A 144179-nucleotide genomic window follows, 5' to 3' on the forward strand; every position below is an offset into this window, starting at 1 on the left:
TCACTGCTGCTCACATCATGTACTGGCTTGGATGGCTCAGTTGACTAGTAGACAGATTGCTGACTGTGATGGATGAGTTCCTGGTTTGAATCCCCACACAGGTAACATTTACAATTATTTTCATTTGGCTCCAGACCCCCTTGATACCATTGATAAAGGTCTCACTGCAGGTCATTATCATGTACTGGCTTGGATGGCTCAGCTGACTAGTAGCCAGATTGCTGACTGTGATGGTGGCGGCCCTGGTTTGAATCCCCAGAAAGGCTTGATGGTTTCTCTGTCATCATCCTGCTCAGTGGGTTCTCTCCTTGTAAGTGATGGGTTAAATTGTTTGTCCAGCATTATTGAATAAACTTAGCTGTGGGGTTCTAAAATAATTAACAGCTACTTTATGAAAATACTACACTTTTCTTACATTATTAACTTGCCACTAATCTTCTCTCACTAGACTACACTTTTCTCAATATTGATGGGCACTCTTCTGTCCAATGAGCACTTTATTACTTGCCCACTAACTTATATGACTAAAGACCATCTTTTACAAAGACTCCTAATTGTCATGAGTCGGACAAGTCCATCCAGCAAAGACAAACATTGACATATAGAGACATTGACATATAGAGACATTGACATATAGAGACATTGACATATAGAGACATTGACATATAGAGACATTGACATATAGAGACAACCTAGATCTTACTCATCTGAGCCAACATCATCATTTATATAGCACCACTATTTCCACAGCACTGCACAGACAACACACTCACATCAGTGAGCACACAATCTACACAGATAGGGCCCTGTTCAGGAACTGAACTCATGGCCCCAACACTGTGGGACAGATGTGCTAACCACTTAGCCACCACGCTGCCCACGTATGGTGTAAGAAAATACGGAAACTTATCTCAATGTCTTCAACAAGTCAGGTGTAAAATCTAAGGTACAAAAGCTACAGCTGTTTGTGGAGTTGAACTAAGACCTCAAACATCTCTACCAGCAAACAAGTTGGTTACTAGTCCTCTGAGCCAAGGTTTCCTCAGTGTCATAATTCATCCTGGTGCATCAGGAAAGATATCTGAAAGAAACCTGTCTTGGGGTTCAAACCTGAGACACCACCATTAGCTGCAAACAGAGAACCTGGACACAAGTCAACAGAGCCAGCTTGTTTGCTATAAAGGGAGATTATGCTCAATGTCATCAACCAGCCTGGAGCAACATCCAAGCTACTAACAGAATGTTGTCTGGGGGAACATAAACCAGGACTTCAACATCTCTGCTAGTAGAGATGTTGATCCAGCACAGTATATTTAGGAGGTAAGAATTTTCAGTAGACAGTAGTGAGGTGCCCATGGACAGTCATAGTAGAGGCCCTGCTTTGAATTCCGAGCTGCTTCCTTATTAGCACATTTCATATTGCAACAGGTTTGATGAAGTCCATGAGAAAAGTCTCTCCATATCGACAACAGATGTACCAGCTTGGTGGTGCAGAAGATAGGTGACCTGTTTATAGTTTACGTGGATACCATGGTTTGAATCCCCAACCAGATAACATTTACAATTCTTTTGATTTGGCTCCAGACCTCTTGATGCCATTGATAAAGGTCTCACTGCTGCTCACATTATGTCGATAGCATTATTTAAGTTGGCTGTGTGGGTTCTAAAAGAACCAACAGCCAACTTATGAAAATGTTACTCTTCTTACATTATTAATTTGCCACTAGACTACTTCTTTATTAATATTGATGGGAACTCTGCTCTCAATTGAGCACTTTACTGGTCACCCAGAAACTTATACCCTCAATGTGAATATAGACAGACTGCCCTTCAGGAAGAATCTTCTCAAAGTCATGAACCAGCCAGGTGCACCAACCCATGTACAAAGGGGGATTTGAACCAGGACTGCAGCCATCTTAATGTCAGTAAAGCACCTGGCTACTAGACATCTGAGCCAACACATGGTGCAAGTAAGTGGGGGAGTCTTTTCTCACTGTATTTAACAGTCCAGGTGTAAAGTCAAAGGTACAAAAGCTACAGCACTTTGTGGATTTGAACTTAGACCTCAATCATCTCTACAAGCAAAGAACCAGGCTACTAGTCCTCTGAGCGAGTTTAGGCTTAAGTAAAATTAGCTTTCTCAGTGGTAAAATTAATTCTGACGCATTAGGCAATGTAGTTAAAAGCAGTCTGTCTTGGGATTCAAACCAGAGACTCCACCGTTAGATATGCACAGAGAATCTGGACACAAGTCTACAGAGCCATCTTGTTTCATAACAATGGAGGGCGATTGTGCTCAGTGTCATCAACCAGCCTGGAACAACATCCAAAGTACTAACAGAATGCTGTCTGGAGGGAGATAATCCAGGTCTTTAACATCTCTGTTTGTTAGTAGAGCACATGGGCACTAGTCCAGTGACCCAGCACAGTAACTTTAGGAGGTAAGACTTTTCTAAATGTCACCAAGCATGTGCAATATCCTAAGTACTAAAATGATACCTGTCTCCAAATTCAAACCTGCGACTCTTCCATCACTGGCGGTGACTTGCTGGTCCAGCTCATGTACTTTTCTCAATATCACAAACCAGCCTGGTGCAACATTCATGGTAGTAAGAGAGAACACACCTAGGGTTTCAAGTAACAAGCTCCACCATCACAGCCACATGAGTACCTGGCTTCTAGACATTTCCATCATAGCCAGGTGAGCACTGGGCTTCTAGACATCTCCATCATCTCCAGGTGAGTACTGGGCTTGTACATAACTAAGCTAGTTTTTGCCATCAGAGTTTCTGGATATTTTTCTCAATGTTATCAACCAGTCTGGTGCAACATTCAAATGCCTAAAAATTAAACCTGTCTTAGGACTCAAACCCAGAACTCTTCCTTTGCTGTCAGTAGAGCACCAAGCTATTAATCCACTAAACCAGCTTGTTTGTTATGTTATTGCAGAGACTTTTCTCAATGCCATCAATGAGCCTAACTTCTCAATGTCATTAGAGACTAGTGCAACATCCAAGATACTAAAAGGAAGTTTATCTGCAAAATCAAACCAGAGCCTCTACTACTGTCTGTGTATATAAACCTGTACAGATTAATCTTACTCCTTTCTGCTACTCAGCTAGTAGCTCTCCAATCCCCAGCAGAGATACAGCTGTCTCAGGCACAGTTCACTGAGTTGAATATGGAGAACAAGGGTGCCCCAATTATACGGGACGAGAGAGAAGTTGAACACCTTGAACTTTTGGTCAAACAGTTAATTGCAGTGTAGCAGGGCACATTATCCTGCTGAAAGAGGCCACTGCCATCAGGGGATACCGTTGTCATGAAGGAGTGTACTTGGTCTGTACAATGTTTAGGTAGATGGTACGTGTCAAAGTAACATCCACATGAATGCCAGGACCCAAGGTTTCCCAGCAGAACATTGCCCAGAGAATCACACTGCCTCTGCCAACTTGTCTTCTTCCCATAGTGCATCCTGATGCCGTCTCTTCCCCAGGTAAATAACGCACACGCATCCGTCCGTCTACATGATGTAAAAGAAAATGTGATTCATCAGAGCAGGCCACCTTCTATTGCTCCATGGTCCAGTTCTGGCGCTCACGTGCCAGTTGTAGGCACTTTAAGTGGTGGACAAGGGTCAGCATTGGCACTCTGACCGGTCTGCTACACAGCCCCATACGTAGCAATCTGCGATGCACTGTGTGTTGTGTTCTGACACCTTTCTATCATAGCCGGCATTAACTTTTTCAGCACTAAGTTACATAGTGTTTCTCCTTTGTTTTGTTTAAAACTGGAGGAGGGAAGAAGGGGAAAGTTTGGGGAGAGTGGCGGTCACAAGGGTGCTATGTATTGTGTGGTGGTCACAAGGGTGCTGTGTATTGTGTGGCGGTCACAAGAGTGCTGTGTATTGTGTGGCGGTCACAAAGGTGCTGTGTGGTCTTCTGCTGCTGTAGCACATCCACTTCAAGGTTGGATGTGCTGTGCATTCATAGATACTCTTCTACATACCACCCATGGCTAATTGAGTTACTGTTGCCCTCCTATCAGCTTGAACCACGCCGGCCATACTCTTCTGACATCTCTCATTAACAAGGCGTTTCCGCCCACAGAACTGCCGCTCTGGTTTTGAGCACCGTTCTCTGTAATCTCCAGAGACTGTTGTGTGTAAAAATCCCAAGAGATCAGCAGTTTCTGAGGTACTGAAACAACCCGTACGGCACCAACAATCATTCCACAGTAGAAGTCACTTAGATCACATTTCTTCTCCATTCTGGCGTTTGGTCTGAACTACAATTATATTTTTTGACCTTGTCTGCCAGGGGAGGGCTGGCAAATTTTAGCCAGGGGAGCAAGACTTGAGTCAGCAGCCTATTAGGAACATTTTAAAAATTGCAGGTGGCCCAGACCACTATGGGACCGGCCCGGGGAGCAGATGCCCCCAACCCAGCCCGCCCCTGATCTCTGCATGCATTTATGCATTGAGTTTATGCCACATGATTGGCTGATTAGATATTTGCATTAACCAGCAGATGTTCAGGTATACCTAATAAAGTGGACAGTCAATGTTTATATATTGAGATCAATATAGATACATACAACAGACAGTCCTGATTTTAGGGGACTATCCTGATCAGCCAGGAGCTTGTCCCGGCATGAGGGACAGCTGGGACGTATTTCCAGTCTTCACGTTACATACATGATGTGTGAACCAGTTAGTGGTGCACTCTGTATATAAGGGAGGATGGGAGGGAGATGTAGGTGGTTGGAGAGAAGTGCAAGCTATGTCCTCCATGGTGATGGCCATGCCCACATACAGCTGTGGCTCTCCCGTAGTGAAACTACAAGTCCCACAATACCCTGCAAGCTATCAGAGCATGCTGGGGATTGTAGTTTAGCAACAACTGGAGAGTCACAGTTCAGCTTGGACTAGACAAAGCTGCTTCTCCTAGTGTGACACTGATGGGCTACTGTGGCTATAGGAAGTGATAGAACATCGGTGGATTCAGGATCACATGCTCAGCTACTCTGAGGCCTGATATAGGAGGGTATTACCAGAACATCGAACCAGCCACAAGCTAAAGAACAAATAGAAAAATCCAGAAGACGTTTCATGTCATAGTCCTCAAATACCCATGAGGAGGGAGATGGCAAAATCGATGTTCTAATGGCAAAACAAGTCTCTACCTATTGAGGATACTTAAACTATGGATAAGGATTATGGCCAAACATGTGACTTCCACTTGTCTGGCAACAATCCCTGAAATCTAGATTCCTGGATTGTTTTTACCAGTTGTTAATTAAATAGGGTCTAATGCACAGTGCATTTGTGCCAAGTATCATAGAACATATGAGTGAGCAGAACCTGCAGAAAGCCGGTCAGACCAGCAAAAAAATTCTGGTGGGTTATTATCTACATAGCAATGCCTGGTTGTGTCGTTTGTTGCAGGACAATACAACAGCACCAGGCCTTGAATAAAATGTGTAAAACTTATTTTTAATTACACATGTATTTATTTTTTAATCCCCCCTCTTATACTCTGCACAGTGTCATCAATTTATTTACTTATACAGGATATTGAGTTATAGCCGAATTACATGAATAATATATGATATATGAATAATGATAATGACTCACTCAGGAGCAGGATTTTATGTTCTGTGTTAATACAAATAAATGTTTTATCCATTCTATTCCTAGTGTGAAAATAAAACAATGGCTTCATACGAAGAATGGATAAAACTAACAATTTACAGTAGTGGATAACAAAGCCGGATGCACAGCTGTACTCTATAAACTGATCTGTGCATCTTCTCTGGCATAGATAATTATTGTCTGTTTTGTTAATCTTCTTTGACCAGCACCATAGAACTGTTATCTGCGTTCATTAAGTAAATGTAATGGTCTTGTGGTACAAGTCAAACTGCATAAATATACAGGCTTTTTTTATGCTTTTAAATAAACCATTTCAGGGAAATGAAAGTGCACAAAATGCAACTAATAGAGCTTTTATTTATATTTCTTTTGCATTCTGTTAAATAAATTAAATCAATTTTAACACGTTTTGCCTTATGTGCGGTAATATAAAGTGAAACGGAACAATAGTGTCAGCACACTGATCCCAGCAGGAAGTAAATACTGTGTTAATTAGTGGAAACAAGTAAAGATGGTCGGATCCCCGGCAGGGTTTCCACAGGATGTTTTGTTTTTTCCTGGTTTCCCTGGAAAAACACAAAACTAGGAAATTTGGAATGTGGGTGCGACAACACTGGGCCCAGCTCAGATGAGTTTTACTCCTCAGGGATGAAGTCAGAACCCCATTAAATCAATGATATGTAGAGCATGGTGGGGGACGGGGGCAGCAAATTTTAGCCTGGGGGGAGGAAGACTTGAAAAATATGCAGGTGGGCCAGTGACCCAAACCATAATAGCCCACTATGGGACCAGCGCAAGGTGCTAATGCCCCCCCCCACCCCTCAGACCAGCCTGCCCCTAGTGTAGAGTGGGAATCAAGCTGGAAAACATAAGTAAAAGCGGAATAGAGTTCTACATATGAATATTCTAGTTTAGTCCATCAGATATTAAAGGATATTTTGAGCACACAACATTTTTATGTCCATAGACATCCAGCTTTATTTTTATACATCAGAAACAGAGATGAGACAGGTTATTGATCTCTATGAAATAATACATGGACCGTGGATTCGGGAGTTTTGCAGAGGTTGTCACACAGCAGGGATAGGAGAAAGGAGAACAAAGGCCAGTAAGGTACACAGCGATTCCCTCACCGCAAGAGTCACCAACTGCACAATTAATAAGACAGCTGAACTCTATCACTGCTGCCACAAGCCCTGAACACCGGTTATTGTTGGAGACATACAGAGACTAGTTACACACTAGTCATAGTGCTCAGTTAACATACGAACACCAAAGATCAATGTATTGTTATGCCAAGTATACCCCAATGTGTACTTAGTTTTTTTTTTTTTTTAGCTTGGCTGGAGTGTGAAACATTGTGTTATTCCCCCCACACAGTTGTACACGTCTGTCTTTCCTACGTTATATACATCATTACATCCAGTCCAGTCATGCAGTGCATCGTTCCGATGGTGCTGCGGAGATTACAGCGCCTACAGCCCGTTACTGGTACTGCAGCAGTGAGTGCACCCGGTGCGGCCGCAGCTTGTCTGCCCCTTTGAGCGCCGTGAGCTCTATCAACACTAAGCAGGCCAGGATATCAGCATTTCTTCTTTGTAGCAGTTCACATGCTGCACTCATTGTCCCTGTGAACAAATAAACAGATTTAATTATATTATTATTATTAAACAGCTCTTTACATGAGGATTTCCCAGTATGGGCCATACCTAAAACACTGAGTATAGATTCTGGCATTTGCCGTACAGCCATTACACTGCTGAAAATGAGATCAGTGATAAGACAATAGAGGCCGTGTTGGTTTGTCCCAGATTATCCTTCCATGGCAACACATTGATATGCGACTAATTAATATAACTGACACACAATTAGTACATACAATTAGATGGGTTGCACAGTAGTTAGCATTGCTGTGCTTGGGCCATGGGTTCTACTACAACCAAGCCACTATAGTATGTTCTCCCAATGTTTGTGTAGGTTCCTTCAGTTTCCTCCCACAGTCCAAAAACACACTGGTAGATTTAGGCTATTGTGCGTTAGAGAATTTAGACTGCGAGCTCCACTGGGGCAGGGACGGATGTAAATCTGGCACTAGATAAATAATAATAATAATAATAATATTATATACACAAACATAGCTGCAGTTAGAACACTAGGGTACAGTTCAAACATTTTCTATGGGAGATAGTCAGTGATTGCACAAATGCGCTGATTGGCTACAGGTTGGACTGGCCTGTGAGCATTCTAATACTTATTGGCTGTACATCGGCCCAGCCCATGTGAGCATTCTAATCCTCTGATTGGCTGTTAATGTTCTACTCATCTAACTCTGATATGATTACAAATTGGTCCTACCCCATCCACTTATTTACACAAGGTCTGCACTGAGGCAATGAAAAATAATTACAGACTAATCAAACACACCTATTAGGAACAAAACCAGAGGAAAACAAAAAAACAAACCTATACCTGGGATGTGAGTGCATCTGATTTTAACGGTGTTTAAAGCATATAGGTCAGTGTAGGACCTGCATATAATGAGGTGCCCTTGATGCTGGGATTCAGGCTTAAATGTTTTGATCAAAAATATGAACCAATACCTCATATTTTTTATTTTGCTAGATACACACAGATATGTAGTGTTAAGGATAAGCGCCAACAACTATCTTCCTAATAGGTGTACAAAACATAAAAGATAGTCATTTAAGGTTCTGTTTTACCTCCAGTTGCCAGTAAATCATCAATGATCACAACTTTCTGTCCAGGATCCACCGCATCGGTCTGAATTTCAATCTCTGCCTGAAGATGACACGTGGAATTGTATTAAAATTATTGTTAGCTATTACTGTACATGGTCAAAGAATTTCTTCTTCAACTAGCCAACCCGGCCACTGTCCTGAAACCTTCTCCAGACTCCAACGCCTGGAGTCTCATTTTCCTGGAGTTCTCCTGCAAAGTGCACCTGTACCTACATAGTGTGACGGTATCCAATGTGTGGTCTGGACCAGTAACGAGGTCCTGCCCAATTTCCACAAGGCCAATAGGCTTTAAAGAATAAATTATTTACATCCAAGTTTTTCTACAATGTTTGGAGTCATTTCAGAAATGGATTTTTTATATTTTCACACAATATTTTCAACCGTGAAATCTGAAAATCATTATGGAAATTAACGGTTAAATAGAGTTTTCTTACACAGACATTCTCTTTTAAGGACTTCCAACGAGGCTTCCTTTGAAAGTAGAGTTCACAAGTTGCAGCATAAGTGTAAACTACACGGTTCCGATGACAATATTTTATGGGTGGCTCTTGAAAGAGCAAGATGGTTTGACATGGATGCGGCAATTAAAAAAAAAAAAGAGGTATTTAGAAAAAAAAAAAATCTTCTATTTTAAGAAGAGGAAAGAATGTAATTTGACATTTTTTCAGGGGAGATTTAAATTCACAGATTATAGTGTTACAATTTCATCAAATAGTAAAGAAAGAAGTTTTCTAATTTTGACTACCAATATGGGAACTATGAAAATATAGGGTCATTGCACCATGATGAAAAAAATAATTCCAGGAGGTAAATTTATCAGGCTGCGGGTTTGAAAAAGTGGAGATGTTGCCTATAGCAACCAATCAGATTCTATTTGTCATTTTGTAGAATGTACTAAATAGATGATAGTTAGAATCTGATTGGTTGCTATAGGCAAAATCACCACTTTTTCAAACTCCCAGCTTGATACATTTATCCTTCTGTGTGAAATGTGTTGGATCAGTGCTTTTCTATGGATGTCCAAGGACTTTAATGAAATAAGTATGTTTGTATTCACCTGGAAGCCCAGTTATTAGTTTTTCTTAGCTCCTGAATATTAGTCCAGTATTGCCACAATGTCACTTGTTCCTAGAAAGGTATAGGCTGCATACTTGTTATGAACACAATATGGATGATTTCACTGTATGTATGTGGCAGGTTATGTAACATTTCTTTATTGATAATTGCCATCTTTAAACAGCAGATTATACGGAAAGAGCTTTTCTACCTTGCATCACTATTGAGCACTTACAGGATTGCCATTGACAACAAATGCGCTTTTAAATCTTTGATTGGCAACTATCCACACATGGGACAGTAATATCACAACAAGCTATTGTGTTATGCTTTGCAATTTAAACTTTTTGTCCTTTTACACCGCCCTATTTGCCATTGTAAGTACCAGGGTTCTGTTGGAAGATGATCACACACACACACACACACACACACAGGACAATTGTAGTTATTTTCTGACCACATTTATCAACATGCCCGGTAACAATTAGCCAAATTTAAAGCTGCTATGAGGCTTATTTTGGAGCTACGCACGGAAACACCGGGCAAATTTGCGATATTGCATTGACGTGCAGATACCTTTCCATACTCTAGAGAGTAAGATACAGACTCTGTTGGACCCGGTAGTTTCCCCTTTTTACGAATCAGCACGAACCCAATTCCAAATCTTTGTGCCAGCGCTGGGCCAAAGAGAAAGCCACGGGAGTCCAGGCCTGAAAGAAAGGAATCGGCATACATGAGTGATGACAGTGCACATAGACTTGAAGACTCGAATGGCCCAATATAACTGATTCATTAAGGAAAGTAAAGCAAACAAAAGGAGCAACTTTGCACCTTGGCAAAACCATGTTGCATTGGAGGGGGAGACAAATTTAAAGTGTGGGGACAGATTTATAGGACATGTCCTAGATTAACTTTAAATTTCAGTGTAAAAATAAGCTATTGAGTATTTGTGTGCTACATGAAAAAAAAACAGCCAGTATTTAACTTATGTGCAATATAATAAACTAATTTATACAGTTTGCATTACAACATGGTTTGTCCAGGAGCAAACTTACTCCTTTATTTGCCTTACTGTCCTTAATGACTCAGGCTCACCCCAAGATCATGACTTCTTGAAGAATGATGAGTGAAAATATTAATCTGGAAATTCCAGCTCATTTGTCTCATTTTGTCTGAGTTTCGGTGTGCGCACTGCAGGAATTAATACAAACAGGGACGAAGCAACTTTTAAAAACACTTAAGACATTCAGCTGTGCAGATAAAACAGGTAGTAAGTCATCTACAGACATGAGGATGAGAAAGATTACACACTGGATAGAGAATAAATAGACCTTGATTCGGCAAATGCACAATTCAGCTTAGACCATGTTTTGGGACATTAAAAAAAAAACTGCAGCCAATGGTACCTGCAGACACGGATGTTACTTAATAGCAAATGCACAAATGTAATGTAAAGCAGCCAATAAGGCATTTGCATTTAAATTAAAGCTAATTGGCGATTGGTTTCTACAGGTTATTGGGCATTTGCACCAGGGTTCATAATTAACTCCAACTGATGTTGGGGGGAGATCAAATACTGTACAGGAGCTATGCAGATTACAAGGACATAATATACTTTTATTGCGCTACTTTGCAACAAGAAGAGACAAACCTGGCAGCACAGCATTGTCTTACCAGCAATAGCATCAATCTGCCCATAATTCTTCCGGAGGTAGCTCTCAAACAGGTCAATTGCAGCAGAAAAGGCATTTGGGTCTTTAAGGACTGGGGTGATGTCTCTGTATGAAATGAAAATAAATAAAAAGTGTACTGTGCTGTATAAAATCTACATTGTTTCATTTTGCAGCAGTTTATATCCAAGGAAATGCTGGCTGTCACCCCAGATATCATCGTGGAAACCCACAAAGGGAAGCACACATAGGTTTATTTTTAAGCATGCAACTCATTTGTCTTAGGTGTCCTATAAATCATTCTATGCTTCAAAATCTGGCTGTTACACGCACTGGCTCACAGCCCTCAGCATGTCATGTGAAGGCAGAGGGGGGGAGGGAGAGGATTTACAGTACACAGAGCTCCAAGTGGCGTTCCAAAGCCTCTTTTCACCGCATCATATGCCATGTGACTGTGGTTGCCATGGTAGCCACATGACACTAATAAATCATTAATAGCAGCCTGAAGTAAGAAATCAAGGAGAAATGGTAATTACCAAGCTTCCCAGGACACATTGAACTTGCTGTCTGCTGATTGAGCGCAGGCTGCACATTGGTTTTTGCATTTTCCACAAGGGAGATGGGACTGTCTTAATAAAAAAAGGCTGATTGATTGGAAGTTTAAATGAGCGCACAGGGTAAATGAGTGGCCTGGGATCCTCTCGAAGGAGAGGGTCCACATGCGAACAAACAGTTCTCATCACTGAGCCTGACTGCAATAAGAGGCATGCATCTGTCCTAGTGGCATGTGGACTTCTGTAGGGTACATCCAGTTCTGCTATTACACACGAGTAGCTGGCAACAGACACATGCAGTGTGCAGCTCCAAGTCCACAGCCTTCATGTTACACGCTTCAGACTGCAGCCCACAGGAGGCCGCTGCAGCGATGGCGGTTCCAGAGGGCAGGGGGGGCAATCAACACCCATAGCAGGGACTGGCTGACTGCAGGTGCACACTAATATACGTAATACTGCCCAGATGCTCTGATCATTTTATTTTTTTTAAACAATCAAAGCAGCCTGACATCTGCCAACAAGGACATATAGTGTGCCGTCACAGGAGACCACTACTGCTAGAAGTGAAAAAGGGGTGGGGTCTAAATCCCCCACCCTCTACAAACAGGACCAATGAATGGAGAGGATCCCTCCACTCAGTTTTTTGTTGTAAATCTTTTTTTATTGTACAAAGAAATAGGCAAGTTTACATCATGTCAAATAATTGCAACATAATTTCTCAATGTACAAATAACATTTTTCTTTTTCTATCAAACATAAATGAGGAAAATAAAAAAATAAAAGAAGGGGACAGAGATAGAATGGAAAAGAGAAAAGGGCAAGAAAGGAGACAGAGGAGGGGAAGAGAGAGGAGACTGAGACTAACCGAGTCACTGAAGTCTGTGTTTTCCTGGTGTTTCTCATGAACCATACTAAGACTTCCTATTAATACCAGTTTAGCTGAGCATTTGCCAATCATTCACATTTTGGATAAAACTTAACCTCATCCACCATCCTCAAAGATTTCTCAGTAAAGACCACCTAGTATCCTCAAAGACCCGCATGATATGGAGCCGAGTCGATTCTTTCAATGTGTCTATGTATGCACCCCATTTAGCATGGAAGCGCTCCACCCCTTTCTCTAAATCATTGAAGGTGGCTCGTCTGTCGAAATATAATGTTTCCATCAACTCAGATGTGACCTCCAATATCGATGGGGTCCTTTTGGATGTCCAGTTGCCTAGAAGGGCTTTCTTTGCCAATGTGACCATAATTGTGAGTAGCGGTATAATCCGCGAACCTTCTATCTGATCTTTCCAAGAATCAAAAACTGCGAACAATAGTACTTCATAGTGAGCCGATACTTGTATTTTAAAAGGTAAAGTTTATATATGTTACCAGTTTATTCCAAAACTTAGCAATCTTTGGACATGACCACATGTTGTGTAACAGAGAGGCCTGAACTTTGACATTTCGGGCATATACCTGTTTCTGTTGTTACCATAAATCGCCTCTGCGAATGTGATATATATGCCCTGTTAATTGTTTTGATGTGAACTTCCTGGAGTCTGGCAGAACTAAGAGCTTTCACAGTATGCTTCATATAACCTAACATCTCTCCTGGGGGTGGTAGATTCGGTAGGTCTTGCTTCCAAGACTCCTATGTTTTGGCCCACACCTTATCAAGTTCACCATCAATTAGGTCGGTGTACAGATATTTGATCTTAAACCTGTTTATTTTAGCAAAGACTAAAGTCGCTTCTAAATCACCTGTGCCTTCCACATCGTCACTTAATAACCATTCTCGTTGTTTGCTCAGAACATAGTGCCGTATCTGTAGATACATATAAAACTGATTATGTGGGAAGGCATGTTTTTCTCGTAGCTGCTGAAAGGAGTATATCGTGCCCCCTGGGTCAAAGATATCTCTCACCGCCATAATTCCTTTCTCTCTCCAAGCTCTGAACATCTCATTTTCGAGCGAGGGTGAAAACTCTGGGTTACCCCAAAGTGGGAGGTATTTTGAAAATCTCGGGCTACTTTTAAACTTTTTATTTATGGCTATCCACGCTGTGTATGTGTCTCTGAATAGAATGTTGTGCAATTTTACAGATGGTATTTTTGCCCTGGGTAAATGAAGTAAGGCGGCCGGGGCATATGGATAGAAACATTCTTCCTCCAGAGATTTGTTGGTAAAATGTTCAATCCCCAATAACCAATCTGAGATGTACCGAAACATGGCAGATCTGTTAAACGCTTGTATGTCTGGGAAGCCCAGCCCTCCCTTGGTTTTTGGTAATATCAGCCTTTTCCTGGCCATTTTCGGTTTCTTATTTTGCCATATAAACTGGCTAAACAGAGTATTGCACTTCTCTATATCCCTTTTACCGACTGCTATTGGGAGCATCAACATAGGATATGAGAGCTTGGGAAAAACTATGTTTTTGATGATTATTACCCTTCCCATTAATGATACTCGTAGATGTTTCAAGTTATTAAGCGGAGTCTGAATTTTGCTGATAATAGGGTTATAGTTGCATTGGTATAATTTGAAGGGGGAGGGGGTCACCAGTATTCCCAAGTATTTTAATGCATTTTCTAACTACTCTAAATATTCCAAAATTATGTTGTTCTCCATCAATTGTTTGAGGGTTACCTAAATACAATATCTCTGATTTGTTAAAGTTTATTTTGTAGCCTGTGAAAGAGCTAAACCTTTTTTGATCATGTCTAGGATTATTGGAATCGTAACTTCGGGCTTGGAGATAAATAGAAGCAGGTCATCTGCGAATAGAGACAGCTTTACTTCCGTTTTCCTTACTGTGATTCCTGTAAATGCCTGATTTTGCCTAAGAGCTATGGCTAATGGCTCTAACGCCAGTGCAAATAGGAGTGGTGACAGCGGGCAACCCTGGCGTGTCCCTCTACATATATGAACCGGGGGAGAAGCATGGCCATTCACCACTATCTGTGACAAAGAACCTGTATATAGTGTCCTAAGGGTTTCTATGAATTGTGTCGGGAAGTCAAATCTGGAAAGGGTCTCGTACAGGTGCTCCCAACCCACCATGTCGAAAGCTTTTTCGGCATCTAGGGACAGCAGAAGTGCCGGATTTTCTCCCCTGCCTCCCCATTCCGATTGAAGTACTGCAATGACTTTTCTGATATTGGAGACCGAGTTCCGGCCCCAAATAAAGCCAGTCTGATCCGGGTGGATGATAGAGGGGAGTATTCTTTTGACCCGTTCTGCAAAGATCTTAGTCAGTATTTTACTCCACTCAGTATTTTAATTACGTTTTATTACTTTTAGTACAGGGTTTTATGGACCACTTACCTTTATATTGAGACCACCAAGGTAGAAAATATGCCACGCTTGGGGTCTCAAAACTCCTCATTATCTCGGTTCCCACAGCCCAGGAGTGCAGAGTAGAGCCCCAGGGTATGATTCTAATACAGCTAGGGGGATGGATAGATATACTACATAGTTAAAAGTATGGGGACACCAAACATCACATCCATATTGGATTGTTGAACATCTCATTCCAAAACCATTTGCTACTGCAACAGCCTCCACGCTTCTCGGAAGACTTTGGGCCACAGCTGCGGGGATTTGAATCTATTCAGCCACAAGACCATTAGTTATGGCAGGCATCAATATTGGGCAATAAGACCTGGCCTGCCGTCAGTGTTGCAATTCATATCAGAGGTGTTTATTGGGTTGAGGGGGTCAGGGCTCTGGAGCTGTTCAGTGGGATCCATTCTAATCTATTGCTATGTTCGACTATGGAGACTGCATGGCTATATGCACCTTTTAGCAATGGGTGGGGCCGAAATGGCCAAATACACTAATTAGGTGTATCCATGTATGTATGTATGTATGTATGTATGTATGCATCCATCAAGAAGTGCTCAATCTCGACAAATCCTTCACCTATAGCATGCACAGTTAGAATACTGGCAGAGACCTGCAATGTCCATCACTCACCTGAAGCAGATCCCGGGGGAAGGAAAGTCGGGGAACTCCCGGACAGATGTGCGGAGCAGAGTCTCCTTCTCCTGATCATTCATCATCATGTGGCCGCCTGTCTAACACTCCTGTCCCGAACCGCCCAGCACCTCCTGTACTCTGCAGATGGCTGTGGCGGCCATCTTAGTACACCCACAGGCCACGCCCACTACTCCCATCTTTATAAAACAACTAGTCCAGCAGAACTAGAGAGGAAAGGGCGGGGCTACAGGGGGAGGGCAGCGTGTTTGAATGTCCATGCGGGATTGGACGAGACAGAGGCCCCGCCCCTCACAAGAGTCTATTTAACGGATCGGCGCCTAAATATAAGCGCGTATCTCCACGTGTCCCTGGTGCTACTAACGGCGGATCTACAGTTCGTCCGGTCCACGATGCGACGTTACTCCAAGCGGCGGGCCTCTGCCACCCGGCCCCGGGTTACTGTAGACTCCCCGCCGAGGAAGACTCGGTCCTCTACGGCCGCAGCGAAGCAGCCTGTGCAGGACAGTGTCACCCCCGGCCCAGCGACCCCACCAAGGTCCGCTACCCCACCGAGGTCTGCTACCCCCGGGGCCGTATCCCCAGGACAGGTAACATCCAGGCAGGAGCAGTATGAGCCGGTGACACCCCCCTTGGTCGTGCCCCGTCCATCAGCTGGGTCCACAGGTGTAGTATCTGGCCCCCCAGCTTCCAGCACCCACTCCTCTGGCCCCCATGTTTCCAGCACATACCCCCCTGGCCCCCATGTTTCCAGCACATACCCCCCTGCTTCCAGCACCCACCCTGGTGGCCCCCATGCTTCCAGCACCTACCTTCTGCCCAATTTATCTGCCCCATATGCAGCCCCTGCTGCACCCAACTATTTCTACCCTTCTAACCCCCCAGCTCGTTTTCACCCCGTCAACCCCCAAGTCACCCGCCCCACCTACCACTCATTTATTCCTGTAGGGGATACCTCACAAGGGTATTTTCCTGGATACACATCCTATGCTGGGTTTCAGTTGCCCCCTGAACACTATACATTGCCCTACCCGCCTGCTAGGCAGCCTAATCCGACACCCCCCTACCCCATGCATGCAGTACCCCAATCCTTGGAGAGCATAGGTAATGTGGGTCTGGAGTCAGATCTGTTGTACACAAGGGGTAACGCAGGCAGTGGGTCCAGCTCAGCAGAGAGAGGGCAAACTAGCGCAGGAGGAAGCGGTCAGATTGGGCAGGTAAGACCAGAGAGTAGGTTGGCACACTCTGCCAGCAGAGAGATTGGTGAGCTGGGTGCTGAGGGTTACACTAGTGACTCAGAAGTAGACACTATTTATAGTACTGAGAGTGATGATACCTTGTCATCAGATGAAGAGCGGGAAAGGATGTACAAATTGCTTAAAAAGCGACTTAAAAAGGCAAAGGAAAGGAGGTCATGGAAGCCGTGTGGGACCCCCACCTTCTGCCCCATCACAGAAATAGTGTGGGATGTGCGCAAAAGTGTGATCAAGCGTATAGCAGTAGGGCAGTATGTTGATATGTTTTGCATTTCACGCACGAAAGGGTCAGCGACGGATGAAGTGAAGTCCTATGACAGCTGGCTTAGTGGTATGCTGAGATTTGCAGGATATTATGTAAAAACCAGGCCAGGGGAGTACTTAAATGTTCTAAAACACATGAACTTCATCCATAATATGTACATCAAAGATCAGGAAGGGTCAACGTGGAGGGACTATGATGAAGCCTTTCGCAAGAAGTTCCATGGTAAAAATACTTTACCATTTGGGATGATTGATATTGAGCTATGGTTCCAAGTCATGAGGGGACATTTGGCAACGGCCAATCAGGCACCTGAGATGCCGCAGTCCTCAGCCAGGCCTTTTAGACGGGTGCGCAGCAAAGGAAAATGCTTTGCGTTTAATTCTGGCCAGTGTAACTATGGCAATCGATGCCGATTTAGGCATGCCTGCACTTTTTGTGGGGATGCACACGCGGTAAATGATTGTTTGAAAAGGGAAGGGGGATCGACTGGAGGAGGCTGTAGCAGCTATGACAACTTTAACTCCATTTAAACTTGACCTAAGTCCCCAGCATGCAGAGGCAGAGTAAGTTACAGATACAATAACTTCTAATGTGTAAAGTTGAAAAATCTAATATGTTACTGGCAAGGTGAGGAAATAGAGTTGAACAATGTTAGCATTAATTATAATCTGTTGTAAAATTTTTAAATCCATGAAAGACCAGCAGGGTAAAGGGAGATTGGATGGCACCACACAATCTTAGTTTATGCCCAGTTTGGCTGGCTAAAGAATCTGCAGCAAGCAGGACAATGGTGTGGTTGTTTTTAATCACTGACAACTGCACCCTCAAAACCCCAATTTAACCCCGTATGTAGAAGAATCCTCCGTTCAATCGGGTTTGCTGTAAAGAGCTATGGAACCCGCTCATTGGCTTAGTCGTTAAGGACTTTAGCATTTTGTAATCTTAGCCCTTACCCCGTAAGTTTGGATCCAGGAGAGAAGTCCGCTGGCCACACTGATGTGGAGGCAGGAAGGGATTTTAAATTTTTCCTCCTTAAAAAAGGGTCTCAATTGGCTAGAGGCTCAAGGGTTTTTTTTTGTCTTTTACCTTCCTCTGGATCCGGTGTCAAACCCCCCCCCCCATATATAGTTGTGGGGCTGGCATCTGCAGGGCGTTCAGCCACAATTTAAATAAAACTTGTTATTTAGATATACTAAAGTCTCACTGTTTTATTTGCATGTATAATATTTTGTTGTGTAAAATGCAGGGGGGTGGGAAGGACAATTTCTGATTCCTTATTATATATATATATATATCTATCTATCTATCACTGCTATGGTATAGGGAAATAGCGTATATATAACAGCCAACATTAATTGGCATTGTGAGATGGTAAAAACTCATTAGCTAAGTAAGTATCAGGACTCCTGTTCTAGATGTATGTAATGCTTCTTGAATTTAATCAGTGTGGGGCACTTTTTATTAGAACTGCTTCAGAAGAAAAGTGTGGTGCTGTCCTTAGCAACAAATTAGTCCAGGCCTGGCCAACCTGGGTGGTGTGAAACTACAAGTCCCAGCATGCCGTGCCAGATAACAGCTTGCTATTTACTGACAAAGCAGGCTGGGACTTGTAGTTTCACAACACCTGCTTAGCCACAGGCTGCACAGGTCTGGTGTAGCTAAAAGGATATATAGACAACAGCAATCTAATACATCACATAAACATGCCTCTGCCACTATGTTTTTGGGAAATAATAGAAAAATGTAAATTACCTACACAATGTTCCTTCATGAGTTTTAACTCTGAATGTTATTTAGCAGAGACACAAAGTGTCAGTTCTCAATATAATGTATTGCATCCGATAATGCATGAACACCAAACGTAGATTTGGGGCCCCAGTTGAGTTCCTCACCCACAGGTTGCACACATCGTTTTAGAACAGTGTTGCTAAAGGTTTAGTTTAGCTGGAACCCCAAGTGTCAGTGTGACTTTGTCCTAGGACCCTACAAGAGGTGGTGCTAATAGAATACAGTGTATAGGCGACAAGCAGGACTCTTGCCCCACAGGTTGCAGACCTCTGATCTAGGTCGATCTAAGCTTTACGTTGGGATAACCTCACCAAAATGAAAATAAAATTTAAAGTTTATTAACGCCCTTTTTTTTTTTTTTTAAACGTCACAGATCCCTGGATTTATGAGTCCTAAAATATCCACGTTATGTCAAGTAAAAGATCTATAGCTACAACAAGGCTATGTCCAGATGGACCTTATTATACATTGGTACATGAGTGGAAAATTAAGTCTAATTAGTTTTCTGTATTTCTGATTGCAGAAGCAGAAATAAAAAAAAAAATGCCAATCTTTAGTCAATAATTCCACCTAAAGCTCCCCCTTCCAAAGCATTCCTCTATATACCAGACAATAGATTGGCATGGCTCATATGGCTTCACTATGCTACAATAGCAATAAAGTGTAAATTAAACAGATGTAATTATAAAATAAACTTTTATTGAAATAAAACCTTCACCAACTCTTAATCAGCAATTTTTAGAATACATCTACTATATATAATATATTTGGAAACTACAATGGCAGATGTGAAGTGCTCTGAACTGAATTGACTGGATCTGGCATTAGTTGTTCAGCCAATCACAAGCGGTTTCCCACACCAGCGGTAATGTGATTGGATCTAATTTTTATAAAAGCACATTGATGGATTGACACTTGGTGGTAAGAAGGTATTGACGATAATGATTAATATTTTCCAGCCTTAAAATGTTTTGGAGTTCTTTTAAAATATAATTTTCTGCCCAAATAAGAAAACCATTATCCAAAAAGTATAAAAATAGAACTTTCTCATTTTGAAGGACAACAAATAAAGACGTATTTAAAATCCATCAAAACATTAAAAAGTGCTTTGTGTGTATGGACATTAATGAACCTCCATTCAAACTGGTTTTACCCAACACTCCCCAAAGCAAGCTCATTGTTTAACCTTACAATGGGGTGATCAATATTGAATTGGAAAACTAAAAACTATTAAATGCTCTGGAGATTTTTATATTCCACAAATGACTTTTAGAAAGTAACATTTTAGTCATATTGATAGTTCCCCATTATTTTCTCTTTGGTGCTATAATGACAACAACCACGGTGCTCTGGCCTCTGCATACAATGGTTCTGAAAAGCTATAGATTAACGGTGATAACCTCAATATCACTGTGCGTAATCATCAGCTGACTTAATTATCTGACTCAGGGACACAATTAATAAAGGATCCATCAAATTAATTGTCATGAGGCCCCCTTACCTGTTCAGCAGAACTGGGGGGTCCAAGGCCAGGCACTCAGCAATTTGGGAGTATTGGACACTGATTGGCAGACGGTAGGATCAGCCCATGTGGCAAACAAAATGTTTGTGAAGATCGACTGAAATGTGAAGAGGTTATATCTATTCTACGACCACCTACCGTCCTGTGAGTGCTGTCCTAATACAAAAGTCACTTAGGTGGCTGATCACTTTAACATGGAACACTAACAATGATTTAATGACTGAGTTACTCTACAACTAATGATCTAAGCTAGGAATGTTACATCCACACCTTCCAAAGCAAACAGTCCTGTCCTGTGATTCTTACATGGACAACCCCCACAAAGGGACAGACCCGCTGCCCCTACAAGTAGTCTGATTTATGCACTGTGTTCCAGTTTTACAGTTCAGCGTCTGACGTTTCATGGAGGGTTGAGGCAAAGCGCATTTCAGCAGACACGCTGCAGTATCTGAAGATAAAATGCTTAACGGATTGAAGATGCAGACGAGGAAATCCATGTTTCTTTGCTCAGCTACTAAGTCTGACCGGATCTGGGGGGGCTCAGGAACCCATCAGTGGGGCCAGACACATTTCCAAGGAGCTGATTCTGGTGGAGTCAGACAATTCCCGAGCTTCTCGCATCCTGGGGGGGACCAGTTCTGTAAGACAGGGAGAAATACATTACAGAAAGCACAGGCAAAGAGGCAACAGTCCAGAAGCATTAACACCCGGGCATAGTTATCTTGCTGTAGTTATTAGCCTTCAGGTCATATATACCCTCCTACAACCTTTACAAAATATATTGATTTTTATTTCTGCCTTCCTCTGATTTTTAGCCATGTCTTTATATAATCAGACTGAGTGGCTTATGTTTACTGATATATAGCAGAGCTGTGTCGTGTTCAAGGGCAATGATTACTCTGTCTAATAATTGTCGAAGTAATTATTAACAAAAACCCTATATTGCAAATTAGTTCAATAGAATGAACCAATGAAATTGAGTTTTGTTTCTGTGCTTTAAGAGAACGGAAAAACACATATTGCACAATACAGAAATTACATAACGAGACATGTTTTTAGTAAATTTCCATTATTGCACAATATCTGGATATGGCCAAAGAAATATTGGCTCCATAAAAGGTCAAGATGACCATCCAAAATGAACATGTCACTTTAATTAAAGAGACTTAGATTGCCAGCAGTGATGTAGGCTGGGAAGGTGTGTTTTATAGAAATAAGGAGTATCATCTATATAAATGTATGACAATCAAATATAGATTGGGATTTGAGACCCTGGGCGTATGTCTGCTTCGTCCAGTATGGCTATATCCATGTATAATATCATTTTAATAATAAACCATAGAAATATTATATTTTGGAAACCTGCTCATTTCATTTATTATTTAAAGAGACGGAAAGAAAATATCTTCTACAAGCTGAGGGCTCTCGTCCTACGGGTATCGCATACCACACCTTACTCTTCATGACTGCTTCAACAAGGGGGAGACGTTGATCTACACTCCTCTGCACTGGTGAGTATCAGATGTGTTAAATATATCTGTGCTTACCGAAGCAGTGAGTGAAGAGAGGGTGGGGGTGGATGCTGATATGTAAAGTAACCTAGGACCTTATTGCTAAATGTGTTGTAATTAATTTAATGTGTTTCTGCAGAAACATAAGAAAATATTGTTAGTTTAAATGTTGCTAAAATGTGCTTTTGTTCAGTGTGGACTGGCCACCCATAACTGGCAAAAGACATTTTAGTGGTTTTAGCACTGAGTATAGTTGTTTGCAAAGTTAAGAGATGTGACTTGCAAAGTTAATGTGTTAAATGAAATGCTTCTGCACTCTAGGCTGTTCACCTATATTTGGCAGAAGGCATTGTGATGTTTTGTGACCTACTCTGTAGACTTATTTGGGAAGTTAAATCAGTTAAGTTAATATATGAGTAGAAATGCCTGTTTCTTGTGTTGGACGCATCCCTTAGATAAATAGAGACCCCAAGTCAGGATAGGGTCTGCTGTTTCTAAGAAGATGGTGTGGCTCCCCGGGCAAGAGTGTGCCTGTAGAGTTTTAATCCTGATTGCATGAAAACTCGTTATTCGTTAATAAGTGATATGAGCAGTCAAAATTGCATAAATTTCAGACAGCAGAAAATTATTATATAATGATAGAGCCTCTTTGCGCAGCGTATAGCATTCTCATGTTTCAGCTCTCCCTGAATGGTTTGTTTTTTATATTATCCTGATGGTTTGCACATGTTAAATCGTGAAAATACTATTGATTCCACTGCATGCATTGTAACTTGAGAATATTGGAAGTATTTCATATAAACAGATGAATATCCAGAGGACGGGTCTGGTAAGAAAGCCAATAACTGCGCCGCTGTTTATGTGTAAAATACTTCATCTGTTTTTAGAATTGCAAACCTTACTTAAGCTATCTTAATATTATTGATCAGTCAATTGTTGCATATATGATAAAATTATATGGTATATCTGTTTCGTACTTTTGTCATTCTGCTATTCATACTGATACTTAGCTCTATTGCAATAAGTGCAGGACATTTAATTTCTTTATCACCTTGGAGACAGATGTGTAAATAAGTTTGTTTTGTGAAGACAGAAGACTAAAGATAGTCTGATTTCTTGTAGTGTAGGAGGAGTTCACTATATGGAAATTTCCTGTGTTCTGCGCGTAAACACAGCTTTGTACCATAGAACGGACAAATGACTGGACCCCACCCTGCATTCTAATGCAGATCTCTGTTGAAATTATTACAGTCATAGATTGCGCAGCGTTGATTTTTAATGCTAATAAGAACTATTCAGAATATTTTCTTTTGCTGTTACCTACAGGGGAGGGGGGGGGGGTTCAATATTTATACGGTTTCATAGACAGTTCTAATTATTTGTTATAATGTTTGCAGAATAATTTGCAATCTTTTGTACCCACAGGAGACCAGAAACCAGAATATGTGAATGATGTTCTGCTGTGAAGATACTAAATTATTGTGTTTTCTTTCAGTAGTATCCAAGAAGGAGAAAATTAATTTATCTATTAACAAGGTTAAATTGTTTGACACCTGGCCAGAGATATTTAGATTCCCTAAAGGGTGGTCCTGATATTTGAACACCCTCTACCTCAGAATAATGGGAAAAAAAAAGAAATAAATAAAAGCAGTACATTTATTTCTTGACATGTCACAATTCTGTAGCCAGTGAATACTAGGATTTTCAGCCATAGCTGTATGCTAGATAAATTTGAACACATTCCTAAATCCATTGAGGTATTTGAAGAGATTAAAAGATTCTAGCCTTTACCCCGGCATTAGACATCTACAATTATAAGAAATGTTTTCTATCGTACTGATGATAATACTGTTTTAGGATATTTAAAAGATAATTAGTGTACAATTAGATAGGTCGCACAAGCATTAACTTCATGTTTAAGGTTCATAGCCATAGCAGCTATTATTGTTGTAAGAGACACAGGATATTGTGATGCAGCATGGGTTACATTTGTTTGTCCCTCGTGCTGTCACAACTCCTGAATAATGCACAGACTAGACATGTGTCTGTAGCAAGGTCCATACAATGGGAAATTAAAGTGCATTAATTCTTCTAACATTACAATATGCAAATGTCAGAATCTCAACCCTGCTACATCAGTGCCTTAGAAACCTCACATGACAAGACAATGAGCATGATTGAATTAAGTAAATGTGTAAGATTTTCTGTATTACCAGACATTTCTGAGACTACATTGAAGAATTTAGATTAAAGTTTCTTTACTGATGAAAATGTTTTATAAAATAAACGCATGATAGCTCACTAGTGACAGTGACAGGATGTGCAATCACTATACATAATGAGATAATTGAAATTAAGTCATTAGGCTTACACTCAGTTCAGGTAGCCAAACTTACAGCACTCATCAGAGCATGTCAGCTAGGTAAAGGAAAACGAGTTAACATTTACACAGATTTACGTTACGCGTAGTAACTACACGCCGTAGTTTATGATTTTGGAATTATTTGAAAACATAGGGGTTACCTAACATTAACAGGAACACCTGAATGACATGCACAAACAGTCAAACAACTGATAGAGGCTATACAGTTGCTAAAAGAGATTTCAGTCATTAAGTGCCAAACACATACCAAACAGACAGATGAAATCCTACTAGGATACAAACTAGCAGACTCAGCAGCTCGAGACGCAGCTTTAGAAAAGCAGCCACATACCCAATTGATGATTCTTCATGATATCACATTAGAGAACTTACTACAATGTCAGGAAAAGGCTACAAGGCTTTCAATTTCCACGTATTAATTTTATTCAATGTTATGAAACAAAGGATGAAATTTGGGTAGCTATAGAAAATAAACCAGTAGCATTAAAAATGTTGTTACCAGCTTTTCCAGAAAGTGCTCATGGGTTAGTATACTTGGGAGCAGATAACAAGATTAGAATTGTTATATCTTGTTGGAATGCCCAGAAAATACTACAGTTGCTATGTTTAAATGTGAAATATGTATAATTTGACTTAAGAACAATGAAAGATAATGCCTACTAAGGTCAGACAGTTGCCTAATATAACCTTTTCATAGGTTATAAATTAGTTTATTGATTTTATTTAATTAAGAGAAAAAAAAGTTAAGAGGGTTTACAGTATGTGTTATTTGATATGTGTTGGTGGCTTGATGCCTAGTTAATTGCCTCCGACATAGTGCAACTTATTGCTAAGAAAATTTTGTCAGAATGTGTATGTAGATGTCGTTTACCCAGAGTGTGAACTCATTTCACGGAGAAAAAGTGTTTCAAAGAATGTGTAATATGATGGGAATAGATTCAAACCTTTATACACTATATCATTCTCAAGCTTCAGAGAAAGTTGAAATAATAAATGGAGTAATTAAAGAATAACTAAGCTTACTAAAGAAACAGGAATGGCACTTCTATAGTTTATCATGGTATTAGAATCACTTCTAAACCTCTTCTCAATCTCTCTCCATATGAACTGTTATTGGACTTCAGCCAAGATACGTTATTAATCCACAGACTAACTTGAAGCTGCATCATGATCTAACTGCTCAATATGTCATACAGTTGTCTGAACAGTTGCAGAAGCTTCAGAAGGCCCAGAAGAACATTTGAACAAAGACAGTCAACCAGAATCAGCTCTTGGGCCTGTGCACAGAAGATACAACCTAGAGACTATGTTATGATAAGAAATCTCTTACACTCTGGTTGCCTTACAGATCGATGGGATGGTCCTACTAAAGACAAGTTCTATTAAAGACTGATACTGCTGTAAAGGTTGCAGAGAAAGACATTTGGATCTCTAGTTCCCATTGCAAACAGGTCAAAGACCCAAGCTTACAGGAACCAAAGGACTCCGAACTGAACACGGATAAAGAGACCGAGTTATATTTAAAAGAACTCTTCAATCAAGATGGAAGTGATGATGTATAATCAGCTACAAGGTTATCGACTTAGGACGCAAAGAAAATTCAACCTTGCCGCCGGTCTTATAGGAACAATGGATATTTGTAGCCTCAAAAAGTTATTTATATATTTTGGAAAGGAATTGAGGAGAAGTTGGTAAGGTGATAGCCCATCTGAAATATTAGATGAGGATGATTTTAATAAGACCATTTCTGCTTCTTTTCTAAACGGGAAAGACAGGAAATTCAGAATTGTAAAGGATTACCACCAATTCCAAAATGTATTTGTGAGTAATGTGGTACTCCACCAAAAGAAAGGTGTTTAATATGGTGGTCTGGTCATAATGAATATTGCTAGAGAGAATATCCAGTTGACCGATTGCATATTATGTAAGTTGAAATGTTAGAAGTTACAAATTGTTGGGTGTGTACTAAAACTCCTTTATTGAGTAAAAATATGCCAATGGTTCCTTACGAAGAATGACACACATTAGTCCTGATAGAATATGTCAAGAAAAAAATTGAGATCTTGGTGATTATGGTCAAATTGTTGTTTATGTAACTTAACTAAACCTCTGGTTATAGTTTTATCACCACACTAACTGAATAAATTGTTTTTTTTGTTTAATAAAACAATAAATGAGGTTAAAATGATAACTCCTCAGGTAAAGGACAGCATCAGGTATATACATTGCTGCCGTGAAACAATAAGTACTTAAAGTTGTAAGAGTTAGCATGAATAAGTGTGATACAGTGCCTAAAACATATGTGCCAGAATGTAAAGAACCTTGTATGTCTGATGTAGACAGAGATTTAGACGTTACATAAAATGAGAAAGATAAACTAAAGATAGAACTTCAAACAGATATAACCAAGTTTGAAATATATGCCATCAAATCTCTTAAGAGTAAAATATGTACATAACACACTTTGTATTAGTATAATCGACTTTTTACTCATACACTACCAGAACCAGACTCGGGGAAAGAGAAAACGATACTAGATAAAAGAAAATGTCACGTGGGTATGATAATCTCAACCATGGTGTTAGAATATTGTGGTTCATTTCTTTTGGCAGGAAACAATTTTATATATATATAAAAAAAAATATGCATTTAAATGGTTATCAATTCTAAATTATGCTGTTTAGGAAGAGCGGTTCCTCAGTTTTATACAAGTGTTGTACGATGAGTTGAAAAATATTATTAATAAAATATGTTCTACTCAGTACTATGTCAGTAAGACATACAGTGGGTATAAGTATTGATAATATGTTTACTTATGGATTTATGAAATTGAACGTTTGTCAGGATTTAATTGATAATGTGACTGGAATTTAACATGATACCTTTCGTTATGTTGGACTTGAATTACAGGTATTTACATACGAACTTTTACAACATTTGTAGTTTTGGACTATTTAACGGCTCAAACAGGAGGATAAATTTTAATCCTCGAGACTGAACTTGGAGTCCATTGTTTATTACTTAATTAACGACACTTCCGATCCAGAAGCTATAATTACACGTTATATAAACAACGCCTATAATATGAAGAAGGATTTTGATGACAAAATTATTACGAAGACTTTTAAATGATTCATCATGGACATGGTTATATCCAAGCATATGGTTCTTTGGACTTGGGAAGTGGCTATCTAACCTAATTGTGGCAATATTGTTTCTGTATTCTTGTGTAAAGTATGGTTTGTGTTGTATACAAAGATTTGCAAAAGTCAAACCAATCAGAGAACATCAGTGCTAACAGAAATATATACTCCCATTCAAATAATTATAGTCACATGAAAAAGTACCTTTTATGTGTATACAAAAGGGTGGAAACTGTCTAAGTAATTATTAAGCAATTAGTTCAATAGAATGAACCAATGAAATTGAATTTTGTTTCTGTGCTTTAAGAGAACGGAAAAACACATATTGCACAATACAGAAATTACATAACAAGAGACATGTTTTTAGTAAATTTCCATTATTGCACAATATCTGGATATGCAAAAATAAATATTGGCTCCATAAAAGGTCAAGATGACCGTCCAAAATGAACATGTCACTTTAATTAGATTGCCAGCAGTGATCTAAGCTGGGAAGCTGTGTTTTAAAGAAGTAAGGAGTAACATCTCTATAAATGTATGACTTAATCAAATGTAGATTATCAATTGGCATTTGAGACCCTGGGCGTATGTCTGCTTCATTCAGTATGGCTGTATCTATGTATAATATAATTTTAATAATAAACTATAGAAATATTATATTTTGGAAACCTGCTCATCTCATGTATTATTTAAAGAGAAGAAAAGAGAAAATCTTATACATAATATAAACAGATGGGTGAAAAACATTTATTTTAGTAAAAGTACTAGGAGGACATGTACAAACAAATTAAAGTCACCTGGAGGTGGAAGCTTAATGCAGTATGACGGGTTATGGAATCAAGTGACACTATTTTTTTTTCTTGACCATTTCATAGAATACAACCAAAGTGGCTGCCCAGTTCCTGCCCACATCTGATTTTAAACTGGATCGATCCCCTACACACAGTGGAAGCATAATTTTTTGGCCTAAATCGGTATATCCAGCGAGCCAGTGCCTGACTAATATTCATGACTTACTAATTCATGATGAATTGATAGACTACAATCTCATGGATGCTTCCATTGAGTGTAGGTGGTAGGTTCACTTTAAAGGAAGGAAGTTCGCATGGCCTCGCAAACGCAATGTTCCTTGGGAAAAAAACAGCTATTACAGCTATGGATATGTACCTATAACTAACAAACTTGGTGGCGCTATATAAATAGATGATGAAAATTATTTTCATGTGTGCAAGTTTAGGTTGTTACCACTAGATGGGGCTAGTGACTCATAAATCTAGGTTGTCAGATAGAGAAAACAAGAGCTGCAGGTGGAAAAGTAACGGAGCAGCGTCCTATCACTTTCCACAAAGCGTTACAGAAGTATGGATGCCAGATGTTCATCAGATGGCCCCTGAGGAGTGCCAGCTCCACCTGTACAGACTCACCATAACAGCCAGGTCACACACGTTGAGTTGAGGCTCTCCGGGAACCATGGCTTCCTTGTGCTGACGGACCACAGAGGATATCACAGACATAGCAGACTGGTACTCAGTACTCCGTACACTACGACAGAGGACAGGAAGAGTATTAGAGGAGACCGTCACACAGTATTATGAAAGCATCTATATATTGTGTTTGGCAACAAAGCAGTTCTGGTCCCTCTGGTGCTGTGTTATCTGCCGCAGGTGCGAGCCAGGATTTCCCAATCCGCTGCCACAGTTCCTCCGGCACAAAGAGGTATGACACATGGTAATGAGGAGCGGGAGTCCCCCGAGCACAGGTGTGCAGTGCACTCACTTCATTTACTCTAATTGCTCCGCTGGAGCTTCCGGTGCAGGGAGCAGCTGCGTTTCAAGACAACAAGGTCACATTCCTGATGCCGGAGACCTGTTAGACCCCGGGGCCCGGTTGGCACTAGAGCCAGACTATGTGCAACAATCCCAACCTCTCTCACCTGTCTAACGTCATGGCTGTGGAACCATCTGTCACTTTAACCTAGAAGTCTGACATGACCAGAGGTCACTGCGACATCTGTGTCACCATTACAATGCACCCTTCAAGTACAGTGCCCTCTGATCTCAGTGACATCGCAGATTCCTAGTGAATCGATAGGCTGCCTCTTAGGAATATTGGTTCAGCCCACAAAATGGCTGCATCCAGTGCATCTAGGCTATAAGTACACTTTAAGAATATCAGTCTATCTGTTAACATGTAGGAATAGTCATGGATAGATTTAAGTCATTCATAAAGAGTAGAATATGGTTAAAGAAACTTTTAGGCAGAGCGTCTACCCCATTTCATCCCCTAATAACATCATGGAAAGAGCATTATAAAATTGAATAAACAGCTATCTATGGGGCAGTCCACACCACTGCTTTATAAATCTGTACTGCAGCATGCATGCTCTATTATGTGCAATCGGCAATTGGGTTATTAATACAGAAATAATGTGGAAACAAGATCTTCTGCCTACCATGCTGGGGGGGGACGGAACAAGATGGCCGCTATAGCAATACAGCAGCCATCTTGTCCATAAAAAATATGGTTTAAGTAAATTAATTTACCATAGCAGGAAACCCTAACACGTGTGTCTGCTCTGCGGGCCAGGATTCGTCCTGTAATGTTTATTAACAAAGAATAACACAATAATAAGTCACATTTCACCTTATGGGGTACTTTTCTCCAGGGTCCCGTCCCAGGTGGAACAAGAGAGGATTAATATCGTGCTGCACTTGGTCATGTGTTGTTACACCAGTAATGTTCTGTCCCGGGCAGAAATTAATACCCTGCAACCAAATTCACATTATGAACAAACTGAGCTTCTATATACACATTTAGACAATTTCATACATTAAGATGCTTTAAAAAGGAAACTATACCTATTTCTACGTAGTATTGTTTAACGGGCTCTAGCTGGTGTGGCGCTAGAAGTACCAGCATGCCCTGTCCAGCTATGGCTGGAATGCCATGCTGGCACTTGTAGTGCCGGAAAAGCTGGACGACCACAAGCTACACATGATTCAGTGTATAGTAACAGCTATAGTAGATTATGTGAAAAGACCATTTGTCTTTGATTGTATAAATACATGAGTGAGCGAGAACTGACATATTCATATCCTTGTTCATAAAAAGCGAGAGGTACGAACGATAAGCATAGAAAGCAACTGTGTACATAGAGCAACTAGGGACAAAAAGCCTCATTTGGCAGCTGTAACTTTTGACACTGCAGAAAAGCATCAACCATGGCAATTCTGCGTTCATACAGACAGACTGGTTAAGACAAACGGACATTTAATGGACAAAAACCCAACTTTTATCCCCATGAATGGCATGGAAAGGGTAGAGACAAAACAAGAGGTGGTATGCGCACACAGCATAATGCAGGGAGCAACCATCACCAATATTCTGAGCGACAGATACGGAGATATATGCAATGTAATTATCTCACTGGCAACTGCTTATAGGCAGACAAATATGGTGACAGCAACCTTATTCTGTGTAACAGTTCTTAAATAATATCCCCAATACTGTCTTTAAGAACCACTGACATCTTTGCTACACAGATACAGATGGATCCTGCATCATTGTCTGGTGGCAGCCTGTCCGCATGGCACGACAAAGATCAACTTGTGTGGCAGTGCCCGTATATATCTGAAGCCGGAGATATATCTACTCTGGATGTAACTCCAGAGCTCCGTAGCAGCAGAGAGGATTCACGTTCTCCATGTTCACAGACTCAGACAGCAGAAAGTAAATGACATTCACATCTTGGCCCCTGGAGATAAATTGTTTCATTGATTCTGTGTCTGTACTAAGAGTTATATCTCGGCAGATCTCAGATTATCCCCCGCAGCATTTTACCATTTACTGAATGGCCCTAATCAGTGATGTGAAGCAATGGACCTATTCTGGACGCAGGCTCAGATACAGTCACATTGCAAAGTTATTTATTGGCAAAGATTAAGAATGCCACAATCGTTTGGCCACTAGGGGCAGTATTCTATTGCAGGCTATGGCTGATGTATCATTCTACATCAGCTGAGCACAGCAGGTCTCCGCCATTGTAATAAACTATTATTTATTAGAGCCTTTATTTATAGGGCACTATATGAGGTCCGCAGCTCCATACAGAGGGAAAACAACATGACCAAGGGACTGATGGTGGTCACATGACCAGGGGGGCTGATGGTGGTCACATGACCAGGGCTATTTACCTGGGACAGCTCCTCCCACGAGTTACTCCAGGTCCAATAATGAGCCTTGTACAGCCCCAGCCGCACCGCCATCAGCTCATTGCCACGGTAATAGAATATCGGCCTGATGGAAAAAACACAACCAACAATTTGTCACAAGGGGGAGACGAGAACATTAAATCCCATAGTACTGTTGAGGCAGTGTGTGAGTAACACCGATGTCTGCAGTGTGGTAACTGGGCAGAGAATGCTAGTTAGTCAAAATAACAAATATTACATATTGTGTGAAGACCTCAGATAACCCAATCAGACAGGGCCCTGTAGTTACAGCTAAAGCTGCTTTATAACTATGTGCAGGCAAACTGGACACATCCTGGACAGGTTCCGTTGTTTGACTGTCAGGCCAAACTAGTGTGGTTGTTGGTGGCTACAAACATTGGCGATCATGGTTAATGGACAACCTTCGGCAATTCTGATTTCAGATCCAACCGATCTTGATCAGGAAGGGCGGCCACTGACCCAGCCTCTTGGGGCCATCCAAAGAGGTGCATTCTGGGCGGCTTTAGTTCGGTTTCAGGCTAGAGAAAGACCTGTCTCCTTCTCTATCATAACCTGAACATCCTGGATCTACTCCGGATCCCTGTCCAAGAGGCAGTGACTGATCCCCAACCCACACAACACTAATCCGTCTACTAAGTCATGAGCAAGGAATGAGTGACGACACAGGGTGCTGTGTGGACCTCACCTCTCTATTACTTTGCCCTCCAGGATAACAGGAGATAGGTCAATGCCATCGATGGGCCTGTCCCCAGGGGGGTCTATTCCTGCCAGGGCCAGGCTGGTGGTGAACAGATCCATGATGCTGCCCAGCTGGTAGCTCACCTTGGAGAAAGTAAACAGATTAACTGTTAGATCTAACAGAATAAAACACCAAATTGTACAAATATGTGGGGGCCAAGGTACAAGCTCATCAGATACCAGAAAGCATCTTGTAACATCATTAAAGCGATTTAACAGCTTTTACATTGAAACGTTGTGATTTAGTTATCTGAACCTAGGGGGTATGTTTACCAAACCTTCTAAAAAGGAAATAGTGGAGATGTTGCCCATAGCAACCAATCAGATTCCAGTGAGCAGTTTCTAGAATGCACTAAATAACTAGAATCTGATTGGTACCTATTCGCAACGCCTCCAAAGTTCCTATTTAAAAGGCCCGATAAACCTATCCCTAAGTGTCCTCTCTTATAACAGCACGCGGGAGTCAAAAGCAGAGCTGGGTCCAGGCATGAATAAGTCACCTCTGTCCCAGCACCTTGACCACTCTGACGTAAGTACCCCGTCCAATGGCTTCCTCACCGCTCAGCTACCCTTAACCCCTTTATCTGTGACTGTATTAAGATTCTAATGGTAAAAGGGGGCGGTACTTACTCTGCCAGGTCACGTTGGGGGCGGTACTTACTCTCCCAGGTCACATGCAGGGGGCAGCTCCCTGAGCCGCAAGCTGAAATCCAGCGAGAAAAGTACCGTAATACCGGCGCACTATTACCGTAATGACGGTGGGGGGGGGGGGGGGTGCGCGTTACTTTTGGCTGTAACGCCAACAATTGAATATGCCCCTATATGTCTGTATACATTATCCCCATGCAAAGGCTCCATTTGAAATGTTTACAATGGACAGTCTCTATAAAACGTTCTTCACTGCTACATTTACAGACTATGTGCATCTCCCATCACCCACACACTATCAGCATACATCTAGTCTTCTAATTTCCTAGAGGGAAAAACACAAGGTTGCAGACCTGCATTATTAAAGCTGCTAACTGCCCCTTCCCTTTATCTGGAGGCCCTGGGGGCTGCAACATGCAGCTGTTTATCCCAGGGCCCAGCGGATCCTGTTATACAGAACCAGCAAACTAATTCTGTCACTTCGCAATCTCTTGATCGCAGCCTGTGATTGGCCCTTCACCCTGTTTTCGGACTGTGAGAGAGGCTGTGAGAGAAACAGAGAACCAAAGAAAGCAGCCAGAAAAATAATGCAGTGTATGTTTATAAAGTTGCGTATGGACATATGAACTAATAAATAAATGTTATCTGATGTTGAAAGTCTCATTTAATGAAAACTTGTGACCCTGCACTAGATACGCTGTTGTTATATGCAGTTACTCCTATCATCATCATCACCATCTATTTATATAGCACCACTAATTCCGCAGCGCTGTACAGAGAACTCAGTCACATCAGTCCCTGCCCCATTGGAGCTTACAGTCTAAATTCCCTAACACACACACACACATATACAAACACACACACCAGATAGACACACAGACTACGGTCAATTTGTTAGCAGCCAATGCTTTTGAAGTGTGGGAGGAAACCCACACAAACACAGGGAGAACATACAAACTCCTCACAGATAAGGCCATGGTCGGGAATTGAACTCATGACCCCAATGCTGTAAGGCAGAAGTGCTAACCACTTAGCCACCGTGCTGCCCATACTCCTATGCTGTTATACGCAGTAACTCCTACGCTGTTATACGCAGTTACTCCTATGCTGTTATACGCAGTTACTACTATGCTGTTATATGCAGTTACTCCTATGCCGTTATACGCAGTAACTTCTATGCTGTTATATGCAGATGGATTGTCTTCTGCTTTTTACTTCCTGTCAGTTAGAAGGGCAATAGGTAAACTTGTATCTAAACTCACACTGACAATCCAGCAACACACAGCTCTAAAGATTACACCAGATGGCAGCAAGAGTGCAGAAATATTGCAGCCAACTCCACTATGGTGGGCGCACAATGGGCACCAATACCAGACTGTGTATAATGAACGGGAAACAAACCTGTTGGAAAGTTTACTTTACATACTTTTAATAAAACTACTATACTTGTTGATGTGTATATTTAAATTAAATTGTAGATCTCAAGTGGAATCAGCACCAATGGCAGAAATAAGAGAATACGCTTAGTTAGGATGTGATCATTCTCTGCACACGCCGCTGTCTGTTCATCTGGAATGATGAACCATATAACAGTAGATGTAACCAGATGACCTTACACACAGGACAACGTGGCCATTGGGTGTCAGAATTTGCCGTCCGGCCTCACAGATACCAGGTCCAATCTGATTAGATCAGATGATCGGGTTGCTCCCATAGATGCAGCAATTTAAAGAAAATTTGTTCTAAAATGGCAAAATGAGCGGCTAGCACTGAAACTGCACAGGGCCAGCATGCAGGAGGTGCAGGATCTATGACACCGATGTGCCGTCATTCAACTGACTTACATGTACCTCTGAATCTTAGTCATCTACACTAAACATAAAAACAAAACTAAACTGAATTATTGGCCCTGATGCGATCGGTTACCTTATTGGCCGCGGTGTGACTGGTTACCTTATTGGCCGTGGTGTGACTGGTTACCTTATTGGCCCTGGTGTGACTGGTTACCTTATTGGCCGCGGTGTGACTGGTTACCTTATTGGCCGTGGTATGACTGGTTACCTTATTGGCCGTGGTGTGACTGGTTACCTTATTGGCCCTGGTGTGACTGGTTACTTTATTGGCCGCGGTGTGACTGGTTACCTTATTGGCCGCGGTGTGACTGGTTACCTTATTGGCCGCGGTGTGACTGGTTACCTTATTAGCCGTGGTGTGACTGGTTACCTTATTGGCCGTGGTGTGATTGGTTACCTTAATAACAATATTACATAGCCTTCACTTAATGGTGACCAATACACACTGAAGAAAACAGTTTTACACTCACCTGACCGGCAGCCAAATGTCCCGGCCACCAGGCAATACCAGGAACCCTCATCCCACCCTCAAACGTCGTCTCCTTCCCACACAGGAACGGGGCGTTACTGCCACCTACAAGACAGATGTGGGGTACAGGGCAAAAATCTGAAAAATTCCAACTCTCCAAAGCAGAAACTGGAAAACGAAAGTCTGACGGTTTTACAGGAATGGGGCGAAACGCGTCAGTGGTTACCTTGGTTAGGAGCGGAGATGAGGGCAGCCCCATTGTCAGAGGAGAAGAAAACAAAGGTGTTCTTGGCAATTCCGCTCGTCTTCAGCAGTTCAAAGATCTTCCCTATGCTGAAATCAATTTCACGGACTGCGTCTCCATACCTGGGTTGGGTAAAATGAATAGTATAAAATAATATAGAGTAATAATATAAAATAAGCAAACCCACAATGGAGAGTTAATATACATCCAGTGCATTTCTGTGCTATATAATATTATTATTATATTTATTGTTTTAAGTTCAATGCAACTTCCTGCCTAACGGAGATACATTTCAGGTTATCGTTAACTTTTCTAGGTGTATTCAGGGGCAGCGAGAGTGGGAGGGGGACCTGGCCTATCAGTGTCGTGGGAGGAGCCACCAACTTGTTGTGACCACACCCTCTTCAGTGGCTATGCAAGGAGCCCCAAGAAGCTCCTGTACAGGGGCTTGAAATTCCTCTTGGTGGCCCTGGGTGTATTATTCTCCAATGCTGACAACAGCTTCCCTTGGTTGCCAGAGGAAACCTTTTCTCCCTGCATACAGCCAACTCGCTATAAAACACCTTATATTATTTCTATGGTTCAGGTTATTATTTTTTTAAACAAGGACGGTCAATTCCTTGCTGAGGACTTCTGGGTCTAAAGCTTTTTAGGGGGAGTGGTGGGTGAAAGGAAGAATAATCTTCAATGCTTACCAATGAATCCCAATCGTGTTGTTGCAGAGGGACAAAGCCTGTCAGAGACTGGCTTAAATTAAAACTTGCATAAGGGCTAATGGTATGAGGTTGTACTAACTGGTTTGTTTGGAGAAAGAGACTTGTTCTCTTGTATTAGTGTGGAATGGAATACGGGAAATCCTGAAGCCTCAGAAGTTTTATCTGCATTTTAATTTAAAGTCCTATAAATTCAAATCAAATGTTTGATAATAGTTGTATAAAATTGATACTATAAAAGGAAAAGAACTGCATAGTTTTAAACAGTAGAATAAAATGGCGGTACTCCCGCTGCATTGGAGTACCACATATAGGAAGAAATACCTTCCTATTGTGCCTGGTGTCTCTAAACTGTTGACAACTGTCAGTAGGACTTGAGAATAAAATTGAAGATTACTCAGACACCATGTCATTAAGGAGTTAATGACACAGATCAGGATGAGCTGCATTAATCAGGTTTACCATGAGGAACACACAGTACTGCACATGACATTACAACCTCACAATCCTGACCACATTTATGTCAGATCACTACACGTGCGAGGCTTCACGTACAAACACGGGCACATAACTTACAGGCCCCTACGGCTAGTACCCAGGAAGGGTTTGGAGGCGTAGACCGGAGCGTGAGTGGCATCGATAGCCCAGTATAGGAAGAACGGCTGCTTGCCAGCTCCAATGTTGCCGATAAAATTCAAAGCTTCCTGGGAATAGAAACGGCATCAATGAACAAGACAGAAAATAAGGAAGGGAAAGAAAAACATTAAGCACAATTTTATGTATTTGTCTAGGTTAGGAAAATTCTAATAAACCTACTGCTGACACCAATGGCAGCACTTTTTTGGACCGAGACGATATTTATAAGACTTTAAAGCCAACATTGTCCTTTGTGTTCGACTAGTAAACAGACTGGCTCTAATTAAATTAATTCTTATGAATTCCATAGCTTGACTTGTACACACTCCTCTACACTGGCTCCTTGTCATGCACAGGATATAGTTCAAGATCCACGTCTTAACCAGCAAAGCCCTCAGCAGACTCACACCTCCTTATATCTCTTCCCTAATCGTCAAGTACTTCCCTAAATGGGAGCCTCCGCTTTACACATGGGGCTAGATTTACTAAGCTGCGGGTTTGAAAAAGTGGGGATGTTGCCTATAGCAACCAATCAGATTCTAGCTGTCATTTTGTAGAAGGTACTAAATAAATGACAGCTAGAATCTGATTGGTTGCTATAGGCAACATCCCCACTTTTTCAAACCCGCAGCTTAGTAAATCTAGCCCATGACCTCCTTCTGTCGTCCTCTCTGCTCACCTCTACTCTCGCTCAGACCTGCACCAATTCTCTGGAACTCTCTCCCTCGTACCACCAGACCCTCAGTCTACAAGCTCAATAAACTCAGAATAATAGGAAATAAAATACACACACTGGCAACTGATATGTCCTCTCACCTCCTCTTTCTATCCCTTTAACTTTAGATTGTAAGTTAAAGTGCTAAACTACACTTACAAGTAAAAATATACTCAAGGAATTTGATATGAACTCAGCCAGGGTGACAATTGACGCCGAACGGATGAGCCGCAGCGGACATCCAATCTGTACCCCAGGCAGATTCATAATTCACAAGTGGTTTCCGTGTATCTGATGGGGGGAGGGAGTGAGATCATCCCTACTCACCAACTATACAGGAATTATGTGCAGGGATTTGTACACATAATGGTTAAACTCACAGTAGACGTGTTTCATTTTTTTCTATTTTTTGCTCTATGAACTGCACACAGTCACTTTACTGGAAAAGGGAACGGTCCAGTACCTGTAAGTACATCTGCGTTAAATTGGACTCTCCCGTCTTATGATCAATGATTATTTCTTCATAATACCTGGAGAGATAACAGCATAACAGTAATGAGGATGATCATGTCGATAATAATATCTAGTCAATGCACAGGTGTCTAAATGAATTAAAATCCTGCTTGCAAATTTAATGGGAGAGTCTTAAGGTTTCTAGTAGTTCTAAGGTCCATATTTTTGGACCAATTAAAAAAAAAATCTTTAAACACAGGCATGGAAGAGTGACGGGATGACTGGATTTCCCAGCATCCCTCAGACCACTTAAGAACAGCTAACCAATCCTGCTGTCTACTTATAACAAATGGGGGGCAGGGGAAGTTCCATGTTTAACGAAGGTAAAGCTAGGGTATAAATAACTAAGGCTAGGTATACACTGGCCCGATGATTGCACGAAAAACCTCCAATCAGCCGACATCCGACCGTTTGGTCAGATATCGTGTGAGTGTGTATAGTGACACGATGATCTAAAGTCTTCCTAAAGTGCCGATCATCGTTTCATTTGGTTGGTCGTACTGTTTAATATTTTCCGACCAATCATGTAGCGTGTATGCAGTCATGCTCACAATCTCCATAGAGTTTACAGAGTCGGGCTCTTGTCAGCCGATGCTAGAGATGAATGTCCTGGTGAATAAATGTAGAGTGTCCTGTAGAAGGAATAATTCATTTGTTCGTTCTGAGACAGAATGTTTCATTTCAGAATCACAGAAGCGAACGAAATTCGTTAGGACATGTGGATAGCTATAACAAGGCGGTTTTAATCAGTGTGACAATAATGAATGAGTATTGTGCTGTCATTCTCTGAAGACTAGAGGACTAGATGAAAGACCAGATGAAGAGCACAGATCTGAAGGTAAATCCTGTCAGTGTGTATGGATGAATCGCCAGACTGATCGGACCTTCAGTCGTAGGTACAATCGTTTGAGATAACACGTCGGTCAGAAAATTCTTCAGTGTGTACCTATCTTAAGGGAGAGATGGACTTTGCCTGAAAGATAACGACCCCATTAAGGCAGAAAACTCTTAATTTATTCCTATAAACTCTAAAAATACCATTTTATTTAGGTTTTGACTTAAATATTATATTGAGGTCTATTCTTTTGATACTGAGCAATGTGTATGAGAATATGATGTAAAAAAAAAAAAAAGTTGTTTTTTTTCCCCCACAAATATATTTTAACGCAATATTTTCTCGATTTTTTTCCTTGAGGGTAGAAATCACCTGCCAATCATGTCCCAGTCCTTGTACACCGGTATATTTGGCCGCACTTTGTCATCGTAAGGGCCAAAATGACAGTTAGGAGATCCAAACCACTCGTCAAAACCATGCTTGAGGGGGTGATATTTGGGTCTGTGCCCCAAGTGCCTGTAAGATAAAGAGGTTATGGCCAGATAGGGGCAGTGAAACTTTGCAGACCAGCGTTACATTTGAAACAGTGTGTTATTGATGAGTGTAGCTATGAGGAGCCTTCACATTGCACAGCTCCAGAAGATCTATGATGGAACCGAAAACTGTTCACAGTTCTCTGCAGCAATAAGAAGTTTCAAACGGAGCAAACACTTCTACATATCACTGCACATATGTAGCAGGAGGTAACAGAATACAGCAAGTTTAAGCAACCTATGCACGCTGAAGCTTTTAGTTCCACAGCAGCGGGAGAGCGACAAAGTTGCCAACATCTTGTACAATAACTTTTGATTTTAACAGAACGATAATTGGAGTGGTTTACGTGTTATAGGGAAGTAGGCAGTACACGGGTTAAAATGTATAAACCTGACTGTTCCACTATTAAAGTTACAGTCCTTCTTTGTGGACCAATTTTTCCATGTCCTACTTTACTTTCAAACCGCCCCTCTTTTGAGCCTGATGTATAGATCTCTGTAAACAAACAAATTCATTGACTCCAAATAGTCTTCTTTGTTTGCTAAATTCCACTCACTAGCATTATGTAAATATTCTGTTTGGGAATATTTTCTCGGTATACATAGTTTGTCGTGTCTTATGTTAACGTCTATGGGAAAGGCTGACAAGGTCAATCTAAAAGAGATCAAACATGTGGCGGTTTGGACAAATCCATCTCTGGCCCTTTGAAATACTGGGAGATAAGGAAATATACGGTCTATATGGCATTGGGACACCTACAGAGAATATAAACTCTGAAGCAGTGAAGTATTGAAATCAATTCCCTGCCTAGTAGTCCCAATCAATGCTGTGTTGGGTCCTCTGCGGTATATACCTGGATCAATGCTCTGCAAGACTCACCGAGTAAACGGTTAATGCCCTGAAATCTTTCCTGTCAATACAGAGTTGAAACAATTATAGGATTACTTAGTAATATAGACCTGAAGCAATGTTCTTAGCAGTGTTGAAGTAACACTTTACATTCATCCTTTGCACCACAGCGCTGAAGCATTCTGCAAATCTACTACTGGAATCACTGTGTATTCCGAAAATATATAATATAAAAATATATAAATTCTACTGGGATTTTACCATTTGCCAACAATTTTATTGACGTATCCAGCCTTCTTCAGCAGCTCGGAAAGGAGCACCTCAGAATCCGGAATTCCACCCACTATCTCCTGTGGGGTGTAAGCTGCACAAAGAAATAAAACTCATTACCCGTAATTACAGGTTCTCCTGGTAGCTGGATGTAGACTGCTCAGTTTAATCAGCAATTGTATTATTAAAATCTGCTTCAATTCATGATCATTGAAAAGGTTTACAAAACTATCTGTGAATGGGGGGCCTCTCAAAGCAACACAACGCAAGAGACCGTGAAATGAAGTTTACAACTTTGTGCAACTTTAACGCACTGGTTTATACATCAACTTTTGCCGATTTGACCAAATATATTTCTTTCCCTGTTTGTCTTGTTTTTGCATTGTCACCAAAATATCATCCAATCACAGTGATTTATTTTTATTGTCCATGAGGACAATACAATTTTTCTCTGCAACACTGGATATAACTGCACCCACAGAGCACTTTAACGTGGTATCCAATGGCAACAGAAAACAACTCTGCTTAGATTACGAATATCAATACATAATTAATATATACACACCTTGGTGGAAAATAGGTAGCCAAGGAGGACAAATATAGTTAGTAAAAGCTGCAAGTGGTGCTTTTTAAGTGATACAGGACAATTTACATTTAGATTTTTCAGTCGTCATATATACACAGAACAAGGTGGCAAATCATTATATAACATCTCAGCGTTGGAAGGTTAATAATCTAGAAGCGGTATCAGTAAGAATCCACAGAAAGCAATGCAGATAAATGGTCTCCTTACCGTTCCTGGCATGATCGTTTGTTGTATAAAAACCGTTCCGTATGGGAAGACGTCCCGTTAGTAACGATGCTCTTGCTACACAATACAAAGACAAGTTTTACTGTAAATGGAAACGTTCCACAAACGGTTAATTTAAAACAAAGTATTTAAGTGACAGATGCTTGGAGCGCATGAATTTTAGAAATAAAAAATCTGTACATGCCTCCGACAGATGTTGGCGTTTGTGCTCTGGCGCAGGTTCATTCTTACACATATGGTGGGACTGTCCGAAACTGATCCCCTTCTGGCGTGAAATTAAATCTTTGATAGAAACAGTGATCCAAATTCCCCTGCCCTTCGACCCTAAATTCTTCCTTCTACCCCTCGGGTTTCCCATGGCCACTAGGCACCAAAACAAACTTGCCCGCCACATCATCTCAGCAGCCACATGTCAAATTGCCATAGAATGGAAGCAACTCGCTCCCCCCGCACTTATCTCTGTTACTAATAGGATTTGGCAAACTCACGGGATGGAGTACATGACTAGCATTATAAGAAACACAGCCAAATCTTTTAACAAGGTCTGGGATCCATGGATGTCATTCTTTCAATACCACTCCCCATTTACTTAGTCCTGCTTAGTCATGCTCCATACCCATCTGCAACCCTCCCACTCCTCGCCTCATTGCTCTTAATTCTTAGGAGATCTCTACCACACCACCCCCTCCCCTCCTTTACCTTTCTCTTTCTTTCTCCCTCTTCTTTCCTTACTTTCTCTTTTAAATATAAAAATATACCGGTCTTTCTTTCACATTATCTTATAGAATCTGACCAATTTCCTCTCCGATACGTGGAGAGCTCTGTTCTATTAATTTAAGTATTGATTGATTGTTTTTTTTTCTGTATGAAACAACATGTAATTGTATTACAGTGTTTTTCCTGTGTGACCGTCAATAAACACTTGTTTAAAAAAAAATCAAAAAAAAATCTGTACATGATTATGTGTGCTTCGTTCATACTGCTACTGGTCCTCAGTATTATTCTATGGCCTGGTGGTATTATTATTAATATAACGTATATACCTAAAAGATTAAAACACCCATATAAAATATAAATTGATAGGCAACGTTCATCTGTACATTTATACTCACATGGGGAACACAGAGGATTTGCTGTGTAAAAGTCTGGAAACAAGATTCCCTCCGAGGCCATCTGATCCAAATTAGGGGTCTCTTTGGAGGGTTCACCAAACACACCGAGATCTCCCCATCCCATCTAAACCAAAAGCACAAAACATCAGTATCCTTTAAATAGCTTAGATGACAAATATTCTGCAAGTGATGCTGTTGAAGCTGGATTATTGTTATTAAACAGAAACATCAACTTCTGCCTGTGTATTCCCATATTTGCAATTAACTTGTGTAATTATTAGCTTTTAAATATAGGATAAATTAAAATAGTACACTGGATAGAATGATCTCTGCTTTGTGTTTGGAGGAAGCTAATTTTTGCTTACTACATTAGTGCACAAGGTAATATGCAGTAAAGATAACCAAATAAAATAATGATTAACTGTAGTGGACCCAGTAACAGGTTGGTCTGCGTTTTTTGAGGAGTTGAGCCCCACAGGGCTTTTGTACCTAAACTAATAGGGGTGAATGAGCTACATTAGGAACAATGGGCTCCATTTATCAAGAAACATACAGAGGAAATAGCAGCCCACTCCTCCTGCATAGATGCTCTTAGCCAGCCGCCTGTCAGGGCATGGCCAAAGATGGAGTCAGGGTGGAGTAAGGATGAGCACAGACAGTAATGTATTATTACCGTGCAGCCTATTGCGTTAATCTCTTACCTCCTCTCTGCTCCCAAATCATCCATCACCTTTAAGGTACATTATATATAATACATAAAATTTACATATGGCGCCACTCTGCTCCAAAAACAAAGCCCTATGTAATTTAAATATAATTTGGTTTTCAAATGTAAATTAGGGCATGCAAGCACATTGGTGTGAATGAGCCCTAAGTGACAACATTATATAGACATAAAAGCGTCTAATGCAATCACAAGAATACAATAATAAGTGTTATATGAGTATCTGCTGCTCACAAGGTACTCTCAATGCAACTATAAATGACTATATTTACAAGTACAGATTATCCCCGCCCGCCCTGTGCTCTCACATCATCCATTAGCAGCAGAATAATATTGGGTCGGGTCCCGTTGGTCCCCAGAGCCGGTCTGAGAAGACAGAGAAGAACCAGGTACCAGACAGGCGACATGACAGCTGACATAGTCACATGAGTGCTCGGGTCACATGACACACAGAGGACAACTTTCCGACCAATCAGAAGTCATACCTGACACAAACACGTGACCGCCGGTGTACGGGCTTCAGTGAGAGGAGCAATATGGATGTCTAGGAAGTTGGCAGCTGACCTTTCAATTACCATGAATATGCAATATAGTAAAAACGTTAATTGCATGGTAATCATGAGTTATAGTGATTAAAATAAACAGTTTGTTGTTAATACTGCTGCGTGTTTATACACTACACATTGCAATTAGGTAATGCAGCATGTATGTACAGAGAGCATGGCAGGCATGCATGATTTAAATGTATTATTTTACCAAGGGACACATGAGTTATACAGGCTCCATGCCTGCACTGTAATATGTAAACATTGGGGCTGTCTCTGGTAATGAGGGACATTAACCAGTGAGATCACTGGACCTAAATTTTCATCTTTGTGGCCTGTGATATATCTTCCCTTCATTGGCTGCTAGAACGATCTGTGTGGCCCATAAATTGCATATAGCTGTTTATATCCTAATTACGGGTTTATTTATTAAGACTGCTCCGATATGAAGATTTTCAATCACTGCTTACCACAGTAATGTAATTAAAAAAAAAATGTAAAATAAAAAGTAGATAAACTTTATTAGAACAAAAAAAAAGAAACATTTATTAATAACCATTTTTTACATTGCTGCCCCCTGGTTAATGCCATCATGAGTGCTTGTACCTCCGTTGTCCATGATCAATAGCCTTCAACTTGCTTGCTAAAGGCTGCAGCCAGCAATGGTCATGAACAGGACGGGGCTTTGAGAAATAGGCAGAAGCCCTAAATCCTGTGAAAACTCCCATTTTCCTCCAAATAAATTAATAATAACAGATAAAATATTTGTGTCAAAATTGTGTGTACATGTCCGTACTGTACTTAGTCTGTGCTTGCCTGCCCCCATTCCACCACTCCAGGCATACAGGGGGACGCAAGTAAACAATATTCAAAAATATATGCACAGCTGTATGCGTAAGGATTTTTAGTGCGTAAGTTTAAGATATTAGCGTACACCCAAGACTAAAAGACGAACTAGAGGTTCCTACTCAGAACGGAGCTGGGATGTTGAAGAGAACTGAGACCTACAGAGGGATTAAAACAGTGAAAAACTTAAAAAAAAGGACAAATGAAAACTTTTTCATCAACTGCTACAATATTTTATTCCATACAGTAGGTCCCTCTAGAGGGCAGAAGGGTTAATGGTGCTGATTCTCTAACACAGGTGCAAGTTTTAACCCCTCTACTGCCAGAAAGGGATATGAGACCTTTTAATGAAAGTGGGTAGAGTATATGATCTTAGTTCTGGAAATGGTGCTGTGTTCAGGATGTGTGTATTGGTTGCTGTGGAAATATTTTACAGAGTGATGCCCCCCCCCCCTCCCCTCCTCTGAGACCTGCTTGTACAGTCCCCTGGGGCTCCGAGCACAGGTGTGCAGTGCACTCGCTTCATTTACTTGATTTGCCCCTTTGGTGATTTGCTGAAGCTTCCGGTGACGGGAGCAGCTGTGTTTTCAAGACACCAAGGTCACATTCCTGATGCCGGTGAGACCTGTGGGACCCCGGGGCCTGGTTACATGTCATTTACCGAGGACTGTGTGTATAGGGATAGAGAAAACAGAGCATACATTCACCCATCTGTCTCTCTCCAAACCAGACTCTAGATACCTTTATCTATAGTACTGACACTTTGCAGCGTAATGGGCCACCTGCCTGACTAACAGAATAAAAATTAAAATGGAGGGCACAGTATATCAAGATAAAGACCGGCAAAATCAAAATGCATCACATTAAAATGATGAGAGACCCCCAACAACCTCCAGCTCTGCGCATAACTCCAGTCCTTTTGTGCCATTCCACACAGCAAAGGAACGTCCCTTTCAATAGTCTCACTCTGCACAAACGTAAATCTACACGCGTGACCTCGCCAAGGAGGATTTCAGGCCAGGCTTTGGCTGTTTACACTTGGAAATGACGTAGCACCATCCTATGGGGGTGTTTTTGTCATCTGCACTTTGCAATAGATGATTGCAGAAGAAGCGCAGGGTTGCAATCCTTCCTGATGTCATTTAGCAGCCTGGTGGCTGACACTAGGAAGTATGGGCGGGAGAGGGGATTAAGTATTCTCCTTTTCCTGCCTCTACTCCACTCATGGTTCGAGTCATCTCTCTGCTAATACAGTATTTCCAAGATGAACGCAGCTTCCTGTATTCAATTAAGTTGGGATGGACCAGAGGTAGGGATAGCATTACAAGTGATCCTCGAGCTGCATAAGAAGACTGTGTGAGATAATAGACCGATAACGTACAAATTATCTTGCTTAGATCGATTATTATCATGAGCTGACACTCTAGTCCGTAAAAGTCTTGAAGACAGAAATGCAATTTTATGCCTTTTTTTTTCAAATATCTACCATAGCCATCATCAACCCTTAGGTAGGAACATTTATTGCAAGAATACAACGGAGACAGGTTGTAATGAAAAGAGTAAAAACGTCCCTTTAAAGTCCACCCTGTTATTAACTGCAACTTATTCCCCCTAAAATACTGCTCAGATTATCCTTATTTATGAGCTGTCTTTATCCTACATTTGAATGACATTTTAAAATGCGTGTCCTATATGACGGACACCTGGGAGGTGCAGAGGACCGTCCAACTGTATAGAAGGACTGATCTCTGACACCTATAAGGACTATTTAGTGAAATTGATTGGTTAGGATAACCAGAGACAGACAGGAATATCATGTGCATAAAATTTTGTTTTCTTGGGGGCTAGTTAGAAAGCTCCAAATGTTGGGGTTTTGTTGAACCCTGATAACCAGTGGATCTATTACTAGAGCAAAAAGGATCCAAGGACCACACATTCACAAGGACTGAGCTGGGACCGTGATTTCCTTTAGAAAGTCCACCAGATGCTAAGACATTGCTAAACTTTTTATAATACTAAGGCGGAAATTTGTCAGGACCAGGGGGTAAATGTATGAATCTCCGGATTCTTCATCTCCGGCGTGTTCAGCCTCTTCAGCTCTTAAATTTAAAGCGGCGCTGCATTGTAAAGGGAAACTTCCCTTTACAATGCAGCGCCGCTTTAAATTTAAGCGCTAAAGAGGCTGAACACGCCGGAGATGAAGAATCCGGAGATTCATACATTTACCCCCAGGTGTTGATGAGAACTTCAATAGCCGAATGGTAGGTACTGTCTCCTTCACAGACATTGAGGCGTTGAGAGACTCTATAGTACCTGGGAATAATTTGGGGAGGTTACACAAGTAGGTGTCCATTAAGTCAGCAGTAGTCTGTGAATCATCAGACAACTCTTTCTTGGATGTTATATTTTTTTAAATAAAAGTTATGGAACTTCCCAGTAACTTTCTTAGGATCATAGAACAAGTCACCCTGGAAGTCCCTTATCAATGAGATTACATTATGTGAGCGCCATTGTCTGAATATATTTGCTATAATGGGGTCTGTCTTGTCTCCCTTTTCGCATCATTCTTGTTGCAGCCATTTCAGAGATTTCAGTGTTCATTAAGATAGTATTGCAGTCAGTTGGTCCTTCAGGAGTCTTCCTTTAGTACTATAGTGCAAATCTAGGATTTATAGTGAGAGTTTAGCTGTTGAATTTGGCATTCCAGCTTGGAGATAGTCTTCCTTTCTTCCCTCCTCATGACGGATGCCAGCCTAATAAGCCACCCCAGAACGTGGTCTTATGAACCTCCAAATCGTGGAAGGAGAGATATCATTAGTTACATTTATTAGGTAATATTGTCTTAGCGCATCTACCACAACAGTGCAAGTAGATGGGTTAATTAGCAAAGTGTATTTAATCGATCAGCAGGTTCTTAGAGGGAAATTTACTATATCAGTTTAGAAGTGGCAATGGTCTGAATTCACACAAGGGGGTATATTTACTAAACTGCGGGTTTGAAAAAGTGGAGATGTTGCCTATAGCATCCAATCAGAATCTAGCTATCATTTTCTTGAATGTACTAAATAAATGACAGCTAGAATCTGATTGGTTGCTATAGGCAAAATCTCCACTTTTTCAAACCCACAGTTTAGTAAATCTAGCCCAATGAGCGTTTGATTCTTTGTCCTCCCTCATATGAGGCCACTATCCTGTCATTTTTCTGAATGGAAACACATTTCACTTTTGCTCATCCTACCTCCAAGAGCAGGTGTTTTTGCAAGGCATTTTTTCTTTCTGAAGACAGTAAATATAAAGAGTAGTCATTTAATTCCCTGAGCCAGCTGAGTCACATTCGTCTCCCGTTACTTCCCAAACATGGGACAACTACCATTCCTCAACACCCTCTTTCCACATATTGGTGAACAAGCAAAGGGTCACATTATATTAAGTGGGATTATAACTTGGTGTTGGACCCGAAGTTAGACAAATTGAACCCTCCAAGAGTTACGATAGGGGAGGCCCCAGTGAGAACTACCAAAACGTCTGCCTCTCTGCTCACAAAACACTCGCTTGTTGATTATTGGCGACGAGAAGTTATCCCCTTTACTCAGCTCCTCATGAAGCGTACTCTCGTAATGACTTTTTATTCACGGAATCCTCTTTCTCTTGAGAGTCTTGTTATGGACAGAACACATGACAAATATAAGGAAATAACATGCTACACAGCAATGATCGAAACTGCTGGAACATACGTTTTACCATTCTGTATTTGCTGTCAGAAGTAGCGACCTCCGTTTGTACATAGAATGGTTCTCTCCGAACAATACATCTTTAGTGAGTGTTGTTAGTTCATAAATACATCAAGGAAGCATGTTGCTATTGGAGAGATATATTCACCTTTCTACTGGAAGACTCCTTAGGGTCTATACATCATGATCACTCACTGCAAACTGGCCACAAGGGGAATACTATTTGGGATTCTGCCATTCTCCCAACATTCCGCTAGTGCTGTGTGCTGTCTGCTACTTATCTGGCTTCTATCCAGCCTTGTCCTGACTGTAGCACACAGGTCAACGCAGACTCTTCATATCATGCGGGTACATGCACAGAATGCAGAAAGAATAGTGGCGGCATATGAACATTTTCTATAACAACATTTCTCTTCTCTGGGGTATAATAGGCTGAAAGGTCCTGAAGGTATACATTAGAACATTTGACTGAATAAAGATTTTCTCAGGAAGACCAAGAGATACATACAAGCAAAGACAGCACCTGCCTCGATCGTAACATTGTTGACATGTTTAAGAACTAGTGATACATACCAGTGAATAAAATAATATTCAAAATGCTACTGTACAAGATTTCTAAACATATATTAGGTTTGACTAAAAGAAAAATACTATTTTAAAAAATCCTTTACAAAATTAAAATGTATTTAACATAGCTAAACAATTTCAGCGATTGCTTAAAAATGTTTGTTTTTTTTGTGGTTTTATTTTAAATCTTTTCCATAGATGCATTAAGAGAACTGTTAGACTCTGCAGTCATTGATCAAGTATAGGTAAATTTAAAGACAAGAGTAAAAGCCTATTTTTTTATTTAATTTATGATCTATATGGGTTAGAAAGGAAATTCTGGAGTGTTCCCAGGCAAGTGCAAACATTTTTATATTGCTTGTAAAGAGGTATTATTATGAGGGTGTATTAAAAGGAAAGGGGACAGGTTTTGATCGGGTGCACAATGAGTTAATCATCATCATCATCATCACCATTTATTTATATAGCGCCACTGATTCCGCAGCGCTGTACAGAGAACTCACTCGCATCAGTGAGTTAATGATTTTTTTTATAGAGGACAGAACATATTCAGCAGACATTTAGCTTAGATCTAGTAGACTCATAGGCATGCTGCTTTCTTGTTTGTGACAACATGAACCTTTTTATGTGCCTGTTTAATATTAGCTTGTCAAGATGTCAGCAACTCAGGGGGGGGGGGGGCAAAATTTTGTGAATCAGAGACATACTCACCCATTGGCATCTAAAATGTTCATTCTCCTGTCATAGAGACAAAGGAGATGCCAGTATGTTTTTTAAATAAATCTAATGTTACATTTGTGACCCTCACAATACATTTATTTAAACGTCATTCGGGAGTCTACTTTAGATTTGACACATGGATTACGATTTACCAGTAGTTTTAGCCAGTGGAGGGTTAACGCTAGCTTGACTTACATGTTGTAGGTGAGCTTGAGCTAAAGTGTGGGTTCTAAGACTATTTTTATTCTCCTTTCACAAGATGTAGGAGAACGTTGAATTTTTTCAGCACTGTTAACACATCCTGTTTGAGAGCCCTGATTGGACAGTGACAGCCATCCAGTTGGTACTCATGACCGATGATGCGTCAGCAAGTTTAGAATTCTCATGCAGCAGAAGGATGACTCACTCTGACTAAAACAACATTAGCAACCTATAACACAAACCAATTTTATTTTCAGATTTTGCTTTAGTAGATCTTTGCTGGAGATGGAATGCTGTAAACTACATAGTTGAGAGGGTTAATTAAAAAGTAAGGATTTATTAAACAAGACTTTAGTTGAACAAAGATTTTTCTTTTACAAGGGTAGAATAATAAGGGAGTTATCTAACAAAGACAAAGTCAAACAGTAGTTTGATCTTGGTTCGCAAGAGATGTGTTATCTATACCCTCTGAAAATGGTTATTATTTTCCTTTTGTGACTTGACCTCATGCCTCATTTGTGTGTGGAGCACTTAAAGGTGCGCTTTGAGAAAACCCTGCATGCAAGTGGATCATTAATTTGCATACTTACACCATATTTGCCAACTGCCCCTACAACAGTCCCAGGTTTTCAAGATTTGTCCCTGGAAATGTTTTGCTCCTGGAAATCTCCCAATATTTCAGAATCGACCAACTGCACAATAAATTTCATATTTTTCTGTATATCGGATGCAATTGTTCTCCACTTGTTTTTATTAACTAATTTTGGTAAGAAAATATTTAGGGTAAAATTGAGTATTTAAAATAAAAAGTGCAAAAGACTGTGGAAAATCTTGGTGGATATTACTGCTCTCATTAATGATACTCTGCCCAAATTTCACGAGACGCGGACTCCCCAGTTCAGACTTCTTGGCTCCCCTGTTCCGGGACTACTGCAAATGCTGAGTCATTGCCCAGAACTCCCTTATTCCCCGCAGAGACTGTTCTTGCACACCTTTCTACCCTTCCCCCTCTCCTCTATCCCCCCTTTATCCTTTGACCCTCTATTACTCCATTGAAAATTCACTATCTTCTATCGAACACAAAGAATGGTGACCCCTCTCAACGGGTTATGCTCACTGATGCTATAATTTTGTTCTGTTCATTATTTTGTTATTGATGCTACCTACCACACTTTTGATTGTTCTTTGTTCTATAAAGGGCTGTTCTTGTACTGTATCACCCGCCTTTCTCTGTATTGCTAATTCTATGTACTAATGTTTTTTCTCAAATACAGTGCCAAAATAAAGAGGTTTTTTTTTTACTTTTTTTTAAAGTGCATTGAAATATGACCTGATGGAAACTGTAATTCTCCAAGGTCCACTGAGGCAGTATGATGTGTGCTTAATCTTTGACTCAGCAGTAATGTGTTTCTGTTAGCAGCTAAATGACACAGTCCATTAAATTCTGTCACTAATAGGGCAAGGAAATTATACAGGCATTGCACCACCTATCAACACTAATGCCCACACTTCATTATCCCTATGCTCCTATTTACAAATAATGTTATATGTGCTATTGAGCCATATAAATCGGAATGCAAAGTAATTACCCAATTTAAGACAGCAATATTATTAAAGAACCTGTGGCTCAGCCTTTGTGGGACTACAAGTATCAGGAATATCTGGTCCCTGTCAGCCACAACAAGTGGAGCCACCGGTTATCTAGACCAGAGCTGACTAGGATGATGCTGAGCGGATCAGATCCTGATGCTTAGAACCATCCGGCAGCCATGACAGCGGCTCCGTGATCATGTGATCGGGAGTGGTGTCAGGTGACCAGACTAACTGACCATTCACACAGCGGGAGTCACCGTGTCATGTGACCAGAACTCAACGTAATGCAGTTAGAGGACCAAGATGGCGGTGTGTGTGGCTGTCATTGCAAAGGAGGTGAGGTATAGAAACACGGCTGTGTGGCTGATATGTTATAGGATTACATTAATATGGCATTAAGGAGGAATTATAATTCAGTCCTGAATATATATTTATGTTTGAAGCTGTTTTTATAGATAAGGGAAAGGGTTATAAGACTCTGATGCTGGGACTTGTAGTTCCCCAACTAACTTGAGGCTTCACCATTCCCAGCATGCTCTGAAACAGAGCATGCTGGGACTTATAGTTCCACAGCAGTTGATGAGTCACCGCTTGATTGTCTATGGAGTATGTGATGGGGCGTTGAAAGACATTCCTTGTATTTTTGTAGCTGTCACACAGATCATGCTACCTGTCCCATAGGTACCCATGGTGATATCTGTCCATTAATTGTCTCATATTCTGCGGCACTGTGCAAGATTCAGTTTGTAGACAGCCTGATAATGCTTGAAAGAGAAAAAGTGTTAATTTCTGTAGTGCACTATATTAACTCATTGATCAGTTCTAGCTAAGTGGTAACGTCTCCCTCTGAAATACATCTATATCGAAGGGTATATATGACATTTTAAGGGAGATAACAGTAGAATTATCTTTAATTGAAAGTATCTGGTGTGGTAGTAATATGGTTTTCCTAGTCTGATAACGCTGCAACCTCCACTTTCAAGGTTTTAGACCCAACTGGACACTAGTTGCTGTGTTAATGGGCCCAAAAAGATTGCCAATCCCGAAAATAATCTTGAAGGGGATTATTCAGATGGAAAGATGGACAGCTGGTAAATTTGGTCTGATAACTATATACATATATATTCAAATGCGGTTATTGTCTGATCATGCTAACTGTTGCGAATTTATTGTCAAATGGGCCCTGAACGCTGCCAACTTGGACTATATTGCTATTCCTTGATGGTTTGTCGCTGGACATATATACCATTTCTAGATACTGTTACTACCTGTGTACTGTTGGTCTTTGTTGCAGAATTATCCCCTATACATTCGCAGCATCCCCACTGAGAACCAGTTGAAGTTTCATTACACTGTCCACACCTCTCTGGATGTGGTGGATGAGAAGATCTCGGCTATGGGGAAGGCGCTAGTGGATCAGAGAGAACTTTACTTGGGACTGTTGTATCCCACAGAGGACTACAAAGTGTATCCTGTATTTGTATCTTAGTTTGTCAGTGTGATTAATTCTGGCTGACTAAAATAAGGTAGGCTCAGGCACGATGAATGCAACACCACGTGACGACATCCGTGTAAAGAGGGACGTGAGTTATTGTGCTCCAGATGTGTACCGCATCTCTCATACAGCCTTCTGTTGGTGCATAGATACTAGATTAGATGTTGAGTGTGTAGTTGTACAAGTTCTTACTGAAGACCACACAGAGTGGGTTGATGAAGAAGAGGTGGTGTATGTAGACTTAAACATTTAATTAACTACAATATAATTTTAAAAATTAGGACCGCAGACTTTTCCTGTGTGACACTATATATGTTTTCTATAATCCTATTTGTATGTTGTGCATGAAAACCATTGAATGTAAACATGCTGTGTCCTTAAAAGTCAATATAAAGGGAAATAAAAAGGGTGATCATTTCCTTGTAATTGAAATGTCCACCCCGCACCCACAAACAACTTTCTCCCAGGCTTCCTTCTGGGATCTTCAGGCATTGTCACAGACCTGTAGACCTGCAGATCTTCATATCTTCAGGCATTGCCATAGACCTGCAGATCTTCATATCTTCAGGCATTGTCATAGACCTGCAGATCTTCATATCTTCAGGCATTCTCACAGACCTGCAGATCTTCATATCTTAATGCATTGTCACAGACCTGCAGATCTTCATATCTTCAGGCATTGTCATAGACCTGCAGATCTTCATATCTTCAGGCATTGTCATAGACCTGCAGATCTTCATATCTTCAGGCATTGTCATAGCCCTGCAGATCTTCATATCTTCAGGCATTGTCACAGACCTGCAGATCTTCATATCTTCAGGCATTGTCACAGACCTGCAGATCTTCATATCTTCAGGCATTGTCACAGACCTGCAGATCTTCATATCTTCAGGCATTGTCATAGACCTGCAGATCTTCAGTCATGTAGGTCCTGGTCTCAGACCTACGGAATTAGTCTGGTTCTGTTTTAAAGACTTTTGCGTATAACCCACTTTTTTTCTTAACAACAAAGTTCTTTAACTACCCTTCAGATACGGATATGTCACAAACTCCAAAGTCAAATTCGTCATGGTGGTGGATTCGTCAAACACGGCTCTTCGGGATAATGAGATCCGCAGTGTGAGTACAGGAACCAGTGTAAACTTTTAACTATGGTTTTGTCTAGGGATTGCGGTCTGCTTTTTAGTACATCTGTCCCCTGCATATTGGAAGCAGCCGTTTTGTAGACTGAGCCACTATTTAGGATAATGCAGTCTGTTCCCTGGGGACTAGTACCTAGTGGCTATTAGTCACACCTCATGGACATTAGTCATGAAGTGCCTGAGTGATGTCACTAGTTCCTAGTGGACTGATAGGCTGCGTTCTCATGAACATTGGTCAGGTGACACAATGGCTGCCTGTATTGTGAGTAGGTGACAGAACGCTGTATGACTGTTGTAATGTCCGTCTACACGAGTCTTTATTCTGCTTTTCCTTCAGATGTTCCGCAAGCTGCATAATTCCTATACAGATGTGATGTGTAACCCCTTCTATAATCCTGGGGACCCTATTCAATCCCGGTGAGTGTCCTAAATAAAATGGGTAACGCTTTCACCACTGCTGCTGATTTAGAGGGAAATGCTGCAATACTGTAGTATTAGGTAGAAATACTTCTTCATTCATTCTCCTGCTGTGTTCAGCTTAGCTTGTGTTTAAGAAAAATATCAAAATCTAGTTCTAAAACATGTGTAAAATGTAATAGAGTTTTGTCTTCCATGTACCACTAGAAGGCTACCAGATGATATCTCAATAATCTTAATTCAGGCCTGGACAAATGTCTCAGACATAGGACTTGGCAAAAAAAAATGAGCTTCAAGAGGGTTGACTATGTAAATGAATTGGTACAGTTATGCAAGTAGTGCATAACACATTTTATTCAGCAGTGTTCTACCCGTACCAGTGTCAACTATAGAATACTGTATTTGTACGGTAATCAGACACATTGGTCACCAGTTACACTAAAACGCTGTCTACTATTACTACAAGTGTGATCACACTGCTTAGAGAAAGTGTTCCTCATTACGGGGGAAGCACGATCCTTCTGATTGGTCACTTTCAAAGGGGGAAAGATTTCTAAACCTAAGATTGCAGAGTGTAAAAGTAGAAGGTCTGAGTGCACCATCTGTTTTCCTAGCAAAGAAATGTGAGTGTAGACTTGCCTTGTGTTGGAGTATTCCTTGGCTGTTTACTCTAAACTAGAGATGTTCACTGACCTCCGTGAACTGGTTTTGGATCTGGATTAGCTTCGTGTTTTGGTTTTAGCAAAACCGCCCTCGTGTGTTTTGGTTTTGTATTTTTTAGAAAAAAATCCTAAAATATGCTAAAATCACATAATTTGGCTCTTTTTTTTGTTCCTACATTATTATTAACCTCAATAACACTAATTTCAAGTCACTTGCAGCAAATTTTGACCACCTTACATTATTATTTTCATACACTTTGGGACAAATACTGCAGTGACCTGGCTGGATGGTAAGCGACAGAGCAATGACACAAACACACGGCAGTTCCTAGCATATCTAGGACACATTGGCACACAGCAGTGGCAGAAAAGAAAAATGGGGGTCTGCCCTCGCTCCCACCCACCTTTATTTTGGATCTTAAAAAGGAATCCAAAACTTGCGAGATCAGACGAAGTAACGATGACTTTTTGCTTCATTTTCAACTCCGAGGGTACGCGAAAGTACCGAGTCAGCTCGTCTTGGTACTCGGATCTCTTAGGTTCGGGTGTAATAAAAGGTTATCGGCGCTTCTCTAAAGTAAGAACTTCCTGCTGCTGAAAAGATATATTGTATACAAATTTCAAAGGGTAATTCAGCGCACGGAGGACTCAAAACAAACAATATGACACATAGAAAAATGTTATAGCTCTTTTGGAAAAAGTGGCAGAAAAAAGTTAGCGATCTTACCCTGCTCTTTCCCTATGAAGGTGCATGTCCTTCCCACGATGGTGTTGTAGCTATGGTTCTTTTATTGTAACGATGGTTCTTTAGTTGGAGATGTTTCCAAAAGGGTAGAAGGAGTTTGATGCAAATATTATCCGGCTATAAATTTGAACGGACGGCAGTTCAAATTTATAGCCGGATAATATCTGCATCAAACTCCTTCTACCCTTTTGGAAACATCTCCAACTAAAGAACCATCGTTACAATAAAAGAACCATCGCTACAACACCATCGTGGGAAGGACATGCACCTTCATAGGGTAAGATCGCTAACTTTTTTCTGCCACTTTTTCCAAAAGAGCTATAACATTTTTCTATGTGTCATATTGTAGGTTTGGGTGTGTTCGGTTCTCGAGGAACCGAGCTTGAGCATCTCTACTCTAAACCCTTGTTATACACACCACAGTTCATGTCTGTTGTGAACCAGAACATAGCAGAGTAGCAGCGACCAATCAGATCAGCAGCTACGGTCAGTCTGAGCACAGAGACCAATCAGAGCTTGGGAGATTACAGTCTACTTTAGGGGAAGGGAATCATAGGTGCCAGCAATGATATTTGTCCAGACCTGTCTTGTAAGATGAGACTTGTGGTCTGGCCCTGGAAAATGCCTTTCATGGGGGATTACGGCCATCCAGTGCAAAACATCCTCCCATCCATGGCAGCCATTGGCCCAGTGGCTTTATGAAAATAATGTGGGTGTTTCAGAAGGGTGACACCCCCAATCCTAAGAGTTATTTTGGTAGGAGGAGGATGCTACATTTAAATATTACATGTTACAGTAACATCACTTGTAATAGAGGCAACAGTAGATTTTATACATTAAAATTCATGCACTGTATAGCACACTGGTCATCTGACCTTGTATTACCTCATCACAAGTCCTCTCTCCCAGGAAGCATCACCATAAGGTTGGAAGAGCATAAGACACATCTAGGCATTGAGATATTGATATATATTCTCTTTGTGTGTGTATGAGATCGTTTTTCCTCAACTGATCTTCCCCATGTCTTTCTTTCAGGGCCTTTGATAACACGGTCACCTCTATGATGGTACCAGCGTGCTAATCTACATCTTGTGCTTATGTATATGTTTGTATAGTGTGTGTAGGACCTGTGGATGGAGGAAACTTGTACATAAATCATGAATAAAATAGGGAGTGAAGCCCCAGTCATTTGTTTTACTAATTAAGTCAATTTACGATCATTGATATTGATAGGCAATACTCAGAGGTCCCTTGTCCACACACAGTCTCACTTGGTATTGTAATGGCGCGCTCTCCTTTACCCAAAGGACTGACAGCTGTATAACAATCCTCTATCTGGAAGTCAACAAATGATCATGTCATATCCAAGACTCCGGCCATTTATTGAAACAGCCAAAACCATTGTGGTTCGTTGTTTGCGGCTACAAATTGGAATCATGACGGTAACTTCCACCTGTTCAAATGATTGGCAGACTTTGTACACCCTTTGGTGTTGTTCTGTGGCTTATACACTGTTACATTATGTAAAGGGGCAGTTATAATAAAGCACAGAGACAAATGTATGGTTTTGTTTTTTTCTGTTTAAAGTATATATAGAGGGTGGTCTAGGAATGTAACCAAATGTATTAAATAAAAGAAAACGCTAGAGATACTTCTTTTTAGGTGTCTGCGTTACAGTTCTTTGCATGAATGAGTACTATGTGTTTGCCACCAGTTTGTATAGGAAATAAAATGTAAGGTTAACGCATAGGAAAACCATTAACTTCACTGTGCTGAAGTTCAAATCCAGAATGTATCAGAGAGACTTTTACTATGTATCTGTGTTCAAGTTCATGCAGTGCTGATGTGGGTGGATACAAACTATAAACCTAATAACGGTACTGTCAGCTCTAGTGAACACTCCCGGGCAGTTGTTAGATTGCCCATGTGCACAGGGAGAGTCTGTGCGCAAGGAGAGGGTGTTCACCAAACGGATTACTGAATCTTAACTTTCAGCGCATGGCCGACGCGTTTCGTATGCACAACTGACCGCAGATGCTTTAGACGTGCCGGTGTGTACACAAAGCCCTAATGGGCCTGAAAAAGATTAGACACTTTTTGGGTCTAGTTTACCCTCAAAAAAAGACTCCAGTAAATATGCCCTTATACTGAGTCTTAGACATCTCACAATACATCAAGCTCTGCAGCATCTGTCCCAGGTTTACATCAGGCATACATACACACAACCAGGTCATAAGCTCGAGGAAAAGTTTAACGTTGCTTTTGATATCGAAAAACACATTCGCTATTAGCCTTGATTTAAAGGGACAAACCTACAATACAGCAGGTATAATCTCACAAATGAACATTTAAAAATGTATTTTTTTTTTATAAAATACACCCATGGAATCCTATAATCAATGCAGAAAGCACCTATCTGCTCCAGAGGTAGATTCGCAATAAGCAGCGGCTAGCTAGTGCTGGTGACTGTATGGAGAGGAAGCAGATGTAGAAGTTTTAGAGGGACATCCACCAGCCTTCAAAGCATAGAGTCCAATCAAATATAACCCTTATGGCTATTTAAACAAAAAAACATTTGATTTGGATTAAAGAAAGTCAGCATCCACATTAGGGGATGGTGGAGAAGGTAGATGCATTTAGAAAGCATCTACATTTTAAGCAAATTTACTATGCCCATAACTTTCGAGAGGGCAGACCTAGACAGGGCAACTGTCAGCATCAAACTAAGAGCCGTACATTTAGCCAGATCTCTATGAACCTTATCAACACTTCAGGGGGCAGCCACAGAATGCACATTCACTGGAATTGATGTGTAGGGTGAACAGAATCAATTTATTCCAATGTATGTGTAGCCTGGAAAACCTGGTGTAGCTATTGCTCAATTTCAGGACTGCAGAGCAGGAAAAGTCTACCACACAAGAAAACCATGTTCTCCGGCTTCTTGATCCTCATCTGAAGGATTTAGTATTGAGAACAACGCTACAAGCCCCAGCATGCTTTGCCACTAGACTGGTGATTTCTAGCAGGGCAGGCTGGGACTTGTAATCGCACAACAGGTGGAGAGAGTCACAGGTTGGTCACACCTGTTGTTGGGGCTTCAGTGCTACATTCATTTTGCGAACCCAACACTAATCACTAGCGCTTCATCTAGTGCTATGTTTCCCAAACTCAGACCTCAGGGAGCCCATACCGTGCAGGTTTTCCATATCTACCTGATGGAGCACAGGTGAAGCAATTACTGACCGACACATTGTAACAGATCCACAGGTGGTATAATTATTTCACTTGTGACCTGGAAAACCTGCACTGCTAGGGGGTCCTGAGGACTGGGTTTGTGAAACGCTGATCTAGCAAGACATGCTAGCGATTAGCTAACCATCACCAGAAGCTCCAATCAGTTTGGAGCATGGTTGTGCCTAGAAAGTCTTTAAAGGATTAAACTGGGAGGCCGTACCTTTATTGGGGTGATTACAGTCCTTTGCATAGATAAGGGAGACCCCTTTGTTTCAACACAAGGTGTCACAGATTACCTGTAGCGACCACAGCAGGGAGTCACTACCTACTAGAAGAACAGGGGCCGGCCGCTACTAGTTCATCCAATAAGAGTATCAATTTGGACAGGGCTAGTTATCAGCCACGCCACTGTGGCAACAAAAGAGATATAGAACTACTGACTGGTTATGACTGCTCCTGTTAGACCTGGTAACATGGATGCTTAAACTTTACTTCTTTGTGTGTCTGCAAAAAGCAGGATGACACTGGACATGTTCACTCCCCACTGAAATCTGCCAGATATGTATCTGGAGAGCAACTGATGGCATAGTGAAAGTGCTATCCTTTACCCAGATCTATACTTTGTAAGATATGAGTCTAAAAGGAGAAGCATATTTGTGAATCTTTTAAAACAATGAGGACCTTTGATATTAACAGTGGGTAAACCCCACTACCTAGGGCATGTATAGAATACATACAGGGATAACATTGCATATAGATTTCATCCGGATGACCATCCAAACAGTTTTTTTCCCTTTGTGTAAAGCCAAGATACATCAGGGGGGGTTTATGATGCCAAGTATTTAGGAGGTACACACTCTCCTTTGACAGTGTTAGTATCAGTACAGGAAATCATTCATTCAACAGAAACATTGGTCTGGAATCCTACAACGATAGATATTTAACAAAACTATTGCCAATGTCAGCAGAATCGAGGAATAACCCTTCCTTCCCAGATAGAATCTGTACATTACTGAATATTGAACCCTTCTCCCTATAAACAGCACAAGTAGTCCATTTATATCCCTTTTGAAAAATAGAATGTTTCCAACGGTCAAAAAGATGCAGAGTTCTGTCACATGACTTCTTTAGTGCTCAAAACTTGTATAGAGAGAGACTGGTCCTTGCCCTATAATCCTGGCACACACTGTAAATTATATGGATGATATTATATAAAAACAGAAGGATGTAGTGTACTTTTATACAAGTCACAGGAATCCAAGGAGGACTTCTAATATCTGTAATAACCTACAGTACCACTGCATTATTCCTTCTATAGATAGCCATCTTGAGAAATACTGAAGCAATGACATTGTAAATAATATCTGTATAAACAGAGTTCCAAAGGGGAAGAGGCTCAGTAGTAAAACAAAATCTCTACTATTTAAATCAAACTTATTTATTTTTCAAGAATATGAATAAACTTAATACAATAACTTGTTAGAAGCAGCGTTTGTCATCTGTATCTCCAGCCACCATAGAACATTCCTGTGCATCCAGCTCCATAGCACAACTAGATGGGTATTGCATAGGGGTACACTAAGGCGTTGGTACTAGGAAACTCAGGACATCGCCAAGCGTGCCACAGCAGACTCTAAAACTGCCACACCTATGGCAGGCATCATCGTAGATGTACAGGCCATAATACTTGGCATCAGTATGGATTATTCCACTGGCCTGTTCTTCCACGACCTCTAGGAAAAAAGCAGAATTGAGGTTAGAGATCTCCAGTATTTAAGGTTGCAGCCAAATGGTACAATCTCATTGCCAACTATAGTACCCTATGGAATGTAAATACACAGAAACTGTCTTCAGTAAAGTCAAGTTTTTATTAGAATCGTAAACCAAGGTAAAAGCAGCCTTTAGGCTGTTCTACTGGGAAAATTGCTGCAAATAAAATAACAATTTCATACTGCTATTACCCTGCAGTTGTCCCTACTGGAAATCATGCCAGTAAGTGGTCTGGAAGACATTACTGTCCTTGCTAGAAATATACATTTAAAAGTTATACATAGACCAGTGATGGCTAACCTGTGACACTCCAGGTGTTGTGAAACTACAAGTCCCAGCATGCTTTGGTAAAATATTGCAGCTTATTGCTGGAAGGGTATGCTGGGACTTGTAGTTTCACAACACCTGGAGTGTCACAGTTTAGCCAACACTGACAGACCGTAACAGCGCCAGCTGGTTTATCATGGCATGCACGTGGCGGGAACCTGCAACCAGATAGATACAGGTGAGGGACGTGGTCGTCACATCCCATGTTCAGGGGTTGGAAGGATGCCCCTTCCCCCCCCCCCCCCCCAACATTTTCCAGCCAGCCTCTGCCTACATTGAGGGTTGTACCCACTGCCAGCGCATGCATACAAACCTTTCAGAGACCAGGCTTCATCAGTACAGCTTACTATATCTCCCATGCCCTGGCTCTTGTCTATCTCAAGGAGGCCATTGCCAGGATCCTTCCCAAAATCTTCCTATAGGGCCCAGCGATGCAATGTTTTGTCCCTGGTTTGGAGATTTCTAAATATATTTTGGACATCCAAATCTAGAAATATGCCCAAGTTCATTGGCGACACCCATTTATGTAAATTAGCAATACTGACCTGTATGCACGAACCCTGGGCCTCTGTCCCCTCTGGAAGTTGCCTCTGGGCCCCCGTGGTCTTCCTCTGAACCCTCCCCTGTCGGTAGTGCTAATTCCCGGCATGTTTGTCCGCTTGGGTAGAACCTGCAGAGTGACAACATATGAACATATCAGGCATTGACATTAAACAAGGACCCACTGAGCCGTTCCTCCTATAATCACAGATGTGGTGAAAAGCCGGAGCCGTGTGCAGAGCGGAAGGGCCAACAATCAAATTTAATTTAATATATTTTAGGCATGCTGCTCCAAATACCAGCAGTTTATCCAGACAACCATTCCAGGTCATCGATCAGAGGTCTCGTACTAGGGGGCATATTTAATAAAGCACGATAGTGCTTTTAACGGGTAATTAGGGTCCCACAGTGTCCTCCGCAAATTTATTAAGGGTGTATCGCAGCAGATATCATGGATATCTGCTGCTTTGCACTCCTCTTCGTTTTTGGGAGCAGTTACCATTCAACAGAATGGTGACTGCTCCTGGCCGCAATCTAACAAGTCCCGAAAAAACATTTTTTTCGGGAACTTGTCATGTTAATGTACGCCAGCTGGAGCTGGCGTACATCATCCGAATTGAGGAAATCTAATGCTGTCAGCTCTGCTCCGGAGAGCAGAGCTGGACAGCGCATGTGTGGAGGGATCACATGATCCCTCCCTGTCACTCAGCGCTCTCTCTCTGCAACTATCTTTGCAGAGACAGAGAGGAGATCTGTGTGCGCATGTCCAGTTCTTGGAACTGGACATGCGCAATTGAAGAGTGAAGAGAAGACCCGAAGACAGCGCTTCCGAAGAGTGGGGTAAGTATGATTTTTTTTATCACTGACACAGCAGTTTTTCGGAACTGCTGTTTCTCTGCACGGCTGTACATAAATGTGAGAAGTAGTTCAATCCTTATCATTGCGATAAGGATTGAAAACTACTTTTCACTTCATGTGAATAATGATAAATGTGCCCCTAGGATACACAATATTTAACATCCGTAACCTCACCTTGATAGTTCGTCCTCGGAACACGCTCTCATCCATTAATATAGCGGCATCCACTGAGCTCCTTTCTGCAAACTCGATATATGCATATCTAGGATACCAGATGTCAGAGTTGTGTAATAAAATACAGTGCACACAGAATTCTTCAGCTGGTACCTTATAGTTTTGGTCCATTTACAATAAGTATTAAATTACAATACTTTTTTTTACTGACTGAAGTGGAAATAGGTCTTGTTACCTTAAACCCAATAGCGCCACCTAAACACAGCGTTCGTTTTCAGACGTGTCCACCTACCCAGACTCCCCCATCTAACTTGCATTATCTATTAAATATTTGCAGCTTGATGAATTACTCAGAGGTCTATGGGGACAGCGGTAAGTGCCTCTAATTAAGTGAATGCTAAAGAAATGTAGGATTTCTCCAGCGTTAACCCTTTGATAAATAAGAGTGGTGAAAGCCTTCTGCCAGCGTTTACATCGGCATTTTGACTCTTCACTCATTGTTAAATATACCCCTTAATGAGATACCAATATATATTGCATTAAGTTCCCACATGACCTCACGGAACAAGACGAAATGTATTCCTTTGTTCCAGAACCGTATACTTGGATGCCGATATAAGCGGTATATATTTGGCATTCCTCCATCTCGCCAAATCTGTAAATTTCATGTTTATCCCCATATGGCTTCATTAAATATGACGAAACACTGTTGTGATTTTATTTGAGAAGGTTGTGTCCAGGGCCGGATTTACCGCTAGGCAACCTAGGCACCTGCCTAGGGCCTGGCAGCTCTCGGGGGGCCCAGCTGGGGTGGGCAGGAGCAATTTGAAAAAATATAAAATAAATAAATTTCGGGCCCTCCCCCGACTCGCGGCACCCGACCCCCCCCTCCCGTGACTCGTGCGCGCGGGGGGGGGTCTCGGGTGCCGCGAGTCAGGGGGAGGGGCCACACAGGGCTAGTGTGGTGGTTGGTCTCCTGCTCTGTGTCACATGGGACGTGCACCACATGACAGGTGCCATCCCATGTGTGAAGGGGATGAAGACTCCACAGCTCCTAGATGGAAAAATGTAAGTTGGGGGAGGGTAGTATATTAATAGTGTGTGTATTATGTGTGTGTGAGGAGCCACTGCGTGCGTGTATTATGTGTGTGTGAGAGGCCACTGTGTGTGTAAAGGGGGGGGGGGGGGCCCAAACCGATATCTTGCCTAGGGCCCCATGAGGTGTAAATCCGGCTCTGGTTGTGTCATGGTGCTCCCGCCTTTTCAGGATGTTGGCTCTTAAGATATAAAAATCACACTGTCTGATGAACACACAAAAATAAGTATACAAAGCGAGAGCTCCGACCCAACTCTTTGCACTTCCTCTTACCCTTTGGGGTGTCCAGAGAACTTGTCACACAAGATGGTTATCCGGTTGATGGACCCACAGCTGCTGAAGTGAGATTCCAAATCCTGGGCTGTACCTCCATAATCCACCTATGGTATCAAAACATTGAAGGGGTTTTCCAATTCCCCTCCCCCAAAAGACAATTCTCACCAACGTTCCCATAGTCAAGAAGCATTCTTGTCCTGCAGGATGCAATACTTAGGTCTCCTTGAATACTATATAGGTCTTATATTATTGACTCTGCTTTCGAGTTGGGTCTCATACCCAGGTGGGACCCTTCGTACAGTTCTTCTGTCCCTAGAGAGCAATAGCACGGCAGGGAAGTGTGACAGAGTCCAGATATTGTCACCCTGGGGTAATGGGACACAGAGGGAGGGATATCACACCTCCATATTGGGCACCATGTGACAGGTCATCTTCCTACAGGTTGCCCTTAAAATACCATTACGTTGTATTATGGTCATGAGCAATTGTTTTCTCCTGACCAGAGTGGCAGCATCCTAAAGCTTTGTAGATCAGTAAATAATCTGTACAATGTCATACACTACAATACAGAATTAATTTAGGCATCTTCACTGTTAAGTGTAATTACTTTATAGGGTTCAAGCTAATGCATTAAACCAAGAAAGTGGAAAATAAAGACTTGCAAAAGTTGTAATCTGTAAAATAAGTCCAGAAACTAATTTTATACCCAGTTACCACAACACTTACGTTCCCCACATACACAGAGCGCTTGTCGGCCTCCCGCTTCTCTTCTGCACTCAGAGGACGAGCAGGACCTGAGAAATGGAGAGCGTATTGGCCTTGTGTAGGGAGCAGATGGGTGTATGTTTAATCCTGAACACTCCTTACATTAATTATACATAGAAATGGCCAAGTCTATTAAAAGGAGCATAAAAAAATAAAATGAATATAAAGCCATTACCAGGCTTCCCTAGTTTATCTCGATGGTAGGATACAGCCCTGAACACTGAAGTCTATAACTGGGGCACCAATTGTCAGTTCTACATTTTTTAGAATCAAAGCCTGAATGAATATATATTAAAGAAGGTCCCTATTTGTATTTTTATATATAAAAGGCCATTAATACAAGGTCCCCCTACCAGCCTTAGGGCTCTCATCTCCGGACAGTCCCTTTAGGCGCTCCGTCTCCTCTTCCATCTCTCGCACCCGAACCCTGATGGCTTTCAGCTCCTGGAGGATATAGAGTTGGGCCAGAGTCATACAATAGTTTGTGGGATCACTGAAGACTTGGGACATATACACCAGACTGTACAACATTTTACGATGGTTCCAGATAGACTTTGCTGCTAGGCTGGTGTGTCCAAGTACATCACAAGAGGCATTGTCTGTAGTGAGCCTGGTGCATTATAAGTGCCATGAGGATAGGTCTACGGAATCCACCAATAACGTGGACCAAGTACGGTCTCTGCATGAGGTATGTTGTGAGATTATATCTATATATCTATCATCACCATTTATATAGTGCCACTAATTCTGCAGCGTTGTACAGAGACCTCACTCACATCAGTCCCTGCCCCATTGGGGCTTACAGTACAAATTCCCTAACATACACACACAGACTAGGGTCAATTTGTTTGCAGCCAATTAACCTACCAGTATGTTTTTGGAGTGTGGGAGGAAACCGGAGCACCCGGAGGACACCCAGGCAAACACAGGGAGAACATACAAACTCCACACAGATAAGGCCATGGTCAGGAATTGAACTCATGACCCCAGTGCTGTGAGGCAGAAGTGCTAACCACTGAGCAGCCATGCATATACACACACACAGTAGTTGAAATATTCCATGATGAAAAAAAAACAAAAACACTGTGTTCAAAGATATTTGCCTAGGTGTGCCAGTTTGTACCCACATTTGCAGTACAAGCCACATGGTGCAGAGTCTATACCGGTTGGCCCAGGTAAAGAGCCAGTAGGAGATCCAGTACAGCGACGGTATTTTTCACAAACCGTGGAGAAGGCAGATCATAAGAAAACTATTCAGACTATCAATCCACCAAGAATATGGCTCAGTGAAGTCACTGGTAGATGGCTAGGCTGCATTCTGATGAATAATGGTCCAGTCCACACAATCTATTTTCAGCACATTGGGTAAGTGTTCTGAACATCATGGGACATTCTGTATTTCTGGTGACCAGTAATGAAGTCAGTTAATAGGACATCACAGAAACATGACAAGAGTGTGGGGAAATATACATATATATTTTTTTCAATTTGTAAAGGGCCCTGTCTAACCAGGCACAGGTAGAAGCCAGTATGGAAGACTTAGGACAAGCCATTACACATACTGTCGTCACGTGACCGCAGATTACACAGCTCGTTATCTAGTGCAGAAAGTGTCCTGGCAAATACATACCTGGGTTACTACAAATAGGTAAAATTGGGCCCTGGGGCTACCAGCACAACCAGATTTATAAGCCTCTGCCTCCCACAACACAAGAAATCAAATGGATTGTCAAAAACATGGCCCCAGTAGATATAAACAGAGCTAGAAGAGGCACATGTAAGTCAGAATCGCCCTGTGGGGGGAGTCATGAGTACTACGTCCATCACCGACATAGGCAAACTGAGGGGGGGGGGGGGTTCCTAGTGCCTGGAAGCCCCCCTCCAAGCCTGGGGCACTGTATAATTGAGGTGGCTGGACCCTGCACCTGCTTCACACAGCTCTGTTTGAAAAGGGAGAGCTGTGTGCACCTAACAGTAGTGCACGCAGCATTGCCCATGTATATTATGGGGTAGGAAGAGTTGGAGAGCAGCCAAGCACTGTCTAAAATTATAGCCACGCCCCCATGCAAGCTGGTCACACCCACTGGTGGCGTGGTGTGGAAACCCCCCCTCCACAAATCCTGCGTTTGCCCCTGACCGACAAATATAAACCACATAAACGAAAATCTGAAGATTACAGCAAAATACATTATATGTTAATGTGATCAGAACTCAGACTATGCTTCAATCTCCTACACTGTATACACCTGTCCTACATAACAACCAACCCTGAGAAAGAATACAGCTGCCAAAGAGCAAACAAGCCACTAAACTACCCATAACCTGGCTGCAGCCTCCATACACAGATCACCTGTGAGCACTAGGACAGAGGGAATCAATGCACAGGCTGTGATTTTTTGCTATGTAAAAAGTACATCAAGTATTAAGTTGACTTTTCAGCTCAAATAAACAAAAATAATAATTCTACTTCAGAGGTCACTTACTGGGTCATCCAAGTCACAGTCTTTGTCAGACTGGTCGTCCTCCCCAAGACCCGGTTCTGCTTCCGGATCCTTCTCAGACATAACCCGCTTGACGTGCCAATGTGGAGGCATCCGACCATGGTTACCCCACACTCTTCTGTAGCCCACACCTAAGGAATGGAGAACAGAACCCAGACATATTGCTTCTACTGAAGATATAAAGCAAGAGGCATTTCCAGGTGTCTTAAAGGGAACCCATCACCTACACACCATTTGTAAAGCCTGAACCAATATAGCCTTGAAAGATGCAGTTCACAAGAAACTACGGACATCATTAAGACACTTTCATTTTTAAATAACCCGCTCATTCTATATAGCAACAATTTCCATTTTTTTTTTGTAACAAATCTATATTCAAATATTGCAACAAACCCAAATGAAACTACAGCTGTGTTTAAGAATGATATGTTCACATATAATCTCCATGGAATATCTTCATTCAGCTTTCTAAATAATCTTTTAATTAGATTGCCATATTGAGCTATTTAAACAATTGTTTTGGTTCCAAATATACTGGACACAATTGAGAATTATTCTACTTTATGGTGGAGGGAAGGTAAAATCACTGTGAAAGAAGTAAACCCCAGTTACCTGCATGAATCATCCCTCTCACACCAGAGACGTCTGACTACACAGAGGAAATGTGCACAATGCAGACAGCTCCTCTCTTATTGCACAGACCTCTCTCTCACCCTTACAGACCCAAGAATGGTGCTGGATCTCTGCACAGAAACCCTGTGTTCTCCCTGACTGCAGTGCAGGGGTTAATATGGAGCACACACCTGTCACATGATGGTCTCTAATAAGGCAGGTGCAGTCCTGGAGGACAGTGCAATCAGCCACAGGTCTAACAGAGCATCTGTGCCAGACATTATATATATATATATATATATATATATATATATATATATATATATATATATATATATATATATATACACATTTGTTTATTTATATTATATTACAGTATTTGTAAACTTTTGCACAGACCCATAAAATGTTTTTGCTTCATTGATTAAAATCACTTTATTTATTTTATTTATTTATTTTAAATATAGGTACCATATTATATATGGATTTTTCAAGACAGCACTTAGAATAAGGCTATGCATGTATGTTTGTTGTCTTTTGTGTCTGCATTTTGGGCAATAGCCCTTAAAAAAGCAAAGTGGTTTTTGTTTTTTGTTTTTTTTGCCACAGTTTCTAGTATTTGTAACTTTGTAACATTTATGTTTGTTTTCAAGATTTTTTTTATTTTCTCAATTCTTTATTAAGAGTTTTTATTCGCGTTTTTGGACGTCTCTTAAACACTATGGTTTACCATGGACATCTCCAGATAAATTGCCTAATCTTCATGATCACATCATTGATGTCAGGCCTCCACTTATGTTTCCTATCTCCCTGGTATTCTACTGGCTGAAGAGGGTCACATGATCCAAGTTGGTACAAAATTTGAGACGATTTTGCAGGTTCAAGGACTTCAAACCATGATCATGATTGTTAGTCTGGTTTGATATAAATTTGACTTTTGCACCTCAATTCAATATTTAAATGTTGCTTGTTGAAGCCTAAATGGCTGCATGTTGTATTCTTTCTAATTCCAACAGCTAACGTTACTATGTTTGAGTTACCTGTTCACATGGAAAGCCGCTACAAATACATCCAATGAAGCCGTTTAAACCATTTGAACATAGTCGAACCTTGTTTGAATTTAGTTAGAATTGTATCATCTAAAGTTTGAGAACTTGTTGCCCATCTTCAAATCCAGAGCTGATTCCACGGCCCGGGTAGAGAACCACGATGAATGTAATATGATCATCTCTACAGAGGCAATAATATCCATTGCCCACAGTGGAAACTGATTTTTTTTCTCCAACCCCCCCCATAAACATATATTTATCACCAATATTTATACAAGGTTTTATTTGATTAAGGAGAGAAGTGGTTAATTAATTACTTTGGTCACTTTTGTTTTGTGTATAACTGACAGTAATATGCTTGGAAGCCTCTGTTTTCTTGGTGGGTAGTATTTCGCCCATTACACGTACAGTACCTATATAGCACCCTCTGACCAACCACCCGGCGGTAGCTCCCTCCATAGGCAAACCAAGGGGGGAGGGGGGGGGGGGGTTCCTAGTGCCTGGAAACCCCCCTCCAAGCCTGGTGCACTGTACAATTGTAAGTTTCACACAGCTCTGCTTGAAAAGGGAGAGCTGCGTGCACCTAACAGTAGTGCACGCAGCATTGCCCATGTATATTATGAGGATAGGAAGAGTTGGAGAGCAGCCAAGCACTGTCTAAAATTATAGCCACGCCCCCACGCACGCTGGTCACGCCCACTGGCAGCGTGGTGTGGAAACGCCCCTCTACAAATCCTGTGTTTGCCCCTGGCCCTCATGTCAGGCTTCTGTGGGTGAGCAGCGGACAGATGTCTCTACGCTTGCAGGTGTAATAACAGCAAATCACACGTAGGGCGGACACAGCGGGTGTAGCCCTGTACAGTTGCCAGTGCTGTGATAAATGGGGGCCAGGACATCTCTTTTAAAGGACATAAATGAGAACATTTATTTACAGTCAATTACACCTTCTGGCTTTACTCTCCCTCACATACTACTGGTATATGTAACCAAATGACATCACTTGGCATAAGAGCTTGTACTTTCGTATTGTGGGATTATGGCAGCATAGTGGTTAGCATTGCTGCCTCACAGAGCTGGTTTCATGAGTTTGATTCCAACCTGGAGGTATATTTACTAAACGGCAGGCTGGAAAAAGGGGAGATGTTGCCTGTAGCAACCAATCAGATTCTAGCTGTCATTTTGTAGAATGTATTAAATAAATGAAAGTTAGAATCTGATTGGTTGCTATAGGCAACATCTCCACTTTTTCAAACCCTCAGTTTAGTAAATATACCTCCAGGGCTCTATCTGTGTGGAGTTTGTATCTTCTCCCTGTTTGCTCTAATTTCCTACCACAATCCGAAAACATACTGGTAATTGGCTTCTGACAAAATGGACCCTAACGTGTGTGTGTGTGTGTGGTAGGAAATTTAGATTGTAAGCTCCAATGGGGCAGGAACTGATGTGAGTGACAACAAATCCTCTGTACAGCGCTGCAGAATATGATTGGAGCTATATAAATGATAATATATAATAAATGTCAGTCTATCTCACTTCTCCGCCTCTACACACCTCCAGGTACTGGCTTCTCCTCACTTCATTTTAGGCTTCAGTTGGGGTACTATTACATGTAGCCTCACGCCTCCTGGGTGCCACTCAGATCAAGCACTCACTGTCACACCACTCAGCTCATCCTGCTCTGACTGGGTGGGGTCTGATAGGTAATGAGCAGCACGTTTTCTAACAAGTATAAATTGGACTTAATTTACTGAAGTTTGGGAAATTTACTGAAGATTCCCAAACCTGAATGTGGTCCCTGTGAATGGTTCCACACAACAACAACACGGGATATCTGGTACCACCATCACTAGGAGGAAGCTGCTGCTCCTACAATAGTGGAGGAAGTTCTCTGTTAGTGAGCGACAGAAACTTTCAAATATATCAAAGGTTTTAACAAGGTGCAGGAAGGAAACAGTCTACAAAGGAAGAGAAGTATTAGAACACGAGGACATGCACTGACACTGGAGGGAAGAGAAGTATTAGAACACGAGGACATGTACTGACACTGGAGGGAAGAGAAGTATTAGAACACGAGGACATGTACTGACACTGGGGGGAAGAGAAGTATTAGAACACGAGGACATGTACTGACACTGGAGGGAAGAGAAGTATTAGAACACGAGGACATGTACTGACACTGGAGGGAGGAGAAGTATTAGAACACGGGGACATGTACTGACACTGGAGGGAAGAGAAGTATTAGAACACGAGGACATGTACTGACACTGGGGGGAAGAGAAGTATTAGAACACGAGGACATGTACTGACACTGGAGGGAAGAGAAGTATTAGAACACGGGGACATGTACTGACACTGGAGGGAAGAGAAGTATTAGAACACGAGGACATGTACTGACACTGGGGGGGAAGAGAAGTATTAGAACACGAGGACATGTACTGACACTGGAGGGAAGAGAAGTATTAGAACACGGGGACATGTACTGACACTGGAGGGAAGAGAAGTATTAGAACACGGGGACATGTACTGACACTGGAGGGAAGAGAAGTATTAGAACACGAGGACATGTACTGACACTGGGGGGAAGAGAAGTATTAGAACACGAGGACATGTACTGACACTGGAGGGAAGAGAAGTATTAGAACACGGGGACATGTACTGACACTGGAGGGAAGAGAAGTATTAGAACACGAGGACATGTACTGACACTGGGGGGGAAGAGAAGTATTAGAACACGAGGACATGTACTGACACTGGAGGGAAGAGAAGTATTAGAACACGGGGACATGTACTGACACTGGGGGGAAGAGAAGTATTAGAACACGAGGACATGCACTGACACTGGGGGGAAGAGAAGTATTAGAACATGAGGACATGTACTGACACTGGAGGGAAGAGAAGTATTAGAACACGGGGACATGTACTGACACTGGGGGGAAGAGAAGTATTAGAACACGAGGACATGTACTGACACTGGGGGGAAGAGAAGTATTAGAACACGGGGACATGTACTGACACTGGAGGGAAGAGAAGTATTAGAACACGGGGACATGCACTGACACTGGGGGGAAGAGAAGTATTAGAACACAGGGACATGCACTGACACTGGGGGGAAGAGAAGTATTAGAACACGAGGACATGTACTGACACTGAGGGGAAGATAAGTATTAGAACACAGGGACATGTACTGACACTGGGGGGAAGAGAAGTATTAGAACACGAGGACATGTACTGAGACTGGGGGGAAGAGAAGTATTAGAACACAGGGACATGCACTGACACTGGGGGGATGAGAAGTATTAGAACACAGGGACATGCACTGACACTGGGGGGAAGAGAAGTATTAGAACACGAGGACATGTACCGAGACTGGGGGGAAGAGAAGTATTAGAACACGAGGACATGTACTGACACTGGAGGGAAGAGAAGTATTAGAACACGAGGACATGTACTGACACTGGGGGGAAGAGAAGTATTAGAACACGGGGACATGTACTGACACTGGAGGGAAGAGAAGTATTAGAACACGGGGACATGCACTGACACTGGGGGGAAGAGAAGTATTAGAACACGAGGACATGTACTGACACTAGGGGGGGGGGAAGAGAAGTATTAGAACACGAGGACATGCACTGACACTGGGGGGAAGAGAAGTATTAGAACACGAGGACATGTACTGACACTGGGGGGAAGAGAAGTATTAGAACACAGGGACATGTACTGACACTGGGGGCAAGAGAAGTATTAGAACACAGGGACATGTACTGACACTGGGGGGAAGTAGGTTCAGAGGAAATGTGAGGAAAAACTACTTCACAGAAAGGGTAGTGGATAAGTGGAATAACCTGCCATCAGAGGTGGTAGAGGATAATACAGTAGAGTAATATAAACATGCTTGGGATAGACATAAGGATATCCTTACAAAGAACTAAGGCTCACATAGGGTTTGAGGTTACCATAGGTTAAAATATGGGCAGACTAGATGGGTCAAGTGGTTCTTATCTGCTGTCAAATTCTATGTTGGTAGGAGAGAGACGTGTGCCAGTGGGAGAGTGTGGAAGGTTCTCCAATTGCTGAACTGTGAGACAACCCGATTTTGGGCTTTCTTTTGGTTCTAACCAAAAATGCCAGGAAAATGCTCGGTTGGGGAGTTTCAGGTTTTTCAATTAAAACTGGAACCAGTAGATCAATAATATATATTTCTTAGGCTACTAGAATGGACTAAATAATAGCTAGAATGTGATTGGTTGCCTGGGGCTGAATTAGATCATTGATGTGTGGGTGCTCGGCCAACCACAAGCAGAGACTTGCAGGACTGTACCGCGTGCCTAAAACAGCCTCTAAAGCCTTTACACATTGCCCATATTAAGCGGGCCAATGACACATACACCATATACCCTCTTGTAAGTTTGTGTACTGTTATTTATCCATATTACCCTATTGCAAGTTTGCAAAAAAAAAATAATGCCAGTCTCCATATTAAAGTTTCTTTATGACACAGATACAGATCACAGAACAGACATTGATCTGAGTGAATAGTTACAGCTGCCACAGATCAGACGTACAACACATTGAGATACCAGCATGCAAAACTATGCAGCCCTGTGTCTGCTGGGGCCACACCGGCCCGGCCTCCCCAACATAACTGCACGCATCCGCAGCTATCTGTGCATCCTGCCTGGTGCAACGCCACTATGTTCTGGTAGCAAACGTCCCTTAAATAATATAACAAGTGACATTCCAGGGCTGGATTCTTGTAAACATCGCCTTGCGGGTGTCCTATAATAGGTAGAAAGGGCCAGATTTATATACAGGAATAACGCCTGTATACTCTCAGTTTGCAGTTCATTACGATTATTGACGATACATTGTGTAGCTTCAAAGAATTACATTAACATTATGCATCAAGAAATGGCAGAACAAAGTATTGACTGAATACAATGGTGCACATGTAACAGTGTAAGAGAAAGGAGTTGTAACCCATAGCAACCAATCTCATGTCGTTTTCTAAACTGTATTATAAAAAAAGACAGAACCAAACTGGTTGCTATGGGTGACGGCGATGTGTATATTATAATTGTATCACAATGTGATTAGCTGGTCACTCACAGCCAGGTCATTTGTTTTCTGTTTGTTTGGGGTTTTTTTTTTTTGGGGGGGGGGAGGTTAAATTTTAACAGAGTTGCTTTCTAATCCATATTAGATGTAATTCAGATCTATCTGTACATAGGGTGAATGTTGCATTTACCTCCTTTGTCTAATTGGCATAATTCTGGCTCTGCAATCTGTAGTTGCAATAGTCATGGTATATGAATAATGGGAACCTTTAATGTATTGGTCTGTGTACACCCTGATGCAACTTTCACTTAATACATTACTTTATATTTATCTCCCTTGTGCATGGCTGAAAGCCACAGAAGAAAGCTAAAGAGAAAAAGTAATGCATTCATATCATCAAGATAAATATATAGTAATGCACTTAGAAAAAGTTGTAGGAGGGCGTGAACATGTTAATAGAGTATTCGGCAAGTGGAAACCCCCCATTTAATCCTTTTGCTGTAAGAAATGAAGCACTGTACAACCAAAGTTTCATTACTTAATATGTATGCATATTCTTCTTCTGTGGCTTAGGTACTACAACTGGTGCCTGGTAAAGTTTAGGTGCTGACCAAAAGATTTCCACAGTTGTACTCCAGTTCCACCTACAGGACAGAAGAAGGTACTACAATTCATTTACTTGGAATACAGAGAAAAACAGTGGTTTTGTGGAACCAGTTTTCCTGCTTCTATCATCAAGGCATTCCCAAATACAGTTTTCAAGATCCAACTTCTGTTTCTTTTATATGCATTATCCTGAAAATCTATATCGGTGAGTTTTTGGTTTTTTTTCAATTAGAGATTTAAATCTTCGATGCTTCACCCTACAGTCCGATAATACAGATATTATCATTAATAAGATGTTGCCCTGGATGTTATGTTCCCTCTAACCTAAACAAGCTTAATCTGATGAGGATTTCATCCTGAAATATTTAATTGAGAATCTGCTGTTTAGTGCAACCCCTCACAAATGATGTGTTGTAATAAATTCAGTTTTGAATACCAACATTTCCAGATTGGTCAGTTTAGAGGGAACTGTGCTTGGTTGGAAGGTGCAATGGAACTGTGAATTAGTGGATATGAAAGCAGTGGAATAGATATCTTTTTGGCAGTGAAGGGAATAGTAAACAATCAGGAGAGCCAGTAATGACATTTATAACAGAACAATTATAATGTGGACCTCCACTGTCAGGATTCTGAAAGGGTCCAGCTTTCTCCTGCTGGTTGAGGCTGAGAATTGAGGGAGGACAGACACAGGTTGGCAGTGTGACCTAATAATAGACAATACAGGAAATCTCCCAGGGCGTCACCGAAAACCAGATCTGTTTAATCTATGTGGAGGCCAACGCAGATCATTGAATTAGCATAAGAGCTGCCATCTTTAAAGCTACGACCTCTTGAATAAAAAGCCTACTAGTTCGAGGTCCCTGTCCACTAATCCTTGGGACATTGTATTTTGTATTTAAAGCTGCTTTTTTTTTTTTTTTTATCAAGTCTTGGACAGAGGTTGCTTTGGCTGCCAAAGTCCTTTATTCCACGATGACATTTTGGTTTTTCTGTGAAGCTTGGTGGCCATTTTGTAGTCTCACGTAGGGTTGTGACCTTAAGAGGTAGTGCAAGAGAGTTAACAGGGGCAGTGATAATCCGTGCTGAGATTGAAAGTCCAGCTGTTCGTATCTCCTCAAATCCAGCTTAAATATGGTGCCATGTGGTGGGAAGAGCATTGATTTTAATAGCCGACAGCAATCTGCGTATTCAACATGATGTAAAAAAAAAAATGAACTGGCCTGAGTACAACAAACAACTGCGCAGGAAAATCACAGAGATTAATATTAAGGAACAAAGCAGAAGGCATTGCATGTATTGGCCGCCGTACACAGTAACAGAGAGACGGCTGTATGCTACAAGATGGATGCCACCTTGAACAAAATGGAGTCTACAGAGTATCAAACATACATTACAAGAGGAGATCAGAGAATCATTAAAGACACAGCAGGTTGCTATTATACACACACACACACACATACCAAATATTTTATATATTACCATCTGTTCTTCATAGGATGTATAAAAAAATAAACTTCCTTCATAATTGACTAATGTAATGAGGCAGACGCACAGTAAGATGGAGGACCGTGTTAAAAGGAAAATAATCATCAAGTTACAATATGTCAGTGTTAAGGCGACACACTTATATTTTGGTGTTTTGTTATTTTGTTTTTTAGCCAATAGGTGTCACTATAGCTACTGAAGAGCTGCCCTTAATACTATATGATTGACGCCAATATACTTTATTTTACACATTTAAGAACAGATGCGTTTTGATGATAATTCTCCTTCAAAAACATTGCAGACATGAGAATGGATGGGAAACGGATGCTGAGATGCTTGTTTTTCATACAGAAGTGCAGATTTTCTAGGCCGCGCCCAACTATAACAAATGCACTGAGACAGCAAGTGATGAACGACCTCTAGCTATCGATGAACTACAACTCCCATGATGCCGCAGTGTGGCTGTAGTTCAGCCACAGCTGGAGTGCTGTAGGATTCTCACCTTCTCATTACCCATACAAGGTCCCAGGGGAAACCGTGTTTGTTTGTGACCTCCCTGATGCACAATGCACTTGGCAGACGTAGCAAAGCGCTTTCCGAACACATGGAAACCCAGAATGCATTCAGATCTAAGTACAATGATCAAGCCTCATATCTAATTGGAGGTGGCCATGAATAAATAACTTTACACAGCTTACATCACTGCAGACAGAAGCTCCTGAGGATTGTTTAGTCCTCTGGAAGCAATTTAGCCCACATTTGCTCACTGATAAGGCTTGATTATGTGAATTTGGCCATGTTTGAATAACGCAAGCCACAGTCATTTGGAATAATTCATATCAACATGACAGACGGGCCCACCTATGTGGCCGATCTTAGTGGGGCTGGTAAATTTAATTTATAGGGCTACGCAAGCTGGTATTTGAGGTTTACATACAGAAATGTGTTTACCTGAGGTAAAATTATAGTCAATCCATCTCAGGGTTTTGGAAACCTTATGCTGATTCTGTGACTCTGCCCATGGTGGAGGCAGCCATCTTGTGAGCTAGGCCAATATTCATTAGAAAAGTGTCTGCCTGTTCACTAGACCCCAGTGACATCATTAAGGCACTATTCATGAGGCCTGACCAATAATTATGAGGCCCTAGCTCAGCGATGGCTAACCTGTGACACTCCAGGGGGTAAATGTATGAACCTCCGGATTGTTGAACTCCCGCGAGTTCGCCGTCTTCAGCGCTTAAATTTAAAGCGGCGCTGCATTGTAAAGGAAAGTTTCCCTTTACAAGGCAGCGCCGCTTTAAATTTAAGCGCTGAAGACGGCGAACTCGTGGGAGTTCAACAATCCGGAGGTTAATACATTTACCCCCAGGTGTTGTGAAACTATAAGTCCCAGCATGCTCTGTCAGCTATCAGCTAGTTTTCTACTGGCAAAGCATGCTGGGGCTTGTAGTTTCACCACATCTGGAGTGTCACAGGTTAGCCATCACTGCCCTCGCTCCTAGTGTACTGTAACCAGCTGCTGTGTTCTATGATTCCACGTGGACGGAATGATTCATGCTTAGAGATGAATTACCCATTATTTGGTAAACCATTACAGGGGGTAAATTTATCAAGCTGCGGGTTTGAAAAAGTGGAGATGTTGCCTATAGCAACCAATCAGATTCTAGTTATCATTTATTTAGTACATTCTGCAAAATGACAGCTAGAACCTGATTGGTTGCTATAGGCAACACCTCCACTTTTTCAAAACCGAAGCTTGATAAATTTACCCCCAGGTCTGCAATGTTACTGTGTAGGCCTCGACTCACAGCTTCCTCTCTGCTTATCAGATGCTCACCAGACCCTCATTAATGCCGACCACATGGGTGGAAGTTGAGTCTCCAGTAAGACAGTGATCTAATGCTGTAAAACCTCATTAAAAAACAAAGAAAGATTTATAGGTAAAAAACAGCATTAGATCATTATCTGATTATCTGGTATTTGTTCTGCAGTACAGCGGCCATTGTACTTCCTTAAATGAATTCCAGGAAACAGCACAACATATGATAAAGTATCTCATATACAGGGTAAATCCTACATCACAATGCTGTACTATTGTTGGTATATTATCTTAGTGTATCCTGGTAAAAGGAAACTATCAAGGTCAAATGTGACATGATCATAGTATCGGCAGATATAGGTTTCACATACCCATCAGGTGCAAGCAATAGAAGCTGCCAATTTGTGGTCTGAACACATAATCGGCCTATTAATTTAATAGGAACTAATCCATATTACATGATGGATAGTAACAATGATTAGCTCCTGTTCATCTCAGTATAGCTTCATGACGTTCTCTTTATCTACTAGTGAGAAACGGCCTTTGGAGTTATAATTAACCATCGTGACTTTCTTTACATGCAATATTAGGACTATGTGGGTTTGTTTTCATCATTTTAAGATTTCCCCAAATTCAACGTCCTAAAAAATTAAGTGGGAGGGTTTTGTTTTTCTGTAATAATGCTTGTATCCTTAGGATCCCGATACCATACAACATGGAACTTCTAAGCAATCAGAATGTTCGAGAACTCAGATCAAATCGTGAAAATTCTATTCATACTCGCCAGAGTTCCAAATAACAATCAATAAGCTGCAGTACTATAATCATGACAGTTTCACATTACGCAATGATAGTTTCCCTTACAGGGTACAAGTGGGCAAGTTTTGTCCCAGCGACAGATGGTGCAAAATGTGTCACGAAAATACACATGCCACGGCAACTGCCACGTGCCACCCTTCACCCGGGCAATGGTACTCTGAGGCTGTGACAGACGTCTTTTTGGAGAATATGGAGCGTAATCTCTGCTGCTGTACTTTTTGTGCTGCACTAGCACGTCGCAGCTCCCCCTGATTTTTGTTGTTGTTGTGTATATATCATTTTGCAGTGACTCCCCCGCCCATCAGTAGCCTTGCACTTTTCATATTGCACTCGCGTCCCCTACATGGGAATTATTTTGTTTGCTTTTATAAATAGAAAAAAAACAAAAAACAACTGTACAATTTTCCCCTTTGTGGGCTGAAGTCTGTGAGCCAGGGGAGGGGGGGTTCCTGGATTCACCTCCCACCAGTCCCCAAGTGAGGTGTTGGCCACGACCATGTCCGTTCGGGGTGCTACCTCCGCACAAGAGAGACAAGCAAAGCTGGGGTGTAGCAGAAACACCAATACACAAGGTCTCAATGTCTACAGGACACGAAACCTGTTTCTAGTCGTCTTTTCCTCCCTCTCGGACAATCCAAGAGTAGGACGAGAAAGTTATTCCTGGACAAGTGAGCAACAGCAAGAGGCAGTTTACTACAGGAGAGGTAGAGGAGGAAGATGCAAGTGGAACTCCCAGGAGGAAGCTTTGGAGATAAGTCATTGTGAAGCACTGGTTCATTCCTCCTGTGCCCCCAGCAGAACTCCCAGAATGCACTGAAACGTTCCGCTCTTCCCAGGACGCTCCCTCCACTCCTCTCGGACCAGGCTTTGGCAGGGCTGGTAAATGTTTGGATAGGGGTTTTATTTTTGGGATTTCTTTTTAAGAGGTGTTCTTGGTGTCTGACATTTCTTGGCTGTCTAGCAAGGTAGTTTAATTTGTATATCTGTTTTCTTTTTGGATTTCAATTACATTTAAAGCCAAAGATTTGAGAGTAGTAAGTAAAACACGTCCCGCACCCCCCAATAATCTTCTAAGTCAGTCGCCCCTCAGAGGGGGTTGATACTCCCATATCAATAGGCGGGGTGGGGATTTTTAGTTATATGAAGCTTTATATGCTTGACTTCAGGTTCAGTTCCAAACCAACGCTGACACACAGATCCTAGCCCACCCGGAGGCAGACACGACAGTGGGGCAGGTAAAGTCTTGGCTGGCATTGCCAAGGACCCCAGGGTGCGGCTGACGGGTGCAGCTAGCTGTGAGTAGAGGTGGCCGGTCTGTGTCCTCAGATTTTATTTTTTTTATCTCCTGCAGTCTCCGTCATTAGCGAGAGGCGGTGTCCAGCAAGAGGGGCGTGGCGGGGGTCCCAGAGCGAGAGGCGGAGCTGCTGGCGGTGGGGCTGGCTGCGGGCGTGGCCGTGGTGGTTGGCACTGGCTGTGAGCTGGGCGGGTGGTGCGGGGACTGGCCGCACACGTGGTGATGTTTCTCCCAGTCCTTGTGTTGGCAGAAGGAGCCGCAGTATCGCGCCGTGTTGCAGCCGCTGCAGGTCTCACTTGCTTTCCGCCCGCAGTTCCAACAGCTCTGCAAGAAGAGAGAGAATAGAGATATCACATCTGTCCCCGGGGCATTATCTACGTCTGGTGCTTCCAGGGGGGAATAATACAGTGAGAAACTAGTGTACGTAATACAAACACCCTCCTACACCCTAATACATCTCCACCCTCCTCTCTATTTATGCTCCATCCCGCCCCCTCCGATCTGCCAATGACCGTCGCCTCTCTTCCCCCCTGATCACCTCCTCCCACGCGCGTATCCAAGACTACGCCCGCGCTGCCCCCCTCCACTGCAACAAGCTCCCTCCCTCCATCAGAACTTCCCCTAATCTGTCCAGTTTCAAACGGGCTTTAAAAACCCACCTTTTTCTTAAAGCCTTCCAGTCTCCCACGTAACTTCCTACCTTTTCTTCTGCCTCTTCCCCTCTTTCCCTATCCTCCGTTCCTCCTTCTCTCCCCCGTGTCTCTCTGTCTGTCTACCCCACCCCTTAGATTGTACGCTCCTTTGAGCAGGGCCATCTCTCCTCCTGTCTTCACCACTTTTAACTCTGCTCTCCAGCTACCTTGCCCTCCTCCTCGAGGACCCTCTTCCCCCCGTCCCCTCTCACTCCCTCCTCTCCCCTCTGGGGGTCTCCCTGTCATCCGTGCCCTCCCTCTTGGACTCCGTCTTTGGCGGACCTTCCCCTCTCCTCTCCCCTTTAGCTGTGCCTTGTGCTCACTGAGTTACTGTGCTTATTGTTTACTGTACTGTGCTGTCTCTCCTCGTATTGTATTTTTGTTTGTCCCTGTACAGCGCTACGGTAACCTAGTGGCGCCCTATAAATAAAAATTAATAATAATAATAATAAATACAAACATTTGTGGTCACAGCGAAATTGCAATAGAAACACACAAAAGGGCTTATTTAACATCAAAGTTACCGTGTGCAAAAATGTGCTGTAACCCATAGCAACCAGACAATTTGATTAGTTACTGTCTGTAGCCCTAAGTGCCTCAGCAAAGTTCCTGGATCCCAGCTGTATTCTTATAAATATTGGATCTAAACCGGCTGCAGACAATGGGCCTGATTCATTAAGGAAAGTAAAGCAGAAAAAATGAGTAACTTTAAACCTTTGCAAAACCATGTTGCAATGCAAGGGGTGCAAATGAGTTTGTTATTTTGCACGTAAGGAAAACACTAACTGTTTTCTTATGTAGGACACAAATACTTGATAGCTTTTTTTTTACACTGACAATAAAAGTTGGTCTAGGACAGTGGTCAGGGAACAGGGTTAAATTACCCGAAATGGGGTAAAAATGAAATTCCTGGGGGTAATGCTGCCGATTCACATGCTGTCAGTTGGATTGTAGACCCCTTTAAATGTGAAATTGCTGTTGTACCAGAAGAGCCTCAAGGGTTGGCAGAGGCACTTCTTGAGCTTCAATGCAATAATGAAGCACGTATTGCATTTGAAAACAAACCAGATCTGTCATATTTTTGGATGTCAACAGCTGTAAAGGCATTCAAAACTGCACATGAGGAGGCAGTCAAAAAGTTGCTGCCTTTTACAACAACCTACCTTTGCGAACAAGGATTTTCCACTCTAACGAACATAAAAACAAAGCAGAGAAAGCGATTGGACGCTGAAGACTGTATCCAAATTGTTCGGACATCAAAATGCCCCAATATTGATTCTCTCGTATCAAAAATGAAGCAACATCATTTCTCCAAAACCTTAAGTTTTGAAGTTGAAGCTTTCAATAAAATGTTGAATTCCAATAATTAATAATAAATGATTTCCTTCCTTTCAAATAAAAGGGGTAACGTCAGCGTATCTAAATATATTTGGCGGTAAAAAGTAAAAAAAGTTCCCTGACCCCTGATCTAGGACATGCCCTACCCCAACTATAAATCTGCCATCACATGTCAAATTTACCTTCCCCTCCAATGCAACATGGTTTTGCCAAGGTTCAAAGTTACTCATTTTTTTTTGCTTTACTTTCCTTAATGAATCAGGCCCAATGGGTACATATTCACTTTCAAATTAACCACCCTAAGAGATGAAACCATTGTTACAATCAAAAACAGCTATACAGTAATCAAAAGTGTCACTGTAGGTTTATAGGGCAAGTTACAAGATCCAGTCCATTAAAAGTGAATTGGTAAATTAGGGCAGAGTGTCTTCTGAATACTGTACCAAAGCTGGTTGAGTATAAGAGTAAAGGGTTGACAGACCCTTCAGTGGGACCAGTGTTTAAATATTCCCACTATAGCTTTGTATGCAAAAGATGACATATGAAGATTTAAAAGCTAAACAAGCGTTGCGCTTGATTCATGGTTGTGGCGCGGCTGCCTCCTGCTCTGTGCCGCGTGGCCGTTACCTCACTTGAGTCCTCCTGCTGATTGATGACGGAGACGGCGTCCTCTGACGCCTGCCGCTTTGCCTCCGCCAGCGCCCGCTCCATTTTGGCTCGCTCTAACGTGATGAGGTCGTGGGCCTTGCGCTCCGCTTCCGACACAGCTTTCTGCAGCTCCGACATGGCCTGGCGCTTTACTTCGTTCACCGCCTCCTCTGTGCGGACAGAGAGACAGCTCAGAGGGGTAGATGAGGCCTGGGAGGTGGGGACTCAGGTATAGAAGGGGTTTAAACATTCAGGTATATACCCTACCCTGCAACTTACATCGGTGTACAATGTTTTACTGAGCATGAGCAAAACTAGCGACATATAGCAGAGATCTACAACCTGTACTAACAAATTAACTGGCTTCCGTCTATATTAATAAAGACCAAAATTTTCACATTTATATCTATGGCTTGACTTAGATATCTTACAGTAAGCCCAATACAATATAGAATAGGTACGAAAGTCACACATTGGCAATAGGTTAGAGAGTGTGGTTAGGAATGATCTTAGGCAACATCAGTGGAGTGGAGAACACTGAATGCACCTCTAGGCTGAAGAATAGTTTGATTACTGGTGAATAAGACTCCTTTCTATGAGATATAATAATAGTTCCCAGGATGACAACAGAGCATATCACTCACCTGCTTTCCTCCAGATCTCTTCTGGCATGTATCCAGCCTGTGGCCTATGTAGGAAGTCCCGCGAAGGCTCTAAAGTAAAGAGGAACAATTAGAAAATGGTAGTTGCCAATGGCCATAAATTCCTGTCCTGTTCCCTTTAAAATCCCCGTGCCCCACCCTCCCAAATCATACACTTGTCAGTACACATGCACTCCTCTCTACTGTAATCGTCACATCTTGTACATCGGCTAACCTGCTGGGGAGGACTCGGTGCTCGAGCTGTTGTGGTGGCGTGCCGGCTGAGCCGCAGAGCTGACAGTCTTTTTCAAGTCCTCTGCATCACTGTAGCGGCGTATCCAGTGGTTGAGCTCTTCCCGATCAGCTTCCTGGCAGCGGCGCAGGACGGTCAGCGAACGCCGCGTTTTTTCTACCATATCCATAATGCAGTTTAACAGCTAAGAATAAGAGTCGGAACGCCATCAGTCATCCTATTCGTATTTCTGTTTAAAGTGATCTGCCATTTGATTACTAAATTGTAAGGTGACACACCCCAAATCCCACACGACTGTTGGTGGTAGAGGCTTAAGAATGCCCTAGCTCGGAGCTACCTATCCATTCCATTTTTGGAATGTTGGAATGTGTGCTATTGATTCCGTGGCTTAACTCATTCTCGACCAACGTTAAACTGACATGGGCAGCTGGTGGGCTTTATGCTGAGGGGCCTTTTATGAATGGCTCTTCAATATGGCGGCTGTGCTGGCGGCTGCCTGACAGTGAAATATACAGTGTAACCTGCATCTAACAATGACATGTTAGATCTGGGTTACACTTAACCTTTCTATACTGACAGTAGGGGAGAACCGATACAGACTCACTGGTTAAGAAAATGAAAATAAAAACACTAAAAATTAAATAAAATACAAAATAAAATATATTATACATCTTTTAACCATAGGCCCCATGACTCGGTAGCTCAGTCATACCTTGCTGGTCTGTGCAAGTGGAGTTCATTTCGAAAAGTCACACTTTCCCTTTAAAGCCATCATTATCTTTGCCTACTCACGTTGTTGAGATGCTTCCATTCCTCTGCCCACTCGCGCTCCGTCAGTCTGTGATCGATCACCTCGTGCACAGCTGAAAGAGGGACAACACAAGCTGTTTAGATACAGTTCTCAAATAGCTAGCTTTATTTTATTTTTTCCCCACCGGGGAACACTTTCAAACCAAGTAGTGCAGAAAGTACAAGGGCACCGATTGGGCAGTACATACGGACAGACAGATGGATGGGGCAGCTGTGTTTTCTGCTTCGGACAAAACGCCTCTACAATCCAGCGGAAAGTGAGTTTCTGTACGAGTGACATATCAGGCTGTGCTGTGATCACACAGTTTTATGGAAGTGGTGTAATCACACTGTACACAAGCTGGGCCCGTTAGAGGAGGTTAGTGTTGTTACCACATGTCAGCTGATGTATGAGTGACACTGTGTAATAATGGTGCTAGATTGTTATCGAAATGCAAGCAGAATAAACTCGTTATCACGGCGTATGATGGAGCTACAGACGTGTGAGTACAAGACATCACTCGCTGCTTAATACAGTCACGTCGTTGGATGTTGCTTATTGCACTTGATACCAGTGACATTCAGCTCTCAGGAATAAATAATGATAGACTTGGTTTCTTACCCTAAATTATTTACTGTAAGGCAGGATTCTGCATCTGTTATATTCTCAGCCTCCACTAAACAAGATATCGCTGTAATAGCACCTAGCAATGGCTTTAGAATGACTGTATGTATTTCATTTTCCTTGAAATCAGTAGTGCATTGTATACACATTGATTAATGGCTACTATGAATGTTTAGATTATGGACTGGAGAGCTGTCATATTATGTACCTTATGAGAGGGAAGTTAAAAGTTCTCAATAACCAATATATGTAAATAACCGTTCTGTCCCCAGAGAGTCCTAACCAATAAAATATATGAATTATTGTACATTCTTACGAGTAGCTGGCGGCGCCATATGACAAGGGAACCTATTTTATGTGAGTTTATTGGGTGCGGTCTTCTTAAAAGTGATTTGATAGAATGGCGGGTACTAATGGTAGGCTGCGCCATCATGTGCCACTTATGTCATATCCAGATGGTGGCGCTGTTGCTCTTGTGGTCTATTGAGAGCTCTGCACAATATTGCAACGTCAAACAAGACGACTATATATTCAAAAGCAAAAACAAGCTCTATTCTGCTACAAAAGTACTATACGTAGAACTTTATATTTACTGGATGATGAAAAACATTATTAGCTGCAGAATTATAATTTAGATATCACATGTCATTAGCAACATCCAACTTTTCTTAGTCACCTGTTACTGGAAAAGCCAACTATTTGCCGTACGTATCTGGCAAGATTCCTAGTTACTACTCAGTCATCCTCAGCCCTGGCACACAGCCTACTTGGCACATGAATCCTTTAACCTCCCATTCACAAAGTGCCGCTTCTCTCACCTGCCTGCCGGTGGCGCTCCCGCACCTCCCGAGGGTCTGTGTGGCGGTAGTGATGAGCCAGCACCATATCCTCCAGGCGGTAGTGCTGCGTAGGGGGTGGAGTGTGGTGCGGGAGCCCGTTGGTGGGTGGGTGAAGGAGCCCGTTGCTGGGGCTGTATCTTTGTGCAGGGCTTGTGGTGCATGGTCGCTTAGGGAGGTGGTCCGGGTGGAGACCTTCCTGTGCATTCTCTTTGGTCCTGAAAAAACGAAGGTGGTCATCAATTTGTTACTCGAGGTTCTCGATGCTCCCCCTATCTGCTAGTGGCTCTGAGATAAATAATTCATTATAGAGGTATAAGGATTATTATTGATTATTGTTATTATTGTCCCAGTAAATCAAACAGTGTGGGATCTCCCTGTTATCTAAAGCCAGGTTCCAGATTGTGCCTCAGCCTTCCAATTTTCAATGCTACAATACTGCGGTGAGCACTACCCTCTTGCCGTAGCTATCCAACAGAGCTCTGTCGAAGAGCTATAGACATACTTGTCCAGTGTTCCGGAATCCTGAATTCTGGTAAATCGCGTCATTTTGGCCCAGCCCACACCAAAATGACGCAATGAAGCTTCCGTGTCATTGCGGCATGGAGGCGGGGCCAAAATGACGCAATACATGTCCCCTCTAGTATCTCCCAGAGGACAACACTACAAAGTTGGTAAATATGGCCATAGATGGCTTGCGATGAGACACTACAAGAGCTGGCACGACTTTAGGTACCAGGGTGAGTTACTGGTGGGCTATATAGGCACTATATTGAGGAGGCGTTGTCCAAGTGAACAACCCTTTATCTTTATATTCGTAAGGGGAATCTGTGCAACTCAAAGACCACCGTTGTCATAGCTGCAACGTATACCCATAAAAATGGGCCGATAAAGTCGATTCCTGACAGTTGCGTTTACCTGTCAGGTGTCCGCCTCTTGCCGTTCTCATTCACCTCCAACAAGAGCTCGGAAGAGTCGCTGGGGGAGCTGCTGACGCTGGTGTCCAGGAGGAGCTGCTCGTGCTGCGCCAAATACTGTGCCGGACTCTGCTTGGCCAACCGAGCACAATGCAGGAGCTCCCTCTGCAGTAATGGGAGGTTAGCCTAGGAAGTAACATTAAGGCTGCAATTTACAGTAATTGGATACCTATGTGAGCATGTAGTGGACAGCTAAAAGGAATATATCATGGAGTAAGATGCAGCATCCGTGTGCAAACAGACCACCCACAAGTGGTGGATACAATTATACACTGCTCGCTATGTGGCTGTGTAGATGGAGCGCACCGTGGTACATGGACAAGTGTGATAATAAGTGATATAACTGGTGCTTACTGGGGAGTAATATGAGCTACATATTGCAATAAATCCTGCTATATCTGTATTGGTAGAGAGCTTTGCAATTGAGGTTTATACCTTTAAGAAGGGGATGACAAACGGGCGGAGAGGGAAGTTGGTGGCTTCTTGCAGCTTGGAGTGAAATTCCTCAATTGTGAGTGTGGAATTCTAGGAGAAATAAAATAAACATTCAAGCTCAGGACAAACGCTGCTCCAAAGAAATCCTCCTTCTACTGACCAAAGCTGATCACAATATGTGTTCTAGTATTAGTCGCCTATTGCTAGACAACAGTCCTTTCTCTAGGTCTATAACATATATACAGATCTACCCCTCCTACAGGGTGAGAACCAAGCAGTCTACAAGGGTGTATGGAGTAAAATGAGACACTTCAGTGTCTACTCAGCAAACGCCCCAACATTTCCCTCTACGCCAGTTCAGTGATCTGCAAATCGCCCAATAGGCAGATTCCTAGAAATTCCCACTAAGTCACACCTCTACTAGATAAGCTATCGGAATATTTATCTTATATAAAGTGAATATTTATCTAATATAAGTGCAGTAATCACTCTGGGAAGGAGGGCCGAGAGGGGAGGTGGGGCGAGTACAAAGTACCCAGGCCTCCTGGGGGCCCCGCTAGTGGCAGACTATAGTGGGTGCAGATGATGACCCCTTTGCTGAAGCTATGGACACAACCTCAGGGAAGGGGCTGCACCGTCACCCCCCCAAAGGTTTCGTGCGCAGCCTGGGATGCTAGAAGCAGCGGCTGCACCAGGGCCTGAGATTACACCCGGCGTCACTGACTGTGAAATAGCATTTTATTTTTATTATGAAGCCGGAGCCGTCTCTACCATATAAACTAACTAGGCTCATGTAGAACAGTAGGAAATACAGATATAGCTTTACAGTAATTATATTTACTTTATCTTTTCATTTTCACTACTTGTTCTTAACGAACCACCTATTTTTAGCAGTCAAAATAATGAACGAGGGAATGTGGAATGCTCAATCACTAATTTATATTGTATAGACTCGCAATTTCAAGGGAACATAAACCATTTCTGTGCTGCCATCTGACACTGCTGTCCGGGCACATGCCCAGTCAGTCTGTACAGTTAATACAGAACCGTCCACGTGCGATATAAAGATGCACATTTATATGTGGATTTGTACATAATACGCATCTACTATTATAGTTATAAAACAAAAGACTAAATCCAGCCTTAGGTGCAAATAATGGATTCTTCACTTCTGTACTCACCACCAGACCAAGCACCAGAGCCCGCACTCGCTCCCCGATCTCTGGAGAGATGTCGCTGCCGAATTGCTGCAAAGTGGTCAGAAAACGCTTGAGCTTGCTCAGCTGCCGCGCCCCGCAGGCCGGGGGGAGCTGCTGATTGGTTAGTGCGGCCGAGGAGGATGCCGAGGGCCCATTGCTGAAACCATTTGGGGTGGACGGAGCTCCGTTGATGGCCGTGGGAGAGTGGCTGCTCCCGTTCATCACTGTAAAGAAGTGTAAAGATTACTTCTACGCCTTATATTAATATCGGTCTCACGTCGACACACTTAAGCTGGGTACACACTACAGGTTTTTCATACAGTTATCGCGCCGATCACACGTTAAACGACAGTTTGGTGAGATATCACATTAGTGTGTACGCTCCCACGATCATGTATTATTGCACCAAAGCACATTGTATCGTTTTATTTGGTTTTATAAACTTCCTAAAAATCACAATCAACGATGGAATGATGTCGGGCAAATGTGGAAGTGTGTACGCACTCATGACCAGAAGTGTAGGCAGATCTCCATAGCGTGTGTGATCTTTTCAGCAGATGGTTATGAGAGATGAGGAGCACAGATCTAAAGGTAATTCGTGTAGGTGTGTACACATGAATCTGCAGGCTCATCAGGGCTTTCAGTCGCTGGTAAAATCGTTACAGAAATCGCATCTGCAGTCATTTGCTGTAGTGTCTGCCCAGCTTAAACCAGGCCTGGCCACCCTGTGGCTGTCCAGGTGTTGTGGAACTACAAGTCCCAGCATACTCCGTCAGCTGGCTATCAGAGCATGCTTGGGCTTGTAGTTTCACAACACCTGGAGATCCACAGGTTGGCCAGGGATGCACGAACCCAACATACCATTTATACTCCACACAACCCTCCACTACTACACTTGTATATCCAGCAAAACTGCAGTATAGACCTGGCATCCACAGTACCATAGGTTCTCAGACACATCTCTAGTAACGCCACTAATGGTCCAGACACGACGAGTACAGCTCAGATACGGGCAGGTCAATAATAAATCCTCAGACAACTTATATATTGCTGAACAAAAATCCCTCAAACAACACAGCTGTCACTGGTATAGTGATGATCCGTTAAATGTCCAAAGATAAACACAACATGGCAGTATAATGCTAAGATATTGGATCAGGGTTTAAACCCAAACAGAAGAAAACATGCTGTGTGTAAATACAACATACAACACTACCGTAACCTCATATTATTATCCTCTATGTCGGTAAATAGCAGCACCAAATTCTGAGTCACACTAACACAATTGTAACTGCCTCCACCAAAGACACCCGGATTCGTACCACCTCATGCAAACTGGGATCGTGTGCAAGTCTCCACTTCAACACAACTTCCTCGGTCTCCTTGCACCGTAACTCTCACTTACCTTGCATAGTAGCTCTCTCCCTATAGTAGCGTCTGGTCTCTTAACATGAACACACACTGGCACCAAGTGCAGGCTGAGGGGTCGGCCCACGACAGAGCAGCCCAAAATAACCGCATGCCCACAACTGACAGGTGGGATCCCAAAGTGACACTGTGTGTGTGTGTGTGTGTGTGTGTTCGTCTCACATGTTCTGTGTGTGTACGTTCTACATGTTTGTTGTGCAGATCCAGGAAGGCTGCAGGATTACTTGCGGGTACAGGACGGCACAATAACAACCACAGGGACCGCAATGCACACGGATTACAGACACATAAACACACACATTAGGGGCACAGATTACGGACATGCACACGTATACATCTGTTCCTCTTCAGCTTAAACTAAAACCCATCAGATCAGAGGCTTCCACGAACCAACATCTAATTAGGCAACATCTGGCTGAAAGCAGCAGAGCTCATGGACATGAACGAGAGAGACAGCTCAGAGTAGGAGACACGTGGAGAGAGAGTGGACGGACAGAGTCACATTTGCCCCTTGTTCGTTGGTGCTTCCACCAAAACCAGCTAGAACGCACACCCGCTTGTACTCACCAAGAGAAGCGCCACACATGGGCAGGAGTAGACTAATTTTACTTGTACAATAAATAAACCAAATGATGTATATTATGAAACGTGTTCCCAGATCACTGACGACATCCGCTTACTCCCAACTTAGAACATCTGCCTAAATATGAGCTTTTCTGCTGATTACAGCCCAATACGCCTTTATCAAAACCTACAGTACAAAGCACACACCCACGTATGACTGCAAAAGGACACCACCACATATACTGATAATTCTTATGATTGCATTTTAGGTGAAACCCACAATTAGATATGAGGATAACGTGATACAACTAATTGATTATCTAACGCTAACCATACACAAAACGGTTTGCCTGGCCAGACTAGTCGCCTTAGACCAAATTGACCACAGCTTCATGTATGGCCAAAACAACCAGCAATCATGTCAACCAAATGACCATGACCTGACTATGTGTGTGATCATTAGGCCATTGTATGGGCAGCTAAAAGCAGAGGTAGATGACTGGGGGCTCTCCATCTGGCAGGAGATGCTGGGACTTGTAGTCCAACAAGTGCTCAGAAGTTGCCTAAACCTGGACAAAGCAAATAGTTAAATGTTGAGTTGGTAGGTTCATGCAGGAGGGCCGCCAACAGGTCTGTTGACCAAGACTAACCTGTGCAGTAGGGCACGGCAAAGGATGGCTTTAAAATCTGGTTTATTTAGGATAGCTTCATTCATTTATGCCTAAACCCTCTATGTTTCCTAAACAAGATAATGCATATAGACAGGAATGTGACACCGGCGTCTCACTTGTGCTGGGGGTGAATGAGGAGTTGCGGTTGGTCCCTTGGCTCAGTGCAGGTGACGGCGGGGGCATGTTGGGTGGAGAGGTCCTCGCCTGGGTCTTCACATCGGCCGGTGAGTCTGGCATTGTAAGGGCTGTATTGTATGAACTGCCTGTGAAGGGGAGAAGAGAGGAACAGGAGTCAAAGGATGCACAGGGCGAGAGTTTACAGCATCACCTAGGATAAGACAAAGTGTGCCAGGCCACCGGGCAGCCGGGATGGATGCAAATTACCATTCAGGTGGAGTGTGCCGGAGGTGGAGGCTGGGACACAGGACAGAAAGCAGCAGTTAAAGCTATCCTGAAACACCTGCTACTCGGATCAGCTGTGACCCCCCCCCCCCCCCTCGTACCCCCCCTCCTCCTGCCACACACTGCTATTATTAACCCCTGCCTGGCTGCGCTCTATTCCTCTGCCAGGGATACAGTCCTCAGGGTTCACTGTAGTTTGAGAGCTGAAGACAGGTGTGTGGCAGCTGCTGGGATCTGTCCCGCACTTCGGTGTAACTCTGGCCAAGACCAAAGAAGGGAACATAGGGCAGGAGACAGCAGGAGGGGAGCAGCTTGCCAAGGGGGCAGCCTTAACCCTAGCTGTGCTGCCCATCAGTAGACTGGGCTCCTCTTAGCTCTGGTATATAGACACAATTGCTACAGACGCCCCCCCCCCCCTGTAATAACACAACCTCCGCCACTCACAACATATGGGATTGCTTTTCCATAGCCCCCCTCCTGGCGGTGATCTCACAGACTGTGCCACAGATAAGAGGCTCAGTTGTGAGAAAACTCTTTTCTGGCCACTGGGATTGTTTGTTGCACTCTTGTGTTTTTTTGACAGGTCCTGGAAAAGTCCAGAGCTCCCACAGCAGAATGCAGCCAGGAACTCTCCTCCTATACGCGGATTATTTTTTATTTGGCTGCTAATGGGCTGCAGCTGGACTGTTTGTGTGGATCAGACATCTGGATTCCATCACCGGCGCGGACATTCAGAGAGCTGAGACTCACGTCTCCACCAATCTGCCACATGCACAGTGAGGGGAAGGAGTAAATGGGGCACAGGGTATCTTCCATTGCAGGCTTAGGCCATCTGTTGTCAGGACCAGAAGTTCCAGCAAGCCCAGCCAGCGGAGGGTTGCAGTTCCTGGACAGCTGAAGAGCTACCGGCCACCTCTGTCTGCCCAGACTGGACAGAGCCAGACTCACAAGTCAGATATAATGAATATAAGTTTGGCAGTCATGAGAAATTTGATTGGATGAGAAAAGCTGCGTGCCGAAACATAGCGCAGGCAGCCAGGTTCAGGCATGAGCCAATATTCATCCTAGCAATTTACTAAGAGGCAGTGAGCTCGCTGAGGCATGAGGCACAAGTGCCTCAGTAATGTCATTAGTTCCTTGAGAAAAAAAAAATGGGACCGGTCCATTTTAACAGCTAGGCTGGATATTGGATCATGCTTCACTGTATAGAGGACAGATCTGCTGTAATATAACAGGCTGAGGGGAAGCAGCGAAGAAAAGGAAGACAATGAACTATAGTAACGCAGACGGGACACATCAAGAGGAAACGGGAGCGTGAGAAATAGAGATGTACCCTGAACATACAACCATCTGATGGAGGGTGACAAATGACAAGTAGGGAGCGTGGGAGACGAACAAGGGTTAATAGATTTCCACCCCCCCCAGCAGTTCTGTCCCTGCTCTTTACATGGCTGGAAATGCAGAGCAGATGTGGGGAGGTTGATCCCAGCCAGAGCCAGCCCTGCTCCTAAATAAAGTAAAGTATTCCTGAAATTCAGAGCTGAGCCCCGCCAAAAACAACTCCAGATAAGACCCTGAGACACTGGGCTCCATCTGGTCTGTGTTATGGAAACACTCAGTGCAGCTGGGAGCCAGTGAGAGGTTGGCGCTAGGACTGCAAGAATGCGCATCTCGTCAGGGAGAAGCCCGACCGGGCATACCTGCAGAAAGGAGCTCAGTGTCCCTGAGAGTCTAAGATCTGCCAAATACCCCTCTGGTTATAGAAAACCTAATATTCACTCTGCAGAAGTAAGATAGGAAGCTACAGCCTCTCTCACCAGGGCCTGCGGTGCCGAACAGACCAGAGCATCTTATCCCTGTTACCTTATGGGTTTGCAGAGCCTACTCCAGGCCTTCCAAATCTGTAGCTTCTGCTGTTGTGGAACTACAAGTCAAAGCAGCCAGAGGAACTTGCAGTTGGAAACATGCAACCGGAGGAACTTGTAATTCCACAACAGCTAGAGAGTCGTAGGTTGCTTACCTCTGTTCTAAAGTCTGGAAGAATGCCACCTAGTGGCCAAATTATCATGCAAAAGTTTCAGGACACTTTGCTTTGCATTACCAAATAATGTGTTCCAAAGGGACTTCTCTAAAAAAATAAAAATGGAACAGCTCTTCTTAACAAGATGACATATATAGGGTTTATTTAATAATATACTGCAGTGTGCATAAATGCATGTTAACCCCTAGCAACCAATCATAGGTTTGCCTTCCACTTGTAAGTTGTCCTGACGATCTGATTGGTTAATAAGGCTGGGTACCATTACATATGTACACATTGTACCATGTTATTAAATTAGTCCCATTGCTTAACTTATTAATAATTAAATATAAGGGACTATTGTGATACTTTTGTTTTCAAGCCTAATCTCTCTTTTATAAGTGGATGTTTTAAGATCAGAATTCTCTTCATGTTGCTGCCCAACTAGTTGTGAAGCACCTGACATGCCCTCTACAACTGAGAATAACAACACCTTCCATAGAGATCTGCAGAACTGAATATCCCATCTGTTACAGATCTGCAGGAAGCAGCCCGCCACTAAGACAACACTTCTCTATTGCTGAGTGCAGACGGGTTCCAGATAACAACAAACCACATACTAGTCATACTGGTAGAGTAATACAAACCGTGATTCAGCCCTCAACAGGTTAATCGCCCCTGTGTATCAGAAATGCAAATATTCATTTCTAATGTCCACTAGCAGTTTCCAGGGCATAATATGGATAGAATCTAACCCCGCTGTTATTGAGCTGAGATTCATATCTTGCTAAAGACCAGCAGACCTAAGAAGGGTCATTTACAAATCATTATATAACCAGGATCACCGCGCTTATCAGTGTGCGCGGAAATGGCGAAAGGTCCGTCCCTCGCGCTTACCAAGGGACACGCCCACTTTACGGGTTTTGTAACCTCCTCCATAAAGGTGACCGTTTGCAGGATGGGTGTAGTTGGAAGTGCGCATTTTGAAAAGAGTGTCAATATTACAATTTTTCTCTTAAAATACTGCTTGGTTTTGCTCTGTTGTCTTTAATTAATCATATGAGTGAGGAGACATCTGGATTATCTTTATTTGGCAGCAATATGCTGGTCAGTGCGGAGGATGTGACGTGATTCGTGTCATCATGGTCAGTGCGGGGGATGTGACAACGTGATTCGTGTCATCATGGTCAGTACGGAGGATGTGACAACGTGATTCGTGTCATCATGGTCAGTGCGGGGGATGTGACAACGTGATTCGTGTCATCATGGTCAGTGCGGGGGATGTGACAACGTGATTCGTGTCATCATGGTCAGTGCGGGGATGTGACAACGTGATTCGTGTCATCATGGTCAGTGCGGGGGATGTGACAACGTGATTCGTGTCATCATGGTCAGTGAGGGGGATGTGACAACGTGATTCGTGTCATCATGGTCAGTGCGGAGGATGTGACAACGTGATTCGTGTCATCATGGTCAGTGCGGAGGATGTGACAACGTGATTCATGTCATCATGGTCAGTGCGGAGGATGTGACAACGTGATTCGTGTCATCATGGTCAGTGCGGAGGATGTGACAACGTGATTCGTGTCATCATGGTCAGTGAGGGGGATGTAACAACGTGATTCGTGTCATCATGGTCAGTACGGGGATGTGACAACGTGATTTGTGTCATCATGGTCAGTGCGGAGGATGTGACAACGTGATTTGTGTCATCATGGTCAGTGCGGAGGATGTGACAACGTGAATTGTGTCATCATGGTCAGTGCGGGGATGTGACAACGTGATTCGTGTCATCATGGTCAGTGCGGGGGATGTGACAACAACGTGATTTGTGTCATCATGGTCAGTGCGGGGGATGTGACAACGTGATTTGTGTCATCATGGTCAGTGCGGGGGATGTGACAACGTGATTTGTGTCATCATGGTCAGTGAGGGGGATGTGACAACAACGTGATTCGTGTCATCATGGTCAGTGCGGGGGATGTGACAACGTGATTCGTGTCATCATGGTCAGTGCGGAGGATGTGACAACGTGATTCGTGTCATCATGGTCAGTGCGGGGGATGTGACAACGTGATTCGTGTCATCATGGTTAGTGCGGGGGATGTGACAACGTGATTCGTGTCATCATGGTCAGTGCGGAGGATGTGACAACGTGATTCATGTCATCATGGTCAGTGCGGGGGATGTGACAACGTGATTCGTGTCATCATGGTCAGTGCGGGGGATGTGACAACGTGATTCGTGTCATCATGGTTAGTGCGGGGGATGTGACAACGTGATTCGTGTCATCATGGTCAGTGCGGAGGATGTGACAACGTGATTCATGTCATCATGGTCAGTGCGGGGGATGTGACGTGATTCGTGTCATCATGGTCAGTGCGGGGGATGTGACAACGTGATTCATGTCATCATGGTCAGTGCGGGGGATGTGACGTGATTCGTGTCATCATGGTCAGTGCGGGGGATGTGACAACGTGATTCGTGTCATCATGGTCAGTACGGAGGATGTGACAACGTGATTCGTGTCATCATGGTCAGTGCGGGGGATGTGACAACGTGATTCGTGTCATCATGGTCAGTGCGGGGGATGTGACAACATGATTCGTGTCATCATGGTCAGTGCGGGGATGTGACAACGTGATTCGTGTCATCATGGTCAGTGCGGGGGATGTGACAACGTGATTCGTGTCATCATGGTCAGTGAGTGGGATGTGACAACGTGATTCGTGTCATCATGGTCAGTGCGGAGGATGTGACAACGTGATTCGTGTCATCATGGTCAGTGCGGAGGATGTGACAACGTGATTCATGTCATCATGGTCAGTGCGGAGGATGTGACAACGTGATTCGTGTCATCATGGTCAGTGCGGAGGATGTGACAACGTGATTCGTGTCATCATGGTCAGTGAGGGGGATGTGACAACGTGATTCGTGTCATCATGGTCAGTACGGGGATGTGACAACGTGATTTGTGTCATCATGGTCAGTGCGGAGGATGTGACAACGTGATTTGTGTCATCATGGTCAGTGCGGAGGATGTGACAACGTGAATTGTGTCATCATGGTCAGTGCGGGGATGTGACAACGTGATTCGTGTCATCATGGTCAGTGCGGGGGATGTGACAACGTGATTCGTGTCATCATGGTCAGTGCGGGGGATGTGACAACGTGATTTGTGTCATCATGGTCAGTACGGAGGATGTCACAATGTGATTTGTGTCATCATGGTCAGTGAGGAGGATGTGACAACAACGTGATTCGTGTCATCATGGTCAGTACGGAGGATGTGACAACGTGATTCGTGTCATCATGGTCAGTGTGGGGATGTGACAACGTGATTTGTGTCATCATGGTCAGTGCGGGGGATGTGACAACGTGATTCGTGTCATCATGGTCAGTGCGGGGATGTGACAACGTGATTCGTGTCATCATGGTCAGTGCGGGGGATGTGACAACGTGATTTGTGTCATCATGGTCAGTGCGGAGGATGTGACAACGTGAATCGTGTCATCATGGTCAGTACGGAGGATGTCACAATGTGATTTGTGTCATCATGGTCAGTGCGGAGGATGTGACAACGTGATTCGTGTCATCATGGTCAGTGCGGGGATGTGACAACGTGATTTGTGTCATCATGGTCAGTGCGGGGGATGTGACAACGTGATTTGTGTCATCATGGTCAGTGCGGGGATGTGACAACGTGATTCGTGTCATCATGGTCAGTGCGGGGATGTGACAACGTGATTCGTGTAATCATGGTCAGTGCGGGGATGTGACAACGTGATTCACGTTGTAAATTAGGAATGTGTATATTTAGCGTTTGATCACAAGAGTACAAATTTACAAAGTTAGTTCAATGCACTGTCCTTTTCTCACCACTTGACGCCCCTCCCCCCCTTTAAATTAAATCTTCCTGATTTCTTCTAATAATCTGCTTATTATACTATTATTTAAGTAAGGAAGGACATGGGAATTGACTTTTTTCAAGTGATATTTTTGGAGTTTGTGACATTAGTGCAATGGACTATTTGCTTGCTATCTTGTGGAAACAGCACTCCATTAAATACAGAGCTTAATAACACATCAGAGGTGTGCGTTGAAAACACAGCACAAAGCTTTTGCAATGGGCAAAAAGGTAGCGTCTTTAAGCACTTTCGTCTCTTACAGCTCATTTAAATACCTCAGGCACAGAGGCAAAATATTGTTTTTGCACTATTGCTCTATATCTGAAACACAACTGTGACTAGATGACTATGCAGAAGGACCTCACCAGTCTGTCCATGAAGACAGAAATTCTGTACCAAAACCTGGTGCAGGGGTGCAAAGCCTGGTACAAAGGCCGGCAAACGCTGCTTTTACGCTCCTATGTGTCCCTATGCCTAACACATCCATTATAAAATATAAATAGATTGCAATATTTTCTGCTAGCAATCCACAAAGCACATCTCAGCATTCTCTATCATGCATCACATTGTCTAATAAACATCTGCAGAGCATTCCCTTACTCCTGGCTGACAGCTAGATGAGTCAGGAGAGAGGGAACGTCGTCTCTCTATGCCATGACCAGATGGACTCTTGTATAAGTATTTGATTTTCCTCAAACATCGTCCAGGAAAAGGGAAAATGGGGCAATTCTCATTTTCCACTCGTATATTTGGCATTTACTCATAGGCATTTGCTCATAGGCGTCTATGGTCTTTGAATCTAATTTACTGAAGCAGAGAGGAATTTAGGTGTGTGTTACCAGCCTATCTGAAGCATCAAAACACTTCAGATATGTGCCAAAAAGTCTGTTTAGACTTAGAAATGTGGGAACTGAACTAGTAGCCTATGCGTTTACCAAGTCATTACATCAGAGACATCACTGAGAACGCAGACCGGGACCAGTGACATCACTGAGAACGTGGACTGTAATATATGACATCACTGAGAACGCAGACTGGAACATGTGACATCACTGAGAACGTAGACTGGAATATATGACATAACTGAGAACGCAGACTGGGACCAGGGACTTCACTAATCTGTTTGGCAAAGCAAACATTTTTGCTTTGCTAAACTATTCCTTCCTTAACATTTACCACAGAAACAATTATTGTGTTTATACCTCGTATACATGTATCCTCCATCCCATTTACTCACATCTCCTCCTTAATGCTATCTCATTCACACAAGAGGAAGCATACAGTTTACACTGACATTCTAAAGAGTTCACTTTCCTCTCATGGAAAATAAATGAAAAGTCAATTACATAAGTTACTTTACTGTTCTAACCGAGTGGTGTGAGTATTTTGTGAGCATTTTGTGCTGTGGACAATCCACATTAATACCAGGGGCGGACCTAGAATTTTTTTATAGGGGAGGGGGTGGGGTGGGGGGGGTTGGCGATTTGTGCCCCGCCCCCTTTCCCCCTAAAAGGAGCATGGGGCTTCCAGCGGCAGCTCACTATACTGATGTTCCCAGCGGCTGACAGACAGGCAGATAATGCAGCTCGGCCGCTCTGATTGTGTTAAATCACAATCAGATTGGCCAGATAGGATTCTCTGCCTGTCTGTCAGCCGCTGGGAACATCAGTATAGTGAGCTGCCACTGCTGCTAAGGGGGCATTGCTCCGATCGCCCCCCCTTCCTGGATCCGCCACTGATTAATACAAACTTATAAATTTGTAGTAGGGGGTTTGGAGAGTCGCACATTTTAAAATCATGTTTTCAATATTGAGTGGGGGTAGGGGCTGGCTGGGTTGGGGAAGGGGTGCAGGTGGGCATCTCCCCCTTCCCGGCCGGTCCCATAGTGGGCTACCTGCATTTTATGATGTTCCTAATAGGCTACTAAACCCAGTCTAGCCCCTAGGCTAAAAATTTAGCCAGCCAGCCCCTGAGTGGCAGTATCTTCTTGCATGACATTACATTATATAGAATAATGCTCTCACTACTGTAAATGAAATAAGGATATTAGGAAGGTAGGTAACCACATAAAGCCACAAGCGTTTTATATACAGGTCATGGAAATCTGTGGTGACTTATAAATATCCGTAATCATTTACAATACGGGGTCCAATACACCAGAGGCACTCTGCACCCAACTTCTGAATGTCGGGACAAACGTACCGACCTTGGGACTGTCGCGCCGAAATCGGGACAGATGGGAGGTTCGTTTCCTAATGAACACTGGATTGAGAACAATGGGTGATTTACAAACCACAATAACCAACAGACACTCTTTGTGGCTTCACGTGCTGACATTTGCACAATTGCAGACAGACTTACAGGGGTATCACATGAATTTAAGAACCAATAAGGTAACATATATGGGTTGAAATTGCTAGAATGAGAGGAAGCATCTACAGGAACATTTGTGGGGGTGCACAGACCTTTTCTCTCTGCAATATGACTTAAATTTTACAGCACCAGATCGGGTATCGTCCGTAGGATTCATTTTGCACGTTCTAATTGCACATTTCAAGAGACCTTTTAACTAATCTAACACTAAATGAACATATAATATATACAGTCTTGAGGTCTCCTCACTCTCAATCAGTCTGCTGCACAGACACAGGCTCACAGCTCTCCGCAGGTCATGTGATAGCAGAGAAAGAGGATGACACAGTGCAGACAGAGCTCAGAGGGGCATTCCAAAGCCCCTCTGCTCACTACATCATATGCAATGTGACTGTGGTTGCCATAGCAGTCCAAAACCATAAATCATTAACTAGCAGCCTGAAGATAAAAATCAAGTAAAGACAGTAAAGACCATCTTTCTTCTTATAGCCTGCCACAGTGATTTATGTTAAAAAAAAACACACCTGATTTTTTCATGGGATCGCTGCTTGAATATATCTTGTTGGATTACAGCTATTGTTGAACGACACATCCTGTTATTTGCAGCCAGTAAATCATCTCAATAGGAAAATAGGAGCCTTAGTTCAAAACCAGCTGGAGAGCTACAGGTTGAATACACCCGTTTAAAAGTGTTATGTTGCAATGAGCGGGTATATTGCAATGCTGTACCTTGGCCACAGCACATCCATCTGTCAGGGTTTAAAAGATAAGCAGTTTTTACCCTTGTACCAAAATTGTGATGATCTGATGATCTTTGTGTAATTGTCCCATGGTGTCTGGATTGTGACAGTTGTCAGATTTGTCACACTAAGCCTGTCAATCACACGCCTCACTTTTGTTTATATAAACAGGTGAATTGTTTGATGCCACAATTAAAACCATCTGCCATGCAAATGACTGCCAATTAACTCATCCTGTTTTAATTACCCTGGTAATTGAACTCAATGTGTAGAGAGAATCACACAGAAATACTAAGTGGTCACAAGGTTTAGACCCATTCAATATACCAAATTCTCCGAAACTAAGCAGGGGACACTGAATATTAACTAAGTGGCTATTAAGAGAAGCTTTTGTAGCACTATGAAATATATACTGGAATGAGACCAATCATTGATATGTGATGACTTAACTGTATACATTCTTATATTTATTTTACATGACAGCAAATAATACCTACTCTATACTAACTGTTAATTGGTCACTCCACTCAAAATTGCCTCCTTAAAATAACTCCAGGTACTACAACTTACTGGAATAACTCCTGATACTTGAAATAGGACTTCTGCCTGAAATTGCATTTTGAAAACTCAGAAACACTCTTTTATTTCCATTTGACACACAGGTTATGAATTACTGACCTTCCTTCACAACATCTGTGACCATAGATAAAAATCGGTGCAATGCACAGATTGTTTACATGGCTAAAGCTGTTGCTAAGGAAGCTCAGGTATTCACAATTTAACTGTCAAACAGTAGTTCTGTTGCTAAGCTTTCAACGAGCAATTTCAGGCAAGTGTCCTATTTCAAATACAAAGAGTTATTCCAGAAAGCTGTATGACCCGGTATAAAGATTTTAATTAGATAAAATATTTTTATGTGGATATGCCCTTTAAAGAAATTAAAGTCACCGTGCTGTGAAATCAACTTCGAACTTAACGCGCACGCAGCCGGATGGGGCTACCTTTACACCCCCCCTAAACTGCGTACACATCACTGGGTCTGTAGCTGTGTCTAAAGACAAATTTTATTTATAGGTTAGTAAATACCCCTGCAGTTTTCACGAAATACACTGTGTTTTATTATTGGTTTCCTGGAGTGTGCATTAGGGTCTACATTATTTAGGAAGATTCTTTAATTTAATTGCCCTTGGATATGACACATGACTGCTCCGTTGATACATTGGCATAAATTTTGATGATCTGTGTCATATCTAAGAGCAACAAATTCACATCACTATCAGGATACTATAAAGGGCATGATAGAAGACACAGAAGGAAGGCAGAAAGATAAATCAAGTTGTATATACATGGCTACCTGTCTGCTCCGAGCAATTTACCCATGAAAGTTGGACATTTCCAACCAAACTGATCCAAAATTACTCAGGTGTATGGGCCTAACAGAATTTGTGATTCCATCGTTCACCCGGGAATACAGGAAATATGTTTGGCTGATGTCTGCAATTGTTATGACTGGGCCTCCGAACATGTGACCAATGTTGTGAGTCAAAGCAAACAGAGGGATGAATATGGACAAAGAGCTATTAGTCTAGCGCCAAGTGGCTGGATCGATCCAACCAGAGCCTTCCAACATGACTTACTGTGCTCGGTACCAGGGCATAGCTGGCAAATTTTAGTCCGGGTGGGAAAAAAAATGCCGGTGGCTCAGTGACCCAGCTCTAGGTAGCCCACTACAGGGGCAAACACAGTATTAGTAGAGGGGGGTTTCCACACCACGCCACAAGTGAGCGTGGCCAGCGTGGCTATAATTTTAGACAGTGCTTGGATGCTATCCATCGCTTCCTATCCCAATACTATACATGGGCAATGCTGTGTGCACTAATGTTAGGTGCACGCAGCTCTCTCTTTTTAAACAGAGCTGTGTGAAGTGGGGGCAGGGTCCAGCCACCTCAATTATACAGTCCTCCAGGCTTGGAGGGGGTTTCTAGGCACTAGGAAACCCCCCTGGGTTTGCCTATGCACTATGGGACCGGCCCAGAGGGCAGATGGCCCCCAGCCCAGCCTGCCTAGTACACAATGGGCCTCTCCAATGCTACCTATTTATTGTCCAATTTCAGTTTCCTGTATGTAAGAAAAAAACACTTTTAATGCTGATTAGTTAATTAAACTCCTGTTACAGCAATTACAAAAAAAACCAAGTAGAAATAATGGGAGCAGAGCATGGCGCCCTGAGTGAGACGGGTCATTTTGGAGCAGGCTACTGTAACTTTCTACTGTGATTAATAATGATGCTTTAAACCAGGGATTGGCAACCGTCAGCACTCTGCCCGTTGCCTCATGGGACATGTAGTTCTGCAACAGCTGAAGTGCTGATGGCTCCAACCCATCCCTAAACAGCAATTACACTCAGCACAACATGAAGTTATCCGTTTTTTAAAATCTCCTGTGAATCGCAAAACAAGACCTTGCAATGTTATCAATGACAGAGTCTGGGCAAATGGCAGGATTTTGCAAATCCCGTCAGTTACTTGGCACGGTTTAGACTGAAGCAGTGAAGGGGAGGGGGTTGGGGGTGAGGTGTCTCTCCACTCTGGGTGCGAGGATGCCAGCCCGTCTCACTGTTTGCATAAGAACAGGAGGGCTGGCACTGATCTTTACCGCGGTGTATAAATGGGCATGGTGCCACCTTAGAGAGAACTTAAAAGGAGGGTGGGGGGGAAATGCTCAGGACCGAGGTGGGCGAAAGAAGTGAAGAACAATCATCTGTTCCTGTTTAATAAACAGGCCCTGCTTCTCCTATCGATTATAGATGTGTGTGGTTTTATTTATAGAGTGGGAGATGCAGTGGATTACACACAAGTGCGCTGAGCTCGTACACAGCCAGATGGTGGTATATGATTTCAGACGCGTGGAGGGAAGAAAGTGACGGTTCCTAGATGTAATGTGACAGAAGGGTGACAGAACACTCGGAGGGCCTGGTGGGAGAGAGAGCGAGAGATGAAGTCCTACTGCTTTCAGCTGGAGCTACGCACTGTTAGGAGCTGTTGGAACGGTTGAGCGAGGTTCTTTACTTGCTTTGAGTTGGGTGGGGGGGGGTTGAGGAGGGAGGAGGTTGTTGTTAAGTCTGACTCCTATCGTGGTGCCTACAATATCACTCACTTACTTTCACACAGCATCAGTCGTAAAATCTAAAATTGTCTTTGTACGACCAAGAGGCTTTTAACTCTTTCTCTCGTGACTTGATTGATTGGTATGTACTACAAAATGTCATTATTCATTGAGAATATGAATGATGGAGGAATACACAGTACAATTTTTGCCCATGATTAAAAAAACAAAAAAAAAAAATGTTTAGCTGTTAGTAAAAAAAATATAGCATCCTACTGGCATCTCAAAACTACACACCAATGATTTTGGGCTGAGAATGTTTAGTCATAATAGCTGAGCCCTTGTCCTCAGATTGCTATTAATTTAATTTATTACACCCATACTACATAAACAATGGCCTAGAATAAATGGATGTTTGTCAGTCATTTGTCAATACAAATATCTTCAAGGAGTAGCAATGACTAACTAAGAACATACCAAGGTAATGTTAGTTCCAAATGTCCCTGGATAGTATCTAAATATTATATTTAACCTCATTTATTACTAGATCATAACATACTTTGTTTGACTTCAGTCCTATCCTTTTTGATAAATGTCAGTCTGGTTTTGCAGATATACTCACAGGTCATGTCTATCTATCTTTACCTAATCTTACTGATTATCCGACACTGGCTCTTAGTAATTGACATGTCCACCTGATCCAAGAGGGGACCTTTATATTTCAATATCAACTCACCTGTGAAGTAAGAAAAATAGCTAAATATTTTGTTAACACTGTAATAGAGCATTTGGGAGAATATGATTATACTGACGTGTTTGCAAGATATTATTTCTGATAAGGTTCTGTGGACTTTTATTAGAGAAGACGTATATTTACATTATTTTTAGTTATAACTGCTTACGTAATCAGCACCGGTGCCTATTCTCAAGGGACCGGTATTCAGGTAGACAACGCACCTATAATGACAGTCATCAAGTTTACTGACGTTAGTTATTCAATATAAAACTGTATCAAATATTAAACTATCAGACAAAGGGTCTCAGGAATTTAAAGAATGCATTCACAGCAATCCTCAGACACAAACCCCTTCAGTAGGACATGTCATGTGAATTGTACTAGTCTCACTGATATCTTTTATTTTTATTAAACTTGTTTATTTTCTATTTTGACTTATTTTTTTTACCAACTGTCAGTAGATTTAGTTCCAATTTCAGGCTCCTTTTGATAAAATTTGGAAGAATCAAATTATATACGTGATAACGCAAGAGTTTATTAGCAGCCAAGGAAAGTGATTTTATATACGTACACAGGATTGTCAATGAGTTGGTGAACGAGAACTTTGTATTTATCTTAAACGTTTGCTATGTACGCGTAGCGTATATTTATACGGTCAATTAAAAAAATCTATTCTAAAATGATGTTCATCGCCACAAAAACGTACACACGAAGGAGCCTAAGGACATGATTAACACCCCGGGAGTCAATTTCCCAATTGGAATTTTTAACTAGCGCGTAGTTGTTTCCTATGGGGCCCTGTAATATAATGATTACCACACAAGAAGTGCAGCAGGAGTCAAGCAGGGATAGGTTGGGCACAAAGATGCAGTAGACTTCAGAGAAATCTAACAAACTAGTTTATCTATATAATGCTAGAGGGTGTGTACAATTTAAAGTGGATATATGACATATTTTTAGCTTATCCCCAAATGCTCCCTACTGGGCACCATCTGTGGATGGCAGAGAAGATTTCCTGATAGTTCTCTATTGGCTGTGTGATGCCACTTTGATCCACCTGATTAATTAGAAGACCAGAAGGTCATCTGTGGAAGTGAGACAATATTCCCACCACCTGGGTGTTTTGTCCACCAGTGGGAAGAAGGTAAACATAATATATTTGAATGAAATAACTCTATATAGGCGCTACACCATAGAAGTCCGTACTTTGGCCTCTCAAATTTAAGTCCTAGCGCAGGTGAATTAATAAAATTGATTAATCCATTTGTTGTTCTGATCAGAAAGGTTACAATACAACAAAATTGCCTCTACGCAGGGCAAATTTTGCCTATCAATATGCACTAAATGCCCATAAAATCATAAGATCATTGTAAAAAAAACTAATCGCTCTAATCAAAGTAGTCCAAATGGTGTATTTTCCTACATAAAACAGCCATGTTACGACACATAAGTAGCGACAAGGAGTAAATATAACAAACCTACACTAAAATAAATGCAATAACCTTAAAAACATTAACGCCCATCCAAATGCAACCACACAATTACAAGAAACAAATTCCTTGTAACCGATTGAACATTTCACATCCAAGTGATGCAAGTTCCCCTGAATTATGTAACCTACCCTTAAATGTCACAATTCCTCCATTACAGTGTCAAGTGCAATCTCATGTAACCATATAACTGTACAACAATAATTACTGCAACTGTCTATTTGCTTTACAGGATGCAAGAGAATACAAGTGGAATAAATTGGTTTATAAATAAATTGGTTTATATACAAATGAATTCTTCAAATACCATCAATCCATAGTTTAATATTACAAGACTGGCAATTCAATGTCAGCTTATAGTTTGACTGCCATTCACTTAATTATGTGCTGTTTTAAGAAACAATCAAGCATCATCATACAGAGAAACATGAAGTATTTTAAGTATAAGACTCTAGGCTATGAAAGTAAATCTGCAACTACTAAAAGCAAAGCCCCCCCCCCCAATGTCATATGTAAGCCTCATTGCTTTGGGCAGGGACACAGAATCTTAGCCACCTACAATAGGACAATTATTGGCACAGGAGTGAGGACAATAAACTAAAATCAGCCATGTATACCTTTTGACAGCTAGTTTGACAGTTAGCTCATCCCCGGCTACCCTTAGGAAAGCAACTGCAGGCTTAAAATAAAAAAGACGCAAACATAGCGCCAGCTCCAAGAAGCCAGGTGCCATGGACCACTCCTCTACTTCATGGCAAACCCCGGAACACTCTGCGTGACAGGCGGATTCCACAAACAATACCCTAGCAGTGCTAAGAAGATTACATGGTGTATTGTTAGAGAGATGACAGAGCTTACTAAACAGTGCATGCATTGCAATAACCTCATCTCTAGTGACATTCACAACTGATCATTACTGGAGTTCATAGAACATCTCTCCAAATAAATCATTTTGCTAAGAAGAATTAAAAAAAAAAACTAACACGAAATCTGACTGCAAGCTCTGCAGGCTAATCCCCCCTGTGTATTATTACACCCGTGCTCCCCCATTGCTCTGCTAACCCTATAAAACAAAACACACAGAGAGATCAAACAGAGATGGGAAAATCTGGCTTTTCTCCGAAATAATTCCCTATTCTGGAAACTGTTGTAGCTGGGACCTATTATGACTATTCTGAGATCCACCCCACACTCGTCGTTTTATTCGTTAATAACATGTTGCAGCTGGTAGAGAGCATTGCATTAAATGTTAACAAAAGGTAAAAACAACACATGTTTTTTAGCTATTTGAGGAACTGATTGTTTTATTCTAAAAAATAAATAAATGACGTTTACAAAAAATAACAAACAAACAAAAAACGCCTAGACCTTTTGCAAAAAAAGTGATGTCCAATGTTCTGCAAACTGACAGCAGCATGACAGGGAGACAATAAGACCAAAAAAGTCATTTAAGATGGGATGCGCAGACTAACTAGTCATCATAGAGCAACAATGCTCTCTCCACAATCCAGACTATGAAATAAACGTTTAAGATGTATATAATATACTGTAACTGCAGAGTAGAGTGTCACCTCGGTGGGTGCTACCCAGAAGCACCAAAACAGTGTACCATAAAGACTGATACATGAATAAATGTTTTAATTTGTGCACAGCACTTTAAGAATCAGGCTAAAATAAAAAGATATACAACAAGATCAACTAGGCTATAAAGAAAAGGGGAAGAGGTGGCACCGAACGCGTGGTGTATGTGTGAGATAGATTAGATAGTGGTACATGACAGTCTGTGTTATCTCAGGTAAAGCCACAGTCACTCACCGTCCCAGAGACTGGAGTTGGAGGTTACAGATCACTTGGTAGTTGGTACAATGACTGGTCCAATAAGAGGTAGGGGCACCATGTCACATCCTGGGCTCCCTTATCCCAAAGCTAGAGCTGCCTGCCACAGGCTGTGCCACTACAGAGCTGTCACCTTGCCACAGGACGTGGGTATCCCTTCCAGGGGGGCTTGTGCTCTGCTTCTTCCTGAGCTGCCCCTCTCCCTCCGCTTACATCGCCACTTTGCGATCTTTCTGGCCAGTGCTTTCTTGTTTGGGGGGTGTTTCAGGGACAGTGGTCACAGGCACAGCTGCAATTCCAACTCAGGGTGTCCCAACCTCGGTCCCCCCGGTGCTGTGTTGCAGGAGAGGGGGGGTCCCGTTGGCTGTGTTGTGCTGGGGAGGGGGGGTCCCGTTGGCTGTGTTGTGCCGGGTATCCTAGCTGCCTCCTCCTCCGCTGGCTCTCAGCCTCACACTGCCGCTGCTGCTCTGCCTCTCAGCTGAGATGTAGAGCGTGCAGTACCAGGGGCTCCCTGCAGGGGGAGCTGAGCCACTGTCTCTGCTGCGTTAACCCTATAGTGCCGCAAGCGCAACAGACACCAGACTTTTCTTTACAGGGAATGCAGCAATGAGCTTGTCCTAGGTCAAATCTGTATTGTTTGGATGGAACAATTGCATATATCGCAGGGCAATTAAACAGCATGCTTCAAATGCTGCAGAGACAAAGCTCTATCATTTTGCCTGGTCTTGCACCCAGGTTTAAGAGAGTAAAGCCTAAAGGCTATAGATAGCTCTGCTCTCCAAAAAGGTTATGTGCAGCTGCTAAGGCTTTAAATGCTGGACATATGGACTGCCATGGTGGCCCTGACAGGGCCCCTACGCCTCATCTTTAAAAACTATGCCTGGCAGTCTTTGCTCTGTGTTTTCATCTCAACGTGTCAAGGCTTGCAGTGTGATAAAACAGAAGATTGACACTCGTGTGCGTGGAATGCAGTGCTTGATTTACATGGGCCTCCATAGAATGATCAACATGAACAATGGACGTTTAACTTGGTAAAAACAAATATTTCAGTGTTCTCTGAAAAAAAAAAATGTATCTGTCCTCTTTCAAGTCATTCACACAATGGAAAACCAAGGAAAGTCCCTTAGCCCAGTTGGTTCTGGCAGTGAATATGTTAATGATCTCTGACGTCTGTCCCCTGGTGTCACACTGTCCCAGAGAAGCATGACCTGTCAGTGTTGGTTGTCAGCGACTCCCTATCTCTCCCAGGCCTCTCTGTGTGGCTGCAATTACCAGCACTTGCAAGACAATGCTCCCTCTGTTAGGGTGATGGATGAATCAACCCTCAGATCTGTCATATCACAGCAGACAGACAGCTTGCTTCCATTTCTAATTAACAATGTGTTGATTGCGGTGGCACTCTGCGGCAGCGCAAGGGTCAGTCCCTGGCGTTGCTGTCGCCCTTGGACTATGGGCTGGGAGCTGGTTACTTGGACAACTAACTCATACATTAAACCGTTTTATTTACAGTTTATACAGCATAAAATGACCATATTAGAACAAATGTTGCATTTCCTCTACATTCTCTTCCATTGCATTTTTTTAATCCTTTCTAGGTAAGTCAGAAATCCGGAGGCATTTAGGGGACAAGTTATGAAACCTAAACTATGTGGAAACTGTTTTCTCCACACGGTTTAGGCATTTTTAAGTAAAATGCTAATTTAAGAAAAGCCTAGTGCAGGAGACATTGGAGATATCTCCTGCATTAGGCAAAGTACCGCATTCCTCATAATACTCAATGTGGACTGCGGTCTGGGCAATATTATCAAGCTGCGAAAAGCTTAGCTTTTTGGAGCTTGACCCTGATGGCCAACGCCATTCTATCCTATAGGGAGATGATTGCAGGAGAGGGCTCTCTGGACCTCCAGCAGCGTTGCAGCTCTCCCCTGCGCTATTTAACGCTACAGGAAACTGCACAAGCGTGACACTAGCACATCAGCAGTAAAGAATCCGGTTCAGAACCAGGAGTGTTCCTTAAAAAAGAGTCATCGTCAGGACAGCCTCCTATCGGATGTGCTGTCCTAACCAGGGCCATCTTTTCCATTGGGCATGATGGGCAGCTGCCCGGGGGCCCCGCGGGCAAGGGGGCCCCATAGTCACGGCTCTTAATGAGAATAAATAATCCTGCAAAAGAAAAAAACTGCAAAAAAAAACCTACAAGGGTCACTGAGCAAGTACATCTATCTATCTCTATCTCTATATATCTATATCTGTATCTGTATACATCTATATATCTATATCTAGGGGCCCCGGTGCACTGCTTTGCCCGGGGGCCCATAATGTTGTTAAGATGGCCCTGGTCCTAACATGACTTGTTTATTAAATTACCCTGAAAAGTCCTCTGTCATCATTGCAATGGTAAAACCCCAATAATTCTTAAATAGGCCCCTTAATACTTTAGTGACAATTTCCCACACATCCATTTAATTGCGAATATCTTTTTCCATTTCTTAGTTTACATTGTCTTAAGTGTAAGCTCAGCGTAAGGGCTGACAACCAGTGAAGTAACTCAGGGATCAGTGTTTTGTGTAATGTACCCATTAGTGATATTACTTGTGGTCTACAAGGGAAGGTATGCCTTTTTTTTTTTTTGCAGATGATATAAAGATTTGTAACACGGTTGATACCCCTTGAAGTGGTAAAACGAATGCATAGTGATTTAGAGAACATAGATTAATTGAGATAGTAGAATCTTAAATGTAATACTTCAATGTGTAAAATAATGCACGGGGGACACATAATTCAGAAATTAAAATGCAGAATGAATGGTGATGTCATGTCAACAATAGCCGAGGTAAGGGAACGAGTTATAGGACATGATTTGTGCCCGAACGCAACTTGCGCGTCAGTTGTGCTCTACAAAATAGCGCAGAACATGAGCATAGTTCTGACTGTATTCAAATCCAAGTGGATCTCAAGATATGTTTCAATTTGAATCTGGGTGTAAGTACGCTCTGCCGACGCAGCACTTACCGAACGTAGACAAACAGAGCAGACTGCAGTATTAGCACAGGTGTGTGTGCAATAAAAGGACACATCAGGGCGCATAAAACTTTTATTTGATCATGAAATAAAACAGCTGTTATCAGTATAATTATTTACATAAATATTAGTTTTCAAATATATATATTTTTTACTTTAATTACATAAATAAAGAAGATTACAATGTGTACTGTACATACAATGCATTGCAATAGCCTGTGTTAGTTACATACAGTTGTGACAGCTAGTGGCACGCATAAGGGCAATTTTTAAATCAAAGGGTATGCCAGGTCATTCATCATTATCAGTTGGCATCAGGGGCACACGCAGGGTTTGTAGAAGGGGGTTTCCATGCCACACCACCAGTGGGCGTGACAAGCATGCTTTGGGGCGTTGCTATAATATTAGACAGTGCTTGGCTGCTCTCCAACTCTTCCTATCCCCATCTTATTCACGGGCAATGCTGCCTGCACCACTGTTAGGTGCACACAGCTCTCCCTTTTCGAGCAGATCCGTGTGAAGCGGGACATACCTCCCAACTGTCCCTACACTCAGGACAAAGTCCTGACTGAGTGTGTCAGAACAGTTGACAGACTGTCCTGCTCTCTCCTACCTGTTCTTGCTGCTTTCAATACTTGTTGGGGAGAGATGGCTGTGGAAAGTGCAGACAGAAATGATCTGCACACAAGCTGAAAAGTGGCTGGTCCCGGGGCAGGGTCCAGCCACCTCAAGCATACAGTACCCCAGGCTGGGAGGGGGGTTTCCAGGCATTAGGAACCCCCCTCAGTTTGCCTATGGGCATTTACACCTGTCCAGTGGTGGGTGCAAAAGTTACAGGTGAAACCAAGCGTACTCACGACAAACAGAGGACATGAATCGTCAGCATCTGCGTTGGAGCACCCTTACTATAAATGGCTAACGTTAGTCCACCCCTTCCCTGCCCCATTTTGCCTCTCATGGCGTAGGTAGTAGTAAGTGTCATTTGCATTGAGACAAGAATTGCATGCAATTGCAGTCATTGGCGTAATGTTCTTTTCTGCGCATGCGCATAGCGATTTCACGCAAGATACGCTACGCCCCTCTATAGGTCACTGATTAGACCTCACCTTGTGAACTGTGTATAGTTTTGGAGACCCCAACTCAAAAAGAATCGGAACACAGACAAATATCAGAGAAAGGCTTCAAGAGCGAAGACAAAGAGATTACAGGAGAGAAGACAGAGGCGATATGAAACTATCTCCTTTATACACATATGCTGGGACAATGGGTAAATGCATAAAAACTAAAGTGAGGTTTAAAAGGCCTTTTAGTGATGCGTTGTTAATGCGATTTCCATGCATTGCACTTTTACCAGTACAATCTAATTATAATTGTATGAGAAAAAAAGTCTAGCATCTAGCCCAAGACACCGCAGTATGCATAATAGGTCAAAACAAAGCCACAGTTTATAGTATAAAAGTGAAATCCAGCTTAAATAGCGCAGGAGTACCGTAATAGCAGCAGCTGAATGTTGGATGATAAACAGGAAGACAACAAGTCAAAAGGAAACAAACAACAAAAAAGTAACAAGAGGGTAAGAAGAAAAGAGAGATATAGATGGATAGAGAGAAGGAGAATCAAAAGAGAGAGAATAATAAAGTGTGAAAAAGAGAAAAGTAATAAAGGGAGCCCCTTTATTAATGTTAATGAATGCCCATAGGTACGTCCAATGGATATCACACATTTTGGAATTTGTTATTGCCCAAAACAGTTCAGTAAAAGTATTAGAACCTTCTGCATTCCGATTGGACACAAGGATCAACGCCACACGTTGTAGTATCAAAATGTTGGGCACTGTGAGAGAACCACATTCACTATGGCATGGTTAGACCAAGTAATCACATGTATATATGAGCTGGTAAGAAGAGGAATGAAAGCATCATTGAGAAGAATGTAGTTGAAAAGGATGAATGACTGGTGAGAGGGCTGTATAGAAAGTGAAGCCTTTGATAGTGGGATGGTGTAGCCTATTAGGGTCATATAGAGAATATGCGGAGAACCTTAGAAGCATGTAGGATGAAAGGAGACATGGTAGAGTGAGATTCGTCCATAGCAGCATCCATGTAACTGTAAAAGCCAATGGGCTACTACAACCAAATAACCTTATCTGTGTGTTCCCAAAAGAGAAGAAAGTGGAGATTCTGGCACTAGTACTACAGACAACGGCAAGACTGACACAGTGAACGTTGAGTTCTTCTACCAAAATGAGAAAACATCCAGAAGGATGAAAGTGAAGCCAACATCCTCTTATGTCTGAATATAGCCACCCTCTGTGCTTAGTGGAGCTTGAAGTTAGTTAGACCTGAGGATATTGGGCATGTCAATATGTAGGCTTATTTCAACATGTACCGAGTCTCCTGTAAAAACAGTATATCGGCTTTGAGTCTTGTGCATTCTGATTGACTTAAATAAATATGTAACAAAGCATCTCTCCACACTGCACCATCTTCCTCTCCTCATTCCCATCCTACCTCTTCTCCCTTGTTCCCCTTTTCTCCATCCTTCCTATCCAATATCCTCCCCTACATCAACCTACTCTATCGGCATGTCGAGAGAGAGAAAAGAAGGAAGGAAGGAAGGAAGAAGAGAGAGAGAGAGAGAGAAAGAAAGAGAAATAAATAAAGAAAGAAAAAGAAAGAAAGAAAGAGAAATAAAGAAAGAAAGAAAAAGAAAGAGAAAGAAAGACAAATAAATAAAGAAAGAAAGAAAGAAAGAAAAAGCAAGAAAGAAAGAGGAAGAAACAAAGAAAGAAAGAAAAAGAAAGAAAGAAAAAGAAAGAAAGAAAGAAAGAAAGAAAGAAAGAAAAACAAAGAAAGAAAGAAAAAGGAAGAAACAAAGAAAGAAAGAAAAAGGAAGAAAGAAAGAAAGAAAAAGGAAGAAACAAAGAAAGAAAGAAAAAGAAAGAACGAAAGAAAAAGAAAGAAAGAAAGAAAAAGGAAGAAACAAAGAAAGAAAGAAAGAAAGAAAAAGAAAGAAAGAAAAGAGAAACAAGATTTGTTCACTAGACTTTATGAATGTTCGTCATAGGCAATCACCAACACAAAAACGAGGAGTGTGTGGTGCAGAAAACCAAATTAGGTTGAGCAATAATTGTAAAATACAAGGCCAATCCCGCCAGAGTAAGGGGATTATTAAGCCTTAGGTTAGGATCAGGAGCAAAATGTTCCCTCGAGAAGAAGATTGAAGATGTAAGTGTAATAGTAAGAATATAACAGGAGAGAGTGAATAGGGTGATCGGAGGACAAAGAGAAGGAAGTAGTAGGAAGGAACAGGTAAAGGGATTAAGGAGACAGAGAGGAACAAGGAATAGAATGGCAAGGGCAAAGAAGAGCAACAGGACAAGCTGGATTTATGCACTAAGAAATGAACAAATAACTATTCTGCATTACATAACAAATAATGACTACATAACAGATGAGTACAGCTATACATGTAACAGAAAATGTTGCACCACATGTTTTTAATAAGGACAACAATTCTATGGAAACAGAACTGTCTGGTACAATTCCATTATTTTTTAAGTTTCTGATGAGAAAAAGGAAAAGAAAAAAACCCCCCACATATTTTGAACACACCACACACAGATGTTGCTGAGATGCTGACCTCAAAGATGACGAAATGAGTCAAAGTTAGAACGTAGGTCCGCAGTGAGTGTTATGTATAAGTGCCGGATGAAGATGTGAGTTGGGATATTTAATTAGATACTGGTTAGATGTGGAAATCAGAATTAGATAGTATTAGTCAATTTAGGCCGGCACCCTAGAAGGCTCCGGGGTCCAAAGTAGGATGTAAAAAAGAACCCTCAAAACAGTATATAAGGTCAACAACAGGACAAATCCCTGGAGAAAACTAATGACTGTGTTGTGTGTGACTTTTCTTTTTGTCCTTTCTCCCCTAACGTCCATAGAGTCCCAGTGCTCTCTTTTTGGAGAGGCACCATTGGTAATAATGAGGTATCACATATAATGCAACTTTTCCTAAAAATGGAGCAGAGGTGACAGAGTGTTTTCAGCGCAGGGAGGAGGGGGAACATTGCAAAATAGCAAAGCAATACATTCTTTTCATGATTTTCCCATACTCATTTTGACATGCTTAGTGTTACAGCTGCAATGTACCCAACAAGTTACTGTGCACATTTTCCTAGGACAGTGATCCCAGATATGTGCCCTTTACTCAAGATCAGGAACGGAGCCCAGAAACAGTTAAACAGTGTAAAAAATAATGCATAATTTAACAAATTTTAACCAGTTAACACTTTGATGAGCCATAGAAGAATCTGACTGGGTACCTCCTATTGTCAGTGTAGTAGATCTACTAAAGCAGGAGAGGAGGGGGTAAGGGCGGAGGGGGTGGGTCTTGGTGAGTTGCATCATTTTGGCCCCGCCCCTGTGACGTAATAACGCTTGCGTGTCATTTTACAACAGGTGACGAGGTCAAAATGATGCAATTCCCTGGGAATCGCGCCACGGCGGCTCTAATCCTGCCCATTTCACTAGGAAGTGGGCAGATGCAGGAGGATGTCCTAGTCTCCAGGGAGACCTACTTGGAATGTGGGATTATCCCAGACATTCCGGGAGACTTGGCAAATATGAATGAAGATAGTAGGAGAAGTGGCATACCACCATATACCAGCCCACTACGACCACTGCCACTAGTGTAATATATAGCAGGCATCATAGTAAATATCAAGAACGTCACGTCCCAAAAAGACCTCGTTAATGAAACGCACTGCCCGCGCTTCAAGGTACACGTATACTCTCCACTCTTGGAAGATACCTCTGCAAACTAGAAGAGCGGATAGGTTTTTATCCTAAAATACTGCTTGGCGTTTCTTTAATTATTCATGAAATGACTGTTTAGCAGGGAACGCCCTCGCGCTGTCGATCTCCTCCTATCAGCCAGCGCTAAGTTCTACTCCTCTGCAAATGCCGCCATTTTGCTGCGCAAACACACGTGCTCTGGTGTTAATGTAGACGCACCTGTGCAAATCAGGGCTCACAGCGCCACCAAAGAAAATTTTGTGCTGTGCATCGGCCATTCGTAAATTAGGCCCACGGTGTGTAGGTGACATTGATTGCCTTCAATAATCTTTAGAAACCAACACTGTTCCTGGAAAATCAGAGACGGCTGGAGAACGGCATCTGTGATATGAAAAGATCTGGTATCAAGCTTATTACGTCTCCCTAGGAGAGTGATGCATACAGCAGCGTATCATTCCGGCCTCAGTATGAGGGCCCCAAACAGCCTCTGATTATAGAAGCCTTAACAGGATCCCTTCTGGAGAGCTGACTGCCGCTGCAGAGGAGCAGATAAGCGCAGTCTATCAGTCTGGGCTGCCGATAAGGACCTGTTTATATCCCAGAAGCAGAGCTGCTACTGAAACCTACAGGTGGCAGATAGTAGTTATAACCAATATCTGTAAGCTGAACTGGCATGTGTCAGAATTCTATCTATTTCACTGGAGCAACAAGTTGCTGCTGTATCTGTATATATATATATATATATATATATATATATATATATATATATATATATATATATATATATATATATATATATAAAAAACAGGGCTTAAAGTAAAAAACTTACCCAAAACGGGCCTGGCTACATGGGTCACCCTTGTTCAGCTACAGAGGAGACTCGGTATGTGTTGAAATAAGCCTACATATTGACATGCCCAATATCCTCCGTCTAACTAACTTCAAGCTCCACTAAGCACAGAGGGTGGCTATATTCAAACATAAGAGAGGCCCGATCATCGGTAAGGAGGGGGCATGGCCAACCAGGACCAACCAATCAGAGTGAAGGAGGGGCATGGCTATGCAAAATCACCCCCCCCCCCCAAAAAAAAAAGTCCAGGTCCGCCCCTGACGCAATTGCAGATCAAAACTGCATAATATTGGTCTTGTAATAACATAAATCCAGCCCCATGTGAACCGTGTCATATATGTGTCCTAGGCCTGACAGAAGAGACAGTGTGTCATGTTCGGGGGGGGTAGGTGTAAAATACAACCATGGGCCCCATAGCAAACTTTTTTTTGGGGGGGGTCTGGGTATATTGATTCATACACTCCGGAGGTCCCCGCTCTGTTCTTCTAAGCATGTGCGGGGGCTCAGCATTGTACCATGCTCATAAGCGGATGGAGACGTGTTGCTGTGAACCCCTATCCACTGACTGAACTGCTCCGGTGGCAGATACGCCACCGATTAAGCACACACAATTATGCCCATTGGTCTTGCCAAAGACTCATTCAGCTTAATGAGTACAGCTTAGCAATGATAGGACAAAAGCTGGGGTGTTGGGATTAAGAGTGAGACATTTAAATAGATGTGAAGATGGTATATTACAAATCCATTCATCACAGCAGTATAATAACATTTTCATTTAGTTTGTTTTAATAAAAAAATCCCCACCCGTTTGCAGTTATTATCTGGAACCTGCTGACCTCCTCTTCCACCCATTATATCTGCATACATTCTCTTACGGTTCTCAGTCTGTCAAGGTTGTTAGATGTCATCAGTCTTTGAACATTTATGATTGACGGTCACTAAATTAAAGCACACATTTTTAGTAGAGCTACCGATAGACAGTGTACTCTTTTTGCTTTGTTAGAAATGCATACATCCAACAGTCCTGCCTTTAACAGGAATGTCCTGCTCTCCATTGCACAAAAGTGTATGATATAGAGCGTTGTTCTCCAGTTTTGTCCTGATTTTTCTCCTCTTCTGAAACTTTAGAGACTCTAACAGCTGATAATCAGCGCATTCTGCTATTGGGAATTGAGTGGGGTATGACTTTGGGGTTGGTAGGCTCAGTACATTTATATTATGCTAAACTAGGGATAGCGTCTGTCTCTATTTAATAGTTTTGTTTATAGAACCGTGTCTCTCATCAAAGTATTATTTTATGTGCTGTAAAAAGAATGTATCTGCAAAAAGATAGTGTGTGCATTGTGTTGAAAGATGGCACTTTGTACCTGTTAGGTGCATGGGAGGGCTACCATCTTGTTCAGGGATAAAAGAGTCCAGATGGGGCTTTTGATGTATATGTTTTGTTGTAAAATATACCTCCCTTCCACCCTTCACAGGAATTCAAATTTATTTTTAGCCGGAATATCACAGGTTATAACCAAACCTAACTGCCCCAAGTATGAGAAGGTGCTGGAGGTCTGTCTTTAACCACCTCCAATGAACATGCCACCTCTGGGTCCATCTTTAGCAAGCCATCAGCCAAAGGAAGCCCAGGCACTTTCAGCCACGCTTGTCTGCCTCTGGCACCAATAAACGGAACTCAAGATAAAGCATCAGTCACCAAGTTCTCATCCCCTGGTATGTTACCCTTAAAACACAGCTAAATTAGATTAATAACAAGATGCAAGGTATAAGGTAAGTTGTTAATGGCCATGACTGCATTCATGTTATCACAGTGAAAGCATACTTTCCTACCCTGAAATTGTTTACCCCGTAGCTTTACCACCAACACTATTGGGAACACTATTGAGCAGCAACCATATTATCTGTCAAAGCCACTGGCTCATAACAGGACACAAACTCTCTGAATCCACTCATCAAGCACGGGAGCATGTTCTCATCAACTCCTGTATTAATAACTCCAGTTTCCTCTCTCCCTTCTGTGTCACAAATACTCGATCCCTGCCAGCATATAAAGAATAGAATGCTGGACGTGGTTGCTGCACGGATATCTGACAGCATCAAAAACCATGCCTACTGATATGGCCACCTCTAATCCCTGAGCCAATGCCCCTATCACTGCTTAGCTCTCGTCAGACACTGACTACGGTCCCTGAGTTCCTACCATCACCTCTGTAGATCTGAAACACCATCCCTTGCAGGTCTAGGGAAGTAGTCGCAGCTGGTCCTATGTCCACAAACGAAGCTTCACCACTGTTACCCATCATTGTGCACCAGGATGGTATCTATCCTCCAGGCTACCCTCTTCACCTCCGATCCATAAGGCCTTGTGTTGCTACCATTGTGTAGGCTACGACAGATTACAGGATCCTTCCAGGCCGTCAACCTGTCGAAGCCATGCTGTGATTTTCAGTGGCTTCTTCAAGAGGAACTCACACGCTGAGGGACCTGGCTTGGCTTGACCAGCTTCCACTCCGATTTTGATAGTAAGTCCCAAAGTGTGGTCTAAAACCACTGTACTCATCTCATACTCCTCTATGTATGTTCTATCACAGAACACTGATCATACGTGTAGATGCTCTCACTGCAAACTACCGTGTGAGAACACTCCTTCCCCTTATGATATCCATGTGCTACCACAGCCAGTCTTTACTCTTAACCTTGCATAGTTCCTTTTATAACGTTCCTACTTATTTCTAGCTTAGTCTAGTTCACCTTTCACAAATCTTCACTTATCCCAGGGTCTTCTTTATTTACTGCATAAATATCCCTTATTGTCCTAATTATAAGCTTTCTATAGATATGGGCCCAGTATGAAAGTTAGGCCTTGTCTAAGGATCTAAAGTCAACTGTATATCTCTAAGATTGAGGTTCCCCCATATAGGTGTACAGCGGGGCGAGAGATCCCAGAGGCCATCGGTGAGATTGTAAAGCCTCGTTCCACGCCCTTTATGTGGTACATATGGATGAGGTTAGATTGCAGTCTGACCCAGGTTCCCTGTGAATAAGATGCCTGAAAGAAGCCTAGAAATGCAGCTACCAATGTCACTGCTAAATTGTCCTGGTCAGGAAAAAGTCTTCACCAGTCTGAGGTCAAAAATAAAAATAATGTATATGTAACAAAGAGGAGAGAGGGCGCTTCATAGAATAGATTTAAAATGTATTAACAGCCTAAAAAAAACACAAAGTTATGCCTACCAGATAGAACAGATTACTTGCTTATCAGAAGGCTGCAGAAAACGTTCTAATACCATATCAAACAATGTGTAGGATGGAAATATTTCAATACACGTCCACTGCAGATTCTCTGTAACATTGAATAGTGTGCCAAACCATGGCCTGACACGATTCGTCACTGGGGTTTTGTCAGAGTGGTGGCTTAGCGCAGGGAGCACTAAGTTTCAAGAGAGGGTCAAAAGTGCTTTAAGTAGTAAATTGATTCAGGATCTTCAGATTGAACTGATTAATATCACTAATGGACAGATAAGCTCTAATGATCATATAGGGCCTGATTCGTTAAGGCGCGCAAAATTAACGTATTGTGTTATTTTTTATAAAAATGCATGTAAATCGGAAATACACACACGTCCGTACTCAACGAGAAGTGGATCTGAAGAAAACGTCTCTTATGTGGAATAAAAAGGCCTATCAGAAGGCACAGAAAAAAAAATAGTATTCACTTTTTGTCACCTGTTAATTATAATATAGGGCTTGATTCATGATGGAAAGTTAAGCAAAAGTAAGTAAGTAAGGCAAAAACCATAATGCATTGGAGGGGGAGGTAAATTTAAAATGTGATGGCAGATTTATAGTTGGGGTAGGACATGTCCTAGATGAACTTTAAATATCAGTGTACAAATAACCTATCAAGTATTTGTGTGCTACATGAAAAAACATCCAGAATGTAAAATAATAAACTAATTTGCACCACTTGCATTGCAACATGGTTTTGTCCAGAAAACTTACTCAATTTTTTGTTTAACTTAATGAATCAGGCTTATAATCTCTATGACAAAACATTAAAAAAAATCATCAGAGTGTTATTAATGTCTACAGTATGCATTTTTACAGTTGCTTTTGATTGCAAACACATGTTGTAGCATGCATGCGCGACCTGTAGCTGATGCAAGTGATACAACAGAAAAACGCGTACCTGAGAGATGCCTGGAGCTTGAATCGGATGCTGCTGCGTGTGCTCCAGCTTGGCCCGCTTTAACTGTACATTGACTACCTGCGTACGTCCCTTCCCCTCCGCGTTCCGCCCTTAAAATCATAGGCTGTCGGAGGTGTCCTTTGCGTTCGACGATGAATTAGATGTTCTTGGTATACGTTATTTCTTGGCGCAGTGCAATTAAAAGCAAAATTCTGCAAGTCTTGACATTTACGTTCTTTATTTAATCAGGCCTCTAGAGTATTTCAAATCATGTAGTCAAATGCACCAAAAACCTTCATATATCAACATATAATGAAATATAGGCCGTTTTCAAACTTCCAAGAAGGGTTATTTTAGTCATGGCTATTAAGAAAGTATTAAATGAAAGGGGAATAATTCAGTTCATTCTCCCCAATGACCAAGGACGAAGTATCTGTAATCATCTCTTCATCTACAACATCCCTCCCCGTCAAACCTGTTCCCTCCCATATTCTCCGCTCCCTCTCCACCACTGCTTGCCCACCTCTAGCTCAACTATTCAACCTGTCTCTGTCCACTGGCACATTTCCATCTTCCTTCAAACACACGCTCATCTCACCAATCCTAAAGGAACCATCTTTCGACCCAGCCTCTCTCTCCAACCACCACTCCATATCTCTTCTCCACTGTGGATCCAAACAAATTTTTGCGTACAACCATCTAACACACTTTTCCTCGTCTAATTTGCTTCTTGACCCTCTGCAATCTGGCTTCCGACCCCTACATTTTACTGAGACTGCAACTCATTGTCAATGATCTTTTTACAGTCTAAGAGTCACTTCTTCATCCTTCTTGATCACCCTCTTCCCTGCATACCCTTCACCCAATTGGCTTTGATGACAAAGATCTTTCCTGTTATATCTATCCAACCGCTTCTTCAGTGTCTCTACCTGTGGCACATCCTCCCCTCTACTTCCACTATCTGTCTGGGCCCCACAAGGCTCGGTTCTTGGCTCTCTGCTTTTCTCACTGTAGACTAGTCTTGACTTGGTGAATTAATTCGCTCATTCGGCCTCACATACCGCTACCCACTTATGGAATTCTCTATTGCCCAATCAGATTGTCCCTCAGCCTACAAATCTTTAAACGCTCTATGAAGAACTATCTCTTTATTAAAGGTTATCCTACTCCCACTGGTGTCTAAATTTCCACTCTGAGCCTATTGTGTCAGCTGTGCCCTTTTGCCATTAGAATGTAAGATCTCTTGTGACTGCATTTATTTTGTCTATGTTGCATGTCCCTGTTTCATGTATGTCTTCTTTTCACCACTGTCCGATGCTGCGGAGCACTAATGTGCCTTAAAAATCAACAGCAATGGTGATATATATATATATATATATATATATATATATATATACCTTTTACATAGTAACCACAAATGTTTTCCTAGTATTTTATGATACAATAGCTGCTTAAAAAAAGTCAGAACGTATACAATTACCAGACAATATCAAAAATGTAATACATATTATAAAGCATTCAGTTAGAGAAGTGATCAAGATCTTTTTCTTATATAATTTAAAATTTACACACATAGGGCCTGAGTCATTAAGGAAAGGCAAAAAAAAGGAGTAAATGTTCCCCCGGGACAAACCATGTTATACTGCAAGGGGTGCAAATTAGTTTATTATTTTGCACATAAGTTAAATACTGGCTGCTTTTTCATACAGCACACAAATAATTCACAGCTTTATTTTGACATTGAAATTTAAAGATGATCTAGAACATGCCCTACCCCAACTATAAATCTGTTCCCACATTTTAAATTTACCCCCCCCCCCTCCAATGCAACATGGTTTTGCCCAGGTGCAAAGTTACTCCTTTTTTATGCTTTGCTCTCCTTAATGACTCAGGCCCATAGAGAGGAAATGAGTCATATAAAAATCACATCTGAATCAGTTTCACAAACACACACACACACACACATATATATTAGGGATGAGCGGGCTCGGATTCTGCTAATCCGAGCCCACCCGAACAGTGCGGATCGGGATCCGAGTAGTGTTCGGATATTTCCGGCGGGCAGAAAAATGAAAACGAGGCTCTGACGTCCACGTCTCGCGTCGGATCTCGCGAGACTCGGATTGCATAAATTCCCCGCTTGCGGCCGCCATCTTCATTCGGGCTGAGATCAGGGAAGAAGGAGGTTGTAGATAGTGTAGTGGTGCTCCTGTGTCCAGTGGTTAGTTAGTTAGTTAGTTTCTCCTGTGCTCTGTCCTGTTGAGTGGTGCTTTTGTCCTGTGCTCTGTGCTGCTGAGTCCAGTGGTGCTTTGGCCAGTGCTCTGTCCTGCTGGGTCCAGTGGTGCTGTGTCCTGTGCTCTGTGCTGCTGAGTCCAGTGGTGCTTTGGCCAGTGCTCTGTCCTGCTGGGTCCAGTGGTGCTTTTGTCCTGTGCTCTGTGCTGCTGAGTCCAGTGGTGCTTTGGCCAGTGCTCTGTCCTGCTGGGTCCAGTGGTGCTTTTGTCCTGTGCTCTGTGCTGCTGAGTCCAGTGGTGCTTTGGCCAGTACTCTGTCCTGCTGGGTCCAGTGGTGCTTTTGTCCTGTGCTCTATCCTGCTGAGTCCAGTGGTGCTTTTGTCCTGTGCTTTGTTCTGCTTAGTCCATAGTTATTTTAAAAATATTAAAAAATCATAAAAAAATTTACAAAAAATAAAAAAAAATTATACAAAAATAATTACAAAAAAATATAAAAAAATTATTTAAAAAGTATAAAAAAAAATTCTAGAGCAATATATTGTTGCAGTCCAGAAATATTAGTACTGCAATACCTACGTTCACTGTTGTTGCAGTCCAGAAATATTAGTACTGGTCAATTAAAATACATTCACTCTTCTTGCAGTCCAGAAATATTATTACTGCTAAATTAAAATACGTTCACTGTTGTTGCAGTCCAGAAATATTAGTACTGGTCAATTAAAATACGTTCAATTGCAGAATGACCCAATTTTTTTTAAAGTGTTCTGCTCATCGCTATGTACAGGCCTGACCAGGTTATGTGTAGAAACATGTTGTTTCTCTCCATTGCTCACTCTAATACCCCAAACTGTCTGTCTCTCATTCATTAATTTTTTCTGTAATAAACGTATTCGTATTCCATGTCACAGAACATTTACTCACTTCTTCTTTCACTCTTCCACTCTCTGTTGTGTCTCTCAATCCCCAGATTTTCACTATTACTTCCTCTAGAATACGTCTCTGTTATTAACCCACTAGTTGTGAGTCATTTCCTCACTTTATGCCGTTCGTACAGCTCATCCTGCCTAAAACATTAGGCCTCTGTCTCTCCAGGTCTCACACAACAACTTCTGCTCGTCATTCTGGTTTTCAATTGTAATTTACCTCTAGTTTCGGGTCAGCCTCATACAAAGCACTAATTAGACCTGTTGGGTCACAGTGTGGAAACACCTGTGTAACCGGGGAACATCGAGTGTACGGCAGATCAAACCCAGGGGTGCAAAATGGGGCCTGTAAATCCATTTACTTTAGTGTGTCTAGTTTACTCCCATAGGGCCTGAGTCATTAAGGAGAGCAAGACAAAAAAAAAGGAGTACATTTGCTCCTGGACAAACCACGTTACAATGCAAGGGGTGCAAATTAGTTTATTATTTAGCATGTAAGGAAAATAATGGCTGCGTTTTCATGTAGCTCACAAATACTTGATAGCTTTATTTTTACATTGAAATTTAATGTTGATCTAGGACATGCCCTACCCCAACTATAAATCTGTCCCCACATTTTAAATTTACCTCCCCCTCCAATGAAACATGGCTTTGCCAAGGTGCAAAGTTACTCTTTTTTTTTTATTGCTTTGCTCTCCTTAATGACTCAAACCCATAGTTTGGAGCTGTCATATGCAATTCAATGAATACCAGTAGGGTAGGGCTGGCAAATTTTAGCCCGGGGAACAAGACTCGATTCAGCAGCCCATTAGGGAACAAAATGCAAGGAATGCAAAGTGCAAGTGGCCTAGTGACCCAGCCAAAGGTAGCCCACTATGTCTCCCAGACCAGCCTGCCACTGGTAGCAGCACTAAAAAGCTAAAATGCCCTGTTCAATCTTATCCTGACTTTCCACTGCTGTTCTGATAACAAACCTAAGTGTAAAGGGGCATTTCCTGCCCCTCCCCCAAACACAGCAAAATGGGCATTCCACAGCTCTTTCATAATGATTTAAATGATGCTAATATAGAATGAAAACTCAGATGTCGTCAGTTATATATGCCATAATATCACTGGCTGTGTGTATATACACCAATGTTTTACCGGAGAGACAGCACCACAATCAGTTAGAGCATCATCATCATCAGCTATTTATATAGCGCCACTAATTCCGCAGCGCTGTACAGAGAACTCACTCACATCAGTCCCTGCCCCATTGGAGCTTACAGTCTAAATTCCCTAACATACACACACACACACACACACACACAAACAAAGACTAGGGTCAATTTGTTAGCAGCCAATTAACCTACCAGTATGGTTTTTTTTTGGAGTGTGGGAGGAAACCAGAGCACCCGGAGGAAACCCACGCGAACACGGGGAGAACATACAAACTCCACACAGATAAGACCATGGTCAGGAATTGAACTCATGACCCCAGTGCTGTAAGGCAGAAGTGCTAACCACTGAGCCACTGTGCTGCCCTCACATAACACCTCACCTCAATTCCTCTTCCATCGCGTGGAGATACCTCAACGAATATATTTCTGAAAATATCATCTTTCAACCAAAGGACGCAACAGATGAAATGCTGGAAGGACTAACACTCCAGTTATTTCATGTATAATATTTAGCTCAGGTTGTGTTATATGTCAATATGCAAAAGTAACTTTACTTACTACTCTCCAGCTCTCAAGTTTCCTGCCTATCCTCCTTGCATACCTTATCCAATTATCAGGTAGCAGCGGGAGTCACATGGTATATCAACCAGCACTGCCACTAAGGATGTGATATTCACAATGAAAAGGGGGCTTGTAGACATGGCCATGAAATATCCCCCAATGTCTTGTCTAGGCTACTCAATAATAATAATAACTACATAGAAGGCTTTCTCTGTCTAGAACAAATATAGCCAAGCCCCATGACACATTTGGACCATGAACAATTGGTGTAAAATTAAGTAATCTAAAAACTCCTCAAGCAAAATAAGGGAAAAACACCAGGCTATCTGAACTTGACCATATTGTAATATTTTGTTAATCAGTTTGCCCCAGCAGGCACAATGTCTACACATGGTGAACTTTCCATGACACGTCACATCTGCACACAAAAAAAATTTGACTTGAGAAAAACAGAAACCAAACTTGACCTTACCCGGAAAAAAAAACATATCCAGTCTAAAACATGATCTACTGTACTGACAACAAACCTCCCAACTTTCCCCATTGCAAAATCAGGACATCTTAGGCCACACAATGGGATTGTATATTAAACTTGGGACAGTGGGCTGGAATGCAATAATAGTAATACACAAAATATGTAACCGCTGTTTGCATTCTGATAGGGTGTTCTGTATAACTGTTGCCAGGTATCATCCCTAGTATAACCACCCAGCTGTAGCTCTGTGTCTCCCAGCTCAGGATCCTGTGGCTTACAGTTGGTAAACAGGTGTCTCTGTCTATGCAGGTTTGTTAACAGAGGAACAGGTGTAATGCAGATGAAGCAGGTGTTGCAGTGCACAGACTCCACTGGTAACAATAATGTGGACCAGGTCACCTTCGTTGGATAAATAAATTATATAGGTTTATTTATTTACAGTCTTTTTGTCTTTTCATCTCATAACAGATCAAAGCACAGATCGCGTTGTTCACCTTCACAGTATAGACCTCCTTTATCACCCCACCGATATCATCATCATCATTTATTTATATAGCGCCACCAATTCTGCAGAGAATATTTGCCATTCACATCAGCCCCTGCTACCGCGCTGGATAGTAAGAATCGCACTCTGATCAGTAAAGCTGTCACTCTCTCCTTCTGTACACTGGCTTTACAGCGATGCTTTTGCGTCCCAAAAAAATGCAAGTACAATCGTCATGTGAACACACATATAAACGCTCTGGGGCTCTTATAGAGGCGTATCGCTTGCAGTGCTGGTGCAGCAAGACGCAATGACGACCATGGCGGTCAGTGGCACTAGCTAGTCGTTTCTGATTGGCCGACTGGCTCGTATATAATATGAAGTCACAGCCGTCTGTTCGCATTACGTAATTGATATATCCATTTGGACTACTGCAGGAAAGAAGGTTCCCATTCTTTTTATAAATGTTGCTAACATTTATAAAAAATAAATAAAAGGGAAAACAACAGATGTTTCTACTTAATTTAATTTGTATTTAATTATGTTTTATAAGGAACATGCAACTTTCATATTTATTAATAACACAGTCCAGACACTATTATCCCCTGTGTATATGACACTTCAGGACATTATTATATTGTGTACAATACGGGACTTCGACTTCTCTGTTACTGCTGACAACCATCTGGCACAAAGGCTAGTGATGTACAGAGTGGTGCATTCTGGGATGCATCGGACTGAACATATGCACGGAAATGCGTCCAGCTTTACATAAGCCCCATTGTGTGTGCGCATGCTTTGATGCAGTTCTCAAGCGGTATATTGGTGATTGATATTCGCCGGACTTGTTTGCAGTGTAGCTCCAACCTCAAATTCCAGACTAGCCCCAGCACTAGAGAACCTGTCAAAGGCACAATGCGCGTGAGTGGAAAGCAGCCCAGGTTAGATCCCACTATCATCGGTGAAACCGGCAGAGTGTTGTCCCCTGTGATAGAAGGAATCTAACCCAGGTCTGCACTGGTCTAGAGCCTCCGAGTTTGTGAGCTGAAAAAATATCCCCACTACAGATTGACTGAGATTCACCGTAGCCAATCACAAGTGGTTTCCCATGCTAGTCAGAATGTGATTTGTTGGTGAGCAGAGTCACAGGGACTCCTATATTTGATCACACATAAGTAGAGATTGAGTAGATCTCTATTAATATGTGTGTGTGTGCAATAGACAATGCTGCAAAGCTCCATTCATGTCAATGATCCATTCATTTCAACAGTCTATTCATTTCAATGGAGTTTCTACATATAGAGCATAACTACATTGAAATGGATTGGCCATTGGAATGATTGGCAAAAATATAGCACAACACCAGTGTAACCACATCTTTTTAACCCCTAGTTGGAATGTACGCAATGTGCTTCCATACAAATGAATTGGCCAACCTTCTCGTAACTTGTGCTCAGCTGTAATTATGGGGCATATAGGTACTGTATTTAAATAACTCTCTTGCAATACACTTATGCTCTCAGCATCCAACTCACACTCTGATCCGTGTAGCAGTACACAGCGCTATCCTTATGTCGTAGTTGGAGCATACTCTGTCTTCATACTCTGTTGAATCTCTCCCGAATTCTCTACTTTTATCTATTGTTTTATCTATCGCTCAATTTCTCTGAACTCTACTAAAAACTAAACTCAACTCTGTTACGGAGCTCGAAAACACATCTCTCCCCAACTGACACCAACAGGGCCATAACTAGGGCCGCACGAGGAGAGGGGCAACCGCCCAGGATGCAACGCTGAAGGGGGGGGGTGTAGTTTATGAATATTTTAGGTTTATTTGGTTAAAATTGAGGGCCAGGGGGGCGGCAGTGTTCATTCTTGCCCCAGGCGCTAAAAGTTATGACTCTGGACACCAATTCACACCACTCGCTACAATGTGGAACGCTTAAACACCTTCTACAACGTGCGCTACACCTTCGGTACTGAAATAATGAACATCACTATGACAGCGCAAAATACTGTATCAGTGTAGTTTTTTGTGCTGTAGAATGCAGAAATAGGTATTGTAAAATCATATAAACGGGAGCATTAAAATACATTAGGTAATAAGTGGACCATTACAAGGACCCAGTCTTACACATTTACCAGGAAACTAGCTCTCTACGTCTTCTGTGCTGTCCACTGTCCATTTGTAGTCCTCTCTTTCTCAGGTAGTTCTGTGTCTCGTTCCCTCACTAGCTCTCTGTAACAAGCTCCAGGCCACTAGACCCTTCAGCTGTCTGCTCCTCCACGCAGTATCTCAGCTCAGTGTGCAGCAGCCTTTGCTGTGTGAATGCAGGGAACAGATAAGGGGCTCAGTATGAAAACAGGGAAGTCTCAGCCGGGTGTTAGCAGATATCACAGGCTGCAGATGGGTCTGAGTGGGCCACATCTGGCATCCGCATCCCCTCCTCCCTCAGCCGCCTCTATAAACATCTCACCTCGCCCCCTCCTGCTCCATCCAGCTCTCTGGGCTATTATCTCTCCTTGTCAGTCTCTCCCAGGCCCTTTATTTAAAATGGTGAATTAAACTTACTGCATTGTTAACTGTGACTTACTCTGCTCGTCCTACGCTCAATGGAAACATAGGGGTTTCTGTTGTATCCTGTGTTAGGGAATAACTAACCCCAGATGGAATTCCTATTTAAAAACACAAATGTTATTATGAAATGATTGCATGGGGGGTTTTTTTGGAACCCATTGATAGAACCGCTCATTGCTCTCTGCAAATATTTTTCTATGCATTTCACAACGAAACACTAATATTTCCCAATATATAATGGACGAGATCTATTGGTTGTAGATGGCCAGCAAACAAACTGTCCTAAATTCAAATGTTGTCTCAATCTGTATGTATAAAGTCCTCCATTATCTCCCAGAAGTGTGCACTTGGTGCATTGATTTACAATAGCTTCCACACTGTATGTTGCTAGGTATAAATACTCAGTGCTGTTTTAATTGTGTACAATCATCATCATCTATTTATATAGCGCCACTGATTCCGCAGTGCTGTACAGAGAACTCACTCACATCAGTCCCTGCCCCATTGGAGCTTACAGTCTAAATTCCCTAAATTTCCACACACAGATAGACAGAGAGAAACTAAGGTCAATTTGATAGCAGCCAATTAACCTACTAGTATGTTTTTGGAGTGTGGGAAGAAACCAGAGCACCCAGAGGAAACCCACGCAAACACAGGGAGAACATACAAACTCCTCACAGATAAGGCCATGATTGGGAATTGAACTCATGACCCCAGCGCTCTGAGGCAGAAGTGCTAACCACTTAGCCACCGTGCTGTATAATATAGAGTACAAAACACAGAGGTTGGAAGAGATTTCTGAAATCTCTATACTTTACTTATAACAAATGATATCACTAAGCACAATTTATTAGCATATAATTTAGAGTTACTACATATATCAGTGTTACCTAATAATTGCTGCTTGTGAACCATCATTCTGGGGTAACAAAATCTCCGTCCGCTAAAATGCAATGTGATGAAACATACCATCACCTTCAAAAGATATGAAGATCTACGTAGCTGTAATAAAAGATAGCCCAGCAATGTAACGGTTTAGATGGGTAAACTGTAAATAAAAGGCATAGGCAAACGAGGGGGGTTTCCTAGAGCCTGGAAACCCCCATCCAAGCCTGGGGCACTGTATAATTGAGGTGGCTGGATCCTGCTACCGCTTCACACGGCTCTGCTTGAAAAGAGAGATCTGCGTGCACCTAACAGTAGTGCACGCAGCATTGTCCATGTATATTATAGGGATAGGAAGAGTTGGAGAGCAGCCAAGCACTGTCTAATATTATAGCCACACCCCCATGCATGCTGGTCACGCCCACTGGTGACGTGGTGTGGAAACCCCCCCTCTACACCTCTATACCTAAGGGTCATTAGCAGCTCTCATGCTCAGCAGTCGAAGTGTAGAAGGTGGCATCTGAGCTACCTTACAACTACTCTGCTGCCACCATGCACGGCATTCTCCAGTGCTCTGCCAATTGAAATTTCCCAAATCCTGCCGGTGGTGTTTAATTCCACTTAGGCGTAAACCCCCTTTAAGTGTTAAAAGTTTAATCTAATGAGAGCTGAATAATGAATGCATTGACAATTTGCTGTTCAGAGCAACCCAACATATTCTATTTTTTTAATTATTATTATTTCGAGAACTCTGAACTCAAACTGCACCACAGATGCTGGACAGGAAATCTGGAACGATTGCTCTTTGTGCATGTTTTCCACATCTCCCTACTGGAGCACAGGTGTAATCATTACTGACTGATACATTGTAACAGATCCACAGGTGGTGCTAATTATAATGTGTCTGCCAGTAATGATTACACCTGTGCTCCAGCAAGGAGCTATAGAAAACCTGCACTGTTTGGGGAACCTGAGGACTGAGTTTGGGAAACACTGGTGTAGACTATTCTGCAGCACAGAGTTGCTTCATTTCTTTATCTAAAATGTAATTATTATTATTAGCATCATTATGATTTAAAACACACACCAAGAAAAGTATTAGGATGTAAAAAAAAGCTTTCAATCATAAATACTACTTTAGATAGCAGACACCTTGTGGACCTATGGCTGTAGATTAAAAAAATGTGCATGGCTTTTAAATCCACCTTTCTCCAAATTGGTATCAAAGCACCCTACTTTATTGCAGAGGATAAGACAGCCGTCTTGAATGCACTCATCTGCTATTTTATGTATCCATTCACATCAGTCCCTGCTCCACAAGAGCTTGCAATCTAAATTCCCTACCACACGCACAAACCAGTATGTTTTTGGACTGTGTGAGGGGAAGCTTACGTAAACACGGGGAGAACTTACGAACTCCACAAACCTAGGGCCATGGTAGGAATCGAGTCTGTGACACCAGTGCTCACGGGCAGCAATGCTAACCAGCGTGCCACTGTGCTATTCTACTGTCTATACAAACAGATCCTGGTTTTATTTTTTGTGTTCTTCAAGACTGCCGTTGTTTCTCCCCACCCCCTTCTTCTCTATTGCCAAACACCACCATGCCCCCCTCCCTCATGTATCACCTGTATAAAGGAAACACAAATACTAAGTGGTTTTCTATCAGTAAAGTAAAACAATTATTTATTTTTTGGATGGCTTTAGAAAATAATTTGGCCGGATGATGAAATGAGGGGCACTTGCCCTTACAATCTGCCTCCCTACGTCTGGGTCTGTGTGGTTGTCACACAAATACTGGTCTGTATTACCTGGGAAAACAGTAAAGATGAAACTGGGAAATTGCCAACACAGAAAACATAACAAAACACTATATAAATTCTGCTACAAAGTAAACGTTTTAGTAACAAACTATAACAGACAAAATAAACCAAGTCGATATAGAAACAAGAAGTAATCTTTTGACAATAGGGTTCTTTATATAATTTTGGGGGCTGGTACCAGGTTACCCACAAAACCCCCTAGGCATTACTAATTTGCAGGCGCCCTGTTTGTGTTTCCTGCTCTTCTCTTGCCAGCTCCCCGGGTGAATCTTGACAAACTTCCCTTAGGGTTTTCCTGTTACTCCTGGTACTTTAATAGAGGGACTGACGTTCCTGCCTTCCACGGTCACTCCGAGTGCCCGATGTCGCATTTAGAAAACAAGCCTGTTTAAGGCTCTACCACCTGCCATCTGTCCCTTGCCGGACTCTGCCCGCTCAGAATCCGTGTGCCAGCCAAAGGCAGCTTCATCTACCAGCTGTCTACTCCAGGCTCCCCTGAATCTGTGTCAACATCTATCTGTGTGCACAACCCAGTGTGTCAACATATACAGTGTGTAACACGTGCTGCCTGACGCACATTAACCTGTTGTGATCCGCAGGGGCACTTAAGGTGTAACACCTGCCTTAGGAACAATGCACCAAAAGCAAGTTGCTCAATCAATTTATATCACCTTAGTAAAGACATTGGTAAGTCGTAGTGTCTCTCGCCTTGTCAAAGAAAGCTTATGGAAACATATAGGATTTCAGGGGCGGATTGTCCTACTGGGGAATAGGCAATACCACCGGTGGGATTTATTTTATAATACGGCGCAAAAATGCAGTAATTCATAGCAAGCAATGAGATCACTTTTCAGCTGTCTGGATACACTAGACCAGTGATAGGTAACGTGATATACACCGGGGGCCACAAGAGTGGAAACCTCTAACCTTCAAAAGGGGCACACATTAACCTTAATAAGTTAAAATGAACCAAATAAAGAGACACCTATCTGTAATAACATACCAGCAGTCATGTTAAACAAGTGTTAGTACCTATAACAACAAATTGGGTATTAATGAGTATAGGAGCTGGGGGTTCCCGGGTGAAGGCTGTTGCTTGTCACTGCATTAGATTGCTAACAGTTGTGTATATGATTGTCTGCTAAGGGTTACAGCACATCCCTGGGGATGACTGCCCAGTGTACTAACACAGTGTCAGCCTGCACTGCCAAATTTCGCTACACAATATTGTAGTCATTAATCCAATAACAGTGATCGTTTGTAACTGTTTCTAATGTCTGCTTTATAGAACCAATTTATAATCGCTTTAGAGTGCGACGGTCTCGTTCCATCGCCCAGTGTTGTAGTTTAATTGCCTCAAGTGGTTGATCTTGGCCATAGCGATTAATTGCAGATTCCAATTTAATGGTATTTCACTGATTAATCGCATAAAATCACATTTAATCATACTGTTTTTTTTCCTTACATGATCAAATTGACCTCAGTCTCTCTCTGTCTGTCTGTGTGTATGTTAGGGAATTTAGACTGTAAGCTCCATTGGGGCAGGGACTAATGTGAATGAGTTCTCTGTACAGCGCTGTGGAATTAGTGGCGCTATATAAATAAATGGTGATGATGATGATGGAATAGGTGGATCCTGGGTGGGTCTTGCTTATTTAAATGTTGGGAGGTATAGTATTAGTGCTTAGGTCACAGGTAACTATTTCCCTTACTACTTATACATATCCACCCTATTCTTTACACCTTACTAAAAAACTCACATTAATCCACAAAGATAGAATGGGGCCCTCACAGTACACTTTAGTTGTCCCACCATTCAATTCACTTTTCCATTTTCTAATAAGATGCTGCTTGGTCAGGCCTTGTATGTCTGAAATTAATCATGAGATCAGGGGACGTTAGGAACTGCATTTATTACATGTAACACTATTCACCATTTGATTGTTTGTATCATATGGGTGGAGCTGCTTTAATGCACTCTCCCATATAAAGTGCGCCCGATAAAGGCTGAGGATCCAACTTCGCCACCTTCAAGGACCTGTAAAATCTTCTTCTTCTGGGGGGAGGGGGGAGATAAAGGCTCTATTCCCCACTCCTCACTAACCAGCATTTCTCTATTGAGTCTCATTTAAATATCTTGTCCTGCAAAATGAAATTTTAACTCTGCATGTGGGTGCAATACAAGGTGCATGAGTGCGCTTAGCCTGCGTTCAGCGCTAACACCCCAATCCGCTCAGCGCCTCTCATCAAAGCCATGCAGCATTTTGCAACCATGCCACTCATGTCATTTGGGCTTGCTAATCCATGCTTAAGCATATAAACAGGTGTATTTGTGCATTAATCGATGTCACAGTTATACTGCAGGTTGTTTTGTCAATGACATTTTCAATGGTTGACCTCATCAGTAAAATGAGATAAATGGAAATTAACGAGGACAGTGCAAGAGACTCTGATACTAAACCGCACTCACTAACATGCTGCAGCGCCAGTAACAGGGTCACTCCCGCCGCCTCTGATCATCGTGTGTCTGCAGCCACCCCGTGGGCAGTGATTTGTGCCTCTCCCTGAACCCTGCACAGGCGTCCGGCACATTTCTACCAGGCCCAGATGCAGCTGCAGCTGAGTACTCTGCCCTGACAGATGTTCCACTTTCACAACCCCCGCATTGCACACAAAACCTCCCCTCCTTCGCCACAAGGAAACACACACCACACACGGCTGACTATTTCTGTACACATCTGCAACCATGCTCAGTCTTCTAGAACTATACACCTGTTCCTGCCGTATATGTGAATGCACTGCCAGCAGGGTGTAACTGCCAGGGGTGCAGGAGATGTGACCGCCAACAGGCCCAACACCCTCCCAGGGTCCAAAACAGGCGGAGCTCCCTCACACCCTATACCAGTATCTAAGATATCACTGCATTCCATTATGTACATGATGCCACAGGGTGAGATGTTCTGCACCCAGTTTGAGCTAAGTTGCTATGATTTTGTTAAAAACTTTTTATTTGCATTTTCAAACATTAAACAATGACAGAACATACTGGTAGGTTTATCGGCTGCTATTAAATTGACCTTAGTCTGTCTGTGTGTATGTATGTTAGGGAATTTAGACTGTAAGCCCCAATGGGGCAGGGACTGATGTGAGTGAGTTCTCTGTACAGCGCTGCGGAAATAGTGGCGCTATATAAATAGATGGTGATGATGAGAGAACAATTCTCCGACAGGTGGTTACGTACCGCAATATGTAATACGGAGCGGACATAGACTAATCATGTACAAAGACCGATACAACAACAAACAGCATTATTCAGATTATCGCTATCTGGAAAATACTTAAATACCATTAAACAAAAATCAAAACAAAACAAAAAAACACAGTAAAACAATTTAAAATAATGTGCGCAACACCTCCGATAACAACGCAAGTGAACCAACCACACCTAAAATCAAACAGATACACAGACTAAAGTAAGTATAGTTTACATTCAACCTGCATCCCTCGGTAGTGGTGGAAGTCTCTATTAATATTGTTTTTTCTATGTGGCGCCACGAGATTCCGCAATGGGAAAATCAGGCATAGTACATAAAACACAAAGGTCCAACAAAGGCATAATGTACAACGTTCAAAAAGCGTCAATGTAATAATGGCAACAAATCAAACAATAAGTAAGACGTAATAGGCAAGCTGTAAAAATTAACAAAACGCGTAGTACAGAACATGAAAATAGCACAATGGCGGACGATATGGGAACAGACAGGAGGAGAGAGGGCCCTACTTGCAAGAGCTTACAATCATACCACATCTGTTGTAATGGAATGATGTGTCCCACAGGAGCGGGCTGGGGGGCAGGGGGGTGCATGTACCCCCCGGACCGATCCCATAGTGGGCTATCTTGGACTAGGTCATCTGCATTTTTTCCTTTAAAATGTTCCTAAAAGGCTGGTGAGTCAAGTTTTGCCCCCAGGTTAAAATTTGCCAGCACTCCCCTGTTTATCCACCTGACTTTGGGGTCTATGCATCAATTAGATGCAGTGCAACTAAATATGCATCGCTGCGCATCACAGTAATACATATTGATGCACCACTTGAATGCATCATGCTGGGGCTACTCTGGGATCCCCTCTCCTGCGATCTAATCTAGTGCTGTGTTCTGCGCACAGCGCTAACACTGTATCGGATTCTGCGAAGCCCAAGAGGCTTCAGCAGAATCCCATATGAAATGACAGGTAACGCTATCCTGAGATAGTTTCACCTGTCTGCGCAATGCACAGCTTATCAGTAATCTATGGGGAATGCGATGCTGAACGATATTAGCATTCTGTGGAATCCCCTCCGTTAGGCAGTTAATACATAGCAAACATACTGAAAAGATGTAGAAACAGTAGATTCCGCATCTTTTAAATTTCAATTAAGCTTGATGCAGAGACCCCTTTGTGAGTTAACAAATTAAACCAATTGCTGTTGTCAGTTGTCCATCAAATTCAGGTCCCTTACGTGTGGAAAGCCCAATATACCTGGGAATACTGGAGCAGAATTGCAGGGACAAGGGCTTTCAACATTGTTTCTTAGCTACACTATAATAGAGAGTACATTTATTTATTTTATACATATAGGATGAAGTGTAAGTTGGAGTCACAGAGCTCTATATGACTATGGGCCGTACGAGGAGGGCACCACAGATAGCCTGACTATACCTTGACAAGGCGTGTGAAAGTGCTTTTGCTATAGATTTAGTCCGTCACCCACATTGCTTTTATCTGTCTGCTGTAATCACTGCAGGGGTGAGTGATTGCAGCTCGGACTTCTCTGTTACATAACACGAGCACCGGAGCTGCCCCGTAATTGTACATGTATTATGTGAACTCCTATTAGCTCTTTCCTGCGGCTTACCACTCTCCCTTGGTTAAGTTATTTGGACTGTTAGAGCGGATGCATCCTTACTTTTAGTATTGATCCTCACTTGAGGGGGGCTAAAAGCAGATTATTATTAGCAGTGATTACCAATAGGCAGGTCATAAGGGTAGTTTTATGAATCCAAAAGCATTAAGACTGGAGTCATCAATTCCCCGGAACAAAAGTAATACCATCTTTATATACAGAGTTGATTGTCTACGTATTGCTCTGTAAACATTCAATAAGTGGGGTGGATTAGGATTTCTTTAGGCCCCTGGTAGTTTATAGAGACAAGGGCCCTCTGTGCAACTTGCCACAGGAGCAGGGCCCAAGGCACTGAAAGTGAATATACCCATAATCATCATCATTTATTTATATAGCGCCACTAATTCCGCAGCGCTGTACAGAGAACTCATTCACATCAGTCCCTGCCCCATTGGAGCTTACAGTCTAAATTCCCTAATATAGACACACACACACAGACAGACAGAGAGGGAGAGATTAGGGTTAATTTTGATAGCAGCCAATTAACCTACCAGTATGTTTTTGGAGTGTGGGAGGAAACCGGAGCACCCGGGGGAAAACCACGCAAACACAGGGAGAACATACAAACTCCACACAGGTAAGGCCATGGTCGGGAATCAAACTCATGACCCCAGTGTTGTGAGGAGAAGTGCTAACCACTAGGCCACTGTGCTGCTACCCTTAATGAGTCTATGTGAATCCTACATGCTCATACTCTTCTAATCAGCACCCGCTCTTCCATTATTTCACAGAGAAGAATAGATGGTTGGTAAAAACCAAGAACAGAAAAAAAGAAAATGCAGAAAAAAGTAAATAAAATTGATTCTATGCTTCCTGTGAACTGTGCTGCCCCAGGGATGTGCCTTGGTTGCCTGTAAAGAGCCCCAAGCAGATAACTCAGTTGTGTCAAAAATCATCCTCCACTAGTGTTTTAACACTAGTAAAAGCATCTACACAAATACAGAGATATAGCGCCACTAATTCCGCAGCGCTGTACAGAGAACTCACTAACATCAGTCCCTGCCCCATTGCAGCTTACAGTCTCAATTCTCTAACATACACACACACAGATCAAGAGAGACTAAAGTAATTTTAATAGCAGCCAATTGACCTACTTGGAGGAAACCTGAGCACCCAGAGGAAACCCACGCAAACATGAAGAGAACATACAAACTCCACATAGATAAGACCATGGTTGGGAGTTGAACTCATGACCCCAATGCTGTAAGGCAGAAGTGCTAACCACTAAGCCACCTAACCCAACCTAAGAAGATGACACATGGCTATATTCTATAATACGGTATTGGATTGTTCGTTGTCAATGTTCCTAGACACCTTTTGAAATTTAAACGACTTACGTATCTTCTTCAGTGTTGAGTTTATATATGCGTTTACTACTTGAATACGTTTGCGTGTATATGTTTACACACAAGTGCGATTGTTAGAAGACTGTTTATTTATATAAGTGTGCATATGTCTCTGCTAGATTAGATGTTATGAGCAGGTCCTAGGGCCCCAACTATCTGCTTATCTCTGAAGGTTGATGGTGCGTGTTCTAGGCAGATTCTCTATATCAGTGAATAACGCAATCACCCCCAGAAGAATCACACAGACACATGCGTGTGAAAAGTGTGCTATCCAGCCTACACACACTTGACTTATAACATGACTATACTGGGTTCTGCAAGATTAGTGACATCCCTATTGTTTTGGAAATTACTGCATATTTATGCCTGGGGCGGTAGAATGTGTTTAAACAATTCTCTAGTGACTATATTTGCCCTTCATTGTTTTTTTACCCTGAGATATTCCAACTGTTTAGCTAAATAGGGTAATAATCGGTTCTGGAGGACTCCTACATCATTAATGGGCAATATGCGCCCCCCCTGAGCCTTTACCTGCAGCCCCCGAGCCTTCAACTGGGGCCCCCCGAGCCTTCAACTGGGGCCCCCGAGCCTTCACCTGCGGCCCCCCGAGCTTTCACCTGCGGCCCCCCGAGCTTTCACCTGCGGCCCCCAGAGCCTTCACCTGCGGCCCCCTGAGCCCTCACCTGCGGCCCCCGAGCTTTCACCTGCGCATCGAGCCTTCACCTGCGGCCCCCCAAGCCTTCACCTGCGGCCGCCCAAGCCTTCACCTGGGGGCCCCCTGAGCCTTCACCTCCGGCCCCCCGAGCCTTCACCTGCGGCCCCCCGAGCCTTCACCTGCGGCCCCCCGAGCCTTCACCTGCGGCCCCGAGTTTTCACCTGCAGCCCCCAGTTCCTTCTTGCTTTATTGTCAGATATGTATGCTATAGCTTATTACACTTGTTTAAAATGCCTGCTATGTTATTACAGATAGATACCTCTTTCTTTGATTAAATGTATTGATTTATCTTATTACTGAGATTAAGGGTACTGCGGCCCTTCTGAAAGTTAGAGGGTCGCACCATGGGGTATCGATTTGCCCATCACTGCTCTACATCTTACAATATAGTAAAACTGAGAGTTGTCATAACTATCCTGAGAATTCTGTTTCCGGGTATTTTTCTGTCGACCAATTAGTAACTCCTTTGGTCTTTATTAAAAGTAGATAGTAGAATGTAGGGGGACTGATCCAGAATAGAGGAAGGCCAGAAGATAGAAAGACAGACCATATAGCAGGAAAGACAAGAGGTTGTGACCATGAGCCAATAAGAACATTCCAACCGTCCCTCTTTCATCAGGACAGTCCTGCTTCGTGGACCTCAAACGGTGTGAATCTTACAATGAAGTGGATGGAGCCTCATCAAAAAAGTGGTCATGAATGGCTGCAAAGTGGGTCTTTTGGCAGAATGGGGGTGGAAACTTGGCAGAACAGGGCAGTGCTTACTTTGTCCCAATTTATAAAGGTTGGGATGTATGCTTTCATCATATAGATAGATACATCCTATGCAAAAATGTGACCGTCGTCTTCATCAAACTTACACCTTGCCAATGGGTCTCCTAAAAGGTGTAAATATAAATATACGTCCAAGCCAGACTCTCTAAGGAGCATGGTTGACTTGCGCCCTCTACGCCTTTACCATACTGAACGCACCCATGAGCGTACCCGACGCGTTTCTCCAAGAGCAAGTGTCCGCATATGCATTATATCTGCAAGGTCATATTTTTTTCCGTGGCGCAGATGGGCTTGTGTGACCAGGGTAAGACAGTAGAAGGGGTAATTACAGTGCTACTTCTATAAGCTGTATGTTATGACTAGTGTTGAGCAGAGTTTATTTTACTTCTGTTAATTTATCCTGTATTACTAATGTGCTTAGTGATTTTATTGTTAGTGTAAATACATTTTTTAAAATAAATATATAAAACAATATCTTTTGTTGAGTGTTTCTTTGAGCGTCTCCTCTAGCTCCAGGTAGGAAACGATTCAGTGTGGTAAAGAAATATTAATATTTATATTACATTAATGTCTTTGCATTTATAATACATCACTCATTGCTAGAAAGATATGGAAGAAATTAGCAAGAGAATTGTATTGGTTGAAAACTCTGAGGAGTTAGCTGCGTGAATGCAGGAAGCAGATGATATTCCGCGTTGGGTTAATATGTTGTGGCTACTGCTATTAGGGAGAAGAGCTTATAGCAAACGACAACTCTACTGTTCTCTGCTTGTTGGACTGGAGGAAGTCATAAAGCTCTCAAAGAGCTTTCACTTTTTAGAAACTCCCAAGAGTTCATGTTTTAGGGATATATGTAATTTAGTACAGGTGGTTTAATTAGTTCCTCAGTCATTTTAATTCAAATACCTGTGCTCAAGCATGGATATCCTTAAAACCTGGACTGTTAGGGTGCATGAGGACTGGAATTGCAACTGATGGGTTAGGACAACACAAGTTCGCCAAGAAAATATTGAATTACAAAGGGAGAATACTGTGGCTAAAGGACTCAGTGGGAGCTAGTCAATGTCTCACAGCTTCTAGTAGCAACATGAAACTGATCATTCAGAAAGGCTGATCCTGCCGTTTAGCCCGACCGCCAATTATTGGAATCGGTTCTTTGCAGGAAGAGGGTGTGGTATCCTCTTGGTAGGGGCGTGGTAATGTTATTAAGTGGGGCGTGGATGTGTCACTAAGTGGGAGTGGCCACATCACTGCCTATCCCTCAGGAGCATGCCTAGCACTTCTGAAGCACTAGGCCACCCAAACCCTAGCCCCCCCCCCTCCCCTAAAAACAACCTAGAAAGTGCATCATGCTGTGATTCAATCTCACCCCCTAGTGCTCAATAAGAGCACCATAAGCTCCAAATGATCCCCACAGCCTGTGGCATGTAAAGGGGAAGTCTGGTGTCACTTTACTGCTCACGTAATTCGCATGCGTGGTCAAAAGCAGAGCGCAATTAGCTGGCCGAGCAACAGAAAACCAACCGGTCAGCAACAAGGAAAGAAATATGCCGGGGAGGCCCCTGACAATCACCAGCATGTCATGGTTCCGCAATCTGATTATATATGTTTTATTATTTTAAACACTCATCTTTAATAAATATCAACTTATAAAGCCCAAAAAATAAGGCAGTTGTTTCCTGGGACAAACATTTTCAGGGACAAGTGTGTACATCCTGGGGCCACCCCTGCGAATTAGGGACAGATTCACCTTTGTCCTAAGATAGAAACACAATCACTCTGTCTGCAGGTAGAGTACAGAGCAGTGTTGGCTAACCTGTGACACTCCAGGTGCTGTGAAACTACAAGTCCCAGCATACCCTTCCAGCAATAAGCTGTTATATATTGGCAAAGCATGCTGGGACTTGTAGTTTCACAAACACCTGGAATGTCACAGGTTAGCCAACAACTGGTATAGAGTGACGGGAGGAGCGGTGTGCGGCGGAAACTGAGCTCACATGGTTGTGCTGTCCTCAAATAGCAGAGGAAGGCTCCCATCCTTACACATCCTGTCACAATACACGTGGGCCCATCCGTATGTACACACAGTCCAGCTGTGCAGGGGGTGGGGTGGGGGGGACTTTTCTTGGCAGTATCCCAATTGCTGAATCCGACTTCAAATATCAGAGGGAGGAAATTGGCAGGTGTGGTGAATCAGACACTGGGAAGGGAAAAAAGGGAGATAAGAGGAACGTTCTCATCTGCAGAGAGTAGGAATCGGTGCTGCAATATTGACTAAAACTCCAAATAGCTGTCACAGTGGGCTGCGCCAAGATATCATCTCATGGGCAGACATAGGGCTTGTACTCACTAAACATCTGAATGCAGTATAAAAAGACATTGTTATTTTGCATTTTATTTTGCAACACTCCTTGGTTGTCCCCTCTTAATATACCTAAAAACTAAAAATACATTTTAATTGACTAAAATATGCACACTTCCCACTGCACTCGATCAAAAAATGTTTTGGTTTTTTTTTTTTTTTTTTTAAGGAAAAAAGTCCAATAAAAATTAATCGTCTGGTTTCCAGATCTTGATCCAAAGAGGTCTGGCGCTGACTGTGTTTTAAACCCACCCATGCCCAGAAAAAAAACCAAACACCTACACCCCCAATCACTACAGCAGACGGGCGCTAAATAAAAAAATACGAAGATTCTCATTGAGTCCCAGTCGGAATGGCTAGACCAATCAGAAACGTGGGAAAAGTTTCAAACCATTTCCCAGGTATCAGATTAGTAGGTCAGTTTAATCATATAGATGCGGTAAGTCCAAGAGACGCTTTGCTGGATACATTTAGCGCTGATAAAACTTTGTATTCTATTACTGATGCAGAATGTAATTCTTAGAATCGGTTCGCATTTCCTATGTGTAGAGAAACTCACACAAACAATGTTGTAAATAAGTTTCCTGAAAATAAAGGAAGGAAAAAAAGAAAGAAAGTGAAATAATGTTTTGCGTCCTTTTGTAAACAGCGCAAGGTTTACATACTTTTATGTTTAGCCGCCCATTGTGTCCGCTGACAGCTCCAGCCCATCTATAATCTAAAGTAAACAAAGGGTGGTCTTAGCCTAATTGTTTTACAGCAGCCCTGAAGTGAGAGTTTGCTCCAAGTAACCAGATGGTGAAAATGTGGACGGGGAGACAAGCAGCCTTTACCGGTAAAACTTGTATTCATCTATACAGTGAATGAATCAATAAATTCACACTTTTATTTAAGCAGGCCTGCAAGAAAAGGGGAAAAAATAGTATTTATTAATATGTGGACGATAATACAGGTTGTCTATCACAGCTTATTGCTGCAATTTATTATTAAAATGTCTCCGAAGCAGCAGCTGTCATTGTGTAGAATGTACTAAATAAATGATAACTAGAATCTGATTGGTTGCTATAGGCAACATCTCCACTTTTTCAAACCCGCAGTTTAGTAAATATACCCCTAAGAGGTAGATATATCAAATCTGCTAAAAAGGAAAAGTGTAGGCGTTTCCCATAGCAACCAATCGGATTCCAGCTATCATTCTCTAGAATGTACAAGGAAAACAATAGCTCCAATCTGATTGGTTGTTATGAGAAACACAGGCACAGCATTCTATTCCAATTAATCAACACATTCTGTTCTGCAGGGTCCCAAATCTAATGACAGACTTTTTCACGGTGATCTTTTCTAACGTGCTTGCAGTTTCATTACTAAACTTTTCTAGCACTCTAGATAACAATCGTACCTCCTCGATAATCCTACTGTCTCCATAGAGTAAGAATAAGGTAGCAAAATACCTATCAGTTTCACAAAACGTGGACTACCAAGCAACTTAAAATTTTAGCGCCTGCCCCCCCCCCCCTAGCATTCAATTTTATTTTAACCAAACAAACCTAAAATATTCATAAACTGTGCCCCCTTCAGTGTTGATCCCTGGGCGGTCGCCCCTATCGCACAGCCCTTGCTGCGGCCCTGCTGCCAAGCCACAGGATGCAGATAATGGCCTGCAATTTCATAGTAGTGGCAAATCCTCCTCATGATTCTAGATAGCAAAGGTCACAGTGACTAAAGCGGAGGAAGGATGAGTATCCTCTTTTTTTTTTTTTACCAGTGTGTGTTCGTAAAATGCCTCTACCTTAGAAGTAACAGGGTTCCACACACTAAAGCCGTTAAGGATCTGGCTCAGTGTGAGTTACATCCAGACACAAGCATCTTGTCTGGGTGAAGGGTCGTGTTTTCTTGCACTTTGATGCTTGGTTCCAGGTATTCAAGCCTTGAATTTGACAGCTGTACGAGTGGTGAGCAGTA

General features: G+C 42.3%; 6 protein-coding genes across 16 annotated transcripts; 2 read left to right on the forward strand and 4 right to left on the reverse strand.

Moving 5' to 3' along the window:
- Positions 1 to 6605: 6605 nt before the first annotated feature.
- APRT (adenine phosphoribosyltransferase) lies at positions 6606 to 15855 on the reverse strand. The gene is made up of 5 exons (XM_075189032.1): positions 15657 to 15855; positions 11143 to 11246; positions 10045 to 10178; positions 8374 to 8452; positions 6606 to 7281 (listed from the first exon to the last, which is right to left on the reverse strand). The coding sequence occupies exons 1-5, from the start codon at positions 15743 to 15745 to the stop codon at positions 7139 to 7141; spliced, it is 549 nt and encodes a 182-aa protein (XP_075045133.1). The 5' UTR covers positions 15746 to 15855; the 3' UTR covers positions 6606 to 7138.
- Positions 15856 to 16023: 168 nt separating this feature from the next.
- Positions 16024 to 28213, forward strand: LOC142104394 (uncharacterized). The gene is made up of 2 exons (XM_075189033.1): positions 16024 to 17761; positions 21897 to 28213. Exon 1 carries the CDS (start codon positions 16070 to 16072, stop codon positions 17726 to 17728), a length of 1659 nt encoding a protein of 552 aa, XP_075045134.1. The 5' UTR covers positions 16024 to 16069; the 3' UTR covers positions 17729 to 17761; positions 21897 to 28213.
- Positions 19666 to 43870, reverse strand: GALNS (galactosamine (N-acetyl)-6-sulfatase). Of its 3 annotated transcripts, XM_075189035.1 has the most exons (14): positions 43750 to 43870; positions 42718 to 42841; positions 41588 to 41662; positions 40786 to 40888; positions 39514 to 39657; positions 38257 to 38323; positions 37019 to 37146; positions 35712 to 35851; positions 35487 to 35590; positions 32463 to 32599; positions 31739 to 31841; positions 30189 to 30310; positions 28970 to 29087; positions 19666 to 21146 (listed from the first exon to the last, which is right to left on the reverse strand). In XM_075189035.1, exons 1-14 carry the CDS (start codon positions 43858 to 43860, stop codon positions 21060 to 21062), a joined length of 1563 nt encoding a protein of 520 aa, XP_075045136.1. In that variant the 5' UTR covers positions 43861 to 43870; the 3' UTR covers positions 19666 to 21059. The 3 variants fall into 3 exon arrangements, with proteins under 3 accessions (XP_075045136.1, XP_075045138.1, XP_075045137.1); XM_075189037.1 differs by lacking the exons at positions 40786 to 40888; positions 41588 to 41662; positions 42718 to 42841; positions 43750 to 43870 and adding an exon at positions 40635 to 40769; XM_075189036.1 differs by lacking the exons at positions 40786 to 40888; positions 41588 to 41662; positions 42718 to 42841; positions 43750 to 43870 and adding an exon at positions 40529 to 40562.
- Positions 43871 to 51895: 8025 nt separating this feature from the next.
- On the forward strand, positions 51896 to 57663 carry TRAPPC2L (trafficking protein particle complex subunit 2L). Its single transcript, XM_075189038.1, has 5 exons — positions 51896 to 51980; positions 52939 to 53111; positions 54171 to 54258; positions 54619 to 54698; positions 57141 to 57663. Exons 1-5 carry the CDS (start codon positions 51948 to 51950, stop codon positions 57184 to 57186), a joined length of 420 nt encoding a protein of 139 aa, XP_075045139.1. The 5' UTR covers positions 51896 to 51947; the 3' UTR covers positions 57187 to 57663.
- A 3098-nt stretch (positions 57664 to 60761) lies between these two features.
- Positions 60762 to 68424, reverse strand: PABPN1L (PABPN1 like, cytoplasmic). The gene is made up of 8 exons (XM_075187643.1): positions 68259 to 68424; positions 67629 to 67777; positions 65499 to 65589; positions 65107 to 65174; positions 64378 to 64484; positions 63009 to 63096; positions 61982 to 62106; positions 60762 to 61072 (listed from the first exon to the last, which is right to left on the reverse strand). Exons 1-8 carry the CDS (start codon positions 68269 to 68271, stop codon positions 61033 to 61035), a joined length of 681 nt encoding a protein of 226 aa, XP_075043744.1. The 5' UTR covers positions 68272 to 68424; the 3' UTR covers positions 60762 to 61032.
- A 9321-nt stretch (positions 68425 to 77745) lies between these two features.
- On the reverse strand, positions 77746 to 108549 carry CBFA2T3 (CBFA2/RUNX1 partner transcriptional co-repressor 3). Of its 9 annotated transcripts, XM_075189040.1 has the most exons (12): positions 108071 to 108549; positions 104932 to 104986; positions 91598 to 91744; positions 88801 to 89042; positions 87620 to 87709; positions 87126 to 87310; positions 86190 to 86425; positions 84750 to 84820; positions 83940 to 84141; positions 83708 to 83776; positions 83048 to 83273; positions 77746 to 80709 (listed from the first exon to the last, which is right to left on the reverse strand). In XM_075189040.1, the coding sequence occupies exons 3-12, from the start codon at positions 91716 to 91718 to the stop codon at positions 80430 to 80432; spliced, it is 1722 nt and encodes a 573-aa protein (XP_075045141.1). In that variant the 5' UTR covers positions 91719 to 91744; positions 104932 to 104986; positions 108071 to 108549; the 3' UTR covers positions 77746 to 80429. The 9 variants fall into 9 exon arrangements, with proteins under 9 accessions (XP_075045141.1, XP_075045142.1, XP_075045140.1 ...); XM_075189041.1 differs by lacking the exon at positions 104932 to 104986 and having other exon boundaries at positions 87126 to 87289; XM_075189039.1 differs by lacking the exon at positions 104932 to 104986.
- Between the last annotated feature and the right edge of the window lie 35630 nt (positions 108550 to 144179).

Source organism: Mixophyes fleayi, chromosome 10 (genome assembly GCF_038048845.1).
Source record: "Mixophyes fleayi isolate aMixFle1 chromosome 10, aMixFle1.hap1, whole genome shotgun sequence".
In the NCBI taxonomy this organism is placed as follows: Eukaryota; Metazoa; Chordata; class Amphibia; order Anura; family Limnodynastidae; genus Mixophyes; species Mixophyes fleayi.

What these genes read in the sequence shown, in the direction of transcription:
- LOC142104394 (XM_075189033.1), top strand. Translation starts at nt 16,070, where the DNA reads ATGCGACGTTACTCCAAGCGGCGGGCCTCTGCCACCCGGCCCCGGGTT.
- APRT (XM_075189032.1), bottom strand. Translation starts at nt 15,745, where the DNA reads ATGATGATGAATGATCAGGAGAAGGAGACTCTGCTCCGCACATCTGTC. An exon ending in ACTCTCTAGAGTATGGAAAG is followed by an intron (nt 8,453 to 10,044) that starts GTATCTGCACGT and finishes TGTCATCTTCAG; the next exon opens with GCAGAGATTGAAATTCAGAC. An exon ending in TGATTTACTGGCAACTGGAG is followed by an intron (nt 7,282 to 8,373) that starts GTAAAACAGAAC and finishes ATTTGTTCACAG; the next exon opens with GGACAATGAGTGCAGCATGT.
- CBFA2T3 (XM_075189039.1), bottom strand. Translation starts at nt 91,718, where the DNA reads ATGCCAGACTCACCGGCCGATGTGAAGACCCAGGCGAGGACCTCTCCA. An exon ending in AATGGAAGCATCTCAACAAC is followed by an intron (nt 84,142 to 84,749) that starts GTGAGTAGGCAA and finishes TCTTATTCTTAG; the next exon opens with CTGTTAAACTGCATTATGGA. An exon ending in CAATCAGCAGGAGGACTCAA is followed by an intron (nt 80,710 to 83,047) that starts GTGAGGTAACGG and finishes CTCTTCTTGCAG; the next exon opens with AGCTGTTGGAACTGCGGGCG.
- GALNS (XM_075189035.1), bottom strand. Translation starts at nt 43,860, where the DNA reads ATGTCAGCTGTCATGTCGCCTGTCTGGTACCTGGTTCTTCTCTGTCTT. An exon ending in AATAAAATTGTTGGCAAATG is followed by an intron (nt 39,658 to 40,785) that starts GTAAAATCCCAG and finishes TTTATCTTACAG; the next exon opens with GCACTTGGGGCACAGACCCA. An exon ending in GACTGGGACATGATTGGCAG is followed by an intron (nt 38,324 to 39,513) that starts GTGATTTCTACC and finishes TTATCTCTCCAG; the next exon opens with GTATTATGAAGAAATAATCA.
- PABPN1L (XM_075187643.1), bottom strand. An exon ending in ACTGTGACTTGGATGACCCA is followed by an intron (nt 65,590 to 67,628) that starts GTAAGTGACCTC and finishes TATATCCTCCAG; the next exon opens with GAGCTGAAAGCCATCAGGGT. An exon ending in AGATGAGAGCCCTAAGGCTG is followed by an intron (nt 65,175 to 65,498) that starts GTAGGGGGACCT and finishes TCCATTTCTCAG; the next exon opens with GTCCTGCTCGTCCTCTGAGT.
- TRAPPC2L (XM_075189038.1), top strand. Translation starts at nt 51,948, where the DNA reads ATGGCGGTGTGTGTGGCTGTCATTGCAAAGGAG. An exon ending in CCCACAGAGGACTACAAAGT is followed by an intron (nt 53,112 to 54,170) that starts GTATCCTGTATT and finishes ACTACCCTTCAG; the next exon opens with ATACGGATATGTCACAAACT. An exon ending in GGGGACCCTATTCAATCCCG is followed by an intron (nt 54,699 to 57,140) that starts GTGAGTGTCCTA and finishes TCTTTCTTTCAG; the next exon opens with GGCCTTTGATAACACGGTCA.